At 47.0% G+C, this 143,419-nt stretch overlaps 1 protein-coding gene, 1 long non-coding RNA gene, 2 other non-coding genes and 1 pseudogene across 8 annotated transcripts; 3 read left to right on the forward strand and 2 right to left on the reverse strand.

Moving 5' to 3' along the window:
• Nucleotides 1-704: 704 nt before the first annotated feature.
• Nucleotides 705-6,302, forward strand: LOC118572772. Its single transcript, XR_004943516.1, has 3 exons — nt 705-1,301; nt 1,983-2,096; nt 5,799-6,302. It is a non-coding gene; the product is annotated as an uncharacterized LOC118572772 (long non-coding RNA).
• Nucleotides 6,303-31,076: 24,774 nt separating this feature from the next.
• Trnae-cuc lies at nt 31,077-31,148 on the reverse strand. The gene has a single exon. It is a non-coding gene; the product is annotated as a tRNA-Glu (tRNA).
• Nucleotides 31,149-31,154: 6 nt separating this feature from the next.
• Nucleotides 31,155-31,226, forward strand: Trnag-ucc. Its single transcript has one exon. It is a non-coding gene; the product is annotated as a tRNA-Gly (tRNA).
• Nucleotides 31,227-41,071: 9,845 nt separating this feature from the next.
• Nucleotides 41,072-42,251, reverse strand: LOC118572550 (annotated as a pseudogene).
• An 11,068-nt stretch (nt 42,252-53,319) lies between these two features.
• Nucleotides 53,320-106,464, forward strand: Katnal1 (katanin catalytic subunit A1 like 1). Of its 5 annotated transcripts, none has more exons than XM_036172273.1 (11): nt 53,320-53,553; nt 61,564-61,739; nt 63,509-63,669; nt 75,503-75,665; nt 88,078-88,205; nt 88,557-88,662; nt 89,620-89,778; nt 90,531-90,657; nt 93,599-93,733; nt 103,411-103,537; nt 106,034-106,464. In XM_036172273.1, the coding sequence occupies exons 2-11, from the start codon at nt 61,578-61,580 to the stop codon at nt 106,230-106,232; spliced, it is 1,467 nt and encodes a 488-aa protein (XP_036028166.1). In that variant the 5' UTR covers nt 53,320-53,553; nt 61,564-61,577; the 3' UTR covers nt 106,233-106,464. The 5 variants fall into 5 exon arrangements, with proteins under 5 accessions (XP_036028166.1, XP_036028167.1, XP_036028165.1 ...); XM_036172274.1 differs by having other exon boundaries at nt 53,546-53,603; XM_036172272.1 differs by lacking the exon at nt 53,320-53,553 and adding an exon at nt 53,754-54,105.
• The last annotated feature ends 36,955 nt before the right edge of the window (nt 106,465-143,419 follow it).

Here is a 143,419-nt window from a genome sequence, read left to right on the forward strand (position 1 = left end):
CGCCCGGCTCTAGAATCTCCTTTTTAAAGATTTTGCTATGTAGCCTGAGGGAGGGAGGGAGGCTCAAAGTTATGGTAATACTCTCACCTCAGCTGCCCAAGAGGTAGGGTCAATGATAACTTAAAAAGGAAAAGAACGAGAGAGTTGGAAGGAGGGGGAAATCGGAGGACAAACAGAATGCTGTCCTGGTACGCTTGTGCAGGACCAGAGACCAGTGTGTGATACGGAAAAGTGGCCTTGGCTTAGTCGCCAATAACCAGCCAGAGGCAGGAACACAAAGACTACATCGTCTTCACATTTGCAAGGTCTGGGTAGGTCGGTTTAAATTTGCCTGATTTCAAAACACAGGGGGTGGTGGATATGAAACAATGTTGGAGATGTCATTTTCTACAGGGGGGATTTCTGCCTTAAAAATGTTTTTCTAACATTTACTTGTGTGTGTGTGTGTGTGTGTGTGTGTGTGTGTGTGTGTGTGTAGGGGCACACATGCCATGCATGGCACAGATGGTCAGAGGACGGCTTTGTGGAATGGGTTCTAGGAATTGAAGTCACATTACCTGCTGATTCATCTCTCCAGCTCTGGGATTTTTTTTTTTTTTTATCTTTTTAGGGATTTATTTATCTTTGTTTTATGTGTTTGAGTGTTTTGCCTGCATGTGTGTATATGTGCCACAAGTGTGTTTGGTGACCATGGAGGCCAGGAGATGGCATCAGATCCCCTGGAATTGGAGTTACCAGTGAGTTGCCGTGTGGGTACTTGGATTTGAACTTGGGTCCTCTGCAAGAGCAGCCATTGCTTTTAAACATCTCTCCAGCCCTGCTGGGAATTTCAGTGTAGAAAGAAATCCTGATTTCTTGGTGGGAAAATTCACCTCTGAGTGTGACAGGCAGTAAGTCAGAGTGTCTGTCTTAGCTTCAGGACACTCCGGTTTGACGGAAGCAGACCCGACAGCTGCAGGCTTGAACATCTCCCTGGCAACCAGAATGACAACAGGGTTCTCCATAAGCAGCCAAGTGTGCATGAACAGTCTTGCCGGGCCTGGAAGCCTCTTGGGGATTTTCCCCGCAAGTGTGACACAGGGAATTCAGATCTGTAAGACTGGGATCGTTTTAGAAATTCCGAGGGCACAAACAGGCGGTGTTCCGACCTAGACTGTATCATTCTGGGTCTTCGGCAGACAATAAGAATGACTTCCTCCAAGGTGCTCAAGAAACACGCAGGGCTCAGAGCTCTTCAGCTGGAGACAGAAACGGCCGGCTGTGGACCGCACAGGAAAGCAGGCTTGACCCTCTGGCCTCAGGTAGTTCCTTTTCCTCTTCCTTACTCTGACTAGCGTATGCAAGGCCTTGGAATTCTAGCCGGGTCTACTGGCCCATGGAGAAGAATGAAGGAGCCGAGGGAGCAAGATGACTTGTTTCGTTTTTTAAAGGTTTATTTATTTGGTGCATGTGAATGTTTGCCTGAATGAATGTATGTGCATCGCATGCATGAACTTCCCATAGAGGAAGGAGTGTAAGATCCCCAGAAGTGGAGTTACAGACGGTTGTGAGCTGCCATTGCGTGCTGAGAATTGAACCCTGGTCCTCTGGGAGCAGTCAGTGCTCTTAACCGCTGAGCCATCTCTGTTATTATTCCTAGCCACTTCTGGAGTCACATGACTGCCCATGTGCTGTCAGCAGTCAGATAAAATGCTTAGCCACTCCAGGGCTTTACACCCCAGCACCCCCCTCCACACACCTTTCTTTTCGGTAGGCCTACCCTTTCCCTTCCCTAAAAAAAAAAAAAAACAAAAAAAAAACCTCTTGGGTTGGGGATTTAGCTCAGTGGTAGAGCACTTGCCTAGCAAGCATAAGGCCCTGGGTTCGATCCTCAACTCCAAAAAAACCAAAAAAACCCTCTTATAGTGGGTTCCATTGTACCTCGTGTTTTCTCACGCCTGGTAAATAATGCAGACAAATAAATTGGTGCCTTGACCAAACAGACCCTCCCAGCGCCCTGCACGGGGATTCTGAACCGAGGTCGGTTATCTGCAATTACCCACTTTCCATCTGCCTGCCCGCCGGACCACTGTGCATAACACCGGTTACTTCGATTGGTGAGTTTTCCCCTTAACCAGTCTATGTAAATGGTTCCCTGGACCCGTGAGAACAACTGTCAATCATCCAGCATCCCTCTGGTGTCCTTGGAACTGGGGGGAACCCTGTCCACGGTCTTTAGCGGCTGTGGTGGGCCTCATTGCTGTCTATCACCCCCGGCACCCCAGGACTGAGGTCTGAGGCCTTGTTTTCGTCCTTCTCTCCTCTCTCACAGCCTCGTCCTCCCGACCCGGCCCTTCCTCTTTGCTCGATGGAACACTGAGCGACTTGTGCTATATCAATCCTCGATTAATCTCTGAGACGCCCGAGATATTATAGCCATTGGATCCCATTTATTTTTTTTTATTTTATTTTTTATTTCTTCTCTCTGCCGCAGCCATGGGAAACAAGGCCTCCAATCCCAAAAGCCCTACATCCCCTCTGGGCTGCCTTTTAGAAACCCTCAAACCTCTCAGCTTAGTGCCCCACTTACAGACTCCTAAGCTTTTCTGCCTCTGCACTAAAAAACACCCTAAGTATCCCTTAGATAACAATAAAAATGGCCACCTAATGGCTCATTGAATCCCAGTATTTTACAGGAGTTATCTAACTTCTGCCAGCAAATGGGCAAATGGAAAGAGTTACCCGTTGTGCCCAGATCATGACCCCCAGAAAGACCACTGAATATGAGTCATATGCAGACCCCGAAGTGAGAAGATGGGAATCTCTTGAATTAGAACAAGTTAGGGGCCCATGACTGAGCCCTTCTATGGCCAATAGAAGGGAGAAATGAAAGACCCCCACCAAAGATCCAGACACAGTTCCCCCCAAAACCCAGAAGAGCTGAGGGAAGAGATATCTTAAAATAAACAGAAGTGAGTCAGTTCCCCCTTCCTGGAGAGGTGAAGTCAGGTGTTCTCAAAAGAACAAAGTCAGGATGTCTGGTGGTGACCGATTAACCACGAGATGTCCCTTTCTGGAGATAACATGACCGGACCCCGGAGATGGGCTGTAAAACTCCTGACAGGGCAAACAGATAAGCTGAAATAAGACAAAGTCCAGACCCGGGAAAAACTGGACCAATCAAGGATGCACCTGTACTAACCCCCTCCCCTCTAAGAAATTTTGTGGGTTTTGCCTATAAAAACTAACTTGCAGTGGTAGTGCATGCCTGTAATCCCAGCACTCGGGAGGCAGAGGCAGGTGGATCTCTGTGAGTTCGAGGCCAGCCTGGTCTACAGAGTGAGCTCCAGGACAGGCTCCAAAGCTACAAGAGAAACCTTGTCTCAAAAAACCAAAAAGAGGGGTTGGGATTTAGCTCAGTGGTAGAGCGCTTGCCTGGCAAGCACAAGGCCCTGGGTTTGGTCCTCAGCTCTGGAAAACAAACAAACAAACAAACAACAACAACAACAACAACAAAAACAACTAACTTCCCCGAGAAAGAGTAACTCTCCTCCCTGTCTCTCTGTGTCATGGCGGACGAGAGTTCCCTGCCAGCTTGAACTACGCACGTGCGTGCACATTGGATCGAATAAACCTTGCTTTTGCATTCTGGTACGCTCGTCCTTGATGGTCTCCCTGCGGGGTCACCATCTGGGTACAACATAGCCAAGCTTTTTTTCTATCTCAGCTCCAAACCCTCTCCTTGATTCTTCTCTCCTGCCCACATGCTCCTGGCTGTGCAACCCAAACCTGAGGAATCTCTCACAAAGACTCTAGACCCTGCTAATGAACCCTGCCTTTCCGACCTCCCGCTTCTTCTCCGCCAGTGACTGTTCCTTCGGCTCCTCCAGCCCCTTCCTCCTCTCCAGTCCTGGGCCGCTCCAACTGCCTGACTCTGGCTCCCACCATTATTCCTATCAGGTATTCTCGAGCTGCTAAGGGACCCCACGCCAGTCAAACCAACCCGGCAGCCATCCTCCCTTTGTGAGAGGTAGTGGGGTAGGTGGACTGGTTAAGGTGCCCTTTCTCACTGGCAGAACTCTCTCAGATAAAAAAGAAACTGGTTTCTTATATGTCCAACTCTACCTCTTTTATTAAACAATTCCAATATATCACCCAATCCTATAGTCTCACCTTTCATGATATATTCATGATCCTAACTAACAACCTACTTCCTGAGGAGTGCAGATGAGTCTGGGAACAGGCTAGGATACATGCAGATGAGGCCCATCAGGCTAACATCCTCCAGGAGCTGCGGCGTCCCTGATTGGCATCCATGGTGGGGGTTATAACACCCCAGGTGGCTCCCTACTTTTTATAATAACAAAAAGGGTGGAATGTTATTATTCCTATATCCTTCTGGAGTCAAGTGACTTTGAATGCACTCTCAGCAGTCAGGCAAAATGCTTAGTCACTCCAGGGCCTTCCGTCCATGTAATCTGTGCTCAGCGTGGTCATGTAATCTGCCCACAGTGTGATCACGTAATTTATGTGCATGCATGTCATACTACGTAAGCCCATATATGCATGCTCAAGGTGACCTATAAAAGCAGGCTCTACCCCCTCCCGCTCTCTTCCTCTTACCAGAAGTAGCGCACCCCCCCACCCCCGTCTTTTCGGTAGGCCTATCCACCCCCATTCTTTCTCTTCCCTGATAAAAACTATTATAGCGGGTTCTGTTGCACCTCATGTTTTCACCCAGTAAATAACGCCAACAAATAAATAACAATCTCTCCAGCCCCAAGATGACTTATTTGAAATATGCTGAGTGCTTTATTAAAAGGCCCTGCCGTAGACAAGGCAATCACTTGACTGTGAAAGCACTTCCCCAGCCCTTCCAAAATTTGAGAGAGTCAACCTGTAGCCCAGGCTGGCCCAGAACTCACCGTCCTACTGGCTTTTCTCAAGAGTGCCACCAGCCCTGCTTTTTATTTTGAAGAATATTGGGCCCACAGATAGGTAAAACTGGCACACAGACTTTCACATATCTCTCATTCAGCTTCCTTTAATGTTTACATCTGAAATGCTGGCACCACCCAAACCAAGACATTGGCTTTGATAAATTACTGTTGTCTGTCTGTCTGTCTATCTATCTATCTATCTATCTATCTATCTATCTATCTATCTGGTTTTTTGAGACAGAACTTCTCTGTGTAGCCTTGACTGTCCTGGAACTCACTCTGTAGAGCGGGCTGGCCTCGAACTCACAGAGAACTGCCTGCTTCTGCCTCCCAAGTGTGGGGATTTAAAGGCGTGCACCACCATTGCCTGGCAACTTACTGTTATTTAAAGTACACCAATTTCCCACTAGCCTCCATCTCTTACTCTCTCTCATCTCTTTTTCTCTTCTTTGCTCTGGAGCTATGGCTCTGCTCACACCAGCTATCTGTGGCAACGCTCAGAGACTGAGGCTACCCCAGCCCTGATGTCTCCCCACCTCCCCATCTCAGGACCAATCTGGGAATCCCGCAAGACATTTAACTACTTGATTTGGTCTTTTCCAGATGGTGACAGTTCCTAAGGTCTCTGTCCGTGGTCATTATATTGTGGGCTGTTCCTCCGTTTGGGCTTGCCTTCCTTTAGTGAAAGTTAATGATCACAGCTCTGCTCTGCATCTGAACCCCCTCACGCGACGAGTCAGGCTCCATTCAGCCCTTCTTCACCTCCCCACCACCCCTCTGCACTTGCTGCTTCTGATCAAGGTGGTAAGACCCAAAAAAAGAGCTTCAACTCTGGCTCCTAAGCAGCTGACACTTTCCAAATTGTTTTCCTGCCACCAGATCCCTCAGATGCATACACTCAACACAGCTCGCGGACACTGCAAACAGCAAAGCAAATCCTCTCCCTTCTCAGCCTGCTCTGCTGCCCACTCTCCGTCCCAGGAAACGGTGCCACCAAGTCCGTCAGACACTGGCCACAGAAGAACTCATAGTGCAGTTCCAACTTCTGGTCACCAGTTTCCCAGCATGAAAACCGACCACAGTTATTTTCCCTCACAGGCTTGCTTTTTGGCTAATGATGGCGCTACCTAATGGAAAGCGGTAGGTTCTTATCACCAACCATCACCACCATCCTCTTCTGATATTCCCGTATTTTTCTACACTTCCCAAACACATTCTGCACCTGATTTAATTCCCTTGATTCTCTGATTATTCCTTCTGGGAGGTTTTCTTCCCAGTATAGACCAAGGATGACTGAAGCGCTAAGGTGATAGACAGGGATCGGAAGAACATACTTGAATTCCTACTTCTATTTATCTTTTAAATCTCCTATCTAACCTTCTGTTTTTGTGTGTGTTATGATATAACAGATTGTACAAAAAATTCAAATAAATACATTCTTGCTGTTTAACAACTTTCCAGTTAATGAGCGACTGTATGGATGATGCTGGTCCCTTAAGATCATAACAGAGCTGCCTGGGCAATGGTGCTTGCTCTTACTCCCCCTTTTGAGTGTTCTGGGGGTAGAGGCAGGCAGATCTCTCTGAGTTCCAGGCCAGCGATGGCTACATACTGAGACTGTCTCACAACCAAACCCAAACCAAACCAAACAAGATTATAATGGGGCTGAAAATTCCCTGCTACACATTGGCAGAGTAGCAGGTGTGACCTTACCGAGTAACATACAACATAGGTGAAGATGTCACTGTAAGCACACCATGATTCATGTTGCCAGCCACATGAAAGGGTTACACAGACAGCTCCATGCAGTGAAATAGCACTTGATCATGGTGGTTACACACAATTGCCACTGGCTCATGCACTTGTTATATTGTAATTAATACATATTTTAGTCTTGTGTATAAGTATATGAGTATGTGCATGTGAATGCAGTACCCACAGAGGCCAGAAGAGGGCATTGGACCCCTGGAGCTGGACTTAATAACAGGTAGTCGTGAGCTACCTGATATGGGTAATGGGAACTGATCCTATCTTCTGCAAGAGCAGCAAATGCCATCTCTTCAGCCTCATTCTACTTTCAATTTTATTATTATTTTTGTTATTATTACCACTACTATTATTATTGTTATTTTGGTTTTAGGGATGGGCTTTTCTTGTGTTAAGTATATGCTTCAAGCTAAGCCATATTGTAGTGGGTACCTGTTCCACCGATGACCTTGAGGCACCAGCTGCTCTTGGGCTTGGACGGTGGGGACTGACTCAGGCAGCGGAAGCAGTGTGGGATCGACCATCAGCCTTCCAGGACTCTGAGACGGACTTGCCATGTCCTGTTTAGTGAGTTGTTCCCCTCAATATAACTTTTTAAATAAATAAATAGTTCCTTTATCAGTGTCTGTGGATTATCTGCAATACTATACCTCAGCCTTACTACTATTTTAGAGACTATTTCTATTTAATAATAATAATAATAGTGGGCAAGGGAGATGGCTCAGTGGTTAAGAGTGCTTGCTGCTCTTGGAGGGTTCTGTTCTCAAAACCCACCTTGGTTGACTCACAGCCACCTGTAATTCCATTTCCAGGGGATCCAGTGCCCTCCTCTGGCCTCTGTGGGCACCTGTATGCACATGGTAGACATACATATGCTCAGGTGCATACACATAAAATAAACAACTCTGAAACAACAAATAAACTGTGAACAGCATGTCCAGCTTCTCCCGCCCAGCCTCACACACCTGCTGGTGTTTACTGGTGCTTTGCCTCAGGAGGTCACATGGAGCCACTGACCATGGCCGTCTGGGTCTGTGATGTTTACTCAGCTGTCAGCTTGACTACCAATGCCTCTTACAGTGTGTCCCCATGTCACCTGATGTTTGATTGAAACTATTGAAAGTTCAAATGACAGTTAGGACTGGGTAAGGCGACATCATTCTGGTCACCTCTGGCACACCATACCGTTTTGGCAGTATTATCTTTTCATGGCTAACATGAGGATGGTTGTGGTTTCAGTCAGTGGTAAATTGCTGACCACCAGATCTACTTAGGCTGGCTGTGAGCATGCTAGATGTGTGGATGGGAGGAGAGCAGACCCTCTGCAGCAACAAAGTCCCCTCAAGGCTGTCTCTATCTGGGACAGCTCTCTTGTTACATGGGATCCACACCTGTCTATTTCCCTTACTTCTCTTCTGTGTATGGTCCACTTCCTTCTCTGTTTCCCCAGACACTGGAGCCCAGAGGCACCGTCTTGGTCTAGAGAGGATCTGGGATGGAATCCAGCCCTAGAAAGAGAACTGAGGTCTAAGGTCAGAAGGGTTCAGAGGGAGGCCTCACCAGCGCTGGCAGGTTTCAGGACAGCTTCTGATGCACCCCCAGCCAGCACGCAGAAGGGTCCTTCTGTCTGCCTCTTACCACACTGCAGGAGGACATATCTTTTAGGCTGCATCTGAGGGTGGCCTCAGGTTCCTGATGAGACTGGCAGTGTGGGCAGAGTGGGTGTGAATACAGTTTGGGAAATGCTTCTGCCTGCCAGTAGTCCAGCTCTCCCCAAGGCCACCACTGTCACCACAGCTCTTTCGGAGTACGAGAAGCAAACTGTTCTAAAAGTTCCACAGTGTTTCCAGTGTCAGAGCCAAGCTTGTGAGGAGAGACCAAAGGACATGGTGGGAGGATGTGGGGATCGGAGCTGTTCAGATTTGAATCCATCTTGTCTATTCGCTGGTTGGCTGACTTTGGTCACATCTTCTCTTTCTACCCCTCCTCAGTCCCTGCTTACTGCTCCAAAGGTGGTTAAGCCTGGGAGAATGGAGCCTAAAAATGAGGTGGACTAAAGTCTCATGCACTGGCCGACTTTATTCAGAGCATGGGACTATTTATCCTCTGAGTTTAAAAAAGCCACACGAGTAAAAACCGCACAACCACCAGGACATGTCACGCGTGGGTTTTTCCGCGGAGGCTTATCAACAAATAACAACAGCTGGATGTAATGACTAATCTGAAGTAAGCTCACTCGTAACCACTCCCCCCACCCCGGGAGAGGCTCAAAAGCACATTCCAAGAACAATTCCCTGGGTTTGGAGAGACCGAGGTCCTAAGACTCTTGTCTTGTTTTCTTGGGGTTTTCTCACAAGCACTGAGAATTCTTGTCACACAATCCTTGGGCGGTGTTCCCACGACCCCATTTTCCTTCTGGACAAGTTGTTGCTCTCCTTGAACTCACAACCATGCCACTTTGACTCCTCCGGACTGGGGTCACTTGTCTGCCACAACACTGCCTGTAAAGATTAAAAAAAAAAAAAAAAGATTTACCTATTTATTTATCTAAGACAGGATCTCACTTTGTAGTTCTTATTGGCCTGGAACTCATAGAGATCCTCCTGCCTCCCGAGTACTGGGATTAAAGGTGTGCGCTACCATATCTGGCCAAGAGGTTAACTTTATTTTTTAACAATTATATGTGTTAGGTGAGTTTGTGCACATGAGGGCTGATACCCATGGAGGTTAAGGCATGAGACCCCACAAGTGGCTGTGAGCCATCAGACATGGGTCTGGGATCCTCTGCAAGAGCAGCAAATACCCTTAACTGATGAACCATCTCTCCAACCCTACTACACACATTAAAAAACAAAAAAAAACGCTGGGCAGTGGTGGCGCATGCCTGTAATCCCAGCACTCGGGAGGTAGAGACAGGGGGATCTCTGTGAGTTCAAGGCCAGCCTGGTCTACAGAGCTAGTCCAGGACAGGCTCCAAATCTATAGAGAACCCTGTCTCGAAAAACCAAAAAAAACAAAACAAAACCAAAACTTTCCTTGCCTCAATTTCCTTAGTAGAAAGAGAAAAACTCACCCTTGCCATAGAGCAGGGGCTCTCGACCTTCCTAACCCTGCAACCCTTTAACGCAGTTCCTCACGCTCTGGAGACCCCCAACCATGAGTTCATTGCTACTTCATATCTGTCATTTTGCTACTGCTGTGAATCACAGTGTAAACATCTGATAAGCAGCTTGTCTGAGACAGTGCAGAACTGCTGCCATAAAGACTCGTGACAGTTTGTTAGCGGTGTTTGCTCTCTGGTGGTGGTTGATATTCAGTAGGGAGAGCATTGGGCGTGGCAACATCTCTCAAGGTTGACTGTGCACATGGCCTTACACTACACTTGCTCATTTTAGTCTCACCCAACTTAAAATAAAACTCTTATATGTTTTTTAATGTTATCATTTTAATTTTATCTATCTTGTCTGAATGTATGTTTGTGCACCACATGCATGCCCGGTACCCAGGGAGGTCAGAAGAGGGTGTTGGAGTCCCCTGGGACTAGAGATATAGATGGCTGTGAGCCTCTATGTGGGTCCTGGGAATTGAACCCAGGTCCCCTGGAAGGGCAGCAGTGCTCTAACCACTGAACCATCTCCCCAGCCCAGTGCCGCCCAGCTGCAGGGCGATGGAGAGGCCAGCACTTGCAAACTGTATTCCTTTGCCCTCTCAGTTCATTTCCGGAATGGGACAGAACATAAAAATGACTGTGTGAGTTATGTATGCATCTAGTGAGTGTCCGTTAGGTACTGAAGACAGAGTAAGGAGGGCCTGCTCTCCAGGACAAGCTCATGTTCCAGGTCTCAGGTAATGCCCATGGGGCAGAGTCAGGAAAGGGGCACCAGACGCGCTGTGAACGTCTTCAGAGGTGGGAGGTGAGCAAAGGTGATGAGTGAACCCCACGACTGGTAAGAGCTGTGTTCAGCAGGAGGCGGGGCTGCCCGAGTGTCCCGAAAGCCAGGACGTGCTAACTTCCTGGTTTCTGGCTTACGTGCCTGGGTGGATGGCTGTGTTTTCAGCCACACTTACGCTGAACACAGCAACACAATTATGCGTTGTTCTTAGTGGCTTCTGCTGGATCACTCCTGCCTCTAGTTATTTAATTATCCTATCCTATTTTTTTCTCTATTAAAATTCTTTCCTACGTCCAGCAGGAGCTGTGGTTGAGAGCAGAAGTCTTCATTTCTTTTTATATTTAATTAAAAAATTTAATAACATCTGAGCTCACTTATTTATTTTCAAATCATGGCAGCCTGCTGGAGATTGGAAGGACATGATGTGAGGGCCTGGGCCAGGGCTCTACTGTTCTGTCCCCAGGAAAGTGTTCGGTACATCTGGCTTGGTCACAATGCCAAGCACAACCCTCTGGCTTCTGAAATACTTAGCATCACATTTTGTGGGAAATTGGAAGATCGAAAGGGAGGGAAGTGTGTTGTGAAGGTGTTCTGGGGCTGGAGAGATGGTGGCTGGGTGGTCTAGTGCACCTGATGCTCTCTGGCAGAGGACCTGAGTTCAGTTCCCAGCACCCAAGTCAGGCAGCTCACAACAGCTGGTAACTCCACCTCTGGAGGGACCTGTACAAACTAATGCCTGGACATAATTTAAAACAATTTTAAAAATTGAGGTTAAGTAAAACAGCTCACTGGGTCAAGGCATTTGCCTCTGAACTCAGTTCAATTCCTGGAACCCACATGGTAGAGAGAAATGACTCCTAAAAGTTCTCCTCTGACTCCTCCCCCACTGCAGCACAAGTGCTCCCCCCCCCAAACGAGCAAAAAAAAAAATGTAAAAAATAAAGGGTTCTGAGAAGGCATTGTTCCTTTATCACTCTATAAGTCACCCCCACAGCTACTGCGTTTGCAGAGACGAAATAGAAAATAAAAACATCAGCTGAACTTTTCTCTGATTTGAGTAAACTTAAAAGGAAGCTGTTTTCTAAGTTCGACAGAGAATATTTCTGCCAGCTGTGATGCCACATGCTTTAGTCCCAGGACTGGAGATGTCAAGGTTAGCCAGGGCTACAGAGAGGGAGCGGGATGGGAGGGTGGAGGGCGGGTGTGGAGGAGAGAGATTCATTCCTGTAATCTCTCAGGAGGTTAACCTGAGTTACACATTGCCTCAAAATAGGATACACATTAAAAATCGAGGTAGAAATTAAGTACAAAGAACCTGCGTGCACTAAAAATCCATAGCCACACGTTTTAGAAAATCAGTGGATTGGAAGAAGGGGGCTCGCGCTGAAACGGAGGCTGGTGACTTGGGTACCCTTTATATTATTGAGCCACAGAGCACATCTGCTTAGCCTAGCAAGCCTGTGTATCTTATGCCAAGGATTGACATCTCAAAGAAACCCCAGTCAGCGAGTGTGGTATTCGTAAATGCACCGGCCTGCTGTGGGCCGCGGGGGCGTTCTTTCCTTCCAATTTCCCTTCCTGAAAGCAAACAGACTTTGATAGTGGATTCTCAAGTGCGTCATGAAGTCTCTCTAAACACAAAAGCGTGTGCTCTGCTTTAAAAGTCACGGTCCCTATAGCTTGTCTGTGTAGTGGGTCTAAGAAGCGATCGTCGAGCAGCTATGCCCGAACAGAGAAGCCAGCACAGAGCTGCCAGCCCGCAGCATGGTGTGCACCACGGGAAGGGGCGGTTGCGGTCACAGAGACTCACAACTGAAGGCCTGGTTAACCTGCAACCACACAGAGCAGGGAGGGGCAAAGGCGTGTCTCAGCGCTTTGTGGTGTGCTTGGAACTACACACAGAGGAGGGATCAGAAGTTGTTTGCTTGCTCGGTGCAAAACAGGAGGCTTAAAGAAGTTCACTGGTAACCGGAAGTTGGCTCTTGTAAACCGACTGGCTACGCTTGACGAGCTCTGTGAGTTGATAACCTTTTAGAGCCAAAAGGTCCCGGGAGCCCTGCTAAGCAGTGGCCTGTGTGACATTCCTGCTTATGCCTGCCATTTGACACCGTGAAACCTGAATGAAGGAACCTTTTCCTGCCCATTTTTTTTTTTTTTTTCTCCCGGGCACTGATTACCTCTTGAGGCGTCCTCAAGGATTGCAGCTGGTGTTTTTCATGGTTCCTGGGGCTGTAACTGTAGACGTGTAGCCAGCCTGGTGGTCGCAACACCGCCCTAGGGAACTGTCACATACCGACATGCTTCCTGCCACACAACCTTTTGTAGCCCATGGCACCATTGCCCATCTGCGGGTGCCCTATCTGTAAGAACACCTTTGATTTCCCCAGGGCAAGAGAGTGGCACGTGCTGATGCTACAGAGTGGGAGCCTGGAACCCCCAGGCCTCTCTGCCATGCTATCTTTAACAGTGAGCCAGGCCACTGGTGGGGCTTTGTGCTTGCTTATTTTTATTTTTATAAAAGGGGCTATTTTTAAGCGTGAGACACTTCTTATCTTTGAGTTAGTTCAAACACCTTTCCTACCAACAAAGCAGGCAACGTGGCTGCTAGCTAGGATTCAGTCTCTTGCACAGATCACAGCCCACAAGTGATGTGGATGACACTACCAGGGTGGCCTAGCAGGAAGGCTGGGGTTTATGACAAGGGCATTTCCTGAGCTCTGCTAACATCTGTTCCTTGGGGACGGAGGCCCAGCTTGTGGGGGAGGGGACTTGGGTTGAGCACTGCCCTGGGGTGGAGGACTTGTAAGATGGAAGCATTCCGAGCTGGCTGGTTCCCTTTGCCAGCTTCTATTTCCTGTTGTAAAGCAGCTCCTTGTCCGGGATTGTGAAGAGCCAACAGCCTGCATACAGAAACGCTGCTGGCTTTGCCTGGTGCCATCTTGCTCCTACCAGTACTTTCTTTTTTCCTTTTGGTTTTTCGAGACAGGGTTTCTCTGTGTAGGTTTAACTCTCCTGGAACTCGCTCTGTAGCCCAGGCTGGCCTGGAACTCACAGAGATCCGCCTGCCTCTGCCTCCCGAGTGCTGGGATTACAGGTGTGCGTGTGTGCCTGCCACCACCTCCCAGCCTAGCTACTTTTCTTAACCCATTGATGCCCTAAAGTGGTCCTGTAAGCCAAGCACTATGGTCAGTCACTCCATATGACAGAGGAGAATGGAATCCCAGAAAGGAAATTTGCCCAAAGTCACACATCTGCTAAGTGGCACAGCTGGAATAACACTCTTGTAGTTGCTCATAGTGACAAACTGCCTCGTGAGATACAGTCTGTAGGTGGCATGCAGTCAGGAAGTAGCCTGTGCATATCACAGCATAAAGCATGTGTTGACCAGACCGGAAGCATGGTATCAGCTGGGTTAGCTACACTGAATCACAGGTGGCCCTTAAAGGGCCTGATAGTACAGTTGTGTCCATGCTCTGTGGCTTGCACTGGGGATTCATTGCAGGTCCCCATGGGCATCAGAATCTAGACAGGTCTGTACCTTTCTGTAAAACTATGTAGTGTGTGTGTGTGTGTGTGTGTGTGTGTGTGTGTGTGTAGAATCTACACCCACCTCCTGTATATGTCAATCATCTCCAAGTGATTTTTTTTTTCTTTTGGAATAAATATCTTGCTGTGTAGCCTAGGCTGGCCCTGAATTCACAATCCCCTTGCCTTAGCCTCCCGTGTCTGTGGGTTACAAGTACGCACTACCACACTCACTGTAGATGACATTTCAGTCTTGATATGATGTGCATGTTATATGTTCACTCCACAAGCAGTCTTCATCCTGCATGTTTTCCATGAGTGGCTGGTAAGTCCACAGATGTGGAATAAACAGACAGGGAGGGCCAGCTAGGACTGTGTAGCAAAGGCCTAGCTTCTTCAGTACTGCGGCTGCAGGGGACTAGAGCAGCCAGCGGTCTGGGAGCTGTCAAGCCCAGAGTCAAGATGGCATGGTGACATGCCACCATGTTGTTGCTGAATCAAGGCCATTTGATGTTGTGTGTCTGTACCATGCAGGAGGGTGGCCACTGAGCAGGCTGAGATAGCAAAGAGACACAGGCTTGCACGTGAGTATTTAGGGAGACTACTGAAGATGGGGGAGGGACTATTGGGTCCTGGGGGAGAGCTGACGGGTAGACTGGGTCTACCAGTGTCTCAAATCTATTTGCTTTCAGAAACTGAGAAGGATGACAGGCTGAAGCTGAGGAAGTGATGTGGATCTTCCCACACTCTGCGCTTTGTTTTAGGCGGTATGGGGAATGTTTTAACAATACACAGGTTCCTGTGAGATGAGAAATCATGTCCATGTTTTCAGGTGGCCACATTTCTGACTCCTCTTGGGGTTACAGACTGATCCTGGGCTGGATTTTGCTTTGGGTCCCCACCCCTGCCTGTGACTCTCTTTTGTGACTGGTTGAGCACTGTTCTAGGGAATGGAGGTTCAGAGAGGGTGGAAATCATCACCCTTGCCCTAGGTAGCTCCCATTCATTGGAGGAAACAAATAGAGAAACAGATAGGGTAAGATCAAAGAACGGGCTGGTGGGATACTCAGCAAGTAAAGGTACTGACTGCCAAGCCAGAGGACCTGAATTTGATCCCCACAGGTTGTCCTCTAACTTCAACATGCAGGCTGTGGGACACACACACACACACACATACACACACATCCCTTTGAATGAAAGAAATAAATACTGTTAAAAAAGAAAATCAAGCCAGGCGGTGGTGGCACACTCTTTTAATCCCAGCACTCAGAGGCAGAGGCAGGCAGATCTCTGTGAGTTTGAGGCCAGCCTGGTCTCCAAAGCGAGTTCCAGGAAAGCCATAAAGCTACACAGAGAAACCCTGTCTCAAAAAACAAAAACAAACAAGCAAAACAAACAAACAAAAAAAATCAAAGAATAATTTAACTGGTGTCTGGCACATGCCTTTCATCCCAGAACTTGGGTGGCTGAGGCAGGAAGATGAGAAATTTGTGTCCCATGCAAAATACAACGACAAAGACCAACCGATAAACAAAAGAGCAATTCAGAGGTAGTCACTGAAGATCACAGAGACTGGGGGAAGGGCACCTCACCCTGGAAGAGAAGAGAGGGGGTCATCGATGACTGAGGATGTCAGCATTCAGAACAGGAGTGGAACCATAGGCAGACAGGTGACAGACCGGAAGACAAGAGACAGCTGTCGGGGTGTGAGATTTCAGGCAAGGTGAGTCAGAGGGAAGTGTTGGGAGGTCGGTCCAGGCTCGGCGTCTACAGGAGCTTGGCTTGCACTGGCTACTCAGCAGTGACGGTGCCATGAGATGTCTTCGCTGCAGTGAGTCCAGGAGAGAGAGGTCATGGGAAGCCTTCCGTTGTTTTAACAGAACACCAGAAGCTGGGGAGTTTCTGAAGAACTTTATTCACTCTTCAAGAGGCTGAAGAGGCTGAGGCTTTGGCAGTTACTTGGTGAAGGCCATCCTGCTGCATTCAGCCCATGGCAGAAGACAGAAAGACAAGGAATCATGGGAGAGGAGCAAGACCACTCTTGGGCTAATTGACCCACAACAGCCATCTCTCCTGAGGCTGGGTCCTAGTGACCTAACCACCTCTTAAAAAAAAAAAAAAAAAAAAAAAAAAAAAAATATATATATATATATATATATATATATATATTTATTCATTAAAATTTTTTTCATTTCACATACCAACCCCAGTTCCCCCTCCCTCCCCTTCTCCCGCCTCCTCACCTCCCTCCCACTCTACCCCCATCCACTCCTCAGAGTGGGTAAGGCCTCCCATGGTAGTCAACAAAGTCTGGCATACCAAGTTGAAGGAGAGCCTAGCCACTCCCCATTGTACCAAGGCTGAACAAGATATCCCACCACAGGGAATGGGTTCCAAAAAGTCAGTTCATGCACCTGGGATAAGTCCTGGTCCTGCTGCTAGGGACCCCACAAACAGATCAAGCCACACAACTGTCACCCACATTCAGCGGTCTAGTTCAGTCCCATGCAGGTTCCCAAGCTGTCAGTCCAGAGTCAGTGAGCTCCAGCTAGCACCAGTCAGCTGTCTCTGTGGGTTTCCCCATCATGATCTTGACCCCCTCTTCTTCTTCTTCTTCTTCTTCTTCTTCTTCTCCTTCTTCTTCTTCTTCGAATGCTGAATGGCATTTATTGAAGGAGGGAGGAGGTCTTAAATACAGGCTTACAGCATAATGGAAGAACCCTGGAGGGCAGAAGTTTGCTTCTGATTTTTTTTTTTTTTTAGCTGAGGATCGAACCCCGGGCCTTGTGCTTGCTAGGCAAGCGCTCTACCACTCAGCTAAATCCCCAACCCCCTAACCACCTCTTGTTAGAACCCCACCTCTCAGCACTGCTGCACCAGGGATTAAGTTTTCGACACATGACACATGTCAATCATAGCCTCAGGTAAATCAAACAGGTGGGACATGATACTTGATTGGTTACACTGAGGGGGATAAGAGAAAGAACCAAAAATGCAGGCAGTTTACAGGTTTCTAGTTCGAGTGGATAGGTGGATGGTGATGTGACTCACTGGGGTCAAAGTTATGGGGTGGAAGCTGAAAATGGGTGGGAGGAATGCATCCTAAGGCCCTGAAGCACAGTAGGACAATCGGAGTTTATATTTCAACATAGCTACTACAGTGTTGAGAATTTGCAACACAAAGAAGTGATGAATGGCTGAGATGATGGGTATGCTAATTACCCCAACCCAGTCATTTACATAATCTAGATGCTTATTAGTATACCACACTGTATTCCACAGATATCTACAATCACTATAAGTTAAAAATCAAATTTAAAAAAATGTTAAGAGCCAGATGTAGTGATCCATGCCTGTAATCCAGCACTTGGGAGTCCAGGCAAGAGGAATGTTGTGAGTTCAAGGCCAGCCTGGACGACAGCGAGTTTCAGGCTACTCTGCACTACAGACTGAGACCCTGTCTTAATAAAATTTACTGAATGAATGGAAGGAGGGAGGGGAGCTAGGCTGAGGCGGAAGACAGCAAAGTTTGAGGTTCTGGCTGAGTATTTAGGTCGGAGGTCCAGAAGACCCTGGACACTATATCAGCATTGGCGGAAGGTAGGCTGTACTGCAGGGCGAGTAGTGGAGAGGAAGCCTGGTGGTTGGGAGAGAGAACTCTGTGGTACTGTGGCAAAAGCCTGGCTTTGGCTCAAAGCACCTTCTGGTAGCTGATTTCAGTGAGAAGAGGTGGAGCCTCCTAGACTGTCTTTTCAGGATTGCAGCCTCCTTACTCAAGGCCCGGGACATGGTGTCTGGAGGCCAGCTGGATCTGCTACCATCACCCTCCTCACCACCGCCACCCCCCTCACCACCATCCTCCTCCTCACCACCGCCACCCCCCTCACCACCATCACCGAGTCCAGCTTGTAAAATCCTATGGTGTGGGGGGAGGTAGGGACACAATTTGAGAGCCACTGTCTTAAGGATCATGTTGTTTTACTTTTTTTTTTTTTTTAACCTGTTAGAAAATGGCTGTGGACCAGGTGGTGGTGGCAGCGCACGCCTTTAATCCCAGCACTCGGGAGGCAGAGGCAGGCGGATCTCTGTGAGTTTGAGGCCAGCCTGGGCTACAGAGCTAGTCCAGGACAGGCTCCAAAGCTACAGAGAAACCCTGTCTCGAAAAACCAAAAAAAAAAAAAAAAAAAAAAAAAAAGGCTGTGTTCATATCAGCCAAGCGTTCCTTAGGATGGGCTGTACTGTGAGAAGTGTGCCATTAGGTGACATGGTCCTAAGCAGTAGAACACATTTTGTGCAACCCAGGGGGTAGAGCCAACCATACACCGGGCGGTGTGCAGTCTACTGGTTCTGGGTACTACGTCTACAGTGGTAACTGAATTGATGACCACCAGTATTTTTTAACAGAGGAGTAAGTATTTTCTGTATGGAGACATAAAAGTCACGGTGAAGACAGGGCATTTTCAGTTCAATGTTCGAATGTTCAAAGTTTGAATTTTCGGGACCATTATGAGGAATGTTCCCTTGTTGACCGAAACTCCACTGTTGAGCAAGGTGTCTTTATGTGGTTCATTAATGTCCATATTCCTAACCCAAGTGGTGAGTGAACTTTGTGGCAGATAAGGATTCTGATGCTGGAGGTGTACATGTAGTTCTGGGGATTTTGGTCCTTTCAACTCACACATCCAAAAGCAACCTTCTGGGGTCAGTTCATAGGTCACTTACCATTTATTAGCTGAGTGACCCTGGAAACACAACTAACTCAATAACAACCTATGTAAATGCAGATAATTCTGAGACCAAGCTTACAGGAAGACACATGGGAAGCTATCTGCATAACTTGAGCAGTCTAGACTCCAAAATCTCCCAAGGCTAAGACCTCTTTAAACAGCTTTGTAAAAGGAATGACTCAGAAGAGATTGTACAGGATGAGAGAGACGGGGAGCTTAGACAATTGCTTGCATATTTACAATCACCAGAAGGCTAAAAAATGTAAAGTCAAGGTTCCGCATAGGAAATAGGTAGATCAGAAAACAAGTCGCAATATAGCACACCAAGAGCAAGTGAGGGGGCGAGCAGTTGCGGCGGGCAATGGAGAGAAGATGGGGGAGATTCAGGTCTAGTTCTGGAAAGGAAGGGAGAGTGAAGAAACAGAGTGAAGGGAGAGAGAGAGAGTAATACATTGCAGGAGCCAGCCGTGGGGCGGAGCCAGCCGTGGGGCGGAGCCAGCCGTGGGGCGGAGCCAGCCGTGGGGCGGAGCCAGCCGTGGGGCGGAGCCAGCCGTGGGGCGGAGCCAGCCGTGGGGCGGAGCCAGCCGTGGGGCGGAGCCAGCCGTGGGGCGGAGCCAGCCGTGGGGCGGAGCCAGCCGTGGGGCGGAGCCAGCCGTGGGGCGGAGCCAGCCGTGGGGCGGAGCCAGCCGTGGGGCGGAGCCAGCCGTGGGCGGAGCCAGAGAGCCATGCTCATTAAGAAAGCTGTGGAATCCTGTTACCGCACCTCCTGAACCCTTCCTCCTGCCCTCCTGCTCTGTGGCTAAAGGTCCTGGTGGCAGAGGCAGCCACTCCACAGGGTGTCTGTGATGAGTGCTTGCTCCCAGCTTCCAGGATACTCCTTCTAGCTCCTTCCTGGTTGTGGATGCTGAGCTGGGAACAGGAAATGGGTTTTTACTTTGTGTTTTCTGCAATTTGTCTATTAAAAGAGAAATCAAACAAACCTCAAAAGTACGCTGATGCTCAGGGAGATTCTAGACACATTGCCAGTGCTGTTATTCACGGAGACCAGACAAGAAAGGCTGAGGGCTACAACTGTCCGACTCTGCGCAGAAGACTCTGGAATCCTGTCTGGCTTATGTGAAGGCACCTCAAAGGGACATAGAGGCTTTGGTTGGAACCCTTGCAAACTTTTGGCTGAGCAAAGGTCTTTCTTCTAGAGAGGGTCTGGGAGAGCGGGCCCAGGGGACAGGGCCACCCTTACTCCTCCCAGATCAGAGGGCTGGTTCCTGGGCTGCCCTTGGGTCAGTGGGGTGCTAAGTAAATTGAAGCCATTCAAGTTGGAAGGGTGCTGCAAACAGTCACAGAGGCAGACTCTCAAACCCGTTATCTGCACTCTACGGCTTTTCCCCTCCCGGGGAATGATCTGTTAAATATTTACCATCCACCACTGTGTGTAAACAAGAGCCAGGAGGAAACAGCTTTATTTTGCGAGACCCAACATAGAGTTCAGGTACAGCCGGACAGATAGATCACAGGTAAGATTGTCTTCTGTTTTGTTTTTCGAAACAGTGTTTCTCAGTGTGGCTCTGGCTGTCCTGGAACTCCCTCTGTAGACCAGGCTGGCCTTAACTCAGAGACCCACCTGCCTCTGCCTCCCGAGTGCGAGGATTAGAGGTGTGTGCCACCACTGCTCTGCCAGATAAAATAGTCTTAATCGGCCTTTCCCTAAAGGAAGTTTCTAGAAGGGCTGCCCATCATGACTACACCGGGAGTGACCCACTCCTTCTGGAAAAGCAACACTAGGGGCCTTTATAACTTATTTTCTTTCATTTTTTACCCCTAAATGGAGGTGTCTAGAGTTTCTATGTATCAGAACACATGTGCCTCATGGGTCTGATGGGTCCACAAAAGGGAATTTTCTGATATGAAAATTCAAGTTGTTTTTTTTTTTCTTTCTTCAAACTAGTGGCCTCAGGTCCTTGTGTTGATAGTTGTAGGTAAGCCAGAAGATTCCAGAAGGGTGAGGCCGCAGCTTGGTGATTGTATGAGTTACTTGGGACCAGAATTGCTGACAAGTAGCTTGGGGGTGGGGGAGGTTTAGTTTGGCTCAGGGTGTCAGAGTGATTTTGGTCTGTCATGTTGGGGAAAGCAATTTGGAACAATTGTGTTCCTGGTGGTAGGAGCGTGTGGCGGCTACTTGTGCACCATACAGTAGCAAGCAGGAAGTAGAGAATGCAGGCTGGAGCCAAATGTAACTTTCAAAGGCCTGTCTCTGGTGCATGCACCAGCCAGGCCCCCTTTTTATAAAGGTCTTGAAATTGATGAGATCAATGCTCAAAACATGAGCCTGTGGAAGACATTCCAGATTTAAATCCTAATAGTGATTTTTAACTTTTTTATTACATGTAGGCGTATTTTGCTTCCATAGATATACATCTATGTATAAGACAATCCCTTTGGGCACTGCCGTGCCCACAGAGGCCAGAAGGGGGCATTAGATCCCCTGTAACTGGAATTACAGATGTTGTGAGCCACTGTGGGAGTGCTGGGAACTGAACCCTGGTTCTCTGCACCAACAATACCCACCCTTAACTGCTCAGCCATCTCCCCAGCTCCCCAACAGCAAATTTTTTTTTAAATTTTAAAGCAGAATTCTAGCCCTTCTTTCTCAATTTTATAACCACGTTCCATCTGAATCCTGCTTGCACATAGACATGCTTCTGAGGGTGCTGGGTTTCATTTGATACTAAGGCTTTCTTTTTGGAATTACTCTCCATAAATGGCGAGCCTTGAGGTCCACTCAGCCAACTAAGCTGCCTTTCCATGTGAAAGGCTCTGGCCTGGCTTCCCAAACCCAGTAATCTCTAGATCTGGCATGTGGGACCCATTTTGTTAATTCCAGAGATGCAGTGTGGCACACCAGCAAATGAACAAAATTTGAAATTTGGAGCTCTCTGAGTTCATGTGTGTTGCTGCAAATGGAAAGTTCTGTGCCTGATGACACGGGACAGAACACCGTCAACACTCAGGCATGCTAAACATACTGTGCAAAATTATTTCAGACTACGCATAGGAAACACAAACAGATGTGTTTGGGTACCATCCCTAAGATGAGATCATTATGTACATGGAAATATTCCCAAATTGGGGGAGATTCCTAAACTCAAAACTTTTCTGGTCCCATGCATTCAGATGTGGGATGCCCTTTGCAGAATCCATCAAAATGAACACCAAAGATTCTCCTGGTTTTTTTTCCCCCCTCAAGGTGTTGGGGATTGAATCCAGGGTTTGTCTGTGTGCTGGGAAAGCACTCTGCCCAGGAGTTGCATTCCTGGCCCTGTGTGTCTGAGCAAATATAATTTACATAGCAGTTTCAAAAGAACAGGCCCCAGTCCCGGCCGGACTTCCTGCCCAGAATTTTTTACTTCTTTAGGAGCTTTTTTTTTTATAAGGTGGAAATAGCCCTTATACCTACATAATGGCTTATTGTGAATATAAATAAGACCATGTGGGTCAAAGGTGCTTGGTAAAAAGCCTGTACCAGTGGGTGGCTCCCATTGCGATTCTTTTTATCCAACCGCCTTCTGGAGCAGATTATTGGGCTAGTATGTGCTGTGGGTTTTGCCTCGAGACTTCCCTTGGAGAGCAGTGTTTATCTATTTTAAGGAGACCCTAGAGATAGCATGCTGCTGCAGGAAAGCAAATGGAATATGGATTTACCAGAAAGAGGAGGGCTGGCTGGAAGGGACAGCTGGGGAGAGAGTTATCAATCCGGCTAGGCACCAGACGGATGCCAAGAGGGAGCCGCTAAATGCCTGGGAGAGAATCGTGACCAGAGAGAGCAGTGAATTAAAAAAGAAAACACACACACACACACACACACACACACACACACACACACACACATCACACACACACCCTGCCAAGCAAACTGGGTCATATTCCTGCTGGAGTTAGTCACTGCACAGAGCTGAGCTGAGAAGGCAGTTTCAGGGCAGAAAGAAAGGCGGCTCAGCTGGCAGCGGCAGCCCCCCCTCCCCCTGCTTGGTGAGCAAAGACTCCTGGTGTGGCTGGCACATGGCATCTTGTGGTACTTTAGATCTAAACTTGATTTTTTTTTAATCCCTAAAGGCGATTACAGACCACACACACACACACACACACACACACACACACACACACACACACACACACACACACACAGAATTTCAAAAGGGAAAATCTTAGAGAGAAGATAAATTAAACCAAGATGGAAGGGCAGGAAGGCCATCCAGGCTTCTCCCTGGAATTCGAGTGGGAAACGAGAGCAGCCTGAAGGTGGCCAAATTCCAGAGTGACCGCATGGGAAACCCGTTCAGCTTAGAAATCTTTAGGGTCACGGCCCCGTCCTGTGGCAACCGGATCCTGTAATACGACGGGAGGATGCTGAAATCGAAATTTAACGTGTGAGTCACTAGAATAAAGCTAAAGCAGGGGGCGAGCTAACAGGAAGAAATAATCTACAGGAGAGGGCTGATGGGTGGAATTTCGAGTTTGTTCTCATTATAAAAAGTTTTGGTGCTTTTCTACTACATATTTCTGCCAAGAAATGTGATATGTTGGGAAAGAAGAGGAAATGTATTCTACATCTCGATGCAGTGACTAAAAAAAGCTGTTTCAACGACAGAAATTAGTTGGGGTTCTGTCAAGGTTGTAAATGAGGGTTTTACACTAGCCAATCAGGGTGAGAAAAAAAAAAACCCTCTTAAAGCAGTGTCTAAATTTGTCTGCCTATAGTTCCATTATCCCATAATGCCTGTTTTCCCCCACCACACCCCACACGCCCCGGGTGTGCCAGATTTTTGCTGTTGTAAGGCCTCTCCCCAAAGAGCTGTTCCCACTGGAGCTAACACACAGAGCAGGGGTTCTGAGAGCAGGCTGGTGGGAGGAGGCCCCTCATATAGCGCTGTCCGTCTTGTTACCTCAGAAGAAGGTGCAGGCACCTGATCCCTGCTGACTCAAGCCTGTCCCTTCCAGCCTTCCCACCTTCTCTTTTCCCTACCTCGACACTCAGTGGCCCTAGCTTTTAGTTTGTACCTCTCTGTGAGCACGTGGAGTCTGAGGCTGGGCCTTCTGCAGCTTGGCATTGCCTCTGGTACCCACTTTTTATCCCTACCTTCTTTCTCTCAGGTCTTTAGGTACATCTGAAGGTGCAGCTCATCCCCAGTGTCCCCTGGGCTGTAACTCCGGAGGGGATCAAGTCTATTTTCTATATTTTGGTTTTGGGTTGATAGAGTTGGACTTAACTTTGACTCCATCATTTACTAGCAAATTAGGTAACCTTGTGAATGGGGACTTCCTTGCCTTAAAGGCTGGCACACAGGCTGTGGTTAGTTTGCAGTGGTTGTGACTAGCTGTTTAACCTTTTGTTTTGAGACAGGCTATGTAATCTAGGCTGGCCTTAAACTCACAGCAAACACCCTGCCTCAGCATCCTAGGTGCCAAGATTACAGGAACATGTCACTATGCCTGGCTACCTACCACAATAGCGTTTTATTTTTATTTTCTTTAAAGATTAATTTTATTATTATTATATAATATATAGTATTATTATGTAATAATATTATTATTAATTAATATTATTACAACTTATATGTCTCTCCACGTGTGTATGCCCTTGGAGGCCAGATGAGGGTGTCCGATCTTCTGGGGCTGGAGTTATGGTGGTTCCATGCCCCCCAGTGTGCATGTTGGGAACTGAACTCAGGTCTTCTAGAAGAGCCATCTTAACCCCTGAGCCATCTCTCCAGCCCCTCTAACAGTTTGTGTGGGAACTTGATGGAAACCTTGGTGGCAAGTTAGCCAGACCAGGAGACAACAGGAAACAGGAATGGAGAAGAGGGACCTGGACTCCCCAAAGGCTTGCCACGGTTGGAATTGGGGACACAGGGATTGTGCAGAACCTGTGTTAGATGGTTAGCAGGTTAGCCCATGGTGAGTTCTTTCCTTGTATGCAACTGAAATGGACTGTAACTTAATGAGAAAGGAATTTTCTAGAAAGGGATGGAATAGTTGTTAGAGACTTAAGAGCCAAGAGGATGAGATGACCCTCTGCCCCAGGTAGGGCAGCAGAATCTTCCAACCCCAATGCTTTTGTTACACCATTCTCCTGAGAATCTAGGGTGACAGACAAGGACCAAAGGGCCTAACTGGGTTCTGTGCATTGTCATCTCTTGGGTAGGACTGCTGTGGGATGTCTTTCTGTATGCTGTGAATATGTGTGGCTCCCATTGGATAATAAATAAAGCTGTTTTGGCCTATGGCAAGAAAGCTCACAGCCAGGCAGAAAATCCAAGCAGAGATAGAGAGAGAAGAAAGGTTGAGTCAAGAAAGATGCCAGCCAGCTGCCAAAGGCTCAGCAAGATGACAGCAGACCGGTAACATGGTGGCCATGTGACGACAACATATAGATTAATGGGAATGGGTTAATTTAAGATGAAAGAGCTAGCTAGCAAGAAGCTGAAGCCACAGGCCATACAGTTTGTAATTAATATAAGCCTCTGAGTGATTATTTTATAAATGACTGTGGGACCGCGGGGCCAGGCAGGATGGAGAAACACCAGCTACATAAGACTAGTCAGGGAGAACCAAGAATCATGGAATAAAGGCTTGTTCGCCACGAGTTTCCCCAGAAGGGAAAATTGTGTTGACAACCCAAGGCAAAATGTTCCTAGCAGGGGCCTATTTATCCTTCCTTTCCCAGGGTGCAGCTTGGTTCTGGGCAGTGGTTTCAGGGGCTCTTCACTGCTTGAGGAGGAGGGTGTTCAAATCAGGAGTTAATGTGGTGACAGCGTGGAAAACATGACCTGTCAGGAACGGCTGAAAGAACTAAGGTTCAACCCAAATAAGAAGGACTGAGTTAGCATGGCTGTCCCCAGATACCGTAAGGCCTAGCTTGTAGCAGGAAGGGAATTTTGTGTTCAGGGACTATAAAGTGAAGCAGGTTGTGGTCACCAGGTCCAGGTCAGCCTGAGCCATACCTGTATGGGCTCCGTGGTTAAGAGCACTGGCTGCTCTTGTAGAGGACCCACGTTCAGCTCCTAGCATCCTCCCAGCAGCTCACAACCACCTGCCACTCCAGTTCCAGGGGATCCAATGTCCACTTCTGGCCTCTACAGACACCATGCACACACATAACACATATCCATACATGCAGGCAAATACTCACACACCAAAGTAACTATGAATAAGTCTGAAGAGAAACCGTTTCCTCACTATATCTAAGCCAGAGTCTTCCAGGAAACAGGGTAAGGTGACTTGTAAGGGAGACAACTTTCTATTGCTGGGAGCCAATAGTGTTTAGATGCTTGTGGCAGCAAGGACCACAGCACACAGGATCCTAGAGCTGATGAGCTAATGGCTTTCAGTGGTGATATGCATCACTCCCTGGGTGGCCACATCTGCTCAACAGCACTTTTCCAGATGTGGAGTTCCAGATGTGGACAGTGTGAGCGACAAGAGGATATGGGGGGCTCCCCTCAGACTCTGACCAACTACTTGGGTCCTCCACAGTCCTGGCATACCACGGGAAAGCCTTATGTCAGAGTGATGCTCCACTCAGAGGTCACTGTGGGGATGTGTTACACTGGCCAGCATCCTTCATGCCTCTTCCAGTGCAAACCACACCAACATCTTGCTTATCACTGAATAACAAATGTATTTTGAGTCCCTGGGGCTATATCTGCTACTAGAAAGCTAGAGTACACATATTTATAGACATCATATTGTCTACCAAAAATACATATAATTAAAATTTTTTTATTAGTTTCAAATGTGTGTTCATGCATGTGTGTGTGTGTGTGTGTGTGTGTGTGTGTGTGTTATGTGTGTGTGTGTGTGTGTGTGTGTTGTTTGTGTATGTGTTGTGTGTGTTGTGAGTGTGGTGTGTGTGTGTGTGTGTGTGTGTGTGTTTGTTGTGTATAGGGTCTCATGATATATCTCAGATATCTCAGGCTGTCCTCAACCTTGAAAGCTCCCTGTTGCCTGAGTGCTGAATTCCAAACATTTGCTAACATGCTCAGGTTGGTTTGCATTTGTGTCCAGTGTTTCTTTGGGGTATTCTCAGTTCATCCTGTGAAATACAAACTGCTTTAGGTGAGGGACTATGCTGTGGAGTGATATTTAGATTCTAGGATTGTGCATAACTTTCTAAAAGGACATTGTGAATGTTTAACTAAGTACCTTGTCTTTCCACATCAATATATTTGCAAATCTGAAAACAGTCTTTTATTTAGATCAAGCATTTTTTTTTTTAAATTCCCTTTAAATGATGTTATTTTATAGGTGCTAAAAGAAACACAGTGTGGTGGTACTAAGGGCAGACACTTCCCACCATGTGGGGAGCACTTTCCTGACTGCTTTCCCTTGTAATAACTGTTTTCATCCTCCTAATAACTCAGAGAGGCTGGTGTTTTGGTCTCCCTCATCCCACACCCGAGGAACCAAGGCAGAGTGGTGACATCATTGCCAAGGTCAGAACGCCAGGTTCAGACAACTAGTGTCCAAGGGCTTACCCACCACACACACTGCAGCTCATTCACAGGAACATGGAAGGTTTGAGAATAAACAGCAGAACTGTAATTAGAGGCTAGCGGAGGAGCCTCAGAGACCATCTCAGGATTTATGGCTGAGAGGTGCTCATGTGGAGCAAGTCCTCCATGTGATGAAGATGCCGTACTCTAATGAATTTGAGAGAGTCCATTATCTGCCGGTCTATTTTTGGATCTTTATGATATTATGAAGAAAATGATGAAGACTCCCAATTGTCCTCTCTGTATATGGGATATCTGATTGGAATTATTTTTAAGGATGATCTATCCAAACTCAGGCTGATGTAGTCTGTTGAGTTTTTCATTAAAAACTGCCTTTTCACACCTAGCAAGCTCTTCATCTCTTTTTCACCTCTGCAGCTAGGAACCCTCCCATGGGAGTCTTAAGTTCTTTAAATATTTTAGGTTGCCTGCTTTCTTGTGTGGGCTCTCCAGGAAGCCAACGTTGTTTCTGAACCCCCAGAGCCGTCCAGTTCTGTCTTCTACCCCCTCACTGGATGTCAATAAAATGCTACCTAATTGCTAATTTTGTGGGGTCCCAGAGGTATTTGTCTATGGGCTCTTGTGTGTGTTATAAAACCTTCTCAGATGAGAGAGAAGCCTCTCCACCACTGAACTCTTCAGGCTTTGGAATAGGATCCCCCCCACAATTGTTTGCCGGTGTATGCAAGATGGGATTGAAGAGGCCTACCTCAACATTAGTGCAGCCATGACAGGCTGCAGACGAACAATCCTGGGACTAGGCCTCCCCTTACAATAACCAGGAAAAGCCACAAACTGTGCCTTGTGGGGACCAATCAGAATTGAGACAAACAAGTACTAGATGCTCTAGAATATAAAGGATAGCTTACATCACTTGTATATAGATCGCCAATCTCCTTGCAGCCAGTACCAATCTCTGATTGACAAGACTTCTGTTACCTCACTCCTGCCCAATCAGGAGTTCAACCCCCATCTGAATCCAGATTCTCCTACCCTCCATCCTTTACTCCTTGAAATCCTTGCCATACCTGAGCTGGATGCTCTCCCTGATCCGACTGCTGTGTCAGAATGGACAGGAAGCCCAAGCTCAAGCTTACAATAAAGGCTTTTGGCTTTTGCATATGAACTTGCACTCCTGGTGATGTCTGGAGGCGCTCATAACTTGGGCATTAACAGGATCAAATGCAATAATTCAATGTATCACAAGAGCATCTCAAAAGGGAACAGTGGGCAGGGGGCGGGGGTATGTCTCTTTGGGGTGGTGCCCATTTTTTTTTCGAGACAGGGTTTCTCTGTGTAGTTTTGGTGCCTGTCCTGGATCTCTCTCTGTAGACCAGGCTGGCCTTGAACTCACAGAGATCCTCCTGGCTCTGCCTCCCAAGTGCTGGGATTAAAGGTGTGCCCCACCGCCCAGCTGGGGTGGCGCCCATTTTAGGAAGAGCTCCCTGAAAGTCAAAGCCTTTTACTGTTTGTTTTCTTCATAGTTGACTGGAGAAGCAAATCCTAACACTGAGTAGACAAGAACTGTCACTGGTGAAGCATAAAGCTGACCTAAAGGGTGTAGTTGTGGTCTTGAATTTGAGCTGTATACTGTCTAATAGTGTATTTTTAGAAAAAAAATTTGAAGATTTAATTTAAAAAAACAACTTCATTTTATGTGTAGAAGTTTGCCTGCATGCACATGTTAAGTGTACAATGTGCATGTAGTACCCGAGGATGCCCGAAGAGGGTGTCAGATTTCCTGGAACTGGAGTTACAGATGGTTGTGAGCCATGAGCCACCATGTAGGTGCTGGAGACTGAACTCTGCTCTTAACCACATAGCCATCTCTGAAGCTCCCTTCTTTAGGAAAAATTTGAACCCTCACCTCTCTCTTTTGTAGCCCAGACTGGACTTGTAGCTAAGGCTGGCCTTAACCTCTTGACCCTCCTGCCTTCCTTTTCTCCATGCTGGTTACAGCATGTAGCACCATGCCTGGCTAGAAACTATTCTTAAGAAACAGAACACATATTTATGCTTATATGGATCAATCCTAAAGGGGAAACATATAGAATGTGTATAACTTACAGCACAACAGAGTTCAGTGGAGGAAACTAAGATGAGATACTGAATGACCATTTCTTTGTTATGAGTGGTGGGAATTATATAACTAGCCATTTGTTGGCTACAAGTTTATCCTCTAGGATTAAAAAAAAGTTATATAGATTTCTAATGTTGTAGGAGCTGGAGAGATAGCTTAGTGGTTAAGAGCACGGGCTGCTCTGGCAGAGGCTGGGGCTCAGGGTTCAGTTCCCAGCACCCACATGGTGGCTCACACCATCTGTAACTCCAGCTCCAGGGGATCTGATGCCCTCTTCTGGCTTCCATAGGCAATGCACGAATGTGGTGTACATACTTACATGCAGGCAAAACATTCATACCCATAAAACAAATGAATCTAAAAATAATTCTAGTGTCTGTGACTTGGGAAAGAACTGTGTATGGTATTTAAAGATGGCTGCTCGGGCAAGAGCAGTGATAATGAGGCAGGGTCTGCACTTGCCCAGGCTTTCCACTGTGTACACCTTGTCTAGCACGTACGAATTAGCTGTGCTTCCCTCCAACCAGGGCAGGTTAGACAACTAGTGTAACTGTCTGGGTCCTGAGTGTCCCTCAAAAATAAGCCCCTCGGGCTTAAAAGCTTGGTCACTGTGCTGTTGGGAACTGGTGGAATGCTTAGGAGAGGATGTTGGGGATGTGTCTTTGAAGGGGTATTGGGACCCCGGCCTTTTTCAGTCTGTGGTTGCTTCCTGGATGTCATGAAGTAAATAGGTCTCCCTCACCACACACTCCACCTTGGTGTACAGGCTAATGCAACGGGCCAGAAACCAGTGAATCCATGAGCCAGAAAACCTTCCCTGTTTAAGGTAATCATTTCAGGCTTCTTAAAAAAATTTTAGGGGGTGCATATCCCACTACCCCTGTGTAGAGGTCAGAGGACACGCTTCAGCATCTCCACTACCCATGTGTAGAGGTCAGAGGACAAGCTTCAGCATCTCCCACTACCCATGTGTAGAGGTCAGAGGACATGCTTCCAGAGTTGGTTTTCTCCATCTCCCTGTGAGTTCTGGAAATTGAGCTCAGATCATTAGGCATCACAACAAGCGCCCTTACCTGCTGTCATGCTGGCCCTACCTCTGGTATTTTGCCACAGTGATAAACAGCTGCCCTGGACAGGAAGGCTGCTGGATACTGTGATGGGAAGCTTTAAGGATCATTGGGGCTCGGGCTCAAGGTCCAGTTTCTGGGTGTCTTTCCCAAGGACCTCAGACATACTGCACTGTGTCCTCTGTGTCTACAAGGGGGTAGATTTTCCCCCCAGAGCTATAAGCTGTCCTTTTAAAACTGAGATCAGTAGCCACCGGAAATGCAAATGTGGTCTCCATAGCAGCAGTCTCCAGCCTAAGCTGCACATTAGAGGAGACCAGAGACTAACACCCAGTTCCTCCCTGGCCCAAGACTTAGATTTTAATAGGTCATTACAGTTTGATGAAGCTGACTCCAGTCTGCTAGGCCATCAGTAAATGTAGTGGATAGCCATCCCAGCATTGGCCTGGAAGTTCCAACCTCCATTGAGGCTTCAGTAATGAAAACGCCCACAAGGCGGGGCAGAGGAGGGAGCAGAAGACCGAGGAGCAAGAGGAGGTGGCTCTCTGGTTCCCTGACCGGGAAACAAACCCGGGCCGCGGCGGTGAGAGCGCCAAATCCTAACCACTAGACCACCAGGGAAATACTGCGTTGGTGGTATAGTGGTGAGCATAGCTGCCTTCCAAGCAGTTGACCCGGGTTCGATTCCCGGCCAACGCAACACAGGGAACCAGAGAGCCACCTCCTCCTGCTCCTCGGTCTTCCGCTCCCTCCTCTGCCCCGCCTTGTGGGCGTGATCATTACTAAAGCCTCAATGGAGGTTGGAACTTCCAGGCCAATGCTGGGATGGCTATCCACTACAAGTAAATACAACTCTGAGTATGTCCGTGAGGTGATTCCGTCATGAGGGCTTCCCCATACATGTTTCGACCCATGGATACAGTTTGGTGGTGACAGTATGTACTGGGGCCTGGGTGGGAGAAATATGTCACTGGGGATGTGCCCTCACAGCCAGATCTCAATCTGCCCTTTCTTCCACTCCATCTTTTCTCTCTGTTTCTGGGTTAGCCACGAAGCTATCCTCTGTCTGATGCTACCATCACCATAAACAAATGGAGCTAAAAAAAAAAAAAAAATCATGAGAACCCTCTGAAACCATGCACCACATCAATAGGAGCTGGAGAGATGGACCAGTAGTCAAAAGCACTCGCTCTTACAAGAGGATCTAGGTTTGATTTCTAGAATTGGTATCAGGTAGCTCATAACCACCTTAACCACTTGTAACTCCAGTCCCAGGGAATCTAGTGCCCTCTTCTGGCTGCCACAGGTACTGCATGCACATAATGCACATACATACATGCAGGCAAACACTCCTACCCATAAGAAACAAATAAAAAATTACTCCTCCTTGCCTTTAAGTTGTTCTATCAGGCACTGGGGCACAGCAATGATAAAAGTCAATCATTCAGGGTAGACACCTACATGCCCAAGGGTCCCCAAGGTCTGTAACAGCAGACTCATGCTGTTGTGGGCACCCTCCCCCCCCCCCCCCCCTCCGCGCGCCATTACCAGTGCACCTGTAGAGATAGACAAGAAGACAGATGGGGGACATCAGCTGCAAAATGACTGAATGGCTGCCATAAGATGCCCTGCAGGAGCAACAAGAGGGTGAGGATTTCCCCCAACACTGAGGGAAAAGGTTAACGCCTGCCGGCGCTAGGCGCCATTTACATCACACAGTAATATTTCCACAATTGTGTTCATCTTCTAGAAGCAAAGAAAGGAAGCTGTGGGTGGCTGAGCAATAGTCCAAGGTCACAGATTGACAGACAGCAGCCTTAGGGGTTAGAATCCAGGCTTCTGGCTGTTATAAATTGATGTTTGTGGTATCCTCTGCAAACACCAGGGCCAGCAGAGTGCTGATCCAAGGGAGGCCAGGAAATTAGGTCCAATACGACTCCATAGTGGGTGTTGCTTCAAACTTTGAGAGTCTGACCCTGGGTGATTTATTTTAGGCATATTTAGGCACAGCACAATTTCCTGATGCTAACTAACTCAATCCCATGTGCACAATAAAGCTTAAGACACCATTACATTGAAAGTCTTTGTAAAGTGCATGTGAGCTATTCCATAAAGATGGGTTCTATAGATTGACTGAGAAAAACAAGTTCATGGTAAAGATCTGGGGGAGGATCTGGTATGATTTTAGCCACACACATAGTACAAATGACATCAGGCTATAAATCACACCCGGCTCAGCCTTCTGGATGGAGAATACTATATACATATAGTATTTGTAGAGACAACCCAGTGTGTTTAACGTTCTTGGTCCCCTAGTGCTTATCGCGAGGACAAGGACCTCTGTGCTTCCCACAGATCCTGTGACACGCTAGAGGCCCAAGAAGTCCCAGTCATCCATGGACAGTGGGGTTCACTTGCCCCAGCTACAAAAGGGGGCCAGTACCCCAAGAGCCACGAGACTGGAATGAGAGGAGACACGTTAAGGAGCACAGCCCAGTGGAAGCAGCCGTTATTGCTAGGGTAGGCAGAGGGACACTTTGGTCCCGTGGGCTCGCAGATGACCCCGGTGTGAGGTGTTACCGGGCACTATGCTCTGTCCCTGGTTTTGGGTTGGTTGGCCTCTTCACTGATTTGCCAGACAGGGTTGAGGAGTTGACCTCAGCTGAGCTGGCTTCCTAGGGTCGACGCTGTGTCTGAGGGGAAGGCACTAGGTCTATTTGGTTTCATTGTGTTTTCCCTGCTGCATCTGGGGATTTTCTGGCTCATACTAGTTCCTGGGCACGTTCTTGACGCCCTTCAAAGTCCACAATGTGCCCTCTGACCTCAGTTTGGCTGCCTGGGGCTATTTTGGAGGGTCAGGATTCGCAGCAGGGGTGGTGGTATTGAATTTTAAAAAAATCTCTTTGAAAGTTCCTTGCTTGCTCCACACCAGGCCTTCTGTCTGAGTGTAGACCTGGATTAGCATAGCAACGTCTGAGGTTTTTAAGAGTTGAAAACAGAGAAATAATTCAGAGGCAGGATGAGTGAAATGGGTTCTTTCACCGGACTTGGTGGTAGGTGTAAGATGCGCAGTGTTTTAAAATGAGAAGTCGCCCGTGTCCGTCCGTCCGTGCCCCCCCCCCCCCCAAGTTTGAACACCTTGTCTCGGTTGGCGGTGCTGTTTCGGGAGGTGGTCCAGCCTGGCTGGAGGAAGGATGGATGCCACTGAGGTTGGGCTTGGGAGCCCGTATCCTCACCCCACTTCCAGTTGGCGCTCTCTGCTTTCTGCCTGTGGTTGAAGGTGTGACTGCCCAGCTCTCTGCTCCAGCTGCCCTGCCTCCCCCTTCATATGCCTCCCCTGCCAGACAGACTCTCCCTCAGGAACCATAAGCTAAGAGAAACCATTTCTTCCTCATGTTGTCCTTGGTTGTGGGGTTTTATCACAGCAACATAAGTGACTAAATTCAAGATGGCTTTTAAATGTAGGCCACATCTACCTGATTCATATGTAGTACTGTCAAGAACTACCCAGCACAATACTGGAGAGGCACTAGATTTTCTTTAAACATTGAGAATTTTGCCTGATATTTATATGTTTGTCTGTCCTGAGTTTCTGGCTGACACCGTGATGGGGCTGAGAGTGTGAAATTGTTCAGACATAGTCTCCATCGTCAGGTACATGTTATTTGACCAGGAAAACAGAGAAGTGAGCCGGCAATTAAATCAGCATAAGTTGAGGCTGGGGCAATGGTTCGGTGGTTAAGAGCATGGACTGCTAGAGGACCTGGGCTAGATTCCCAACGCTCACGCGGCAGCTCACGACCCTCTGTAATTCCAGCCCTGGAGCATCTGGAGTCATCTCTGGCCTCCGTGGGCACTGCTGCATGCATGTGGTGCTCTTACACACATGCAAGCAAAACACTCGCTCATAAAATACACAAGAAATAAAACCATGAAAATCCGTTAAGGGTTATAGGGAGGATGGGTGTGGGCACAGATCGCCGAGAGCAGGAGGAGGCTGGCGTATAGGAAGCAAGGAGGATCTAGCAAGGCACGTCACACACACACACACACACACACACACACACACACACACACACACACACACGCCGTCCGGTCTCCTGGAGATGGCCTTCTTCTGTATCTGGGGGAGCACGTGATGCCCAGGGAGGGTGAGCGCTGTTTTGTAGATCTCATGGTTCAGTTTTGGCAGATGACTAGACGCGTCTCCACGTCTATGTCTGAGTTGAGCCTGCGGGTTCGGGTTCCCGTCTGAGCACACTACCCCGGCGCTGTTGGGGACAGGCTGGAGGGTCAGCACAATGACAAGTGTCAGGACCGTCCTTCTTTAAGGAGAGGCAAGGCCAGGGAGAGAGGAGGTGCACGGGACTCCAGACCACGGCTCTGCCAAGCCAGCCCCCCTAGGTCTACTGCCTGCAGACTTTACTTTGGACGGGGAAACAAACCTCTGGCCTTCCTAAGGCTCGTGTGAAGTGGGCCTGTGATGGTAGGCTAACTACCAGGCTCAACTGTTCCTGCCTGTGGGAGATGGACTGAAAAATGGCCAATGACCCCCATTCCCTTGAGCATGCGTGGGGTCTGAGCTTCCTCCTAACCAACAGACTGCGGAAGATTGATGTCCATGACTATATTACCGCAGAGTCTGGCCTTTTTTTTTTAAAGACAGATTTTCTCTGTGTAGCCTTGACTGTCTTGTCTATATCCCAGGCTGGCCTCGAACACAGAAATCTGTTTGCCTCTGCCTCCTGAGTGCTGGGATTAAAGGTGTGTCTCACCATTGCCTGGCTTCAGAGTCTAGCTTTTGTCTGCTTAGAGAGTCTAGCCCCTGGCTGGCTTTGGTAAAGCAAGCTGTCATGCATGCTACATGCCACTCTATTGAAGACGCTCCAATAGCAAAGAACTGAGGGAGCTCTGGCCAGTAGCCAGCAGAGAAAACACCAAATATTTCCCAGAAGGAAAGGAGGTGAGTTCTTTAAGGTGGAGGAAAAGGATGTTAATGAGTAAAAAGAAATCACCTGCAAGTACAAAACTCACAGTCAAACTCAGAATATCTATAACCGAGGGAGTGATGTGCACATCAGTTTGCCTTTAGGAAAGCTATTAAATATAATGGTAACAATAAGTAATGGTAACAACAGATGGTATGGTGGTGCACGCCTTTAATGTGGTGTGGGAGGCAGAGACAGGCAGAGCTTGTGAGTTTGAGGCCAACCTGGTCTACAGAGTGAGTTCCGGTAGAGCCAGGGTAGTTACACAGAGAAAACTTGTCTTGGGGAAAAAAAAAATGGTAACAACAAAATAAAACCCCAAGGAAAATAAAAAAGGAAGTAAAGCCTACCACTAGAGAAAGCCATGTAACCACAAAAGTAAGGGAGGAAGGAAGGCCAAAGGACCCACAGAACTAAGAGAGGTTCACAAAGTGTCAGGAGAAAGGCTCGCCCATCAGCGATAAGCTTGAATGTAATGGAAAAGTATTGTATATGTCTGCGTGTGCAGGAAAGAACTGTCTATGTTTTTGGCAATTAAAGTGAATGTGCTAAATCTATATTTGCCAACATGGGTGAACCTCAAAAACAAATGATGTTGAACAAACAGGAAAAGCAATTTCAAGGAAGCATAATATAAACTAAGCATAGTGGTGCACACTTTTAATCCTGGCACTTGGGAGGCAGAGGCAGGTGGATCTCTGTGAGTTTGAAGCCGGCCTGGTCTACAGAGTGAGTCTCAGGCCAAGCAGAGCTATAGAGAGAGTCTCTGTTTGAGTCCCTATCCCACAGAGAGTGCTTTATTCCCCCCCCCCCCCCCCCGAGCTGAGGATTGAACCCAGGGCCTTGCGATTGCTAGGCAAGCGCCCTACCACTGAGCTAAATCCCCAATCCCCAACCCTGAGAGTGCTTTTTAAAATCTAGTGACATAGGATGGCCAATTTGAGCAAGGTGGGGTATGCAAGTTATAATTATAAATAATTAGAAACGTAATATACAATTATATAAAGCTTGACAACGTGCCAAACAATATAGGCTGCCTATAAAATAACAAGCATTACCTTGCTGCTGAAAATATGCATGCCATTGTAAGCAGTTTGGTTCTGTACCACCTAGAAAGAGACTTGGTCAAGAGAACTTCAGTCCAACTCCAGCTGAATAAGCTGTTTCGCAGTAGATCTGCTGACTCTAGCGCCTTAGAAGCAGCTAATAACTTCATTTTAGTGCCCTATATGAACATCTGCTCTCCTCTGTGATTGGGATGGAAACCTCACTGGGACTGTTTGCTCAGGCTGTCTGGGTACTGTTTGCCACAGCCTCTCCAGCTGCCTCCCTCTGAGCTTCTAGTAACTCCAGCACTGAAGAGCATGGAGTCTTTAGTCACACAGCTGTGGATCCTGTCCTACATGGATTTGGCCTTGCTCAATGGTCTTGTGAGTGTTTTAGTCCTTATTCCACATGGAATGCTTTTTAAAGTCAAGTGACACCAGATAGTGAACTTGAGCAAGGTGGGGTATGAAAATACACTAGAATCCTTGGAGCCCTCCAAACATATACAGCTGGTTTCCATTACACACACACACACACACACACACACACACACACACACACACACACACACACTGCTTTAGACATTTCTCAACAGCCTGTTGGGTGTCATACCAGACAATAATCCTCCCAAGAATTTTGCCAATGTGCTTGTCTCTGGCATCTTGTGTGGGATGTCCTCCCATCCGTGGTTATTAGGTGGACTTGTGAGTCTTCTAGGTGTTTCCTATTAAAACACCCAGAGGCCTTCACTACATCATCTCTGTAGTGAAACCTCCACACAGAAGCTGGGAATGCTAACAGAGCCAGGCCCCAGGCCACCATCCCATGACCAACAAACAGTGGGGCTGTGAAGGTCGTGAAGGAGTTGTCTGAAGATGAACAGCTGTCCACTCTAGGAGAACAGGAATTGGTCTTGGGATTCAACAGCTAAGGGAATATTAGGGAAAGCATGAGCAAAGGCCCATCACTTGCGTGGATTGTTCCTTCAAAAGAGCACCTCTGGGCTCAGTGGCATGGTGGGGCTGCTGCTTTATCCTGTTCTCTGAATTCATGATCATTCTCCATGAACCTCGACTTCTTCACCAGCCATACCAGCCTGCTGCAAGGATGCTGGGTTGGCAAATAATATATCTTTTCCAGTTTCTTAACAGTTTCTGTGATTTTTATTCTATGCTCTGTTGGATAGTTACCGCCTATGGTGAGTGGGCTCCTCCCCTGGCTCGGCTTGCACTCAAGCACACTTTCTCTGCAGGAAGACCGTCTCCAGCTGGAGTGCAGGCTGGGCACCTGGGTACCTGCGGTCTACTTCTTCCATAGTGGGGAAGTCTAAACAGTGTACTCTGGCAGACAACTGATCACCCTAGGATGACGCTGATATCCTGTACCTGCCAACATTCCATCTCCACACCCATCCATGCCATCCATGCCCTTGATGCTTCTGGGGTTTGTCGTGAATTAAGGTACACTTAGTTTTTATATCTAGTAGAGCCTAAATATTAAGGATCCATGTGTAGGTGGAATGTTTCTCTCCTGCCTGCCTATTCTCAAATAATTGACTTGGAGGCTTAATATTACCTAGAAATCCTCGGCTTATTACTAACTAGCTCTTATGCTTAAATTAACCCATACTTCCTATTTATGTTTAGCCATATGGCTAGGTACCTTTTCTCAATACGATATTCTCATCTTGCATCCTTTGCATCTAGCTGGTGACTGCTCTTCTTCCCAGCATCCTTAGTTTGGTTGTCCCACCTACCACTTCCTGCCTGACTACCTTCTGTTAGATATGCTAGACCTGTAGACCAAAGATGGATGCCCCAACATTGCAGAGGGACTTTGGTTGACTGTCCAGGCAGCCTTATGTCCCTGTCATTAGGTAGCATTACATCTTTCTGGAGTCTTTGATGGAATCAAAGATTAGATAGTTATAATTATAATTTTCCTTAGTCATTTTTCCTGGCCAATTAGCATTTTATTAAACCAATTTGAGTGATGAATCTTTACAGTGTACAAGAGAATTATTCCACAGCATTTCTCTTTTTTTGTCTAATTAAAAAGGAAGATTTTCATCTTAATATAGTAAAACAAAAACAGTTAGTAAGAATTACAGTAACAATATCCAATCCATTTCCATTTGACAAAATTAGAGAAAATACTTAATTATCTATCTTGTCTTGGTGGGTCTAAAGTTTCGTATTTAATTTACTTCTATCATAACTAACTTAACCCTCCTGTGAACACAGCCCTAAGTACTACCCCACTCATGCTTAGTCCTGCCTCAGGAACACCTGCCCTTCCTTGACTGCCTCACAGTGATGGCTCACAAGAGCCAGGCCATCAGAGCCTGCTTTTCTTCACACCGCCCAGCTGAGGCGGCCTCTTTCTTTCTTTCTTTCTTTTCTTTTTCTTTCTTTCTTTTTTTTTTTTTTTTTGAGCTGAGGATCAAACCCAGGGCCTTGTGCTTGCTAGGCGAGTGCTCTACCAAATGCCAAGACCATTTTTTTTAATGCTGGCCAGAAGAGGGCACCAGATCTCATTACAGATGGTTGTGAGCCACCAGGCCTCTTTCTTAAGGAGGTGGTTGCCACTGCCTTCTCCCCTTCCAGCCATTCAGACTGGTCCCATCCAGCCCCACGTCCTACAGCCTCACAGGCTAGGCTGCGAGAGGCTCGGAAGTCTTTCCGGAGTCAGGAAATCTGGGTGCCAAGTTTTTCCTATCAGTTTCCTGTACTGGGCCTGGCATTCACTATTAAGGCCCCGTCTGCACGCTGAATTATGGATTCCCCTCATAATAAAGGTCAGACCTGGGGCCATCGTCTACCCCTTCACCTCACTCTTCCCTCTTCACTGATCAATTACCCCCATGTTTTTCATTCCCACGAGGGACTAGTCAGCACAAATTTAATTTGTATTTTACCTTTCCAATGCCACTTATAACTGGTGAGAAACGGCAAGCCAACCCTCCATCCCATCCTCCTTTCTTCCCACTTTTCCTTCCAGTTCAGAGGCCAGAGGATGCACCACACATTTTTTTTTCTGTGATTTCCCCTTTATGTGGGTGAGTTCCTAAAGTGTAGACAGCTGAGCCTCAGTTGCATGTCTTATCACCTACAGGAAAGGCCACACAACTGAGGTCACAGCCTGCTCATGATACTGTCCTAAGGCTGGGTACACTGGGGGATTGCCCATCAGCTGTTGTTAGGGGCATCCCTATATTCCATGATAGACTCCATTCATGGAGGAGGTGTGCCATCCAACGCAGAGGATGGCTACCCTGGAGTCCTTCCTGGTACACTGTCTTTAGATGCAACAGCCTCAGTTGCAGACCTTACCAGGCACAGTAGAAATAATTGTTACTACAGAAAGACAGTGTGCAGTACATACCACTTGGGTGAGTGCTGTGGGATAATACTCTTGTACACTGGTTTAATAAAATGCTGATTGGCCAGTAGCCAGGCAGGAAGTATAGGTGGGGCAAGCACACTAAAGGAATGCTGGGAAGAGGAAGAGCAAAGTCAGAAGTCGCCAGCCAGACACTGAGGAAGCAAGATGACAAGGCAGAACTGAGAAAGTACCAAGTCACATGGCTAAACATAGATAAGAATCATGGGTTAATATAAGTGTAAGAGCTAGTTAGTAATAAGCCTGAGCTAATGACCAATCAGTTATAATTAATATAATATAATATAATATAATATAATATAATATAATGTAATGTAATGTAATGTAATATAATATAAATAAGCCTATGACTGATTATTTTATAGGCGGCTGTGGGACCATGGGGGGGCCTGACAGGACCAGAGAAACCTTCTGACTACAAATGGTACCCAGATGTGGTGGCAAGAATTTCCACCTAAAACCTGAGAGAACTTAAGAAGAGATCATAAATGTAGCTAAGAGCACCTTCCTAGTTCATGTCACTCATGGTGGGCTGCAGTACAGTGACATGTGCCTTGGCTGTGGTGGGTTTGCAGCATGTGGGCCTGACCTACAGCATGGCAGATTCCCACCTTGGTACATGAAGTGTCTCCAAGCTGCACAGCACACTGCATGGTGGATGTAGCCTTTACTCATACAGACAAAAAAGGTTTATGGGCCAGCTGCATGCTGCCTGGTGGCAGTGTGGACCCCAGAGCTGGCAGGGTAAGCATGACTCTCCTGGGTACCTCCGCCATGTGGGAAGCTGAGGTAGGCAGAGTGGCAGCCAGGGCCACCACTTTTCATCCTAGCCATGGAGTTTAACAGTTTACAAACCTCTCTTGATAAGGATTATAGGTTCACAATAAGACAGATTCAGATGGAATAAAACTCTAAACGGTTTACAGTATGTGTAAAAATGTATGTAGGCTTGGAAGAAGAGGAAAAGGAGTCTATGCAGTTATATAAAGAAATGGATAATTAAAAAAATAAAGTCTTTAAAGAGACAGTAAAAGTAATATAAAAGTAAGCCACATAAAGATGGAAATTACACACAGAGTCTGGATTATATTGTCTTTGGGATTTTTTTTTTATGGGTGCAGTGAACTTTATTGATGGTGTTCAAGAGAGTAGGGCTCCCTAAGCCCCTCCTGTTGTTCTGGGGGTCTAGGATGGAAACGGTGAGGGAGATGATCAGTATCGGGGACTGAGATGGGACAGGAACTGCTCAGCAGCCGAGGGTCTCTCTTACTGTCCTTGCTGGGGTGGGTGGTCCAGGGCAGGCTTCTTACTCCTTGGAGGCCATGTAGGCCATGAGGTCCACCACCCTGTTGCTGTAGCCAAATTCATTGTTGTACGAGGAAATGAGCTTCACAAAGTTGTCATTGAGAGCAATGACAGCATCGAAGGTGGAGGAGTGGGGGTCTCTGTTAAAGTCACAGGAGACAATCTGGTCCTCAGTGTAGCCCAGGATGCCCTTTAGTGGGCCCTCTGACGCCTGCTTCACCACCTTCTTGATGTCATCATACTTGGCAGGTTTCTGTAGTCGGCATGTCAGATCCACGACAGACACATTGGGGGTAGGAACACGGAAGGCCATGCCCGTGAGCTTCCTATTCAGCTCTGGGATGACCTTGCCCACAGCCTTGGCAGCACCAGTGGATGCAGGGATGATGTTCTGGGCAGCCCCATGGCCATCACTCCACAGCTTCCCAGAGGGGCCATCCACAGTCTTCTGGGTCACAGTGATGGCGTGGACTGTGGTCATGAGTCCTTCCACAATGCCAAAGTTGTCATGGATGACCTTGGCCAGGGGGGCTAAGCAGTTAGCGGTGCAGGAGGCATTGCTGACAATCTCGAGTGAGTTGTCATATTTCTCGTGGTTCACACCCATCACAAACATGGGGGCATCAGCAGAAGGGGCAGAGATGATGACCCTTTTGGCCCCACCCTTCAAGTGGGCCCCAGCCTTCTCCACGGTGGTGAAGACACCAATGGACTCCACAACGTACTCGGCACCAGCCTCATCCCACTTGATGTTGGCGGGATCTCACTCCTGGAAGATGGTGATGGGCTTCCCGATGATGAAAAGCTTCCTGTTCTCAGCCTTGACTGTACCGCTGAACTTGCCATGGGTAGAGTCATACTGGAACATGTAGACCATGTAGTTGAGGTCAATGAAGGGGTCATTGATGGCAACAATGTCAACTTTGCCAGACTGGAAGGCAGACCTGGCAACCAGGCGTTCACTCCGACCTTCACCATCGTCTCAGAAACGAGGCTGGCACTGCACGGAAGGATTCGGCTGTCTCTGGAACAGGGAGGAGCAAATCTTTGGGATTTGTAACTGCAGAAAGACATTTGATTGTGAAGGCTGCTGAGTTAAACCAATACCAAAAGGTATATTTACTTTAAAATTTGTGTCTAAGGATATGTTGCTTTGGAAAAGAGGTTCTGCTTTTGTTTCCATAGAAGATGAGAACCTGTGGACTGTTTCTAGGCTAATACGGTTTGATTAGCCAAAATCCTCTGAGAGGGCTCCAGATGATCCAACATCCAGAACAGCTTCAAGGCAACTGGCTCAGAGAATACAGTCTCACAGACTATTTCAGTCAGGACTTGACCATAATCCTAAAATTTTCTTTGTGTCCCCATAAGACTACCAGTGCCCCCAACCAGCAGGAAGTAGTATTTGAGAAACTACATCCAAATTTCTAAGAAATTGTTTATAAATGTTTTTTTTTTTATTTAAAGGTGGTTGATTATAAATGCAATCTCTTTCTAAAAAAGAAAAGGGGATATTATAGATATGATAGGATAAAAGGGTAGATTATTGAATCTGCTTTTAAAGAGCAACAATTTGTTTGAAATGTTTTACATTGCTATAGATTTTAGTTTATTACAAATTTAAAGTTAATTTTGTTATGCTGTATGTATATTTCTACTCTTGTTTAAGGTATTATGTTTGTGCAGCACATTTAAAATTGTAAAATGTATAATGTAAAATAAAATACAGATTAATAATTAGTCATCTATGATAATTACACTTATAGACATATTCATTAAGTCTTCTAGGTATACATAGGTATATTTCAATTAGGTAGGTAATCTTCAAACACTTCAAAAACCTACAGAAGATGGCATTTTAAATGTTTTAAGAACTTTGACTTTTCTGGACACTGAGACATGTCTGCTCCTGACAGCACCAATCTACTTCAGAGGAGATGACAGGCATTGATGAAACTCCATATGGAGTTTGATTTCCTTATAGCAAAAGTTAGCCATTTGGGCAAGAAACTATTCTTGCCTGGACTGCTTGACAAAATGTTGTATTGACTGGACATGGAAAAATGACCACTAAATTTTGCCAAAATAAGGCAAGATGATCCTTCAGGTTCCTGCTTTGCAGAGGAGACTACCAGACATTTTGCAGGACACAGGGAGAAGCAACTGAGAGACTCTAGGTCTATAGGCTGAAGATAGATGCCCCAACACGGCAGAGGAACTCTGAATGACTGTCCAGGTAGCCAGATGTCTCTGTCATTCTAGATTTTTGGAAGTTGCTTACAGTGTACTTCTTGTTTACTTAGGTAATATTATATCCTTCTGGGTTCTTTGATGTAGTTGAAGACGAGATAGTTATAATTTTTCTTGGTTTTGAGAAAAGATAAATTAGATATGAAATCTTAGACTCACAAATATAGTATAGATAGAATATTTTCTTTAATTTTGCCAAATACAAATAGACTATATATTATAACTGTAATTGTTGCTTGATAACTATTATACATAATTTTACTATGTTAAAAGTTAAAACTTTCCTTTTTAATTAAACAGAAAAGGGGAAATGCTGTGGGATAATGCTCTTGTACACTGGTTTAATAAAATGCTGATTGGCCAGTAGTCAGGCAGTATAGGCAGGGCAAGCAGACTAGAAAATGCTGGGAAGAGGAAGACAGAGTCAGGAGTCGCCAGCCAGACACAGAGGAAGCAAGATGACAAGGCAGAACTGAGAAAAGGTACCAAGCCACATGGCTAAACATCGATAAGAATCATGGGTTAATTTAAGTGTAAGAGGTAGTCAGTAATAAGCCTGAGCTAATGGCTAAGCAGTTATAATTAATATAAGCTTCTGAGTGATTATTTTATAAGCAGCTTCAGGACCGCAGGGCCAGGTGAGACCGGAAAAACCTTCCAACTACAGGTGAGGATTGCCTCTGTCGAGGGTCTACCCTCAGATGGCTGTTGTATTAACTTTTGCTAAAGAGACTTGAGAAAACAATCTTGTTCACCCCCAACAGGGCACCAACAACAGACCAGGGCAGTTACTACACACAAGTCTAAGTTGGCAAACCAAAGTTTAACTAGAGCTACACACAGAAGCATGGGTGAGGAATGGCCTACAGGAGTATGAATGACTTAAGGCCAGCTACACCACTGAAGACCTTCCCACCCCATCCTTTCAAGAAATTGTTAAACACTTTTATGTCCTCAGAGAGGGGCAGGTCTCCTTGTACGCTGATTTGTGAGAGCCCTCCTCCCCTTCCACAATGGAATGATAGCGGACCCAATCTTGTGAGGCCTCTCATGGGTAGTCAGCTCTTGTCTTAAGACTGCAACAGCCATGTTATGCTTGGCGGGACCACACACCACACAGCCTGGATAGTATTGGGTTCTAGAAGTTGCCTCTGCTAAACTAATGCTAGTGTTGCTTTTGAATTTGGCCCCACTTACATTTCAAGACACAGGCAGAACGCAGCCAGATTCTTGGCCACATGTAACATGAATGGCCTCTAGCCCAATTCCTAACAGAGTTCTAATTCCTCCTCCAAATCTCAGGAGGCCAGCCTCACTGTCCACATTTCTATCAACATCCTGGTCTTTGTCACTCTTCACTCCCACAGGAATGTCCCAGCAAGCCCTGCTCACAGCCTTCTAAGCGTTTCTTTAGCCCTCAGTTCCAAATTCTTCCACATTTTCATGCCAAAGACTCACAAACCACGTGGTTTGGTTTATCACAGCAATTAGCCTGCTCACTATCCATTTTCTCTATTAAATGGCTTTTTGTGTGGCTATTACAGAAAGTCTGGCAGAAACACTCCTTAAAAGGCGGATTTCAGCTCACAGCTTATTTAGCATATTGTCCACGGTGCTGGGGAGGGCAGGAGGCCGGACAGTAGCTTGTGCCTGAGGTGCCTGGAGCTCGAGGTGCCTCCCACACAGCTTGGTGGCTGACTGAGCAGCGCTGTCAGGCTAGAGAGGGGTACATGGGTGTGTGGCCATCCAGAACCCTCTAGCCCATGACTACAGCCCTCAGAACAGGAAGCACAGCAGGAGGGGTGGTGAGGATGGCTGTGCATCTATCTATAACCCTCTGGTCCTACCTCTACATAATCTGCTCTGTCACCTTCCCAAAGCAGAGCCAGGGGCTGGGGACCAAGTGGTCAGACCTGTTGGCCTGGGGCAGACATTTCACATTCCACGTGTAACATAGAGAGAGCTCTGGGGAAAAATGCCTGAAGACAAGGTAGGTAAGTGCTGTTCGAGATCTCACTGCCAGTGAGGGCTTTGGGATGTGAAATTTGAGGTGAGAAAGGAGTGAGGCAGCCTGAAGGAGAGGAGAGCCTCAAGGAGAACAGGCTGGTATACCATTTGCTTGGATGGTTACCGTATAGGAACGATTCGCGTGCGCTCACAGTTAGGAGTTTGTATCGTTTATGTTCTTGAACCACTAAGACACAAAATCCACAGACAAACTAGATCTAAGAAAGGGAGTGGAATTTTCCTCCCAATGCTTGACAGCTGAAGTAGAACAAGACACCAGAGAAACGAGACAGCAAAGGAGGTTGGGGTAGGAGAGGCTGCCTGGGTTGGGATCTTGCTAGAAGGGAGATCAGATGCTGAGCTGTAGTGTTCCTTTTTCTCCCAATGAGATTGGAAATGGTGGCGTTGGGGATGTAGCTCAGTGGTAGAGCACTTGCCTAGCAAGCACAAGGCCCTGGGTTCGGTCCTCAGCTCTGGGAAAAAAAAAAAAAAAAAGAAGAAGAAGAAGAGTTTGGAAATGGTCTGTGACTAGGGTTGGCTGGCAAAGCATTGCTGTCTGTGAATAGAAAACTCTTTGTTTCAAGCTGCTTTTCTGCAACATGCCGCCTTCACTGGACCGTGCTTCAGTGGATACACTGACATGTTTCAGCTCAGTGGAAGGTGGTCTGCAGATCGCAAATGAACTCAGTAACAGTTGCCAACGTTTGCCTGAGCAGTCCCTTTGCTCACCGGTTAGCTTTCAGCAGTACAAGGGAGCCTCACTGCTGTTTTCAGGGGAGGCACCATTACGACAGCCCTCACAGTCAGGTGGATATGGATCCTGCTTCGAGTTACGTGCACAGGGCACTCCAAAGTTTTGTACCTGTGTTAGTTAGGGTTTCCATTGCTGTGAAGAGACACCATGACCATGGCAAGTCTTAAAAAGGAAAACATTTAACTGGGGCTGGATTACAGTTCAGAGATTTAGTCTATTATCATCATGGCGGGAAGCGTGGTGTCACACAGGTAGACATGGTGCTGGAGAGGTAGTTGAGAGTTCTACATCTGGATTGGCAGGAAGAAGGGGAGGGAGGAAGGGAGAGAGAGAGAGAGAGAGAGAGAGAGAGAGAGAGAGAGAGAGAGAGAGAGAGCGCTCCTGGTTTGAGCTTCTGAAACCTCAAAGCCTGTCCCCTGTGACACACTTCCTCCAACAAGCCCACACCTACCCCACAGGACACACCTCCAATCATGGCACTCCCTAGGAGTCTGGGGGACATTTGCATTCACACCTCCGGGTACCCATTTGTTTACCAGCCTCCACTTCTGGGTTTTCTATTCAAATTTTTAAGTTTGCATAAATCCATATATAAGGAGAACCCTCATGAACTACCGCTAAGAAGGGGTTTTAAAAAAAGTTTATTTTGGCATACCTAGGGAATATTTCAAATTCTTACCGTGGGAGGCAGTTCTTTTCATGGAAAACGTGTGGCTGAGTCTGTCTCTGGCAGGCAGAAGGTCCGCACGGTGTGAGGCAGAGCGCACTCTTCACTTTGATTGGATCAGGCAGAAGTGTGGGGAGGAGGCACTGGGCTGTGCACTCCTTTCTCCCGTCTGGTCTTTTCATTTGGAACCTCTCTTCAGCGCACTGTGGTGTGGACATGGAGGTCTGAGGGAGGTATGAGGACAGCTTTCAGGAGGCGCTCTCTCCTTCTGCCTGGCTTTGAGGCCTCTCTTGCTCCTGCTGCTGTGGGAGCACGCGCCCTTCTGGTAGATTTTCTCAGCTCCACCTCCTGTCTGGCTACTGGAGTGCTGGGATTACAGATGCACACTGCCAGCTTTTTGACATGGGTACCAGGCATCAAAAAAGCACTCCCTGCTCCCCCGCCACAGTCATCCCGGTCCTCCTTAGCATTTGAAGTCCATCTCCTGCATCCATCATGTCCCTTCTGGGTCCCTGGCAATACTGGTTTTCTTCCTTCTGTCTGCTACTAGGGAGAGAGAATGCAGAGTCAGGATGCTGCGTGTTCACACGAATGAGGCAGGTCAGACTCCACTCAAGTCTTAGAGTTAGCCCAGGCTGGACCAGACCTGGGGTCCAACAGTGGTTGGACCATCACAGAACTGGGTCTCATTTGTCATAAGCCTGAAGGTCTAGAGTGGTTCCCCATGTCAGTTCTGGCCTCCTGACACCTGTCTATTTAAGACGTGTTCCACACTAAGGTGTAACTGCTTCTTCCGTTTGGTCTGATGGCACAGTGGAAAATATTACTTTATTTCACTATGCTGTATGTAATAACCTCAAGAGGCAGCTGTGGCCTCCAAGGTTGCGGAACCATGTCTGGGGGTTATCAGAGTCCAGAAGCTTGGAGGAGGGGGTGGGGCCACAGGGCCTGACTGTAGGAAGGATACTGCCTGGTTGAGCTGATAGCTTGGGGCGAGGGTGGAGCTAGGATTATGCTGCAGCCTGGAGACTTGCCCTCAGGCTCCCAGGCCTCCCATCTCCTCAGGCTTTGATCTTTCCCCAGCACCCCTTGTGGGCAGAGAGCAAAGGAGGAGCATGCTTTGCCAGGGCCTGCTCTACCAATACAGTGGGAGGGAGGGGCAGAAGTCGTGAAGGGCCCAGTGACTTCCTAAGCTCCCTCACCTGTGAGAACGTGCTCCAGACTTTGAATTGCACACATTTCTGTTCTCCTTGACCTTGTTGCTCACATTGGAACTACTAAGATGCCAGGGCAGCAGCACAGCACTTGTACTCCCAGCATTCCTGGAGGCTGAGGCAGGAGGACCACGAGGCTGAGGATAGTCTGGTTCACATGGATCCAGGCCAGCTGCTACAGGAGCTCTGTCACATTGATGACCTGGGACCTGTGTCACAGGCCAGGACGCAGTGAGGAAAGTGCTCCAGCCTGGGAGGACAGAAGCTCCAGCATTGAATGCTTTTCCCTACTGCCTCCTCTCCCAGAAACATGACTGCCCGGTACCCCCTGCTGAATACATGTGGACCTATTTCCCCAAGCTCCAGGGATATTTGTATTAAGTGGTCACAGATGTTTTGTATACAGTTAGCCCATTTATTCCTGATTTGGCTTTCTTACCTACAGTCAACAAAGGTTCACAATGTGAAATGGAAAATTCCAGAGAAAATTTAAAAAAGGGGAGGGAGTCTCACTATGTAACACTAGTTTGTCTGGAACTCACTATGTGGACCAGGCTGGCCTCAAACTCACAGAGATCCGCCTGCCTCTGCCTCCTAAGGATTAAAGGTGTGGACCACCAAACCCCATACAATTTGTAAGTTTTAGGTAATTTCATTATAGTATCATTATCCTAGTCTATTATTATTGTTAACCTCTTACTATGGATAACTTATAAACTAAACTCAATCACAGTGTGTCTTTGGGGGAAAACAGCATATATGATTCATCACTATGCACCGGTGGCCTTTGCACAAAATCGTCCACGAAGGGACTACTATAGTCTTAGGAGGAGGAGCTACAGGGGAAGTAAGGGACCGCCTGTAACGTACGTGTTGGTAAAGTGTTTGCTGAACCAGCATGGAGACATAGTGTGAGGCCCCAGAACCCATATGAAAGAAGCTGGGCCTGGTGATACACTTGCAATTCTAGCTCTAGGGGGCAGATCTCTGGGGACTCACAGCCCAGCCAGCTCAAACTGTGTGGTGAGTTCTAGGCCAGTGAGAGACAAGAGACCCTGTCTCAAAGAAACAAGGTGTATGGTACCTGAGGAATGATACTTGAGGGTGACTTCTGGCCCTCTATAGGTATGTATGCACATGTGCACCCCTACACATGTGTCATCTATCTATCTATCTATCTATCTATCTATCTATCTATCTATCTATCTATCTATCTTTGATGGCATTTGGGGAATTACCCAAAAATACACAGAAAAGTTTCAATTATAGTAAGGAGAAACTCCAAAAGCCAATAAATAAAAAACAGATGGCTATAACCAGACAGACAGTAGATTTCTTGATAAGTGAGTGAGTGGCAGGAGATACTGTGAGTGGAGATGATTAGGAGAAGAGTTCATGTAAAGCCTCAGTTAACTTTTGCAGGGCAGGTACGATGTCAAGGGTGGCCACACAGGTGAACAGAAGCAAAGGAACCAGGCAAGGATGCACAGGGTGTGACTCTGAGATTGGGTGTCAGGACCAGAAAGAGAGCATCCACGAGAGTTGGGAGGTGAAACCCTGAAAATGGGATAGGTGTGGAGGTGAGACTTTTGGAACTGGTAGAGGAGTTGGGGAAGAATGCAATGGTCAGATAGGAGGCTTTGAAGAGAGCAAGGGTCATGGGTCACCACAACGGGTGATCAACAACATCAAAAGCTAAGGCTAAGAAGACCCAGACCCCAAGAGGAACATATGACTGCATCAGACATGTTATGTCTCCTTATAAGAGTGCGAGATTAATTAACTTTCCAGCCCCAGTTTTGGGGTTGGTTTTGCACAGTGTTAATGATCACTTTAACAACAAAGAGTGTGGTGGTTTGGATGAAAATGGCCTCCATAGGCTCATATATTTGAATAGGTGGTCCCCAGTTGGTGGAACTGTTTGAGAAGGATTAGGAGGTGTGGCCTTGTTGGAGGAGGTGTGTCACTGGGGATGGGCTTTGAGGTTTCAAACGCCCATGTCCTGTTAGCTTTCTCTCTCTCTGCCTTGTGGTTGTTGTCTCAATATATAAGCTCTCAGCTACTGCTCCAGTGCCATGCCTGCTGCCTACCTGCTGCCATGCTTCTAGTGGTGATGATCATGGGCTAATAACCCTGAAACTCCAGTTAAATGTTTTCTTTTATAAGTCACCTTGGTCACGGTGTCTCTTCACAGCAATAGAACAGTAACTGAGACCCAAAGTATCCAGTGAAATATGGAAAAGTTTGTTGTTGGTTCTTATTCCTCCAGAGCTCCTTGGGGCCTTGTGGCTATGCCTCAGTGGCTAATGGCCTTCATGATCACCCACCCTAGCTCACACGAGCAGCTGTCTGCTGTCTCTGCTGTCACCCGTTCCCAAATGGCTTGTCCCACTAAGCTGATTTTCTGCGATCCTGGCACCGAAAATCCAGGCGGCCAGGCATCAGAATCTTGTCTTTGGTGTCCTTTTCACGGCTGCAGATTGCACTACAACCCTGGCCAGCTGCCTTGCAGAGACAAGCTACGGTCACAAGGAAAACTTTATGAGGGATGGATGGGTCAGGTGGCCCCCATTCCTACTACAAAGCCAGGTGTTCAGCTGGGCGCAGATCTAGTACAAAAGAATCCACACGCTCATTATCTGTGCAGAGCTGTGGAGACAAAGTGACAGGTGACAGGTCCAAGTGCTGCTTCTCTAGAGATGTCACTCTGCTTCAGATTTTTGTCCTTGACTTTATGAATTAAACGCTGTCACTTCTTTATAAGCTAGACCACACAGAGTTCTGATTTCTCCTTTCTCTTTAGAACAGCTTCTGGCTATTTCCATCTGCTTTCACACTTCTATTAGACAAAGCACTCTCACAGATGTAGTAATTACAGCCACTATGAAGATAGACAGGTCCTATGCAAACGGACTAAATCAATAGAATATGGGGATATATGCTATGATGTGAAAAATGTGTGTGTGTGTGTGTGTGTATGTATGTGTGTGTGTGTGTATGTACAAACGCACACAGAGGTCAGAGGTGCCTCAGCAGTTGTTTCTCAGGTGCCACCATCCCTCTGTTTACTTTTCCCCACCAGAGTCTCTCACTGGCCTGGAACTCACCAAGTAGGCTAGGCTCGGTCTCCCTGGTGCTGGGGTCACAAACTGTGTGGCCACACCTGGCTTTTCCCGCCCCATTGCTTCTGGGCATTGAATTCAAGACCTTGTGTTGTGTTTTCAAGACAAACACTCATGGACTGTGCCATCTTCACAGCCCCTGGAAAAGAAAGAACCCTGTAATTCCTGGCACTGGTGTTCCTTTGGGGGGCACTTTCTCTGCTGTGTAGGAAAATACTTTGGTAACCAGGTTAGTAATGGTAGGTAGTCGTGTAAGCACTGGCTGGGAGATGGGAAAATACTGCATAAAGAGAAGACTAGGATTTCTACAGAGATGGCTCTGTAGAAATGGTGGGTGGGGCAAGTTGTGGCTCCTGCTGAAGGGACAGGAGTTGGTGGACGAAAACGCAAGGGGAGAAACAAAGGACCTTTAGAGGAAGGATTTCTAATTGTGTGTGTGTGTGTGTGTGTGTGTGTGTGTGTGTGTGTGTGTGTGTTGTGAGAGAGACAGAGAGACAGAGAGAGACAGAGACACACAGAGAGAGACAGAGACAGAGACACACAGAGAGAGAGACAGAGAGAGACAGAGAGACAGAGAGACAGAGAGAGAACAGAACAGTTGAAGGTAAGATGTGAGGAAGCCTTAAGTGGTCAGAGAAAGAACTCTGAACCAGAGGTGAGCCCCAGACTGTGTGTGTCCCTCATGGACAGTCCAGTCTTAGACCAGGCATCTCCACAGGGGTGGGCAACAGACTTGAACCATTTTTAACCAGACCCCCCACTGACAGGTGATTCTGACAAATAGCAGTATGCTCTTTCAACCTTTTTCCTTCTTCCCCACCTTTTCCAGACAGTCTCACCCTGTAGCCCAGGCTGACCTCACATTTGAGGCAAGCCTCCTGCTTCAGCCTCCCACGTTCTGAAATGACAGTTGTGAGCCACTACACCCAGCTCCATCATACTTTATCTGTCCTTTTTTCTGTCTCTGACAGACTCTCACATAGCCCACGCTGGCCTTTAACTCTGTGTAGCTGAGGTTGATCCTGAGCACCCGATCCTCCGGCCTCCATTCTCCTCAGTGCTGGGGTTACAGGTATGTGCCACCATGTGGTGCTGGGGATCAAACCCATGGCTTCCTTCCATGTAAGGACTCTTACAAATGAGCTACATTCCAGGCCTTAATTTCTCAAAAGACATTATGGGAAAATATCAAGGCCAGTAATTCTCTTCTTCCTTTATTAATTTCTTAATTTCCTCATCTATAAACGCTGGAGATTGGGCCTAGAATACCCCTAGGGTTTATATCAGAGCTCTGACATTACATTCCCTTTGAGGTAAATTTGAATACAGTAAAACGTGCAAATCTTAACTGTTCCATTCCATGAGTTCTGGCAACTACAGACACTTCCCTAACCTAAATCTTTAGCAAGGTAGAGCACATTTTAATCAGTACAGGACAACTTCCCCCTCAGCCAACCCACCTTCAACAGCTAGCCAAATATTTTGGCTTTTATCACTAGCATCTGAAAGCTATCTGTGAGGTGCCAGACTTTGATACTGCCTCATCAGAACTGAAGTTTCTCACAGGAACGGAGGGATATCTCTATTTTGCAGACTAAGACGTCAGAACAGATAGGTAAGGTGCCCGAGTCATCAGCTACCAAGCAGTTAACTTGGACGCCGAGTGAGGAGCCCAGATTGTTCATCCCGGCCCATCCTACACTGGCGATCCTGGAGAGTCAGCGAACGACTGCCTAAGGCACATGACAGCTTCGAACTCGATGGGTGGGGTTCAGTGCCATTTACGAGTTCCAACGAGTCCCGAATATTCCTGCAGGCTGTGTGCACACGCCATCTTCTGCAATGGCTCGCTCCCACTCCGCTCCCCGGAGCACGGCAGGAGGGGGCTGCGAGCGGCCTCCAGTCCACCAGGCTGGCTCTCAGCGAGGGCGCGTCCTTAGACCGATGGGCCCGGCCGCCGCCCACGTCCTGCGCGAACGTGGCAGGTGCGTGTGGTCAGGTGCCCAGGGTCTGGGGCTCGTCATCGCGCCAGAAGAGGTCTCGCACCACTCGCCCCAGCGCATCCTTCCCGACAGCCGGGCTACCCAAGCTCCTCCCAGAGCTGACTCAACCTCACACCCTCGCTGCAGCGCTGCCGCGGCTGCCATGGCAACCGTGCGCCGCCGCCGCCGCCGCCCCACCCAGGCCGCGAACTAACGGACTCCGGGCCGCGGCTGGCCGGCCCCGCCCCGCCCTACCTCTTGACAGCCCTGACCTACAGGATCTAGGTGGTGAGCCCGAGGGCCCGGCGTGACGGGGAGAGGCGGGCTGCGGCGCCCAGGTGGGCAGTCCCAGTCCGCATCCCCTTAGCGGCCGGACACTAGGCCGCTCCCCCGGAGGGAAAGTCCGAGAGCCGCGGGGACTGTAGCCTCGGTCGCGGGGCATCATGGGTCTTGTAGTTCGGTGGCTCGCCGCTGCGGCTGGGTGACTGGGTCCCGAGAACTACAAAGCCCAGCGGTCCGGAGCGCGGCGACCGACTGATAAGCTGGGAGCGGACCCGAGAGCGTTAATGGGGCTCTTTGTCTGCAGGGGGCTCCGGGGTGGTCGCTGGACCGGGCAGGGTGCGTCGGGCTGGGGAAGCGCAGGTGAGCCGTGGGCCTGAGCGCTGCGCTCGGGCCCCGCAGCCACCGCACTCGCGGCCCCGCCCCATCGCCACCTCGCGGGGCTTGGGCCTCCGAGGGCGCTGCCTCCCGGTGCAGAACCGTATGTATGGCACAAGGTGGCTGAGAGACCCGACGAACCCGTCATTAAAAGGCCTTTTGCCTTTCCCCGTGAACTTCTAGGTATTTCTGCTTATTTTCAAGTAGCTCAGCGCTGTTGGCATATTAAACCCATTCATTAATGTGTGTTCAGAGAACAGTAATATTTAAAAGGATAAGAGTGAGAGCGGATGAACGATGCTACTGTTGCCTGGCGGTGTCTGGTTTTTTTTTTTTTTTTTTTTTTTTTTTCTTTTCCTTTTCTTTTTTTTAAAAACCGTTTTGCATTTTAGCTATGAGGTTCAATATTGTGGACTAATGACCGTCCCTTCCCTCTCCGCTCCCCATTCACCAGCCTGAACGTTGCCTACACATATTTTGGTTCTACTTTGAAGTCTAGTTAAACTTTAAATGGTTAGGTAACTTTTAAAGCAAATAGTTTTTAAAGACAACGTGTGGCGTTATTTTCCTTGGTTATCCTAAATAATTTTTCTTTTCAGAATTTCTGAGGAGCGTGTTTTCAGAATGAAACATGCTATGCCCTATCTTAAAAAAAAATTATTATTACTATTTTAAATGCCATGCTGTGGAACACAGCTTAGCGGCAAGAGCTGAGTGAAAGGCCTAGTGGGAAGGAAGCTGACAGATCTGGAACACTGGCCCTCAGCATCCTTTAAGGTTTCCAATAGATTGATAACCTCACATTTGGTACTATATGGGGTAAGTTGGGACGTTCTGGACAGTGTTATAGACTTACTATTCTTATTGAACGTATGTGTTTTTAGAAATAACAGCAAAAATAAGACCAGGAGCATTAAACTTATTTTCTCTCAATTGTGCTGACATCTTTAAATTTTAAAGTAGTGCTTTTTGTTTTGTTTTTGTATAAGGAGGCAAAATAGGCTGTGAGGATGAAGGAAAGATCTTATATAGTGTAGAGATTTGAGGTCTTAAAATTTTATTCAATAAAAGAAGTGTAAGACTATCCACTGCCAGCTGTTATGTCTGGCAGTGGGACCAAAGGGATGAATAGAAGATGGCCATCTCCTACACAGCACACATTCATTTCCTCACAACTGTGTGGTAGGAACAGTAATTTCAATAAGAACGATCCCATTTATTCAGTACTTATCTGTGTGAGGCACTCTACACAGTGGTTTGCATTGAAGTCCTTATTCAAACCTCACAAAGAAAACGCGAAGCAGTTACTGTTGCTTAGTGATGAAATGGGTTTAGGGAGCTTTTCCAAAGCCATGAACCTGAGACTTCAACCTAGGCGTGTCCAGCTCATGACCCAGGCACTGGCGCAGTTTCCACAACCACTTAGAAGGGCTTGAGGCTGTCCACAGAGACCAAGGAAGACTTGTGGTATATAGTGTAGGACTGGTTCAAAAAGTCAACAATTTGTATCCATGATCATGAGGAATATTGGCGTGTAGTTTTCTTATGTCTGGTTTTAGAATCAGTGACAGTCTTCAAATATGAGTTGAAAACATTCTTTCTTCTTTCTGGAGAGTGTCTCTTGTTGTGGAATATTACTTTAAGATGTGTTACATTCGTTTATGCTGTGGAACATTTGTTTAATGATGCAAAGATGTAATGCATAATTTTATGTTGCAATTTTGTTTAACTCCATAAAGCTGTGGTACTTTGCCTGCCTATGACACCTGATTGGACTAATAAAAGAGCTGAACAGCCAATAGCAAGGCAGGAGAGAGAAATAGGTGGGGCTGGCAGGCAGAGAGAATAAGTAGGAGAAAAAAAGGAAGAGGGATCACGGAATGAGAAAAGAAAGGAGGAGGACATCAGGAGCCAGCCAGCCAGCCAGCCAGTCAGTCAGTCAGTCAGCCAGCCAGCCAGCCAGCCAGCCAGTCAGCCAGCCAGCCAGCCAGCCAGTCAGTCAGTCAGTCAGCCAGTCAGTCAGTCAGTCAGTCAGCCAGTCAGCCAGTCAGCCAGTCAGTCAGTCAGTCAGCCAGCCAGCCAGCCAGCCAGCCAGCCAGCCAGTCAGTCAGTCAGTCAGCCAGCCAGCCAGCCAGCCAGCCAGCCAGCCAGCCAGCCAGCCAGTCAGCCAGCCAGCCAGCCAGCCAGCCAGCCAGCCAGCCAGTCAGTCAGCCAGCCAGCCAGTCAGCCAGCCAGTCAGCCAGCCAGCCAGTCAGCCAGTCAGCCAGTCAGCCAGTCAGCCAGTCAGCCAGTCAGCCAGTCAGTCAGTCAGCCAGCCAGTCAGCCAGTCAGCCAGTCAGCCAGTCAGCCAGTCAGTCAGTCAGTCAGTCAGTCAGTCAGTCAGTCAGTCAGTCAGACAGTCAGACATTCAGCCAGTCAGTCAGTCAGTCAGTCAGTCAGTCAGCCAGCCAGTCAGCCAGTCAGTCAGTCAGCCAGCCAGCCAGTCAGTCAGTCAGCCAGCCAGCCAGCCAGCCAGCCAGCCAGTCAGCCAGCCAGCCAGCCAGCCAGCCAGCCAGCCAGTCAGCCAGTCAGTCAGCCAGTCAGTCAGCCAGTCAGCCAGCCAGCCAGTCAGCCAGTCAGTCAGTCAGTCAGTCAGCCAGCCAGTCAGTCAGCCAGTCAGCCAGCCAGTCAGTCAGTCAGTCAGTCAGCCAGTCAGTCAGTCAGTCAGCCACGGAGTGAAAGTAAGATATAGAGAAGTAAGAGAAAGGTAGAAGCCCAGCGGGAAAAGGGAGCTGGCGTAATTTAAGTTAAGAAAAGCTGGCTAGAAACAAGCTAGGGCCATGCATTCATTAGTAATAATAAGCCTCCCTACGTGATTTATTGGGAGCTGGGTGGCAGGCCCCCCAAAGAGTAAAGCATGAAAACAACCAAAGACAGTGGTTCAATACTCACATGTGAGGCTGTTGGGGCTGGAGTATTTTGGGGAGGCTGTAAATAGTAAACTCGTTTTCCCTGACACACAGGACAGTTGAGGTCGCTCTCTCTTAATGTTTCTGGAGTGGGTTTGGTCTGTTGTGACCTCACAGACTTGTCTGTTTCAGTAAGTTCTTTGGCCTTTCACTCTCTGAAGTTTGTAGTCCGATTTTGGTAATATTTCCCCTTTTTCCTAGCCAGCATCACTAGAAGCTTCCCCCTCCCCCCCAAGACAAGGTTTCTCTGTAGCTTTGCACCTTTCCTGGAACTTGCTTTGGAGACCAGGCTGGCCTCAAAGTCACAGAGATCCGCCTGGCTCTGCCTCCCGAGTGCCGGGATTAAAGGTGGGCGTGCAGCTGTCGCCGCAGCCGCCGCCGCCGCCGTCACCACCACTACCACCCAGCCTCACTAGAAGCTTCTTAATTTTATTGAACTTTCTGAAGAATCTTCTTTTGGCCAGATTGAAGTGTTTTGTATTTTTTTCTGTTTTTTAAATTTTTTGATTGATTTATTCACATTTTACTTTATTTTAGGGACGGTCTCACTCTGTGGCTTTGGCTAGTTAGAACTCACTATATAGATGAGGCTGTCCTTGAACTCAGAGATCACCTGCTTCAGCCTCTGAATGCTGAGATTAAAGTCATGACCCACCTTTCCTGGCATGATTTCTTCTCTTTATCACATTTTTCCTTTCTGCTGCTTTTGGGTTTCATCCCCCCTGCCCTCAAATGAAAGGAGGGAGCTCTGAGAAAACTCCAGCAAACTGCATTCCAGGGGCCAGTACCCAGCGGGCTATTCTGGAAAGACCTGCCAACTAGGGGTGACTTTTGCCCTTTTCTAATAGTTGATAACTCACAGAAATGGAAGGAGATTCCAATTTCAGTGTGTGTACGTCAGCGGTCTTGGGGTGCAGCCACACTCAACTGGGGATGTACGCTTATGGCTGCTGCCTCTCTGGAATGGCAGAGTTGAGTACTTGTGTCAGAGATGAAGTGGTGTTTGCACAGGCTCTGTACAAGTGCGTGATACGCCGTCAGCTGAGTGTTGGTGCTAAACTGAACACCTAAATTATTATTTTTATCAGTGCACACTCCTGTCAGAACAAGAAGAGGTGGAAACATGCAGTTGGAATACTTAGAGCGCTGTGAGGCGGGGGATGAAGCAGTGTGCTTGTGCCATGACACAGGGGCTGTGCTGGAGAGGGACAGTTGGGACATACCACTGTCACCAGAGTGAGCACAATACAACAGACCGAGTCGCCTAAGATTGCAAAGGCCGGCCGAACCAGCAAGCTTTAACATGGATACCTCTCCCAGTCTGTCTTCACGGAACTGAGAAGTGGGAACGAAGCAGGCTGCTGGGCACTTTACAAACAGCTCATTTGTTAGCCAGGCCAGGAAGTCGTTGACCAATGGGGAGATGGATTGCAGCAGGCAACAGAATTGTGTCTGGAGAAAATAAACTTGTTTAAAATGATTAGCCTTTTGGCATGAATGGTTGCTCGAAGCGTTGAGGGCACCATTAATCAATTAAAAACCCAAGGAAATGATTTTGAGTGGTTTGCCTTGGCTCTTGATGAGATGGCAGATGTTAGCAATACTGCTCAGTTGTTTATTTGGGAAGTCATCGCTGAGCTTGAAGTGATTGAAAAGTGAGTTTGAACCAACAGTGTGTGTTGGGAGCATCGAGGACACATACAGTGTTTTAGACACCAGAGCATCAATTCCATACAACTTGAATCTTCGAAGCTGCATTAGAAGGATGCTTGTAGACATCTGTAGAATGGAATTGAGCTCAGGTGGACATGGTTATGACACTATGACAATGGAGCCAGGTGAAGCTTGTGGTTAGCTGTCATTAATTCTTTGGTGTTTTGCAGTTATATATCTATCCCATAGTCAGGGTCTGTGCAGGGTCAGTGTCTGGAATTCCATTACGGATTTAGCTGCTGTCAGTTCCGTAGGCTTGTGTCAAGTGTAGGAGTAACACCCTCCCTCACCTTCACCACATAGCTGCCTGATGGCTTAGCAGTAGGCAGGTTTTAAGCTGAGGATAGAGATGGGAAGTTGTCAGAATGAGGGCAACTGCCCTCGGCCACTCTTATTGAACACCAAGGGCTTGCTTTTGCCATAAACTCGGTAATATTTCATAATGAGTCCACCCTACACATTCCAAGATGGAACAGGTGTTTATGTCAAAGCCAGGACTGCAGGAAAGTATTGCTGCAGTTAGTGTTCCTACACACTGTCAGTATTGTTCAGCTTTCAGAAGTTGGTCAGAAGTCAGTGTCATCTCCTTTCCTTTTGCTGTTGTTTTCATTTTCAAGGGTTTCTTTGTGTAGCCCTGGCTGTCCTGGAACTCTCTCTGTGGACAGGCTGGCCTCAAACTCAGAGATCCTCCTGCCTCTGCCTTCCAAGTGCTGGGATTAAAGGCGTGCGCCACCACTGTCTGACTGACATCTCTATTCTTTCTCATAGTGGCTGTCCGTGTTCTGAGACTTCCAGACTGGTTTTAGCATCTTTTCCAGACATTGATTCAAACTTCCATATTAGATATCCATTTAACTGTGTTGTTGAAGTTCTTTTCAGCTTACTCATTAACTGGTCTTGAATAATCTGCAGAATGCATTGTTTAAATACTCTCTGAGCAGTGACTCTGCTGACCGGAAATCACGTGGCTGCAGCTTGCTAACATTAGGTGGAAGGACCAAACTTGTTGGCACCTAGTCACTTAAGAAAAGACTTCACAGATGAAAATATACACAGCATTATTAAAAACCAGTTAATGACCTGGTGCTTTGATTGAAGGTAGGGAACACTAACTCAGTCCTAAGCTTTGAAGAGAGTTGATTCTTTTCATTAGGAGACCTGCTTTACAGAGTTACTGCTATCTATATTTTTTAATTTTATCACTATAGAATATAGAAAGTTTCATCTCATAATTGTTTATCTGTTATCCTCTATTTTGTTTGTTTTAGTCCTTAGAATTTAAATGTTTGTCCAAACCTTTACTAAAAAGGATGCCAGCCCTTTCGTTATATCAAAATATTTTTCCTACATAATGGTATACCTGTACATGTTAGCAGAATTAATAATGTAAGTAATTTGCCAGACAGCAACCCTAGAAGAACAGAATTCATGGGGAACTTTGTGTTTCTAGGTCTCCTCATTGAGACTTAGCTAGTCATAAACAAGAGTCAAGACTTCGTTGTGACAGGTATGAGCCATGTGTAGCCCAAAGGAAGAAGACGCTGGTTTGACACTCATGGTTTGGGGGCTCAGTTGATGGTAGGCTGGCTCCATGCTTCCAGTTCTTCTTGAGGTAGTGAATTAGGGCAGAAGGGCATGGTGACAGAGCTGTGGCACCTAGGGAGCAAAGAGAATATGTGTCCTTTTCTGTCTGGGTCCCCAGCCTGTGAGATGCTGACACCCACATTCTGGGCAGGCCTTCTCCCCAAGGTTGACTTTTCTCTGGAAACATTCTCCTGGATAGACTCAGAGAAATAATTTACTGATCTTCTAGGCATTTCTTTTTGAAAATTTTTAAATGTATGTGTGTGGTGTGAATGCATGTGTATATGGATGTTTGGGGGTGTGCATGTGTGTGTAGGTGCACTGGCATGTGTGTGAACAAATCATGTGGTGGTCAGAGAGTGACATGAGGGTCCCCCTTTACGTTTCACCCCATGTGTTGAGGCATGGTCTCTCACTTGAGCCCAGAGCTGATTGATTCCATTGTCTATGTTGGGAGAGTCTGGCTACCCAAACTAAAGTGTAATTCCCTAGGAAGGCAGGAGGAACATTTCTACTTTCTTTATTAGACATTTAATTGGCTTGCTCTTCCAGGAGATAGTCAGGTGATTTGTCCTCTCCTAAGGTCCCTTCCTCTGTATTTCAGGACTTTGTATGCTTGTGGTCTTGGGAGGAAAGTGTCTATGCTGAGAAGCCTTGGGTGACTGGGAGACTCTGAGAAAGTCAAGAGAAAAGCCAGCATTGCTGAGCTGAAGGACTGGCCTAGAAACCAGAAGGTCAGAGGGCATTCCTGGCATCAGATGGATGTTCCAATAGGACAGCATCAGTTAGGATGGGGAGATGGCTCAGCGGTGGGAGAGAGCCAGCTCATGAGAGTTGTCTGATCATCTCTTCCCTATGCAGGAGAGATGCATGTTGGAGGAGGACAAATTGAGATTCAGACATCTCTCACAGTTTAATTCATACTTAGTGTTGCTGCATGATGCAGCTATGGCATCTAGATGATGGTGGACATCCATAGGCTGTCTTCCAAAGTGTAAAGTGAGATCTTTTACTCCTGGGGTCGAAGAGTCTCAGCTAAAACAGCGAATGTTAAGATACTTAACAATATTTGTATATGTCTTTTGATGTTATAAAGAAGTAGCCGAGCAGAACAGAATCTCGTGGATGTATCTGACAGAGTTGGTGTAGTAATAAATGAGCAAGGAGCGCTCATGTCCACTTCCCCTCATAAATCAACCAGCTGTCTATCACCTAGGTGACTCTCACCGTTGTCTCCCTGGATGTTCTGTGACCTGTGTATTCATTTACAGAGTTGGAAACTTAGATTTTAGGTCTGTTTTGACTCTCAAACCAGTTTGATGCACATGTTACAAAAGTGATAATGGTTAAAATCAGTGCTAAGAACTTTAAGAAAAGCATTGTATTTTATCCTCAGGTATCTGAAAGAAGATGAATTTGGCAGAGATTTGTGACAACGCAAAGAAAGGGCGAGAGTATGCGCTTCTGGGAAATTATGACTCCTCCATGGTGTACTACCAGGGAGTGATACAGCAGATCCAGAGACATTGCCAGTCAGTGAGAGACCCGGCTGTCAAAGGGAAGTGGCATCAGGTAGGACAGCTCACAAGTGTCCCATGTGCCATGGCGGCCAGGTTCTGTTAACTTGAGGAAGCAGAGGTGGAAGTTAGCCGGAGAATTTGCACATTCTCCTGATTGGTCAGAACACTGAAATACATTTGACATTTCACTCTTGGTGCGGTTCTTGTAGACCACCTTCTCAATGGTCTCTGTGTTTCTGACCATGCGTTTTCATCTTTGAGGGCACTTAGTTGTAGTTGAAGGCTTTCTTAATTTTGAACATTTTAAAATTAGCTACCTCTTGTTGCTTCCCCTCCCTCATTTTTGTTTGTAGTTTTGATCTGTTTCATAAAGGTTTCCTTGAAAGTCTCCTTACAAATACAAATGGACTGGTAATCTAATCAAGACATTAACATTGTTTCTGTCTTCTTGACTATACAACTTGATTAGATAATAGTACAGTTAATGCGAACTTGAATTATAATTTCCCCAATTATTTTTGTAACTTAAAATCCTTTTAAAATGAAAGTACAAAGTCAGACAGCACTTGTCTTTGAAGCTTTGTTTCCTCTGGTGTCTTTCCAAGGCCTCCCTTCATCTCTCCTCAAGTCAGAAATTAGGCTTCACTAAGTTTTGAGGATTAGTTTGGCTTAGTTTCCAGCATAAGATTTACCAAATTGCACTGAGTAAGAACAGTACAGTTGCTGTAACCTGGTTGAAATTCTTGGGTCTCCATTTTTCTTGCCTCTCACAGGCAGGGTGCTTGTGTTTCGAGGTGGGGTGTGTTTCTCTTGAGATACTGGTGTGTGTACCTTACACTGGGTCTGGCATGTAATGCTCCGGTGTACTGTGTTATAGGGCCACACATGCTGGCAGGTTCCTCTCATTGGGGTCCTCCTGTGTTCTTTTCAATACACTGTTCCGGGAAGATTTCTTCTGCTCTGCTTTGGGGTTAAATGTGCTTTCTGATTAAAGGATTACTATAATTGTTAAAAATGAGTTTATAAATACAACTTTCCCCGTCATTGTTTGCTTTTGAGAATTAGCATGGGTGCCAAATTTGAAGACAATACTTTCCACATGGTAGGTACTCAGTTATGTTTTTTAAATGTATGGAAAATCTTGACTTAGCTCAAGCTAAACCTTATCCAGGACTCAAAAGAGTTGAAAACCAAAAGAGGCCGAGGGGAAGGGGATCATAAGTAAGGCTGGGTGGTGTGTGATCCTTTGCAGTGTCTGGCAGTGGCCAGACTCTCAGGGCAAGCATTTCATGCTTAATGACTGTGGGGATGGGAAATGGAGATGGCAATTTTGACCAATTTTATTTTAATCTCTAAGAATATTGAAAGATTTAGCATAGTATCTAAATAACATGTTACTGATGTAAATGCTTGTTTTAATCTATATTAATAATCAGCATCTTTTTTTTTTTTTTTTTTTTTTTTTGAGACAGGATTTCTTGTATAGTTTTGGAGCCTGTCCTGGATCTTGCTCTGTAGACCAGGCTGACCTCAAACTCAGAGATCTGCCTGGCTCTGCCTCCCGAGTGCTGGGATTAAAGGCGTGCGCCACTGCCGCTGGGCATAGCATTCTTTATTAGACACACAGCCTTTCCTTTTGTTAAGAGGCATGTAATGCAGCCTTCGCCCCCATGGCCCGCTGCTTCACTCTATCACTCGGAATAGCTGTTTGTCACATGCTTCTGTGACTCATTTTGCACACTTTGGCTGACACTAAAGAAAGCTTACACTTTGTAGTAATTTATTTATTTGCACTTCTAACGTAACGTCTCCTTTCTTAAGGTACGGCAAGAACTCTTGGAAGAATATGAACAAGTTAAGAGTATCGTCAGCACGTTAGAAAGCTTTAAAGTCGACAAGCCCCCAGACTTCCCTGTGTCTTGTCCAGATGAACCATTTAGAGACCCAGCAGTTTGGCCACCCCCTGTCCCTGCAGAGCACAGGTAAGTGAAACTCGGTGGATAGGAACATCTAGATAACCGTGCTCATAGTGAAGCTTTATTTGAACAGTTTCGCTGAAACATTTGGTGGCGGTGGTGGGGGGCTCATAAGCTTAATATACTTATCATGTTTGTTCCTTGTGGGGTCCAGAGCTTATGTTCGGTCAAAGAAGAGGCATATCCGTGTCCTGCCTTTGCTTTTTTGTGGCCTTATGGTTGTCACCTGTCTGGCCACTTAGCAGTTAAGAAAAGTCTTTTAGACTAGCACCACACCTTGGTGTTTGTTTGAGAAGATTGACCCCTTCCAGTGAGCAGTGGGGAGACTGGATTCATGTGGTTGGGCTGCCAGTGCCTTGGTGTAGAGGGGACACCTGTACTTGTCAGTGGCTGGCCTATCATTGCTTAAAGGTCTGACTCCGTGGGGTGGCGTGGAAGGCTTATCCCCACCAGCTCCTCTGACCCTGTCTACACGCTCTCTTCCCCTGGTTTCTGTCTGTGCACAGGTGTTCTTTCTCCAAGGACTTCCCGTAATTCACCCCTCTGAGCCGCTCATCTTCCTCAGGTGGCTGTCCGCTGACTGAAGCATTTTTCTGGTCGCCTAGGTTTGCAGGTGGCATGCTGGATTTGCTTATCTCTTCAGGATTAGAGGGCAAGCGATGTCAGGCCAGGGCCAAGACTTTGTTTACTTAGAAGCCACACAGCAAATGTCCTTTGCTACACAGAGGCTTGCCCATGGAAGGAGTTCAACACTGAGCAACTCCATTAAATGCAGAGTTAGGAGACCGAGGCCTGGGAGAGCTGGCCGCGTGAGTCAGGTTAGAGCGGGACCTGAGGTCAGGTCTTTGGGCTGCCCTTCTGTCTCTTGCATTGTGAAGGGGGCCTGGGGGCAGAGTGCTGTCCATAGGAAATCTATTTTCCTTTGGTCAGTGGCTGGGGTCATCTGTTCAAGTAACTGCTCTCTTGAAGTTTTCCAAAAGCATTTAAAGGATTGTGAAAAATGGTTAATTTTGTTGTTTTGTTTTAAGACAGGACCTTGCTATGTAGACCAGGCTGTCCTGGAACTTGCCATGTAGCCCAGGCTGGCCTCTCTCTCTGATTCTCCTGAATTAGCCTCCAAAGTGCCAGGATTACATTCTGTACCGTCTCACCCACCTAAATTATTTTAGAATTTCTTCTACTGAGTTACAGGTGGTTTGTGATTTCCCTAGTAAAGGCAGGCACTAGATGAGAATTCTTTTTTTTAAGGAAAATGATGTGTTTTGGGCTTAGGTAGCCCTCACCCCTCAGAGGGCACCATTTCAGGAGTCATGATTATTCTCTGGGAAACTCCAGAGGAAATACTGAAAAAAGAAAGTGAGAGAGAGAGAGAGAGAGAGAGGGGGGGGGGGCTCTGAGTGGTCTGTCAGAACACCACATTGTCCCTGTACAAGTAATTAATGGAGTGCCTCATTTTTTCCTAGAAGTCATTAATTCCAAAATATACTTCTGGCTTAAAGCGAAGAGCTGACAATACATTACCTTTTAGAGTGCGTGCTCTGAATGGTCAGGTCACCGTCGTTAATCTCAGGAGGCAGTGCTACACACAGTAGCTAACATCTGTGACTCAATGATAAAATTGTGGCTAACATTTCCCCATTGATGATTGCCGACCTAGAAACTGCCTCATTACAGGGCCTAACTCAGCCCTCCTGTTGTTTGTCCTTCTTACATGTCTATAACAGAGATTGCTTTTATTTTTATACTTATTTTCAGTCCTTTCTTTAAAAATAAAAGGGAAAGATAAATGCATGGACAGACTTTCTTCTCCACACTAAATTGAAAAAAAATTTGTTTTTCCTATGTGAGTGCTGGGGAGATGGCTCAGTGTGTGCTGCTCTTGCAGAGGATCCAGGTTGGGTGCCCAGCATCCACATTGAGTGGCTCACAGCCACCTGTAAATTGGGGGTCTTCTGGCCTTCATGGCGCGCGCGCGCACGCGCAAATAAAAACTAAAGGTCTTAGAGCGGTTCCCTCATGTATAGCTCTTGTACGTGGTGTGTGCTTCTGTGTCCTCTGTGGATTAGAGACTTGTCTAAAACAGTCTGGGAAAGAGACTTACTTCCACATTGTGTTAGCTCCTTTTGTGTCACTGCCAAGAGCTGATACAAACAGTGAAGCAAGGATTAGTGCTCAGGGCTTCAGGGGGTGTGGTCCATGGCCACAGGGTTCTGCTTTGGGCAGAACACCTGGGTGGAGGAAGCATCTGGCAGAGGAGTGCTTAGTCTTGCCTGGAGACAGGGAGCAGAGGGTGGGGGAGCGAAAGAAGCCTGGGGTAGGTCAGTACTGCTCCAAGCAGCCTTCCAGCCAGCCTTACTTGTAAAGGCTCCACATGGCCCCATCACTGGGACCCAGCATATAACACACGAACCAGTGGGGACGTTCAGACTGTAACACACCTGAAACACAGGCCAGCTCCAGAGGTTGTGGGTTATGGTGTGTGTGTGTGTGTGTGTGTGTGTGTGTGTGTGAGAGAGAGAGAGAGAGAGAGAGAGAGAGAGAGAGAGAGAGAGAGAGAGACGCTTAATACCTAAGTAATGTGGGTCATAATTTAAGACTTCAGGAACAGGTTCTGCCTGTAAGCAACAATGGCCTGCCACAGTGGAGAATGCTTTAGTGATGTGTATGTAAGGCACACATTACTGAAGAAACCCAGTCTGTTGTATTGAGAGGATACAAGGGCAGTCAGGTATTCCTGTGCTCTCAGTTAAAGGCCATGGGAAGCTGGAACTGAACACTGTTTTTCTCCTTTAAAATTCTGTTTTTTCGAGTCTTGAAACAAAAAATTCCACCTGGAGATAATGACTGGCTGACAAATTCTTTAAGGAGACAGTGCCCTCAGTCCAGGTTCTGGATCTGAGCTGTGTGGCTGATGCCCACTTGCTTTGTGGCTGTAGTTATTTGAACTGCTCTGAACATTGATTTCAGTGTCTCTGCCATGGGGAGTCTCTATCTCACAGGATTAAATAAGAGAATTCAATGGTGATGGCCAACAGGTGCTAAATTAGAATCAATGGTCGGCTTTGAAAAAAAGAATTACGGTATTCTTTCAGATACATAATGAAAGAATGGCATAATTAACAGCAATCTCATTCAGAAAACCTCAAGTAATTATATTTTCTCCTTGAAAATCTCTAGAAATCTTTAGTTTTCTGGACCATGTTGGGTAGTCCCAGCAGAGAAAATGCTGAGTTTTCAGGGTTGAAGATCCATGAAGTTGGTCTTCATTTCAGGGGAAGAGGCCACGGGTAACCACTGGTCACTTGCTGTTTCTAAGAGGTCTTTTATGTAAGTCCTCCAGTGACCCTACCAAGTACAGACCGTTCTAGCACACTGATTTAGTGTCCAGACAGTGAGAGTGAGGCTAAGCTGCTTAGTTTTCCAGAGTCGGGACTTGAACCCAGACCTCCTCGGAACCAGCGGTCTCATTTATGTCTGCTTTGTTCTCTGATTTCAGCACTACATCCAGTGGCATTTGTGGCTGCATTTGATATCTAGTCTGTGTCCTCATATCTACTTGTTAAATTCTTACTAATGGTGTTAGAATAAAGAAATTGAAATTGCTTAATGAAATAAACATTAATAATTTAAATGTAATTAAAACATATCCCTGTGGGAGCTTCACACTGAAATTATTATTTTAGTCAATAGAAAAATGTAATTTACTGTTTTCCTACAAAGCCTTTCAGAGATGAAGTGGATGTGCTTAGCCTTGGCTGCTAATGTGGCCAGCCTGTCTGTATTTCTGTCTGGTTCAGTTTATGGAACTATAGTTCAGAATTCCTCTCCATCTTCCAGTTAGATGTCACAGCTCTGCTCACTCTGCAGCTGCTAGTGGTGGTTTTGCCGTATTTTTTAAAGTTAGACTTTATGTGTCATGGATTTGCTGAGTTTAATCACGATCATATTTGAAATCACCAGCAGCTGCTAGACAAATCAAAGCAATCTTTTGAATAAATGAGATACATTGCCTTACATTTGAGAAAATTGAGCTGTAAAAGTAGGTTTGTGATAGGAGGTCAAGGCGAGAGCAGAGTAAGACTCGGAAGAGATGAAGCTGCGGATTGTGTCCTTTGTGAGTAGGTTTCTCATGTCAGTGAAATAATTTTGATAGTCTTTTACGTCTAGGCTTAGTAAGTACATTCTCTTTAACAAGGTGATCTTTCCTTCTGAGGCCTCAGACTGAATCTAAGGTTGTCTGTAGCTGGAACAATAATTGGCGTAGCATCTAGTCAATAAAATATGTTTTCTTTCTTTCTTTTCTTTGTGTGTGTGTGTGTGCATGTGAATGTCCGTGTGTGTGTGTGTGTGTGTGTGTGTGTGTGTGTGTACATGTGAATGTCCGTGTGTGTGTGTGTGTGTGTGTGTGCATGTGAATGTCCGTGTGTGTGTGTGTGTGAGTGTGCATGTGAATGTCTGTGTGTGTGTGTGTGTGCATGTGAATGTCCGTGTGTGTGTGTGTGTGTGTGTGTGCATGTGAATGTCCGTGTGTGTGTGTGTGTGTGTGTGTGAGTGTGCATGTGAATGTCTGTGTGTGTGTGTGTGTGTACATGTGAATGTCCGTGTGTGTGTGTGTGTGTGTGTGCATGTGAATGTCCGTGTGTGTGTGTGTGTGTGTGTGTGTGTGTGTGTGTGTGTGCATGTGAATGTCTGTGTGTGTGTGTGTGTGCATGTGAATGTCCGTGTGTGTGTGTGTGTGTGTGTGTGTGTGTGTGTGTGTGTGTGTGTGTGTGTGTGCCGTTTCAGAGATGAGACTAGGACACTGCACTGACACTCTGCCTTATTCCTTTGAGACAAGGTCCTTCCCTGGAGCTGGAGCTGGGCTGGGCCAGCAAGCCCAGTGATGCTCCTGTCTCAGTTACCCACACGACTACCCTTAAATATTCTCTATTCATCTTAAAAAGTAAATATGACAGATCTTCATCTAGCCTTATTGAAGTAGAGTTTGTATTTAAGATATACAACTTCTTGATTGGATTAGACTGAAATAGTGACTACATCTAAACTCACCTCGCCTCATATAATTTGCCTTTTTTTCTTTTTGTAGTGAGAACACAAGATCTGCCTTAGCAAAATTCAAGTATATAGTACAGGTGGTTAGCTGGGGTCACCTTCATGTATGCTAGATGTCTAGAATTAATTCTTAGATGACTAGAATGTCACTTGTGACAATGTCAGCCTGTGCTGTGGGCTGAGTGCCTGCCAGTGCTCATGTGTTGGCAGTTTATTACCCGGGCAGCAGTACTGGGAGGCTGCATCTCTAAAGAGGGATTGGGTCCTGAGGGTGGGGCCCAGGGAAGGACTAGTGCTGTTAACCCAGAAGGTGGGGTACCTTCCATCATGGAACCATGCCACATGAATGTCCTTGTAGACATAGGTTCCTCAGACTCAGACTTCTCAGCATCCAGATGTGAGGAAGGCCGTAACTGTTCGTTCTGAATTACTTGGTCTTAGATAGTCTGTTAAGTGGCACATAATGGCCTGAGAAGGCCTGTTCCCTTCACGTCAGCCCTTGGGAACCACCATTCTCTCCTCTAGTTCTGTGGTCTGACTGTTGTAGATGGCATTTGTAAATAAGGTCCCATTATCTGTCTTTCTGCAGGTGTTTATTTCACTTAGCACAATGTCCTCTAGGTTCATCTATTTTTTTTTTTTCAAATAAAAGAACTCTCTTCTTTAAAGCTGGATAACAGCCCACATTTTCTTTAAACCATTCATCTAAGTTATTTCCATGTCTTGCTGATGAATGGGATTGAAACAGACACAGGAATGCAGATGCCTCTTCAACACCCCCATTGAGTTTTACTTAGATATGTATTCACAAATGGGATTACTAGATCATATAGTAGTTCTATTTTTAATTGTTAAAGTATTTATTTCTATTGCATGTATGTGGGTGTTTTTCCTGAGTGTATGTCTATGTACCTCTTGAGCACATGTGTGCAGTGCCTTCAGAAGCCAAAAGAGAGCATTAGATACTCTGGACCTAGAGTTCAAGATAGTTGTGAGCCACCATGTGGGTTCTGGGAAGCGAACCCAGGTCCTCTACAATAGCAGCCAGTGAGTGCTCTTAACTGCTGAGCCGTCTCTTCAGCCCCTATTTTTACTTTTTGAGGGACTATTGGTGTTCTTTATGATGGATACACAGATTATATGCCCATGTGGTAGATTTTAACCAATTGTGCCTTGTGGAAGGGCAAGTGAGACTGTATATGTGAATCTGAAATTAATCATTCAGCTTGTTCTGTATAGGTAATTTTGTGATTACAGCCCTAATAGACCTTCTAATGTATTTCATCAGGACCTAGAGGGAGGGGCTAAGGAGAGAGCCCTTTGTGTATAGGGCTTGCTTTGTAAGGATGACAACAGGAGATTGGATCCCCAGCACCACAAAAAAGCTGGACACAGAGGAAGTACCTATAATCTTAGTGCTGGGAGGCAGAGGCAGGAAGATCCCTAGGTCTTATTGGCCAGCTAGCCTAGCTCAGTCAGTGAGCTCCAAGATCATTGATCCATTGAGGAATATACTTGACCTCTGGCGTGTGTGTGTGTGTGTGTGTGTGTGTGTGTGTGTGTGTGTGTGAGAGAGAGAGAGAGAGAGAGAGAGAGAGAGAGAGAGAGCGCGAGCGCTTGGGGAGATGGTACAGTGTTTCTCCATGTACACTTAGGAGACCACTTTTAAGACCCTGCCCAAGTTCTTACAGATTTAACATCAAGGCTGTTAGCATGTTTCTCTGGGTTCCCTGCTAGTTTTAAGTAACTGTCAGCATTCAAAACAAAACAAAAGCTCATTTAATTATGAAAAGGTTCAGTTAAAGCCACAGTCAAGTACCAAGAGAGGAAACTACTGTTTCCTGTTAGTGAGTCCTTCACCTCTGCTCTGCCTCAGTTGTTTCCTGCCTGAGGGGTGGAGGAGGCCACTGTCCCAGTCAGTCACCCTCTGGCTGGTGCACACGTGGGAGTGCTGTGCGACCCATGTGCCCTGTGCTTTGAAAATGCTCACTGTATGCCAGGCGTTCATCTTCAGCCCTGCAGGCATTACCCCCAGAGTTTGGCCTCAGGGATACTGGCATCTCTTCTTAGCTGCCAAGCTCTGCACCAGGTCCGGTGCACGTTGGATGGCTATGGCCCCTGCCCTGGAAGAGTTTTGGTCTTGTAGGTGGTATGAGAGCATACTGTGTGAAATGGATCAAACTTGGTGACTAATGAGATAGTGAGAATGAGAGAGCAGCGGGCTAGATAATTGAGTACCCAGACGAAGCTATTGACGAGGAGTTAGAGGTCGGAACAGACTAGGAGAATAATGGTAGTTATCCGACAGTGTGAGCGAGGTGGACAGACGTTTAAGGTTGTTCTTCATAAGATGCAGTAGGCTGTTCCCTGACACTGGTTCCATTCCCTTAACATTCTGGAGTTCTATTATTTCCTGGAATATGGGATGGCCTTTGATTTCAGATTGTAAGGAGAATGTAGGGAGGAGGGGTGATTTATCTCAATAATAAATGACATTTACTGAGTTCTTTACCTGGCTTATAATTTCACTTCATAACCTCCCAGGAACACAGCCACTCTAGGACAAGGGCTGGGAACCAGATGGAATTCATTCAAAACACAACACCACAAAATGCCCAGTTAGTAATTCAGGGGCTGAGAATCAGCATGAGCTCACCTGCAGCTCAGTGCACGTCTTCAAAACCACACATCCTAACATTTTAAGTGGATATTTGAAACATGATCTGCTGTGAAGCCTGGGCTGGTCTCAAACTCATGGTCTGCCTGTCTTGTTTTTCCAGGTCTGAGATTTCAGGCTTGTACCACTTGAATACAGTGAGAGTAGACTGGCAGAGAGTGACAGGCCGGGTTCAGGTAGACACAGCTGTCCCACTGCCGAGGTCAGAGTTGAGTGGTGCTTGGGAAGAAGGCCTGGAGTCTCTGTTGTTATTCACAGGAAGAGGGTAGATGCCTGTGCTGCCTGGAGTGCTGGACTGGAGGCTGTGGCTGAGACCATGCTTGGGTGAGAAGCACTGCTGCAGGGCCAGTACCCTTCGGGTCTCAGGAGCAGTGGCACTGATGCAGTGGCGCTGATGCAGTGGTGCTGGTGCAGTGGCGCTGATGCAGTGGCGCTGGTGCAGGGGCGCTGATGCAGGGGCGCTGGTGCAGGGGCGCTGATGCAGGGGTGCTGGTGCAGGGGCGCTGGTGCAGGGGTGCTGGTGCAGTGGTGCTGATGCAGGGGCGCTGATGCAGGGGCGCTGGTGCAGGGGCGCTGGTGCAGTAGTGCTGATGCAGGGGCGCTGGTGCAGGGGCCAGAAAGCTCAGTTGGAGCGGGGGTGGGGTGTAGAGAAATGGCTCCCTCCTGCAGGGACGCTTCACAGGAAGGTAACAGCAGGAAAGACTGTGTGAAGGGAAGGCCAGGTACCCAAAGGGGGAGGGCATCCTGTTGGGCTTTGTTCTCCATCTCCATAGATAGCTTCATTGTTCCTCTTATATATGCTTTCTGTGGGAAACATCTGTCTCCCACCACAAAATACAGTAGCCCCTTGAATTTTGAATTTTGGAATTCTAGGTATTTACTACAGTGAGTGCCTAAATTTTTTTGTTTTGTAAGATTTATTTTATGTATGTGAATACTTTGCCTGCTTGTATATCTGTGTACCACATGCTTGCCTGGTGCCTAAGGAGGCCAGAAGAGGGCATCAGGATCTCCTGGAACTGGAGTTACAGATGGTTGTGAGCTACCATGTGGGTGCTGGGAATTGAAGCCAGGTCCTCTGCAAGAGCAGCAGTTCTCTTGAGCACTGAGCCCTGTCTCCAGCCCCTACACCTGGTATTTCTGTGTTAGAAAAGGCAGCTGAAAGTAGACATTATTAGAGACAAATGAAGGAGCAAAGGCAGGATAGCACTGTCCGAGGGACAGACACATAACACGTTGGCCTGAAGACTCTCTGCCTTGCTGGCCTTTTCCTGGCAAGCTGCTGTCTGCTGTTGAGATAACCTGCCTGCCCTTCTCCTTGGTTACTAGGAATCCCACATCCCCAGTCACTGAGCCGCAGAGGTGAGCTCTTGACTGCATTGAGCAACTCACTAGTTAGTGTACACACCATCCACTCCCTCTGGACTCACTAGTGTACATGCTGTCTACTCCCTCTGGATTCACTCTCACCTCTGTGACACTTGCTGTTTCCCAGCTCCATGGGGACTCTTCCTCGTTTCTAGCTGCTGTGGCTTTCACACGGCTCTGCTGCTCTTCTTTGTGTGACTGTGGCCCCTTCCACATGTCCTGTTTCTAGCCCCACTCTTGAGCTCTTCCTGATGCGCTTCATCTCGACCTCACTGGTGCCCTCTGGATGCTGACAAGCAGGAGTGAGGTCCTTGCCACACAGCAGCTTCTATTCTAGGAGGGCTGCTGCCTTTGCACAGACTAGTTGGGGCTGGGGGGAATGGGGGTGTTTCTTCTTAGCTCTGCCCCTCAGGGGCCCTGAGGACAAGTTAGCCAGCTCCACCCTCACTTGCCTCCTCTGTGATTGAGATCAGCGTGGCCGTTCCCCCATGGGTGCTGGGGGAATGAAGTGGAGGAATGTGAGTGCAGGGCAGCCCCCCACAGCTCCCACCTGACCCTCCCCTGGCTGACCACCTTACCTGTCTTTATCAGATGACTCGACAGTCCAACTTAGACTTTATCCTTTTGTACTCACTGCTGCCAGACGGCCCCCAAGGCATGTGACTGGAAGAGCTGGGGCCTTGGACTTGGTCACGGCTGCCTCCCCAGCACCATGTGTGGCACAGTGTGGGCATTACAGAAGCCTTTTTTGAAGGAGTGTGCAGATACCTGCTCACACCTCTCTGCCCTCACTCGTCTCTCTCTCTGCTTCCCTTCATCCTTGCTGACGTGTATGGAGTGCCTCTCCCAGTGAAGGTCTCTATTAGTGGTGAATATCAGTTTTGTTGCAGAACACCGTCTCTTCCTGTTGCTCTCCCCGGTCATTCAGTGCAGAACACAAGGCTGGTATTTATTCACCATGCTCTGATGACTGCTGGTTGCTCTCTGTGTTTGAAAAGCTGCCTGCTAATGCAGTGTTCGTCTCTACTGACACCAGGGCCAGGTCAGTGGTGCTGTGCAGACCCACTAAAGCTCTTTTTGAAAGAAACCTCATGAGTCTCTTGTTTACACAGCCTGGAAGCTGTCACAGGCCCCCACAGTGAAGCATGACATTGTGCAGTGCTGCGGCAATGGACAGAGAAGGACAGACAGAATCAAGGGTGTCCTCTGGGACGCTGACTGAGTCTGTTACACATGGAATATCCAGCTGCAGCGAGAAGGAACTGAAGATGTAGAGAGCACATGTGGACTTCCCACTGGCCGGGGATTAGCCACAAACACCCAGTGCCCAGCAGGACAAGCCCAGGGCAGCCCTTGGAAGGCAGCCTGTGAACCAGCCTAGAAGGAATCTTAGGACATGCTTACCAAGCCAGATGTGTGCAGATGGACTGCATAGGGCTTCTGAGCAGCTGCTAAGTAGCAAGCTGAGAGTCAGGACCGTCTCAGGATTCATGGCAAGTCCAGCAACTGCGGAGAGTCTGCACGCAGCTGCAAGGGCTGGCCTTGCTGAGGGGAGCAGAGGCTTCATGCTGGAGTCGAGTCTAAAGGCTGGACCGAACAGTCATTTACACCATTGCTAGCAACAGGAGAGACCCCACGTGTGCTGAGTGGAGGGTAGTCTCCATTGGTTCCCTTGCCAATGCCCTTGACTGACACAGGAAAGACAGATGTGCATGCACAAATGCACAGATACTAAAGCAGAACTGTACCCGACCACTGTCTATCTCTTCCTCAAAACAGAAAACCTGAGTAAAGCAGACCTCCTCTCTCCCAAACAACAACAGAAAGTTTGCATCGAGATACTAAGAGGCTTGAGCTTTTCTTTCTTCTCTGACAGACGTGGGACCCAGGGCTTGGTGTGTGCTGGGCAAGCATTCTGCTACTGAGCTCCATCCCCAGACCTGCAGCACTCCAAACAGTAACTTATTATTATTAGGTCTTCTTCACTGGTCTCTTCATGTTTTTATTTCATTGACAGAATGTTTAAGTGACTAAGAATGGACCCTAGGACCAACAATGTGATAAAACTCCAATTTCCAAGGTGTCTTCTGATCAATTTGTTGTGAACTCTTCCCCAGTGGACCCTCTCACACTGTTGTTTCCTTATTTCTGTCTTCTCCTGGGGCCACGGTGGGTGGCACTAGCTGTACGCTAAAAATGGCTGGGAGAAGTTAGCTTCACTTCTGGATTCACTGACATTACTAATCACACCTGGGGTTCTAGTGGCATGGATACTATTTCCCACAGAAATGCCTTGTTTATAACACCATGTCAGTGCCGAGTCCTGCCATTTGTAATGTGCTTAGTGAAATGCTGACCTTTCCAGCTAAGTGGAGAAAGTCATCTTGGTTGTAAAAAGAAAACATTTAAACTATGCAAGTGGTTGTGGTTTTAAATCCTGTCCTGTAATGAAAAGGCTGTAATTTTTTCCAAGTTAACTCTTCTTGGTCTAGGACAGTTGGTAGAGTGCGGCTGCTAAGGTTGACAAGCAGCGCAGGCTGTGTTGCCCTCTGTTGGTGATTGATAGTTACTCTTGGCGGAGTAATGGCTCCATGTGTGTAGTAATGGCTCCATGTGTGTCCCCTCTGTTTAATAACTGTATCAGCCAGTGTACCTTAGGGAAAACGGACAGCTTCATGAGTAAGGTGCTGCTGACATACTTGTCTTCGGTTAGTTTTTATTTTACTGTCTCTCTTTTGTCAGAGCTCCGCCTCAGATCAGACGTCCCAACCGAGAAGTGAGGCCTCTGAGGAAAGATGTGGGAGCAGGCGCCCGCGGACTGGTGGGCCGAGCACACCCGATATCAAAGAGCGACAAGCCCGCAAGTCGGGACAAGGACTGCAGAGCGAGAGGGAGAGATGACAAGGCAAGACTCCGGGGTTGAGGCCTTGCAGCCCGGGCTTTGGGGGATATTGTGATCAGGGTTGAATTTGCAGTGGTCCCTACAGTAACTGCACACACACTCACAGAAACACACAGAGTTACAGATGCATTTAGTAAAATGTAGGTGGACCTCCAGGGCCCAAATAAAGACAAGGAGACTTCTAATTAACTATAAAACCTTGGCCTTAGCTTAGGCTTGTTCCCAACTAGCTCTTATAACTTAAATGAACCGATTTATATTAATCTATGTTCTGCCATATGGCTCATTACCTCTCCTCCATACTGTATGTTCAACTCCGAGTCTCAATGGCTTAATCTACATACCTCAGATTCTTCCCAAGTTCCTCTCTCTCCCTGGAAATCCCGCCTATCCTCTCCTGCCTAGCTATTGGCTATTCAGCTCTTTATTAAACCAATCAGAAGGTGCCTTAGGTCGAGACACATCTTCACAGTGTACAAAAGGAATATCTTTCAACAGTAAAGTAAATGTGCACACAGGTACAGAGGTATTTAATAAAGTACACACACACACACATACATGCACACACGCACACGCAGATGCACGCAGACGCACGCACACACATATAGAGGTATTTAGTAAAGTGGACCTTTTGCAGCAGCATCACATGAGAGAGATAAAGACCAGGAGTAACCTTGGCTGTGGGTTGCTGGACGGCTCTGGCACCATTCATGAATCATGAATTCATGAGACAGCCCCTCTCCACTTTTCAGAGTGAGAAGCTGAGGTACAGGGAGCTCCAGTGCTCTCAAGGCTAGGGCTGGAGTCTGAAGACCTCCCCCTCTCCCCCACTCACTGGTAATCTGGATTGGATTTGAGGAAAGAAATCCACAACTGAATAAATCTCGGGTTCTAAGTGTGACTCATAAACTGAGGACAAGGCGACCAAGCAACAGTTGTTGATGGCAGATGTGTTCCTCTGGAGTTGTAAATGGCTTTCATTTGTAGTGTTTCGGAATAACTCTCCAAGGCCTACCCTCTCACTGACATGCTAAGTACTCAGACCATCACTGCAAACCACCTTTCTTATTTCTGCAGTTGTTGAGGTAGAAGAGGTACTGTGAGTCACTGCAGAGATGACTACTGTTAAAAACTAAACGAGGAAGTGTCCCGACAGCGTGAAAGATGCAGTTGTTTCTGATCTGACTACCATAGCCATCCAGAAGTTAGCAGAGACTGGTTCCTAGACAAGGCTGATTTGAAGATGAAGGTGAAGGATAATTATGGGTATTATGGACTCCTTTTTAAAAACATTTAGTTGATATGTTGCAACAGGCTTGAAAAAATGAAATAAGATAGTCCAGAAAAACCAGACTGTATTGCCCATAGTAAAGATAGTAATTGTCTTAAAAATACTTAATTAAGTAAGTTATAAACGTTTAGTTACAGGAGCTCCCACTTGGTAAGTAAGCAGTCTGGCCTCATGGCCTGATGGCGTGTTTTCTGACAAATCTGTTTACAGCACACTTGTGATGAGCAGGTGAAGGGCCCAGAGTCAATCTGCTTTCTGTTCCTTTCTGTTGGTCCTTACCTGTCTCTCCATTAAGAGCCCAGGTGTAGGCACAGTGTGGTGGCACACATCTTTAATCCAGCACTCAGGATGCAGAAGCAGGTGGATCTCTATGAGTTCAAGGTCAGCCTGGTCTACATAGTAACTTGAGACCCTGCCTAAAAATAAGCGAAACAAAATTAGTTATATACACATGCTTGTGTATTCTCATAATCTAGTAGATTTATTACTTTGTGTATAGAATTCTGAGAGCCTTCTATATTCCAGACACTTAGCTTCATAGGTATAAAAAATGAGGATAAGAGCAATTTATTTTGGGCCCATGAAATGGCTTGGCAAGTAAAGGAATTTATAATAAAGTCTGTGAGGGTTCCTGGTCTATTTGCTTTTAGCTTTGTGTGTAGAGTTGAGTGCTAGAGCAGCAGGAGGAGCAGTACTCTCCCCGAGTACACGAGCTCTGTGGTTGCTGCTGGCTCTGTTGAACTCTGTGCTGGTTGCTTCAATTCCTTCTGTGAGCATAGCCTGAAGAGACTGTGGGCCTGTGGGTCTGTGGGCCTGTGGGCCTGTGGGCCTGTGGGCCTGTGGGCCTGTGGGCCTGTGGGCCTGTGGGCCTGTGGGCCTGTGGGCCTGTGGGCCTGTGGGACTGTGGGACTGTGGGCCTGTGGGCCTGTGGGCCTGTGGGCCTGTGGGCCTGTGGGACTGTGGGTCTGTGGGCCTGTGGGACTGTGGGACTGTGGGACTGTGGGCCTGTGGGACTGTGGGCCTGTGGGTCTGTGGGCCTGTGGGACTGTGGGCCTGTGGGCCTGTGGGCCTGTGGGACTGTGGGCCTGTGGGCCTGTGGGCCTGTGGGCCTGTGGGCCTGTGGGCCTGTGGGACTGTGGGCCTGTGGGACTGTGGGACTGTGGGCCTGTGGGACTCTGGGCCTGTGGGCCTGTGGGACTGTGGGACTATGGGACTGTGGGACTGTGGGACTGGGCTTCAGAGGGTCATCACTGTGCATCTGAATTTTAAATCATGATGTGAGCAGTGTCAAAGTGTTTCTTAATTTTTTAAATTTTTCATTCATTTTTCTGTCATAAGAAAACACTTTTTATAAAAAAAATTCTGGTAAATTTTGTGCGATTACCTCTTTTTTCCATTTCTTTTAAAATTTCTAGTAGGCTTCAGACTAGGTCTGAGCTTAAAGCACTGTTTTAAATAAGCATCAGTCATTGTGCACAGTGATTTGTTGTTGAGGCCATGTTTCTTTTGAATCCTGAGGGCCTCAGGGTTGTCTGAATGGCAGTGTGAACCTTAATGTATTCAGTCATTTTCCCTAGGTATGTACTTTGTGTTAGTCATGAATACATGCTGATAAAGTGTTCCTGGCTATACGCCAGCACTCAGAAGGCTGAGACAGGATGGTCATGAGTTTGGTGCCATTGGGCTGTATAGTGAGACTTTGTCTTAGAAAAGGACCTCTGACTGACATCTGGCTGGCTGTCTTTGCTGTCAGGAGTGGCAGGAACAGCCAAGCCATGCTGTTAGCATTATTTGAATGGACAGATGTCTCAGTCTGTTTGGGCTGATGCTGAAACACCAGGTCATTTCATAAACAGTGGGACTTCAGGCAGTATCTGGTGATGCCTCTACAATATCCCACTTCCTAATGGCAGTGTGCTGGGGCCTGGGTTTGATGGGACATTTGAAAGACTGTATGTCCAGACTATAGCCCACAGAAAATTGGATTGACTATTTTGTCATTTAAGCTTAGAGTCAACATAGAAGTATGCTGAGAAATGTAAGTTGCCCTTTTCAACCTGAATTCTATTGAAAAGGATGTGTATCTTTAGTCATGAGATAGAGGAACATTGGTTGTTTTCTCTGAGAGTTATTGATCACGAGTTATATTCTTAATAGTACTTGAGAATCAGAAATTTAAGTGGAAATAACAAATGCTTTTTCTTATTTAGAAAGGATATACTGAAAGTAAACACAAGGAAGTAGAAGGAATATTTTTATATTATAATAAAAATAAATTTGTCAGGAAACACCAATTCTCAAATGTATCAGGCAAGCCGTATTGGCTTAACTAATCTGTGGTTAATGAGCAGTGTCCTTCATGAACCCATTATTCTGGCTACCTGTGACTCTAAGTAGAGGGCAAGTCACTCACTGGACTCATTGCTCGGTTATTCAGCCTACAGTGCATTGTCTCGTCACATCATATATGGCATATGGCCATGGCGAATGCTTTCCTTCTCATGGTTGACTTCGAGACACAGGAATGAGGAGATGTGAGAAACAAGACTGGAGTAGTCTGTTGATGCCTGCTGATTGACCGCTGCACAAATGAACAGTGACGTAAGAGGGTGCATGAATCATAATTGTTATTTTATGAATGACCATCTCACATGGTGTGTTTAAGAATTACTTTTCTGGAAAAAATATATGTTCTCATATAATCATGCACATGCATTCACATGTGAGTCTGTTACAGATCTGATCAGCATAAGGCATATGCAGCTATATGCCCATAATTTAGAAATAACAATTGTCCAGTGCTCCCTATGAACTTCATAGAATGCTTTCACTGATTTGGGCCCACGCCCATATCTCTGTTTGACCTGTGACTGCATTGATGGAGGAATGCAGTACAGATGTGAATGCTGGTTGATAATTTATTTTCATCAGTAAGATGATAGTAAAACCATGAAAAATAAAGCATCTTGGAATTTTACTCACTCATCTACAACTTGGGCAACATTGACAAATAGGATAACTTTCAGATATTGGAAGAATACTCTTTTTTGTGTTTTTTTTTTTAATAATGTAAAAACAGCAGAAATGGCATATGTGTATGTGTGCATGTGTGTGTATGGTATATGCATATATGTATGTGTGTTTGTCTAGGTGTATGTGCCTATGCATGTGAACATCAGTGCGTATGTGTGTGGAGGTCAGTGCAGATGTGTGTGGAGGCCAGTACAGATGTGTGTGGAGGCCAGTGCAGATGTGTGTGGAGGTCAGTGCAGATGTGTGTGGAGGTCAGTGCAGATGTGTGTGGAGGCCAGTGCAGATGTGTGTGGAGGTCAGAGGCTGACACCAGGTGTCTCTGTCCTTTTCTGCCTTATCTTTTGAGGCAGGGTTGTGTGGAATATTACTTTAACAACATAAAGAAGTGTTAACATTTGTTTATGCTGCATTTGTTTAACAATGTAAAGATGTGTTGTTTTGCCTGCCTAAAGCACCTGATTGGTCTAATAAAAAGCTGAATGGCCAATAGCTAGGCAGTAAAGGGATGGGTGGGCTGGTGGGCAGAGAGAATAAGTAGGAGGAGGAATCTAGGAGCGAGAAGACACAAGAGAACATGGAGGGAAAGGGGAAGATGCCCAGGGCCAGCCATGGAGTAGGACATACAGAATGGAGAAAGGTAAAGCCCCAAAGCAAGATGTAGATTAAGAGAAACAGGTTAATTTAAGTTATAAGAGCTAGTGGGACAAGCCTAAGCGAAGGCTAAGCATTCATAATTCATAATAAGTCTCCGTGTCATGATTTGGGTGCTGGTTGGTGGCCCTAAGAAAACCTGCTCCAGGGTCTTGTGCTGGCCCTAAACTCTAGTTGGCTAGGCTGACTGGCTGGCACGCTCTGGGTCCTCTTGCCTCCACCTTTCTTCACTGGCTTACAAGTGCACACTGCCATTCCCAGCTCTCCCTGGGTGCTGGGCATCTGCACCCGGCTCTTCTTGCTTTTGTCTGTGTGACACTGAACTGTCTCCCGCCTCCAGTGGCGTACTTTTAAGCTGACTCCGCATTGACATGTTTACCTTCACTTTTGAAAGTTGTAGACAGTCAACAGCAACAAAACGAGCCCAAGCTTACAGTGCTCATTGAGTCCTGTGGTGTGATTGGTTCCCTGTGACAGGGTCAGCATCTCACTCCTGCTGTGGATGATTGATTGATAAATAAAACACTGACTGGCCAGTAGCCAAGCAGGAAGTATAGGTGGGACAAAGAGAGAGAAGTCTGGGAGGTGGAATGTGAGAAGAGACTCCAGCCTGCTGTCCAGGAAGCAGCATGTAAAGGCAGCAGGTAAAGCCATGGAACATGTGGCGACATATAGATTCACAGAAATGGGCTGAGTTTAAGTCTAAGAGCTCCTGAGCTAATAGCCGAGCCGTTTAATTAATATGAGCTTCTGAGTGATTATTTTATAAGCGGTTGTGGGGTACTTGGGGCTGGGCAGGACTGGAGAAAACTCCAGCTACACACTCCACTCTGTCTACATGAGATGGGTCTTTCCCTACTCTGCAGTGTTTCCAGCATGTAGACATAATAGATTTAAGAAGCTTCTAGAACTCAGAGAGTGGTAATCAGGAAGTGAGGAGATTTTAAGTATTACTTTTTTTTTCTAAATATATATATTAAGCTGTTTGTGGGGTTTGGTTTTTAGTGTGTTTTACAACTGGCTTATGAAGTTCTTGGAAATTTAATAATGGTCTATTATAACCCAAAAGGAACAGTTTCTGTAGTAACACTTGTATCTTTCTTGCCATAAATGTGTCCATGTGTAGGTGTAACAGTCTTATAAGAAACATAGAGCCAAATGCAGAGTTAAAAGCCCAAGAGGTCAGAGCAGTAGCTAAGAACTGAGACTTAAACCCGCCTTCTTACCCTTCCTGCCGCTGCTGTCCTCCGCCTCAGCAAGAGACCTACTTCCTGTGTATCTGTCTTTTTATTGACTTTCTGTACTGCTTTCTCATTGGTTGTAAACCCAACCACATGACCTCCTCATCACTGCCTGTCAATACAGACCTCCAGGTCTTCTATGGTTGGTATTGAGATTAAAGGCATGTGTCTCCATGCTGGCTGTATCCTTGAACACACAGAGATCTGCCTGTCATGTGATCTGGATTAAAGGTGTGCACCACCACAGCCCAGCTTCTGCTATGGCTTGCTATTAGCTCTGACCCCCAGGCAACTTTATTTATTTACATACAAATAAAATCACATTTCAGTACAATTAAAATATCCCCATATCCATGCTAGGTCAAGGGAGAACACTGGCACCTGGGAAGTTGAGTGCCATGGTCCTGCTGGCTCCCAGTCTCTGCCCCTCCCTTCTTCCTCAGAGTAGCCAGCATTCTGTCTTCTGATGCCTGGTTAGTAGTGTCTGGTTTGCAGCCCTCTGTTCTTGTGAATTGGTTTTTGTTTTTACCTTTTTTTCCCTTTCTTATTCTTTTCTTTTCTTTCTCTGATTAGTGTATGCTTGTGACATTCCTCCATGCTTTTGCAGTTACTGTAAGTTATTCTCATAGTTACATACAACTAAATCTGTTTCCTTGCTAGTAGAATTTTGGGTTGTCTCGTCTGGATCTGTTGAATAGTGCCAATTTGGGTAGGTTTTGTTTTTCTTTGTTGTGTCTATGCATCCATTTTTAGTGAGTTCACCAGGGTGGAACGGTGGACTCACAGGAGATGTGTAAGTCAGCCATTGGGAGGTCACACCCAATGGTTTTGCAAGCAGGTGTTAGCAGTTTGCACAGTAACCGACAGAATGTGAGCTGCAGGCCTGCACACTGCTGCCAGCGTTCCACATGCTGGTCTCTTGAAGGTGCGCGGTACAAGTACTTTATAACTTAGGGGACTGGAAACGTTTCATGTGTATTGGCTCTGTTTTGGTCAGTGATGTGTTTTAAGAACTGGCTCATTCTGGCCATCAGACATTAAACCATCCATCTATTTTTTTAAGTCTCACATCAGCTAGTCCTGTGGGTTTTCATGTTTGTAATCCTGCGGCATTTTAATCTCTGTAACTATGGCTGAATTGCACATATGTAGGAGTTCACACTGGTTCTCTTTTCCATCCTGGTCTGTGAGAGACGAGCTCTGAGGATGTGGGAAGGCTTGTCTCATCAGTGTGTTTTCCTCAGGGTGAGCTCCTTTACTGTAATGCACCCTTGCTCAGTGAGCAGTCTCCAGTCTCTAGATTTTAGGGTTTGCATATTCTTGTTGAGCTGAATTTTTCCCAGTTTCAAGGCTATCAAGTTGCCAAGGGTTTGTGAGCTCTTGTTTGTGAATTTGAATGTGAAATCTTAGTAACCATATTTATTTATTTTTCTCCTTTTTCATTCTAGCCATCCTGTACACTACAGAAGTGTAAGCCAGAACCCAGGGAAGCCATTGCCCCTGGTCTGTTTGCCCTCTGCAGCCTGGGACACAGCTCACATTGTGTTCTCTGCTCAAAATCTTCCCCTGCCTCCCCTCAGCCTACCAGCCAGTGTCCCCACCAGTTCTTTCAAGGCCCGGCTGGCCGGTCTGCTGTTAGCTCTTTGATTGTACCCTCAGCCCACTGCTTGGGCTGCTTCTGTCTGCCGCTGTTCTTGGAGTGTGTAAACAAAACCACTGGACACGTCTGCTCTGGATGTTCTAACCCTAACTACTTCACTAAGTGTAACTTGTGGACTGTGGCCTCTAACCTCAGCCTAAGCCTTGTGAGGGCAGAGGTCTCTGTTTGTTTGCTTTGTTGCTGTATTCTCTGTGCCTAGAATGGAGCATAGCATGCTAAATGTGGTCATGAATACCGTGTGAAGAACGTGCATATTGGTAAGCATGCAGCTTGCTGTGGATTTGTTGTTACAATCTTGTGTCTCGACAGGACAGTGCAGGACACTGCATCCAGATCAGTAAGAACCGTTTTGCATTTATCTGTCTGCTTTCTTTGTGGAACAGTAGGGCTGTGGTGGCTGCAGTCTGGGAGGCTTGTCTAACATTTCCTGTGTTTGTTTCTGCTGTGGGCTGGAACAGCCCCCATGTGCAGCAGTGTGCCCCGTGAACAAGGTGACTGCAGGTGCTGGCCTGCAGCTGGAGTGCCTAGGCTGCTCTTCATGCTCAGGCAGGCTACGGATTGTGTCCTTCAGCCTTCTCACCTGTGGGATGAAGGAAGAATACCTACTTCAGACCTCTTTTAGAATGAATATGCTGATACATGCTAAGTTCCCAGGACACTGACACAGAGAGCAGAGTGGATGTTAACTGTTAAGCTAACCTGACAATGGGAGACTAATAACGGCATGAAAAAGATTGCACAACATTTGTATTTTACAGAAGAGAATATGGAGCTGAGTGATGACTCAGTGATTAAGAGCACATACTGCTCTCCTAGAGGACTTGGGCTTGGTAACTCCAGCTCCAGGAGGAGCTGATGTCTCTGGCTTCCTTAAGTACCTGTGTGTGTGCACGTGCGCGCGCGCGCACACACACACACACACACACACTTAAAAATAAAAAAATTTAAAAATATATAATTGATATATTGAGGCTGAGAATGTAGTTCTGTGTTAGGAGTGCTTCCCCGGCGTTTATAAGGCCGTGGGTTTGACCCCAGCACCAAGAGGAAGAGGGAGGGAAGGACAGAAGGACAGAAGTGATGAAATGTTCAAGAAATTCTGTACTGGTTCTGGACATTGAAGCCAGGCAGTAGAGAAGAATAAGTTGGATATGGGAAAAGCAACATCACAGAACAAACCACAGGCCATCTACAGGTCAGCCAAGACGTTCCTGACCATACATTGTCACTGCCTGACAAGAAAGTCGGTGTCTTTGTTGAACAGGAGCCATTGTTAGGAAATCCTGTGCTTCATACCGGCCCTGGCTCTTCCTCTGCAGAGCGGCTAGTGGGTGGCATTGCCCCAGCGGTGTCTCTTCAGCTTACGTGGCACACGTTTCCTGGAGTCCTCCTCCAGCAGCATGACGTGTGAGCCGTTTATCATCTGGTCATCGGAGGGTCCTCCGTATAGTTCATTCAGCAGTGTTTCTGTAAAACACACGGGCCCCGCGCCAGTAATTGGCAGGATCTCAATCACGTGGTCCCACAGTGCGAGAAGGCGCAAAGGCAAATGCAGGTACTATTTGAATTGGGGACAAGCTTTGCCAGTCATTGACTGCAAGCTGTAAATATTGATTCATTACTTAGAACCTCCTTTCTTCAGATAGAGTAACTAGGCATTACTCATAAAAGATCTGTCAGGAAGTTGTCTTGATTGGAATAATGGAGAAATTAGTAAAACACTAAGTATTTTGCTTTAATGAAAAAAGTATGCCAGCCTCCATACTATCAAAGTCTTGCTAATTCTGACCTTAACAACGGGTGCACAAATCTAAGGAAAGACTTGGAGATCACCCTGTGGCATTCCAGCCTAGTATTATGTCTAAATCACAACGTCCCAAGTGGGAGTCTTAGTTTTCTTGCTTGAAAGCTGTCCATTTCATCAACGTTGTGCAGTTAGTCGGCGGCTCCACTCAGGCACACAGTATTTCTATCGCCTGTTCCTATTCTAATTTACGTTTGTTAGGCGGACGGTTGCTGCCCATTTTTACTGATGATTTCGTTTGGCTTCACTAGGTTTTCTGCTCTCTCTCTTCCCCATCTTGATTTGATTTGGCCTCACTGGGGAGTTCATCTCTGGGGATGGACTGGGCAGGACCTTCAGGTCTCATGCCCAGTTTTCCTCCTCTGCAGTGAGAGGCTTGTACCCTGTGGCTCCTCTGTACCTCAGCATTCTTCCCATGCTAGCAGGGAGGGTCGTCCCGAGTGCAGGTCACATTATGCTAATCCATGCTCTTTTTATAAAGGCCAAACTCAACTGCTGCCCATTTCTCCAGCCTCTTCATTCAGTCACATTGATGACTCGATTTCCCCCCTGGACTAGATGCTCAGTGAGGGCAACACAATGCATCTGCATCCCCTGCCCTGACACCACACTTGTGATCAGACAAGCTATATAATCACTGCTCACAGCTACTTTCTTAGAATTCCATGATTCCTGTTTCTTTGAGACAAAGACAGAGTATTTCCTTCCTCTTGGTGTGCGTCAAGTCTCCCTGTTATGTGGACATTTATGTGAAAAGAAAATTTGAACTTCGTTTTAATTTGGCAAGTCTCACATTACAAAGCTTGCGAAGGCTTGGTAGGAGCCAGATAGGTTGGTTTCTGTTGACGCCTGTTGCCGCTTTGTTTCTAGAATACTCTAAAATGACCACAGAGTTCCCAGGGATTGGCTTGAATGTGGCTTGTAGCCGTGGCCTAGCCATGTCGTAAAATGTGATCTGAGCAGAGTTTGATTTACATTGGCTGAGGTTGGGTTGTGTCAGTATGCCAGAAGTTTGCTCACCTTAAGAGTCGGTTTTACTAAGTGCTGTCTGAACTGCAAGTCCCCTACGAAGCATTCCACCCAGCCCTACTGTTAGACTGCCCATGTAAGTAAATCTTTGTCATCAGGTCACCAGAACACTGTTTGGCTCTTCACCTGGTGGCTCAGAGGACCAGTGTTTCTGCCAAAGGAGCCATTTGGTTCCTTTGGGAACAGCCTGTGCCTTTCTATTTACCTCTGAGTACAACTTGAGAAGTCCACCGTGTTCTGCTGTCTCCTCATCGTGACCTTTGCCTTTCAGTTTTAGATCAGACAGAAAAGGGGCCGATGCTCTGGACATGGGCGTGGCTCTGCTCGTGAAAGCTGTGGTTGAAGTCTCTGAGAAATGGGGGCGTTTCTACATTCACCTCCTCAGCACTGAATGAATCCTGGCAGAGCCCAGGAGCTCATAGAGCGGTAGCCTTGAATTCTTTTCTCCTTTTTTTTTTTTTAAGTCACAATATTAGCAAAAGAATTTAAGATAGATCAAACATTTCCTTAGGTCTTAATACTGTGAGTGAATCAAGGTCCTCTGGGCATGAGCCAGGGAGGTACTGAGCAGGAGAAAGAGGCAGGAGAGAGGAGAGGGAGTCTAGGTGTTGTTACAGCATGGGATACATGATGAGCAGTTCGGGGTGGGGTCCGGAGAGCTGCACTGAAGGAGACCACTGAGTCCCAGGTGGTGGCCTAGAGTGGCAAAGGAAGGCTCTGGAAGTTCAGGAAAAGTCCCAGCTCCATCTTGCCTGGAGCCTTTGTTCTGAAGTGGGAAGCAAGGCAGTCAGTCAGCTGTGAGCTGGGATAGCCATAGAAACGCCACGTTGCTTTAGGAAGACAGGAAGGCCTGAGCCACATTTTCTGCCCCAAATTTACTGGTGAGTCGAGTCAGACTTAGCATCTACTCTTAGTCAAAAGGCTGAGAAGCATTTAGCTCCTTGGCTTTTCTGAGGCCCATTTTCCTTATCCATAGAAAAGGAGAAGCAGTCTGTGGTGTTGGGCTGGCACGTCAAGTGAGATACTATGTGAGGTTTTCTGCTGTAAGGCAAGTGCACAGTAATGACTGTTCTTCTTGCACATCAATTGTCTGTTTTCTAGCAGAGGGGAAATCCTTTGTATCCAGTGAGTCAGAGGCAGGCCTCTCCAGACCGCTGGATCCAGTAAGGGTTGGCGAAGTCTCCAAGATGTGAGGATGGTCTATTTCAGATAAATTACATAGGGCCGGATGGCACTGAAGCAACCAGAGGATACTATTTTAAATAGTAAGAAAAAATACATTGTTTTTTGAGACAGGGTTTCTCTGTGTGATAGCCCTGGCTGTCCTGGAACTCACTCTGTAGACCAAGCTGGCCTTGAACTCACAGAGATCCACTTGACTCTGCCTCCCGAGTGCTGGGATTACAGGTGTACATCACCACGCCCTTCATAAGAAAATACTTTTAAAGCGATTACTCTGGGCTAGGAAGGTAGCTCAGTACTAGGGTGCTTGCTCAGCATGCATAGACTCTGGATTTCATCCCTGGTCCCTGCCCAATGCATACACAGACACATAATAAACACATGGACACACATGCACATATCCATATATATACATGGACACACATGTATATACAATGCACATATAGTCACATTGTATATTGAAAACTTAATGATATAAAAAGTTATTTTGTTACTGACCATAACCTTTTTATTCATACCTCCAGGGAAGGAAAAATATACAAGATGGTGCAAGTGATGGTGAAATCCCCAAATTTGATGGTGCTGGATACGATAAGGATCTGGTGGAAGCCCTGGAGAGGGACATTGTGTCTAGGAACCCTAGCATTCACTGGTGAGAGTCTTGAGTTATTGTAGAGATGAAAACAAGCCATAAGCTGGGTTTTGTGGCTCTTCTCTCTTCCCCATTTATCTCCCGATAATGCCTCGTCTGTAATAACAGTTCTGTCAGAATCCAACAAAGGAACTTGGCATTTCATTTCTTGTTGACACGCTGACAGAGTTTGCTAACTGCATAGCGTGTTCTAATTAGTGACCCAGTGTATTTTCACTGGTCATTTTTAATAGTAAGAGTTAGAATACAGTCTTACTATAAGATAATTAATAAGTAAATACATTTAAAGTAATTAGCTTTGGCCATAAATCAGAGGTGTCCCTGAGTAAGCGTGCAACTGTTCTCTCAAAGGGATGACATAGCAGATCTGGAGGAGGCTAAGAAGTTGCTCCGGGAAGCTGTTGTCCTTCCCATGTGGATGCCTGACTTTTTCAAAGGGATTCGAAGGCCTTGGAAGGTGAGTGTGTCTGGCAGTCTTGATGTGGGGATGCTTCATAACGCAGGGCAGCCTGCCGTGGATCTGTGTTACCACCATCAGTACGCTGGGCAGCTCACATTCCCCTCCACACCTGCTGAGATGTGCTGCAACCACACAGCAAGAGAGATAGGCTTAGAGCAGTGAAGCCACCGTCTTCCAAGTCATGTGTTTCAGTCGCTGAGCTAGAGGTTAATTTTAAGAACTTTTGGGTGTCTATTTCTGTAAATAAAAAGTTAAACAAGTTAAATTATGTGTCTCTCTGTGTTTGTGTATGGGTATGTGCATGTGAGTGCAGGTGCCTCTGGAGGCCAGAAGAGGGCATTGGGTCCCCTAGAGCTGGAGATAAAGGTGGTTGTGAAATGCCTTATGTGGGTACTGGGAAATGAGCTTAGGTCCTCTACCAGAGTAGCACATTCTCTTTACCACTGAGCCATCTTCCCAGCCTCAGAAGGGTCTAAGTAGTCCACAGAATTATAGGATTGTCTCCCCTTGAGTTTAGGAAAGGTGAATCCCCCTAAATGCATGAAAAGGCTCTTTGCTGCCATGGCTTCTGTTTCCTCTCCCCTTTCTTCCTTCTCCCTTCCTTTTCCCCTCCTTACCTTTTGTTTTACAGACAGGGTCTCTTCTGTGGTCCACACTAGCCTCCATCTCTGAACACTCCATGTACACTACCCACGTGCCAGGATTATGGGCGTGAGCGCTGACCCACTCAGCCATTTTTTTATGAGCTTATCTCTGGCCACTTCTCACCTGAGACGCCTGGAGAAATCACTTTTATCATTTTCTTGTTGCTCTTGGTAAATGCACTAGTCTCACCATGACAACCGAGTTATATTTTTCTGGGGATCCTTATGTACACCAACGTGATCAGTTGATGGTAGTTTATGAGAAACATTTAAGTCTAGTATGTTGTTTAAGTCATCTTTGGATTTTCAGGGTGTGCTGATGGTTGGACCTCCAGGGACTGGGAAAACCATGCTAGCTAAAGCAGTTGCCACTGAATGTGGGACAACCTTTTTCAATGTCTCCTCTTCTACACTGACTTCTAAGTACAGAGGCGAATCTGAGAAGTTGGTCCGTCTGTTGTTTGAAATGGTAAGTGTGCTGTTATTTGGATTCCCAAGTGCTGTTTGTTTGGGCCTATGATTGCTCATATCCAGGTCTGCGTACCCTGTGATCTTCTGAAAGAGTGGTATGGGTGTATTGTGCTAGCTGTGGGCACATTAGTAGTAGTGGATTTTGTGGAATACTTAGTGTGTCTTCAACATATCTTTCTCTATGAGATGAAAAAAGGCCCTTTAGCATCCTGTCCATTGAGGGTGATTGGCATTTGGGATGTCTAGTTCAGAGAAGGACAGAAGACTTTTCAAAACCAGCTAGAGGTAGATCTATCAGTAGATATTGATTTATTTATAATTGCTTCCAGTAAGGTTTTTTTTTTTTTTCTTTCCATGGTGGAATCTCTCATCCTAAAACTAGAAAGAATCGCCAGTGTGGTGTCACATGCCTTGGGAGGCAAACAAATGGATCACTTGTGTTTGAGGCCAGTCTGATCTATATAGTCAGTTCCAGGCCAGTCAGGACTACATAGTAAGATCTGTCTCAAAATAATAATAGCTAAAACATAGAAAAATAATTTCGAATCTCTGTGTATCTTTCACCCAGTGTCACCAACTATGTAAGTTTTATTTTTGGATTTTTTTTCCCTGAAAATATTATCAGGGTTAAGACAGGGGTAGCACTTAATAAATAGAAATTGTAGCTTTAATTTGCTGCTGTTTCAGGATGACTTAAAAATACTGAGTGCTTTATGAGATCACTGAATGACTTTACATGTTTTCACCAAGGCTAGGTTCTATGCCCCCACCACGATCTTCATTGATGAAATAGATTCTATCTGCAGTCGAAGAGGAACATCGGACGAGCATGAAGCAAGTCGCAGAGTCAAGTCTGAGCTCCTTGTCCAGATGGATGGTAACTGACATTTAAAGACTCCCCACAATCACTCCTTCCAGCATGGCTGGACTCAGGCTTTGTAAGTTCTCAGTGAGCGGATCAGGAGGCAGCTGGGATTTCTTTTTAATCACTTGCTCATCCACCTACTTGTTCATGCATCTTGAAGGACTCATTGAGTACTCGCAGTGAACCATGTGCCAGTGTCCAGGTTCTAGGCTTTGGAGCAAAGGACTGCTCGAGCTACCAAGGAGTTTGCTGGCAGAGCCAAGGCTCTGAGGTGTGACTGGGAGTCCCTGGGCCTCCAGACCACCGAGGGCTCCACAGTTTCGGTAGTAACACCAAGGCCCATTGGCTGATTTTGCTTTAATCCTCGTACAAGTCCATAGTAGAGTATTCTAGGGTCCACAGAATCTGCAGAGTCCCAAAAATGGAGAGCAGAAGCACGTGGGAGAGTGCAGCTATTCTCTTACCTACTCAGACATTATACAACTTAAAAGTCTCCTAGGCCCGGCAGTGGTGACCCATGTCTTTACTCCCAACACTCAGGAGGCAGAGGTAGGCTGATCTCTGAGTTCAAGGCCAGCCTGGTCTACAGAGTGAGTTCCAGGATAGCCAGAGTTATACAGAGAAATCCTGTCTGGAAAACCAAAAAAACAAAAAAAGGTCTTCTAATTAAGACTTGGGAGGTTTTGAAAACTATGATTGTTTTTCATAAGATAAATCTTAACTAGATGAGTCATGGAGTCTTATTTTTACAACGAATTAATACTTTGAGCATTCTATCTACCTACCTACCTACCTGTCTGTCTGTCTGTCTTGTCTATCATCTATCTACTTATGGTGCTGGGCTAGAACTTGGAGCCTTGTGTCTGATAGGCAGGCACCACAAGCCACCCCCCCCCACACACACCCTCCGCCTGTCTGTGTTCTGTTTCTAATGGAAAACACTGATAGACATACTCCACACTGTGATAGGGATTTTTAAGAGCATCAGTGGTCTTGAGACCAAAACCTTTGAGACCAACTGCTACACCAGAGGCAAGCAGCTGACCAGAAGTCACACAAGGTTCCTCCTCTATGGCAGAGAGAACTCTGGGTGTAGCAGTCACAGTGGTCAGGAGGGAGGGCTGCAGCTTGGGAGGTGGGCCTTTGATACATGGCCGGAATTGTCTGGGCAAAGAGGAGAAGCATTCGGGGAGCTGTGGGGAAAGGAGAGTTGGGGCTTAGCACTTCTTTAGACACAGCTCAGTCTGGTAGTTGTGTGATAGACAACAGGCAGCTAAGCAATCCACAAGAAAAGATACAAACGTGTCTAAAATGCTCAGCACTGCTGATTCTGATCATCCACCAGTTGTGGGCTCCGTGTCTTAGTTACTGCTCTATTGCTGTGAAGCGGCATCACGACCAAGGCAACTGGAGAAGAAAGCATTTGACTAGGGCTCGCTCATGGTCTCAGCGGGTTAGTCATTATTGTCCTGGTGGGGGTCCCGGCAGGCATAGTGCTGGAGAAACAGCTTGAGAACTCACATCTGATTTGCAGGTTGCAGGCACAGAGAGAGAGAGATGGAGAGGAGACTCTGCCTGGCCTAGACTTTTGACACTGCAAAGCCCACCCCTAGTGACACACCTCCTCTAATCCTTCCTGCAAGGCTGCACCTTCTAATCCTTCCCCAAACCTTCCTCTAACTGGAGACCAAGCATTAAAACATAGGAGCCTATGGGGGCCATTTTCATTCAAGACACTACCCTTAGGATGGGTACTTAACATCACATGGTACACAATGCCAGGCACTGAGGGACCAACAATGGCGCTCTGTGCTAGGAGACCTGCCCCTCCGTCAGTGTACCATTTCAATTCTTACTTATATCTGAAAGGAAGGAATATGTTTTATTTGGGAGGAAAGCTTGCAGAAAACATGAGGTGTTTAAAATTGGGGTCAGGGCATCACTGAATACACATTCAACCAGCAGGATTTCGTTGAATAGTACCGTGGCTACTTGTTAGATGGAGAGATTTATTCCTCATAAGAATGATTTAAAAAGACATTTAGTAATGATTTATTTATTATGCATGTTGCATTGGGCTGCTCAAAATATACTACTTTGGCAAATATCATGTTTGTGAGCTTATGTATGAATAACATTTCCTGTGCATTGCCCAGAGCCAGTTGTGCACTCGGAAAGGTTTTGATGATGATTTTTTTTAGACAAGTTCTCTTTATTTTGTAGATCTTGCTGTTCTTGAACTCGATACAAAGACCAGGCTGGCCTTGAACTCACAGAGATTCCCCCACCTCTGCCTCCCACGTGCTAGGATTAAAAGCGTGTACTGCCTTGCCTGGATAAAGTTTTTAATCCTATGCCAGGTGGTGGCGCACACCTTTAATCCCAGCACTCGGGAGGCAGAGGCAGGTGGATCTCTGTGAGTTCGAGGCCAGCCTGGTCTACAGAGTGAGATCCAGGACAGACACCAAAGCTACACAGAGAAACCCTATCTCTGGGAAAAAAAGTTTTTAATCCTGTAATTTTAATTGTGAAGAAATAGACAATGCACACAAACTCTTGGTTGTTCTGATCATAAAACACTATGCAGTGTGTCAGCTGTTCTCACTTCTTGAGAAAGCCAATGAAAATAAACCCAAAACTAAGAAGAAAAAAAAAGAGACAATGTATAGTGAAAACATTGAACTGAGTGGACCCCAGTCTGAATTTTCAGAAGCAACGTGCACTATTTTCTCCATAAAGGCTGGAAAATCCCTCCTTGGATGTCAAATTCTTTAGCTCCTTTGTCCGAATGTGTGTTGGTATCTGTTTTTCCACTCTATTAAGGTCACAGACATGGGAAGTTGCTTCACTGAGGCTCCACCAAGAGCTGTGGCTGACGCTTAGAGAGGGTGGCTGAGGGCTGGAAGGGCTGAAATGGCCATCACAGAACACTGACAGCCCTCTCCCTGCACAGGAGTTGGAGGAGCCTTAGAGAATGATGATCCGTCCAAAATGGTGATGGTTCTGGCTGCCACTAACTTCCCATGGGACATTGATGAAGCTTTGCGGAGGAGACTAGAGAAAAGGATCTACATCCCTCTCCCAACAGGTATGACGCCTTCCTTTTACTGGATCTGGACCATCCTGTCATTTCCTGTTAACCCTTCTCTATTTATGTAAATCTCTGCCTAACTGTCACTGTGTTTGAAGAGATCTGTGGCACTGGGAGGGAGGCCAGTCCAAGTGATGGAGAGGGCTTGTGAATCCTTTACATTTCAGAGAAACCCTGCCTCACAGTAGTGTTTGTGCTGCTAAGTTCGGTAGCACTCGGGTTCTTACTTCTAAAACTGGATTTCATTAACCCTAATTTAAATATTAAAAAAGCTGTCTTGAGGGAACTTTCAAAAGTGATTTTCTCTTGAGTGTTGAAATTTTCTTAAGCTATTTTTATTTTTTTCCTTTGTGATAAATATATATGAGTGAGAGGTATATGTCTTGTGTATTATGATTGGATGAGTTCTCTGAAGTATGGTGTCAAGTTGAATCAGTGTAGTGTCCTAGATAGGATGTGGGAACTTTCTGTCACCCAGAAGGCTTCTGGGTGCCTCAGCAGTTGATCTAAATCTCTGTTACATAAGCAATTTGCCTAGTCCTCTGTCACCACAGACCAGTTTTCTCTCTTGCTGAGCTTTGTGTAAACAGTATGGTGACAGCATACAGTCAGTGTCTGGTGGCACTCGACCTGCAGAATGTCTTGAGATTGGCACGTGTGAGTACCTGCCAGCCTTTTCTTCTCCGGATGATGATGTTACTGGGTGATGATCTCCTGCTGATGGGCCCAGGAGTTGCTTCTAATTTTTGGCTCTTCAGAGCAGAGCTATAAAGCTTATACATATTTTTGTGGATGACTGTTTTTAGGTCTCTGGATAGGATGAGTAGGCTAGATCGGTCATAGGGGAGGTATATGTTTAACTTTAGACTGATGCTCTGCTCACTTCTAACCAGGCACCTGGACTCACCTTTCTAAGAAAGACCCAGCTGTCTTCCGGAGTGGCTACACATGCGCCGGTGCCCGTCACCGTCAGGGCGTGGGAAGGCAGTGCTGCAGCCTGCCTGTAGCTGCTGTTGCCGGTTTATCTGTTTGATTTGCTCTGCTTGAGGTGAAATGCACCTAGTTATGGTCACTCTGTGCTCCTCTGATGATGTATATCTTGAGCACCTTCTCAGGAACTTATGTAGTATGTCCCTCATTTTATAATATTTAATATTTTATTAATACTTCATATAAATTCTCTTTACTTACACTTTTATAATTTTTCCTTCCAGTTTGTAGTTTCGTTTCAATTTTAATATTATTTCTTGTATTTTAATTTGGCTTTAATTTGTAAAGACCTTTTTCAAGGTTTTTTGTTTTGTTTTTATTAATAGGGTTTCCTGTATCTTAGGAAGCATCTGCTTGCCCCTAGGCTGTAAAGCTTCTTCTGTTTACTTCTAGAAACTATATTTAGCTCTGAGATTCTCCTTGAATTAATTGTGTGCATGGTAGTGGGGTAGGCTTTTATTTTTCCATGTATATATTCAGTTCTAGTGCCATTTGCTGAGAGGAATTTTCTCAATTCATAGAACTCTTAAAAACTGGCATCTTGCAGAGTATATTCCTGATAGTAATGGAATTGAATTCGGAACTAACAATAAAGTATGTAGACTACCCCCAATATTTTACTACCAAACAGGTTAGCTCTGAATAACAGAAGAACCAAAGAAAATTGGAAAAAATTGAAAATACTATCTTGGTAGAAAGAATACGTCACACTAACTATTGTGATATGAAGCCTACATAGTTGTTTGTTTGTTTGTTTTGTTTTGTTTTGTTTTGTTTGAGACAGGGTTTCTCTGTAGCTTTGGAGCCTGTCCTGGACTAGATCTGTAGACCAGGCTGGCCTCAAACTCACAGAGATCCACCTGCCTCTGCCTCCCGAGTGCTGGGATTACAGGCGTGTGCTACCACCCCCCGGCTCATAGTTGTTTTAAGGTCTGTAAATGTGTGTGTTAAAAAAGTTTGAGTAGATCTATGTTAACCTTTGAAACAGAAATTAGTCTCAGTATGTAGGGAAAATAAAGTAGAAAAATGCAAGTGAAATATGAAATAGAATATTAACAAGGCAAATGTTTGTTTTTTAAATGAATATTGACGAATCTCTAGAGGAATAATGAAGAACAACAGAGATGAGTTACCAGCATTAGGCATGAAGGAGTCATCACAACAGCTCTTATGACAGCAAAGGAAATGAAGTAACTCTAGATGATGTCAACTGAGTGCGAGTGGGCCCTCCCTGAATGCTCCTCATTGCAGATCTCTGGATCAGTAGAGACCATGGAAGTCACTGGGGGTAAAATAGTCACAGCATTTGCACTTAAAGAAGAAAGGCCTCAACTCGGCCCCCTGCTTCTACTTTCAGAAAAGGAGAAAGTTAAACGCAAAGATAATCTACCTGCACCACAGTCTGGTGACGCAGACACATGCTCCGCTCCTCTCTGTCCTCCCTGAGAGCTGTGCAAGTGTTTCTTCAAGGTGCTGGAGGTGCTGGTGCCTCAGCAGCTGCCGAGTTCTGTTCTGGCAGCCCTCAGGCCAAGGTGTGCCGATTCTTCCTCTGTGCCTGGAGCCTGGGCCAGCAGAGTCAGGTCCTTTGGCAGTGCTGGGAAGCTGGAATGTGGGGCACACACCTTCCTCTTCTCATTCCTTCCCAAGGGGAAGCTACACGTTGGCCTTCTTCTCCTGGTCTCTAGGAGCTGTTAGCCTGGGGAAGAACTGATTGCAGAACCAGGCAGCATTTCTTACCCACTTCCACAAAGTGCACACTGCGGGTGTACCTGGTTCAGTGGCTTGCTAGCAGACTTCTGAGCCATGGTCATCAGGAGGAGCAGCATCTGGGGCCTCTTCCCTGTGCTGCTGTCATTCATATCATTGTCCCCGGTATGCTGAGGTGTGTCTTTCCCTCTCTGGTTAATTCTTTGCTTTCAAAAATCAGTGTTCCTGAGGAAAAGCTTAGGCATAATAAATTTATCCACATAAGATTCTGAGCTATGGCAGCTGTATACCACCATGCAAGCACACACCAAGAAACAAATGCACCTTGTCCTCCTGAAGAGGCTTCTGGAGCCCTTCCCAGTATGCCTTCCTCCCGCACTGCCTGGGCTGATGTGTTCTTTGTTTGTTTCACTGTGTGAACATGTCACAGACTGTTCCTCCCTTCCCCGCTGACTGACATCAGACTGTCTCCCTTCCACACTGACTGACATCAGACTGTCTCCCTTCCCCGCTGACTGACATCAGACTGTCTCCCTTCCCCGCTGACTGACATCAGACTGTCTCCCTTCCCCGCTGACTGACATCAGACTGTCTCCCTTCCACACTGACTGACATCAGACTGTCTCCCTTCCCCGCTGACTGACATCAGACTGTCTCCCTTCCCCGCTGACTGACATCAGACTGTCTCCCTTCCACACTGACTGACATCAGACTGTCTCCCTTCCACACTGACTGACATCAGACTGTCTCCCTTCCCCGCTGACTGACATCAGACTGTCTCCCTTCCACACTGACTGACTTCAGACTGTCTCCCTTCCCCGCTGACTGACATCAGACTGTCTCCCTTCCCCGCTGACTGACATCAGACTGTCTCCCTTCCACACTGACTGACATCAGACTGTCTCCCTTCCACACTGACTGACAACAGACTGTCTCCCTTCCCCGCTGACTGACATCAGACTGTCTCCCTTCCACACTGACTGACATCAGACTGTCTCCCTTCCCCGCTGACTGACATCAGACTGTCTCTGGTTTAAGGCCATTGTGGATGAGGCTGCTGTGAGCACTGGTGGTTGGTTGGTCGTGTGGCAGATGCTCTAGTCTCTCCTGCATCAATGCTGAGACGTGACGTGGTGGCACAGGTTTGCTGTTATTAAGATGGTGCACTTTGTATTTCAGTAGTGGCTGTGATGTGGGTTTCCTTTTTTATTCTGCATGTGTGCTGGACATCTTGGTCCTCCCAGGACCATCCCTGGGGTACTGTTTGTTTCTTCTAACCTCCTTTTCTGATAGGCCCCATTTATCTTGTTCACGGACACCTTCCTCTGCCACCTCTTTTCAACTTTTTACCCGTCATGTGAATTTCCGTTTTAGGTTATTTTGCGCATCTTTCATTTCCTGTTTTAATAGTTGCTCTTTTGCTGGGGTTCTTCATTGCTGTCTCATGCCCTTTTGTCTTCCTTGGCTTTAACTCTTGGAATTCTCTCCCGCATTGGTTGGGTGGTCTGTGTCTAGGAATAGAGTGTGTCAGAAGTGATGCTAAGGACTTCTAAACCTAGCTTCTGCCTGACTTCCCCCTCGAGGGCTGGCGGCCATGACATGTGGTTACTCAGGCAGCCATGGCAAAGCCCACATGGGAACAGCCACCATCTTGCCAGTCATGGAAACGAGTTGCTTCTAGATTGACTGGTCTAGGCCTACAGTACAATCTCATGAGATACTTTCTGTCCCAGTGAGCTTCAGCTGACAACTTGACACAGCCTAGAGTCGCCTGAGAAGGGAGTCTTAATACCAGATTGGCCTGTGAGCATGTCTGTGGGAATTGTCTTATTAGTGGGTGTAGTGGGGCCCAGTCTACTGTGGGTAGTGCCATCCCTATGCAGTTGGACCTGGACTGTATAGGAGAGCTAGCTAAGCGTGAGTCTGTGAGCCAACATGTTTCTGCTGTACTTTCCGGGCTGTGAGTGAGTCTGGTCAGAGAGGATGCTTGGTGGAGTAATGAGCAGCCCTGCCTTCAGCTTCCTGCTTGACTTCCTGTTCGGACCTTGCTCAGAGATAACTGTGACCTGGAAATGTGAGCCAGTTAAACCCGTTCTTCTGAGACTCACTTTTGGTCAGAATGTTTTAGGTCATCTTCTGTTAGGGTTGTACAAAGAAAAAGAACCTAGAGAGAGTGTCTCTCTGGGTGTTGGGGTGTGGAAGAGAGAAGAGGAGACAGGAAGAGAGAGAGATACTGATGGACAGAATAATTTTAGGGTGTGGCTCATGTAATCATGGAGCCTGGCAAGTCCACAGTGTTCAGGCTGAGCTGTCACGGTAGAGACCCAGGAAGAGCTGATGTCACAGACACTTGAGCTAGAAAGCTGCCTGCCTCCAGGTTCCTCTTTCCTGGGAGAGGCCAATGTTTTCAGCTATATAGACCCTCAGCTGATCAGGTGAGGCCCAGCCACATTGTGAGGCAGGTGGTCTGTCATCCTCAAAGTCCACTCATTTAAATATTGAGCTCCAGAATAAAGTTTGACATAAGATTCGGGCACTGTGTCCCAGCCAAGTTGAACAAATAAATTTGTCAGCACAGACCCCAAGTCAAACCTTTCTAGATAAGCTGCTTCCAGATTCTGATTCACAGAAACTATGGGAATAAAACATTCTTTTAAGCCTCAGAACTTTAATGTTTTCTCGAAATAGCTTGCCACCTCTCGATTTATGGTAGCCCATTCTGACCTTTACACCACCTGTTTCTACTGTCTGGTTTTTAGTTGTCTTGATTTATTTGCATTTTCTGTCTATTAGGATGTCCAGTGATTTCTGTCATACACTCTCTATTGTAGGGAGTTGAGTGTTGCTTTCCTATAAAGGATGTTCCTGCAGGCACTCAGAGGTAAAACTCAGAAAAACCCATCTTAAAACTCTTGGAGCTGGAAAGATGGCCAGTGGTTAAGAGCATTGGCTGCTTTTGGAGAGGACCCCACACCAACATAGTAGCTCACAACTGTTTGTGACCTGAATCCCAGGGGATCCAATGCCATCTCTGGCATGCACAGGGTACACAGCTGTATAGGCAGGTGAACCCCCATACATGAAAATACCTGGTCTGGTGTTTGTATTGATGTTTAGAGTTGTTTACCAGAGGAGGGCTGGACTGGCATCAGTTAGTCTCTGTGGCTGGAAAGGGAAGCCTTGCCCATGAACTTTGAAAGTGTATTCTATAACATATTATTTGATCACTCTTGGGATGTGGCCTCCAGGCTATGGAATGTAATTAATGGTAGAATTTCAGTTCCCAGGCCCGGTCTCATGGCGGCTCTCCTGGCTGCTGCTCTCTGTTCTGCCGCTGATAATCTTAGGACGTACGACCACTCCTTTTTCATACTGTGGTGCAGAATTACTGGTTGAGCTGTGAAGCGATCTTAGCTACAGCCGTAGCCGAAGTGACTTCACGTAGAGACTCAGTACCTGCACTGTTACCCCGTGCCCGCAGCTCTGCACCGGTGACTTGAACACGTTTGTCCCAAAGCTCCAGGCTCATTTTCATCTCCAGAACACCCACCGTATCTGGAGGTGAAGGTTTCCACGTTGTGACCTTTCTTTTCTTTTTTTCTGGAAAACTTCCAAAAATGCCTGCCTGTCGTCTTCCCATGGTAACCAGCCTTGCTGTTCTGTCCCCCAAGGCTGTGTGTGCATGAACAACAGCTCAGGGCAGGATCACTTGTTAGCATTCTCAGTTTATTCAGTAATTGGCAAGTCCAACCCTCTTGTCACTTGCTTCTAGGAAAGAAACAGGACGTCCTCAGAACTCAGCAGCTCCCCAGTGTCCCCGCTGGCACACTCCCCTCCAGACACACTGCTAACCGCTGCCATCCTTTTATAGAAGTGATTTATTGTTTTTCCTTATAATTTTACCACTTAGTATATTTCCAAACAGCTTTATTTCTTTTGCAATTTTACATAAATTCAGTCACAAAACAGTGTCTGTTTGTCTTGCTGCTTTTGCCCAGTGTGTTTTAGAGACTCCGTGTCACCACATATAGACAGATGTAGTTTCTTCTTGGCGCCGTGTGATGTTCTACTGTGTTTGGCTGTTCAGGGGTACAATTATAAGCACCAAAGCCTACTTGCACTTAACAACAGAAATCCACCTGCTCACAGCTGTGTAAGTCACCGGTCCAAGATGAAGGTGTACTGGAGGCCCGGTGTGATGCATGTCATACAGAAACGTGTTAGTAGCAATGGAAAAAAGGAGAAAAGCAGCTTTGCGGACAGCCAGCTTCTCTACGACAGATGAGACAGAGAGATGCTTCTGGATGTAGGGAAGGAGTGACGAAGAAGAAAGGGGCATCCACGTTCCTCCTGGGCACAGGCAGAAAGAGGTCCTCTGGGAGCACAGGGGCCACCTTCCCTTGTTCCTTTGACGGGCCAGTGTTTCTGGTTAGTGTGGCTAGTAGATGACTTACCTTGAAGGGGATGAGAGACTAGGTACATCTTGGTCAGATTAACCCTGAATTACAGTTCTGGACAAAATATTTTCTAACAACCAACCTGTCTATGTGCAGGGCAGGTGGGATCTGCTCATTGCATAGGACAGTCAGGAGGAGAGGCGCAGGATGAAGGCAGAGATGCCAGGCCTTCTCACCCTGTTCTAGTCATGGTATCTGCAGACCCAGGAGAAGACAGTATTTCCTTCCAAAGTGCCTGCCAAGTCTCCAGGAAGGGAGCCCAAGGCACTGTCGACAGTAACACACTGGTACAGGTGCTGTCCAGCAAGGCTGCTGGGGAAGTCATGACCCACCTGTGGCTCCCCAGAATTAATGCTGTCCTGTCTCCTGAGCAAGTGGGAGATGGCTGTGAGTCGTCAGAATCAGGCTGTGGGTCATCCTTCACTCTGTGGCCCTCTCTGCCTGGTAGATGCTGTCCGTCGTCCTCTGGTGTCCGCACATGACCCTCCTCCTGGAGAGGTCTGTGTCGGCACCTTTTAAGAAGATCGTCGCTTATATTGGGCTAGGGAAGACCTGTGTGACCTTATTCATCTTTTTAAAAACCTGTCACCAAGTGCAGTCACATTCCGAGGACTTGGAGTTAGGACTTCAGCCTGAGACAATTTGGGGACATGTTTGTCACGCTAATAGTCGTTCCTAATTCAAGCATTGTCTGCAGGATTGGTCAGCTTCTCCTTCTCACCTCTGTTGTATGTGGTGTGTGGGCACGTGCAAGTGTGTGCTGTGCACGTGCGAGTGCATGCTGTACACGTGCCCCTGGAGGCCGGAAGTTGGTGTTGGGTGTCCTCCGTAACTCCTTATTTATTTTTGAGACGGGGTCTCTCACTAACCTGGGGCTCATTGACTGAGTAGACTGGCTGGCCAATGAGCCTTCAGATCACCCTTTCTGCCCCCTTCCCGATTTTGATATGGGTGCTAGGGATCCAAACTCAGGTCCTGATGATTTCAAGCCATCTCTCCAGCCCCAGTACTTCTCTTTAAAAACATGCATCTTGAGAATCCCACTAAGATCATTAACTATTTTCCTGGTTATTTTCTAAAATGCTTATAATTTTACATTTATTTTACTTGCAATGTACTGACACTGATTTTCGTGTATATGTGAGGGAAAACTGGATCTCCTCTTCCCCAGGACAGGTTCACATTTCCTCATTGCCTGAAGCACCTGTTATAACCGGAGTCTAGCTCTGCCTCCCTTCCGTTTCTGCCCACTGATGTGTTTGTCTCCAGTGTCCACTGGCAGGGCCCTGTGGCTTTGCAGGCCATCTTATAAATTGTGAAGCAATGCTTCTCACTCCGCTCTCTTCCAGAACAGCTCAGGTGTTCTCTGTTCTCTCCATATGCATACACATCTAGAATCTGCCATCAGATTCTATAAACAGACCTCTTCAGACTTCATGGAAATGCTTTATGTTCTGAATTGGGGGAAGAATGGAGTCATGAAAGGGAAACAAACCTGCAGGGTCTGACTTTAATGGGAGGCAATGATGAGATATGGTGTGAGTGCAGGATGAGATGGGTAGAAGCCATGAGGCGCGGGCAAACAGGGACATTCACTTTGAATTGTGTTTCAGGTACTACTTAGACAGCACTATTGTATTTCCTAAAAATAGTGAAAAATCTGGGTATGTCTTTGTTCTCAGGAGATGCATACTCATGACTGTGTGGAGCCAGCTCTCAATTCACAGGTGTGTGTGGATGGGAGGAGGAGATAGTGTGGCACTATTAGGAACCAGTGAATTCTGAGGAGAAGTAAAAGACTTTTTTCCCCCCGGTATATTTAAAAATTTCAAAATAACAGTGGAGGAAGATGAAATTTGTATCTTAAGAAATAGAGAGCAAAGTAAAGCTGTTATGGTCTGTCATAGCATCTTGTTCAAGCAGGTCTGTCACAGACTGCAGAGTGCAGTGTCAGGTAGCTCAGTGGAGAGAGAGCCCTGTCCGTACCAGCACTGGGAGGGACCCATGCTGGCTGCAAGTGTCTCTGACTAGCTCTCTCAGTAGAAACTCACTGTGTATTGTGTCACATGCATGCAGTACCTATGGCCAGAATATGGTGTCAGATCCCCTGGCACTGGAGTTACAGCTGGTGTGAGCCCCATGTGGGTGCTGGGAACCGAACCTAGGTCCTCTGCAAGAGCAACCAGTGCTCTCGACTGCTGAGCCCTCCTTCCAGCCCCCCTGCCCCACCCCACCCGCCCCTAGATGTTTTTACTTAGAAGCAGTTCTGGCTTTGGAATACAGTGTCTATCTTTCATGGAGAACCCAGATCTTCAGTTCTCGTAGTGGGCCTCGCATCTATAAGAAGGATGAAATGGCGTCAGTTGTCAGGGACCGCACACAGAAAGAAGGATGCCTCTGTGCTGTGTGGCAATCGGAAGCGCTGGGGCACTTCACATTGCTCTCTTTGCCTGGATGCTATATAGGATTCCTCAGCAAAATGATCTGTAAGCTTACACACAGCATTTCATCTTCCGGCAGCAAAAGGAAGAGCCGAGCTTCTGAAGATCAGCCTCCGGGAGGTGGAGCTGGATCCTGACATCCGCCTGGAGGACATCGCCGACAAGATTGAGGGCTATTCCGGTGCCGACATAACTAATGTCTGCAGGTGTGTCTTTGTGACCCGTGACCCATGACCCAGATGTTAGTTTTATAGGATGACTAGACTTTTTTGGTTGTTTTTTGTTTTTCGAGACAGTTTCTCTGTGTAGCTTTGTGCCTTTCCTGAATCTCACTCTGTAGACCAGGCTGGCCTCAAACTCACAGAGATCCGCCTGCCTCTGCCTCCCTAGTGCTGGGATTAAAGGCGTGCGCCACCACCGCCAAGCAAGGATGACTAGTCTTAAAATCAGTGGAATTAGCCCCAAACCTGAAGGCAGTGACCCCTTTCTCACTGGGACATTTGTTTCTTCTTTTCAACTAGCTTTACTTTCTTTTACAAAAACATTATTTACTTTCTGAGGCTATAATACAATGACATCATTCTCCTTTCTCTTCTCTTCCACAAATGACTGCTTAAACATGAACTGTTCACAGTAGGCGTGTTGATATGGAGGCTAAGACCCTGAGGAACGCTCAGAGCAGGAGACACGGTCTTCCCCATGGAGGAGCACACCATTGGTTATCCAGTGCCAAATGGTCAGCCCTGACAAATACACACTTGTAATACTGTGCAGCAGTTTCTCCCTCAGCGCACGCCTGCATTGGCTGTTAGACAAACAGGTCCATAACATGATGATTTTGCTCTGGATACCAGATCCTCTGCTGCCCAGACTGTGAGTTCATGGTCCCCCTGTCTCAGGAGTGCTAGAATTACAGACTCTCACTTAGGGTTTTGGGCTTTTCTTTTTCTTTTTCTTATGGTACTGGGCATCAAACACAGGGTCTGGCACATGCTAGGCCCATGCTCTTCCGGTGAGGTCTATCCCCATTCTTCACTTAGATGTTTGATTGTTCTAAGAACCCTTGGTCTTACTTGACAATAATGGCTGAGCAGCCTCTGGCTAATTACCTCCAGGCTGGAGCCCAGCTATACTGATGGAAGCAATATTGTGTAGCTTTGCTGGGCAAATTGGGACCCCATGCAGATGAATGAATGACGTTGATCATTTTCATCGGTGGAAGAAACACATGATTTTTTTTTCCCTTTCACTTTAAGGACTTCATACTTTTAGACACATCACCCAGTAGAGAGACTTTTCCATTCTGAGGTGGAGAAATCTGCGTACTTGGTCTCAGCAGCTTCCTCTGAAAGCTCTGGCATGTTTTTCTTGGTGTGTCTGAGCCCAAAGGCCTAACACCTACTATAGTTTTCACGGTCTCTAGTAAAACACTGCAAACCTGAAGGTGTGGCTGGCTTGTCCTTCCAAGTCGGTCTTGATGAGAACTTAGCCATTTCTTCTAAACTTTCATACTTATTTATAGTTGGGCAAATGGGGCTGGATGAGGTCAGGAGAAGCCTGTGTTTATACTGTTGGCTTCCCACAAACATCCCATGTGGGGAACTCTCTCCAGTATATGGATATGCTCACGTCCCTGCCTTTTACTCCTGCTACTTGGGCTGTGGACTGACTAACACACAGCTTGAATTATTTTAACAGTAGCCAAATATTCATTCCAAGTATGCAGTTCTGTATTCCAAAATCTGACTTCCTCTTCCTAACTTCCTGGCTGTTTCTGAGGCACAGAGAATCAAAGAAAACTGAGTGCTAGCTGAGTTTGCCCCAGGCTTCTGTGATAAAGTATACTTCTCAAGTCTTCCTAGCCTCTGTGTGTGTGTGCACATGTGTGTGTGTGTGTGTGTGCACGTGTGTACATACACATGAAGTTAGAGGTCAACCTTGGCGGTTTCTTGGGTGCTGGCCACCTGTTGTTTGTTTTGTATGGTATATGTGAATGGGTTTCTTTTCCTTTCCTTTCTTTCTTTCTTTTTTTGTTTTTGTTTTTTTTGTTTTTGTTTTGTTTTGGTTTTTTGGAGACAGGGTTTCTCTGTGTAGTTTTGGTGCCTGTCCTGGATCTCACTCTGTAGACAAGGCTGGTCTCGAACTCACAGAGATCCATGCACCTGCCTCTGCCTCCCAAGTGCTGGGATTAAAGATGTGCGCCACCACTGCCCAGCGGGTTTCTCCTCTTTTTTTTGCAGTGTTTCACTGTGTTTTTCTAAGCTGGCTATGTAGACCAGGCTGGCCCCAAACTCAGAAAGGTCTACCTGCTTTTGCCTTCTGGTTACTGGGACTAAATGTGTGCACCACCACACCTGGCCTCCCCTGGTTTTTTGAAACAGGGTCTCTCAATGGTGTGAGGCTCGCACTAGGGTTACCAGCACGTGCTAATATTGCCAGCATTTTGAGGGGGTGGTGGGAATTGAGCTCCTGGTGCTCACGCTTATAGAGCCAGCACTGTTCCAACTGAGCCATCTCCCCAGCTCTTGCATTGGTTTTAACCTCTTCTAAAACTTCAGGATGCCACTGGAGTGTGAACTTGTGAGTGGCATCGTAAGTGCTCATATAAAACAGCCCTCAGGATGTTTGTGGCAACTTTGTGGTAACCGGAGGTGTTGAAAGCACTGGCAGGTGTGGCTACTGACTGCTCGGCCTGATTGCAGGGATGCATCTTTGATGGCAATGAGGCGGCGCATCAGCGGCTTGAGCCCAGAAGAGATCAGGGCCCTGTCCAAGGAGGAGCTGCAGATGCCTGTCACCAGAGGGGACTTTGAGCTGGCACTGAAGAAAATTGCCAAGTCGGTCTCGGCTGCGGACTTGGAGAAGTACGAGAAGTGGATGGTTGAGTTTGGATCTGCGTGACGTTTGTCAGCTGTTTCTGGTGTTCTTGTCTATAAAATGTAAAGGAATTCCTTAAATTTAAAAAAAACCTGGAATTTTTAATCAGAAAATTTCATTTAAAGGCCAAAGCAAAACAAAACCGTCTAGAGCTAAAGAGAAATGCAGTTGAGAAATGAATGAGATGCTTATGGGGTCTGCTGGCTTCGCACTAACAAACCTCATTCTCACAGGCTATGCCAGCCAGGGGGCGGGGCTGGGGATGGGCTGGGCTGGGCGGGGCTGGGCGGGGGCGTGGCGGGGCTGGGCGTGGCGTGGCGTGGCGTGGCGGGGCAGGGCGTGGCGTGGCGGGGCTCGCAGGGCATCTGCTAAGTTTTCTTCGTCTCCCTTGCGTTCATTGTCTCTGTTTTCCCCAGTTCTTTGCTCTCTAACAATAAAGGACACACACACACACACACTCACACACACACATACACACACACACACACACACACACACACACACACATACACACACACACACACACACACACACATACACACACACACACACATACACACACACATACACACACACACACACACACACACATACACACACACACACACACACACACTTTTAGCAGCAAAACTTGGTTTCTGTCAAATTCATGAATTGTCATTTTGAGAATGATAATCAATTCTGAAGGAAAGAATGGATTTCCAATCTGTAGAATTTAATAGTTACTGTTGTTAGTGTAATATGAGTTAGACTTTTCACCCCTCTCTCTGCCAGCTCTTCTGTCAGCTGCTGGCTCATGTCTGTCAAGGACTAGTCTGGGATCTGTGGTTTTCCCCAGCATATGCCGTTCGTCCGGAGCTCTCAGTTTCTTTCAGTCCGCTCAAATCAACACAGCGATTGTTTCTTTCCTGTTTCTTTCCCACTTCTGACACGGTGTGTGTGTGTGTGTGTGTGTGTGTGTGTGTGTGTGTGTGTTTTGTTGCATTTGACTATAGTGTTTAAGATAAGTACTCTGAGTTCAAAACAAGTCTAGTCTCTAGGCTAATGGAAAACAAACATTTCTTTTCTTCGGTACGCAAGTATTTTGCTGACATATCTGTCTACAGCATGTATTGTCGTTCCTGAGCAAGCTAGAAGAGGGCATTGGATCCCCCTGAATTGCAGTTACGGCAGTTGTGAGTCACCAGAAGGATGCTGGGAACAGAACCCAGGTCTTCTTCAAGAGTCCCCAGCGCTCTTACCAGCTGAGCCATCTCCCCAGCCCCCAAATGAAGTCTCTGAAGGTTCGCACACAGCTGGTTTAGCAAAACAGAATCCTAACAGTGAATAATGACCATTTAAAAAGGAGAAAGTTTTCCTTCTAAGAACTTGTGCATGCAATGGGAGTAGACTAGACACCTGACATGCTCATCAGCCATGGAAGTAGACAGGAGGAAGAGCTCCGAAAGGGAGAGGCATGGGTCTAGTCACAAGCTCCGGGCCCTCCCTCTTGTTAGCTGTCAGTAATTAATTATGCCCATCTGCTTGGTTCATCAGGCAGTCCATGCTTTCATGATCAACTTAAAAGTGTGTCTGTGATAATATCCTGAAATCTTGATTCTCAAGCTTACTGTATTAAAGTATATACATCTTAGAGGTACTTTTAAAAACTCTTAGTATGTTGCTCAAGATATTTTCCCTCTCTTCCTTACTAAAACCTATAAATGTATTATGTTCTTTTCAGGTAACGTAAGCCTGATTCTTTAAATTCCTGGAGTCACCTGATTTCTATAAATTGCCCTCTTTCTTCTGAGACACATATTATACAATTTCAAATCAAAAGACATGATTTAATGTAATGGGACTAATTCTTGAAAAGTTAGAATGGAGAGACTTATGAGCAAGCTCGCCTTTGCTTATTTATCTTGAGGAAGGGTTTTACTTGGTTGCCTGAGCTGGTCTTCGGCTTTTGGGCTCAGGCGATCTTCCTGTTTCAGCTTCCTGAGTAGCTGGGACTCCAGGCCCCACCCCGATTATTTGTAAACATTTAAAAGAAACAGCTGATGTGAGAGGCTAAGGCAGGAGAGGATCCCTAGGGATAGAAACACCAAATGCCCCCCACCTGATGAATGGGGAGGACAGCATGGCCCGGCCTCTGACTCCCATGGGGTAGGTGGTGTGTTGTAGCAGCTGAGTTAGGAGAGTCAGTGTGCTCCCTGCAGCCCTCCTTTCTCAGTTTTATGTCAGAGGATGGCAAAGGCTTTGCATGTCTTAAACCCCTGAAAGGATCTGGAAGAGGCCCCTGCAGATGTCTCTCCTCTACTGTCCTGGCTGCAGGAGACATGTTGCCCAGCCAGTAGGGATCCAGTGGGGATCCAGTGGGGATCCAGTAGGGACCGCTTTGTTTGCTTCTCAGCTGGAGGCAGACAGAGGAGCCATCGCAGTAGAGGTGGTTGGGTCTAACTTCTTCAGAAGCAGGAGCCTTTGGGACTGCAGCCCCGTGGCCAGTGTGTATGTGGTTGTTTCACAGAAGCCCCAGAGATTACCCTTCGTGGGCTCACCGTGCTGGTCACTGTGTACAAGAGGCAGACGGAGGCTGTGCAGTGTACAAAGCTGCGTCAGACAGTGAGGCTCTGACTGGACATTTTCTTCAGTAACTGTCACTCCTGGCCTCTCTGCTAAAGCATGAGTTTAGCTCAGGAATGGAGAGACAGCCGTCTGTGTGTTTAGGGAGAGAATGTACAAAAAGGTCTGCCCTCTCCTTTTGATTGCTCTTAAAATGAGAAGTTTTACACAGTATAAAGCTATTAAAGATTGATTTTAACGCACCCATTGTCATTTTTTCCATGACACAATTACATGGAATTATGATAAGATGTACCCATGTAATGTGTTTGCTGTAAATGTTTGCTTCCATAACTCCCCCCCCCCCCCCCCCCCCCCCCCCCCGTGCCCCAGCTGGGGACCGAACCCAGGGCCTTGCGCTTGCCTACCACTGAACTAAATCCCCGATCCCTCCATAACTTTTTTTTAAAGAAAGTAAATTAATGTTGGTGAAATATCCCAGACAAATGGCTGGGGAAGCTGCAGCCTTTTGCTACCCAGCTTGGAAAGTCAGTGACGTCACAGCTCTTTCAGCAGTGACCCAGACACACTGGGCTCTGACTCCTGTCATCAGAGATACTCAGACACTGCAGGGCACCCTGCCGTGGGCTCCACGGGGAGTACCGTGTTACAGTTACACATAGCTGCTTAACTTCCGGATAGCGCAGAGTGCAGGGTGGTGAGTACCCAGGAGAAGGTAGGCGGGGCCTGGGCTCTAAAGCGAGCAGCCATCAGGAAGGTCCAGGCAAGGCCAGTGCACAGTGCTAGTTGTTGCTCTTCTGTCTTGCTGTGCACCCTGACTGTGCAGGAATTCCTGGGCTCCTTGGGTGTCTGAGTTCACGAGTCTCCTTCCTTGGAGACACTGCAGGATGCCAGATCCGCCCAAGCATAGACAGTTGAGCTCCGCCTTGTCCACTTGAGGTAGAAGAGCTAGACAGATCATGTGCACAGTGGGCCTGGCTTGGGTCTCCCTGGGGCTGTCTTCTTCAGTCTGTTTTTTCACAGTAGTGCATGTCCACTGCTGTCTCAGTAAGTATAGGTCCCACTACGGTATGCTCTGTGCTTTGGGACAAAATGTAGGAGACTCCGCCTTTTCCAAGAAAAGGCCATTTAACTCTAAGTGTGAGGAAAGAACCGGGAATAGCCTACCGTTTTGTATCTTTGTTTTGAGCGTATAACGTTTCACATTTGCCATGCGTATACTGTTATGTGGCTCTTAGAGTCCGTCAAACAGAAGCAAATAGGGCAAGGTGGAAGGTCACATGAGGACGAACTGTAACCTCAGCGCTGAGTTCTAATCGTCACTAATTTCTGTCGTTTGTTTACTTTGTTTTAATTACTGCATGTTTACTTATTTATACTTTTAATTTAGGCTTTTCATATTTATTTAATTTTGGATCATTTGCTTTTGATATTGTTTCTTAATGTGGGAACTAAGTATTTAAAAAATTAAATCTGTATGATGTGATATTTTTGAGTATTTACTTAGTAGTAATTCTTTGAATTTTTACTAGTTGTTTCTCCTCTGAAAAGTTTCGTTTTGGTGATATTTCTCATTTCAGGTGCCTTGTTAATAAAACCATATTAAGATGATGCTATAAAATTTTTTTGCTTTGCTTTTCTCAAACCTTGAGAAAACTAAAAACAAAAGCTAACCCTGAATATTGGCTTATCACTAGTAGTGTGGTGTTGGCTCGCTTGGTACCACGAATGGGGGATTGACGTGGGGACTTCTGCTTTGAGTGAGTGAATGAAAAGCATGCTGTCTCAGCAGTCAGTGGGGAGCAGAGCCAACGGCCTCAGTCTCCCTGCTTAGTGTTAGGCACTCAGTACCCCACCTCTGCAGGTCTGTGTTTGCAGGCACCACCTTCTCTGCTGGTCTGGCCTCCTCCTGTTAACTTTAAATTTTAAACTAGAATTTTAAAATTTATTATTATTATTATTATTATTATTATTATTATTATTATTATTTACTTTGAGGCAGGGTCTTGCCATGTAGCCCTGGCTGTCCTGGAACTCCAGTGTTGACCAGGCTGGCCTTGAACTCACAGAGATCTGCCTGCCTCTGCCTCCCAAGTGCTGGGGTTAAAAGCGTGTGCCACATACCCAGTTTAACTTGAATTTTGTTTTTGAACACATTTTGCCATTCCTTCTCTGGCAAAGCCAGATTCTCCAGTGACCCTCTGGGAAGTGTGAAGCTGCTCTTGAGTGTGTTTCACCCCGTGGAGCAGATTCACACATAGCACATGCTCTACTAGCATCTCAGGGTTCTGCAGGTACAAATCAACGTTTTGGAGCCTAGCATTTCCGCTGTCCACCCTCTGGGAGCCTAAGTACTTCAGGAAAACTCCTGTCCACGTGGCTGCATGGCTGTGGAGTGTTGCCTTCAGGGGTCACTCTGTGGACAGTGTGCAGCAGGACCCTACGCGTCAGGATGGCTTGGGGGTGTGCGCTAAGATCGGGTTCCAGTGTTTGTCATCCGGTATTTGAAACTGACTTAAATAAGAAGAGGTTTCTAAGTTGTGTCTGTTAAATGTTGTTCCCTCTCACTCCTCACACCACTGTTTGCTAGTCCCAAGCCTTGCTATGTTTGTATGTAAGTTGTGATGTCGTAATAAATTCCTAGAGAGTTGACTGTTGGTGACTTTTCATGTGGCTGGATTTTGATATAGAGTGACGTGTGCTTCTTGCTACCACAGGAACAACATACCCCTCACTAGCTGGCAATGACCCTTTTTCAGACTTCCCTCATGAAATCACATGTTGGCAACTTGGGCTTTTGTTTTCTGTGCAATATACTAATAATTTTAAGGTTGATGTGGTAATGTGTGTGGTTTTCCAATTTATTACTGTAATAAATATTTATGTGATACTGTTGCATAGTGGACGTTCTATCTGGTGGATTTTCCAGATCATGAGTCTTATCTGATGGCACTCTAGAGCCATTCTTGAATTATCAGACTTTAGTTTTAGAGAACTTTTAGGAGAACAGGAGCAGAAATGGTTCTTACAGGCCCAAATTCTCCCACCAATCCCCCATCTCTCCTGTACTAGCATGTTGCATTGGCATGGTACAAGTGCTCTTGTATGAAAGTCCATAGCTTGCAGTGGCCTCAGTCTGTGTGGTAGTGTGGAATTTGACAAGAGCATAATGCATCTACCTGCCATAACTGTTTCATGGACAATCATTTCACTGTCCTGAAAACCCCATGGGCCACCTGCTGTTCATTTTTCCACCACCTCCCAGGTCCTCCAGCCAGATTCTTCTGTCTCCGTAGTTTTGCCTTTTCCAGATCTCAGTCTGTTTAGATCAGAATACATAGCTTTTCAGACTTAAGTGCATCATCCATGAATCAGTTACACATTTAACTTTTCTCTGTTTATATGCTACCTACTGAAAGATGTCTCAGTGGCTTCTAACTTCAGCAATTATGAATAAAATGACTGTAAACCATGCTTGCATATTTATATTGTTCATGTAAAGGTTTTTATGTAAGTTTGTGGTAAGTTCTTCCCTGAGCATAGGAAGAGTAGTTTTATAAGGAACTACAACACTGTCTTCCTGTGTGGCCAAGGCCATCTTGCACTTGTACTAGCAGAGATTGTGTATTCCCCTTGCTCCAAACCCTTACCTGCATTTGGTGGTGGCAGTTGTTTGGATTTTACCATTTTGGTAAGTGTGTAATACCTGTTTAATTTGCTTGATCTTAATAACAACTGATGTTGGGCATCTTTCTATATGCTCATTAATTTTAAAATGACTATTGTTTTATGTTAGAGTTTTGCCTGCATTTATATATGTGTATTACATTCACACAGCCCTGCAGAAGCCAGAAGAGGGTGTTGGATCCCCTGGAATTGGAGATGGTTGTGAGCCACAGTGGGGTGCTGAAAACTGAGAATTGGGGCCTCTGGAAGAGCAGCCAGGGCTCTTAACTGCTGAGCCATCTCTCCAGTTCTACCCACTGATTTTAATGAGATATAATTGGAGCATAGCCATGTCACGCTGTTGTTTTGGATTCCTAAGTGTGAGATTTAATTTCCCCTTTTCTTTGTGGTACAGAATTATGGGCTCCAAGCATTTCTATGGCATTTGTTTTTCAAATATTCCTACTGACCTGTGTCACATTCATGGCTTCTCTTCCTCTGCTGAGAATCATGGGAAATGATGCAAGCTGTCTGGGGACGGGAGGAGTGAGGTTGTGGGGTGTGAACTGGGCTGTGCTACTTCTCTGGGTTCTCTGTGGTTCTGCCTGATGGTTAGTGGTTATCGCCGTCACCTAGGAGACAAGCCTCTGGCACATCTGGAAAGGAATTATTGCATTAAGGCTAGCCTGGGAGAATGTCTGAGACACTGTCTCGGTTATGTCAGTTGGCGTGGGAAGATGTTTCTTCCCTGTAGGCCGGCCCATTCCCTGGCTGGGATCCTGGCCATATCAGATGGAGCACCAGCAGCCCTGCTTCTCTCGGCTTTCTACTTGTGAGTACCACGTGACCAGTGCTTGACATTTCTGCCACCCCAGCTTGCCACCATGATGGACTCTACCTCTGAGCTGGAAGCTGGAACAAACGTGTCTCTTTGAAGTGGCTTTTGTCAGAGTATTTTTATCTTAGCCACAGAAGAGAAGCTAAGACACACCAGAAGAGCTCTGGGGACCAGGTGTGAAGCTGGGCTCCGCACCCTGCTACATGGCCACACACGGGGTCGTAGTAATGGCTGGAAGGTGCCTGGAAACAGGTCACAGTCCTGTGGCTCCATTTTTTTTTTTTTTTTTTTAAACTTCCTGTGACCACAAGTGAAGTTTTGTCCTTCTGAAGTGTAAGCTGGGAAGAGTTAGGTCAGTGGTTCCAAACTAGAAGAGGCCAGGGGGGCCGGATTGTCACACTCTATCCACCAGTCCTTTCTCCTCTGTCCAGGGCTGAGGGCCAGGGCAGCCTGGAGTCGTGAGATGGCTCAGGGCAGAGCAGCGTTCATTGTTGCTGGCTTCCCCAAGCAACCAGGAGTTGATCAAGAAGCTGAGAAAGCTGTGAGCATTGCCTGGCTCTCCTGACCCCTATGTCCTCTACTTCCTTTCCAATGGACAGACAGAAGAACAGGGATCCCCTGTCTCACCTGGCTGGTTCCAGCTCTCACACCTCACAGCCCTTGCTCCCACTGACCCCAAACAGGTGGGAAAGGGGGCAGTGACTTGATCCTCTTTACGGTCCCCCCCCCCAATCTTATCTCTCCTGATAGTGCCTTCCATGTGTGTGTTGAGTGGCTCACCACCACCCAGAGCTGAAATCAGGAGCCAGTGGTAGGCCAAACATCTCTCTGTGAGGTGAAGAGTTAGCCAGAGATTTTAATGATTTTCTGATCTAGGAACCAACACATGTACAGTTCTCCCTGTGAAGTGTGCTGCTAAAGATGGAAAGCAAGTCAGCATGTCAGAGAGCAAAATCTTTGTTATATACTCAGCTTGAGTATCCCTTATCCAATATGCTGGGGGCCAGAAGTGCTTAGGAGTCGGTGGGCCATTTTAGGACTTGAGGATATTTGTGTATGTCTTGGTTCTGGGACCAAAGTCTAGACCCAGATTCTGTGTTTTGTACCTATTTTATAGATGAAGTCTGAAGGTGAGGTTCGGCTCCACAGTCCTCATACTGTCCCTTTATTTGGGTTGTGCCCTGTTACAAGGCCGGGAGTGGTGGGCTCCACTTGTGGCATCTTGTCTAGCATTCCAATTCCAGAGCATTTTGGATGGGGGATGCTCGGCTGATTCATTCAGGTTGAGGGTAGTTAACCTTGAAATGTAAGAACCGGCTTTGAAGAACTGAAGTGATGTCTGCAGTGCCGAGTATTCGAGATACATTGATTGTCATCAGATTTCTACTTGACCTTCTGCAGAAGAGGAGGCCAGGGGTCGAGCGACCTGCTGCAGGTACATGGCTGTCATGCAGGAGGATTGGAACCCAGCCTGGCTCAGGTTAGACTCTGGATTACTCTGGAAAAGCTAAATGTACACAAAACTACTCACCAGCTTTGCCCTGCTTTCTGAGGTCCATAACCACTCGCCTTCCATCACCAGCAGGGCTCTGTCACCAGGATGTTTTCAGAAGACTGTCATAGCACATCCTGCTGCTTTTTATGTTAGTGATAGGGATGGGGGAAGCAGGAGCTCCTGTGTCATGAGACGTAAATGCACCCAAGGCTGTTGCGGCCACTTGCTGGGTCCAAGTGCAGGTGCAGGTTTCTTGTTTTTGTAGCACAAGGCTTTATAAAGTGAACTGGGCATCCTGAGGGTTTCAAGGAGCTGCATTTAGAGCATCATGGAGGTGGCATGACTCTCCAGCAGTTGCACACACACCTGGGCAGCCCCCTTCTCCTGGCTGTGTGCATGGCTGTGGTTAGCTACTGGGCGCCATCCCTGCTCCTCTCCGCAGCCCAGTTCACACTGAATGCTTCAGATGTCTCTCATTTAGCATGTCTCCAATGATTTCTCACACAAATAGCTAACCACAGTATGACTACTCTTCCACAACATAAATCTTGGGCTGTATCACTCACACGTCTTACTGCAGTTAAGGGTAGATGAACTGTTGCGCCCCATCCAAGGTTTGCCCGCTACCTCGGGCTATTTTTCAAGCATTTTGAAATCTATTTTGTAACACTTCTTAGACACACTTTGCAAACACATTCCCTGTAGTGTTTAAACTCTCGTGCATCTTTAGGGAAATATAACCCATATGTTTCTCATTCATTTTGCACTTAACTCATCAAAGTTGTTTTTTAAGAGCAGTTTGTTTTCTAAGAAGCTGTAAGAACCCTTCTCATGAATTCTGTTAGCTGTAGTGGGTAGCCATCCCAGCCTTGGCCTGTAGCCAATTTGAATGCACCAACGATACTGAGAAACATTAGGTGACTGTCCAGGCTGCTAGCTGTCTCTGTCTACTCTTGCAAGACTCCCGAAAGTTGCTTGCGTCCTTCTCCCATTTCTCAGGTATTATTACATTCCTTCTCAGGTCTTTGATGAGGTTGGAGATTAGCAGTTATAGTTACAACTTAGTATATATACATATATAATATCTTAGGTAGTATATATTAAGTATTAGACTCAGGTTCTTTAGGGTAGGACACCTTTTGGAATGATCTTTGTAACATGCCACCTACCCATGCTCTAGACTTCCCAGGATTTTAGTATGTGTTTTTTGCTTGATATTGTTTGCATTGATTTTAATTCCAACTTATCTAGGTCATTATCCCTCATTACTCCTGTACAATATTTAATAACCATTTCTTTGTATATAGTCTTGTATTAGGTTAGAACCTTCTTATTTAGACAAAGGGGGGAGATGTAGTGGGTAGCCATCCCAGCCTTGGCCTGGAAGTTCCAACCCCCATTGAGGCTTCAGTAATGGTCACGCCCACAAGAAGGTGGGGCTGAGGGAGGACGCTGAAGACTGAGGATAGAGAGGAGAGGCTTCTCTTGGTTCCGGGACCCTGGACGCTGGAGGTAGACCCAAGCAGAGTTCTCCAGAGAACACCGCCGGACTGCGCCATACCTTTCCCAGACCCTGCAACCTACCCCTTCATTTGTAAGTTACCCCACAAAATAAACCTCCCTTTTAACTATGTGGAGTGGCCTTAATAATTTCACCAATAGTTAGCCTTTAAAAGCCTTCTCCCTAATCATAACTTTTCCCGCCATGATGGATGTGGATGAAGTGTTTCAGTTCAGTTTGAACTACAGAGCTTGAAATCCAAGCTAGCCCTGCCCGGATGGATGATAATAAATTAGTCTGATTTCACAGTGAGAACTGGCTTCACTCACCGTTTCTCAAAGCAAATACCAGCAAAGGACTCTCAAAATGTGCATGTGAAAGCACAGAACACTCACTGCCCGTCACAATCAGTAGAGGTGAACTGCTCAAGCATGCACACGGGTGGAGTAACTCATCATATACACGGGTGGTATCTTCATGTATGCCGGAAGAGACTCACTTAAATTCAGCAGGAAAGGGCCAAGACAGCACAGTGAGTGGAATGCTTGCCTAGCATGCATCAAGCCCCAGTTTCATTCCCTAGCACTACAAGAAAACAGGCCTGCAGTCCTCAGAAGGTAGAGGAGGCAGGAGGATCACCCTCAGCTACAAACAAGTCTGAGGCCAGGTTACACTGTGGGAGAGCCTGGCTTCTAAAGAAATGAGAGATGAATTCTGATGGGTTAACCCAAGTTTCTCCTGTGTAGGTTGTGTGTCCCTTATAGGAAATGCTTAGGACCAAAGGTGATTCAGAGTTCGGAGTTGTTTGCATTTGGGGATGTTTGCACAGACTTTACTGAGTATACTCAGTCAGAAACTTCGAAATCCAAAATGGTCCAGGATCTGGAAAGAACATCATGTCAGTGCTCAAAAGTTTGAGATTTGCGATTTCCAGATTTCGATTCTCAACTTTTCCTTGAAAATTTTTTACAAGATATTATCCTCAACCAAATTAATAATTTATTGTAAAGTTGCAATAATTGTTCTCATCTGTATTTCAGAACTATTTTCCGCCGGAGATCTAGTTCAGTGGGTCCCCGTTGCCTAGCTTTTTGTTTAGCTCTGATTGAAGCAGTTAATGGTGTGGAGTCTTTGTAGAAAAAGGAAGGTCATGGCGGTGAGGGTGAAAAAGGCAGCAGTGTGCTGACAGCTAATTGGACAGAATGTCATACGCCTCTGTGACTCAGGAAAGACCTGCAGAAGCATGGCAGCGGCGGGGGGAGGGGGGCTCGCTCAAGGCAGCTAGTCCGCGCCCAGAGCTGAGCCAGTTCCTGCAGGGAGCTGCAAAATGTCCGTCCACAGACCACAAGAGCGCACGCACCTGGCACCCTACCCTGGATCATTTTTTTTAGGACTTATTTAGTAGAGACATTTTTTTTTTCTGAGCCTTTTAGGGTAACTCAGCTTCATAAACTCACTAGTTTGTGCCACAAAAAGAGCTTTTAGTATTTCAGGGAAACTATAGTGACAGATGAATTTAAGAATTAGGCTAACTACAACAGTATCAACTTTAGTAAGAGTTTTTTTCCTTTTACCTTTTTCTTTGTATTTTTCCATGTGGTTACTTTACAAAAGAAATACACACATTTTATGTAAGAAGAGCAGTGTTTATAGACATCAAGTCACTTACTCCTTTCTCCCAGCCATGGCTGTCAGTGCTCTTCCCTGCTGGGACTGCTGGGGCTCCATCGTACCAGCCCTCTTCACTAACCTAGGACAGTCCGCCCCAGCTCTGACCAGCTTCCAATCAGCAGTCTCGTGAGCTGCAGCCAGACAGGGTAGTGTGACCTCCTAATGTCAGCTCTCTGGAGCTGGCCAGAGGATCATGGGTTCAACGCCTGCTTGGGCTACATAGGAAGTTCCAAGAAAGAATACAGAACCGCAGTGTGACCTTGGGGGATTGTAGCTCAGTGGTAGGTGATAACTGTCTTTGTGTGCAAGGCTCGGGTTTGACCCACACAGCACACCACCCCAACACACACAAACATTTACCTCTGGCTATTCTATTGATGGCTGATAGAAACATTTGTAACTGACAGCATTTGTATATCACTTCGAATAACACAATGTAGAAATTTTAAAGGTGAGGTTTGTGAACGCTGAAAACCTTATTGACACAAAATCTATACAAAAGTGATGAATAAATTGTGTTGGAAGCCATGAGGGTAAATGCGTTTCAATTTGGGGACACTGATTTTGTTCATCCAGTGCTTAGTCTCAGTGGCTGTTACGCTCACACAGTTGCTTTATAACAGCGCGGAGGTCCACACGGAAATCGCTGGCTGCAGTCGTGAAGTCCAGAACATCATTTTTCAAGCATGTCTTTGTGTCAGGACACTCGGAGTCCTCTTGACTAGTTGTTGTGAAATCCTTCAGTTAGCTGTTATCAACTGCAGTCCGACTTGTGGGCTGTAGAACCTGCCACGCTATTCCCCTTCCCCAGCCCCGCACCCGCACCCACCATTAGCACCCACCATTAGCCGTCCTCGCCGCCGCCGTCCTCCTCATCTTCTCCGCACCCTTCACTCCCTCCCCCGCTTTTTGCTCCGGAAAGCTGTTTTATTCTGCGCTTCCGTGTGAGATCAACTTTTTAATGAGCTTCACTGTGAACCATGCCCACTAATTATGCAGAAGTTTTTGTTTAACTTTCTAGTTCTTCTCCATGCTCCTCAGTCCCCTCACTTTAATTGAAAGGTCGCAGTTTTGTATTAACCGTGAAAAATCCACCAAACTTGTTTTTTTTTTTTTTTTTAACAAATAGGAAAATTGCTTCAAATGTAAGTTGCCCATATTAAGAATTTTAATAAGAGACTGAACGCTTTTGGCAACAAAACCCTGTAAGAGTGGGAACGTTTCTCAACATCAGTCTCCATCTGACAAATTCCTTTTAAAATGATCATTATTTCCTCATTTTAAGAGAATCAAATTATAGATAATTGAGATAAGCACTTCATGTACATGAATGCATGTACATGCATAGCAGAAGTTTAATAAAAAACCCCACCATGTGGGAGGCACTGCAATAATCTCCATTGAATTCCTTTTCTAAAACTGCCTGATCTGGTGTAGGAAACGGGGTACCTCCTTTCCAGCCAGCCCGGGATGCACAACCCCATCTGGATACACAGCCCCAGCCCCTCAGTATGTCTCTGCTGGACCCGCAGTGACCCATTCTGGAAGTGGCTGGGGAGTAACAGAAACCCACGCCCCTGACTGTGCTCCACCATGTGCTCCCAACTGGTCCTTAGGAACAAATTTATTGTTTAAGCCCCCCCCCCCCCACTTCTCAAGGTGACATCCTGTGTGTCTGTCTCCTCCTCACTCACTCGTATGCCTGAGAACTGGGTTTCTTCAGCCCAGCCATCCCTGTCCTTGATGGCCTGGCCAAGGGGTTTGCTTTGCTGTTTTGTTTTATTTTCATTTGTGTGTGTGTTTGGGGGGCGGGGGGGGGGAGTGTTTCACCTGCATGTCTATGCAACGTATGCACGCCTGGTCCTACAGAGGGTAGAAGAGAATGTTGGGTCCCCTGGAACTGGAGTTACAGATGGTTGTGAGCTGCCATGTGGGTTCTGGGAGTCAAACCTGGGTCTTCTGGAAGAGCAGCCATCTCTCCAGCCCACACTGGTACAAGTTTGATTCTGGATCAAACACTCATTCAATTCTCCACAATCGTAAACTCCTGACATCTACACAGGACACGTGTTACTACATGGCCACACATACACTGTCCAGTAGCCAGGCAGGAGGCTAGGTCATCCTGGGGCCTTACATCCTATGTCATCCATGCACAGCGTGATGGTATAATTTGCACTCGCAGTGTGATCACGCAATCTATGTGCATGCATGGCGTAGCTATGTGAGCCCATACATGCATGTGTGTGGGGGGGATCCTTAAAAAAAAACAGGTCGCAGACTCCCTCCCTCCTCCTCCTCCTCCTCCTCCTCCTCCTCCTCCTCCTCCTCCTCCTCCTCTTTCTCCTTCTTCTTCCTCCTCTCTCTCCCTGCACAATCTCCATAGGCCTATGCACACCCCTCTGTTCCTTCTCTTAATCGACTCTTATAATGGGGTTTGTTGTGCCTTGTGGCTTTTCTCTCAGAGTAAACAGTGCCACTTAGTGAATAATACAGTGACACTTAAAACTAACAACATGCATATGTCATTATAAGGCTAGCTTCATTTTTCAGAAACCAGTCAGCAATCGGTAATCCTTGAGCTAATGTCTGTGTTTCCCCATATCATGTCAATGTCCCCTGGGGAGGTGGCAGGTGACAGGGACTCTCATGCCAGAGTGGAATATTTAGACAGCTGCTTGCTGGCCATTGCTGATCATGAACAGGAATGGTGTCTTCTCTTGCACAGTCTGCAAAATTCAAGGGAATTCTGTTAATCCCACCAATCGAAAACAAGACCACTAACAGGAGTTTAAAGCCAAATTTGAAGCAAGCTTTAATTAAATATTGCCAGGGCTTAAGAAGGAAAACCTATAATTCATTGCATTTCCCATCAGGTCCAATCAGGGGCAAGCATACATCCTGACGTACCTCCAGCCTACATCCAATGTTGGGGGGGGGGGGCTGGGCAAATGAACATCTTGATGTGTTTCCTGCCTGTGAACCTCCCACCCACATGTGATGAATCACATCTGGTGCAGATGGGTCAAACAAACTTGTTTAGGGGAGTGAGAACATGTGACTTGTTATCTCCCATGAACAGTAGCCTCCAGCATTTCAGGAACTATCTGTCCTTGGGCAAGGGGCTTGTAGATCAGAGGCATTCTTGTTTCATGGATCTCTAAGGCATAGTAATTAAAACTTAAATATAACTCTGGCTCTCACAGTCCCACGAGCACAACAGAGAGCTTTACTAATAGAAAACCGTGAGGCTTTGACAGGCTGGAAAAAGGAAGAGAGTTTGCACAGGAGGATGGTGGGATGCATTATGTGACTGGGTGAGCAAGGTCGAAGGGACCCATGGATGTTTGTTCCTACGCAGGCTGCCATCCTGGCCAAAGGGCCATCCCTGCTTCTCTGTGAGATGTCTACTACTTTCACCCATCAGACAGTGAGAGGCACTGGCATCATGGGAACTTCAGCTCTGGAATCAGGCCTGGATTCTAGCCCCAGCTCCACCACTTCTCAGCTGTGAGGTTTTGGGCAAGTGGCTTACCTTCTCTGTGCCTTGTATTCCACCTGAAAATGGAGATACATGTGCCCATCATTTCTGATATCTCTGCTGAGATTAAGTGAGGTGCTTGCCATGCAGGAGTCTGCCAGCTCTGATGCCAGAGTAACCTCTGTCTAGTAAGAGTCCGCGGTTGCAGTGTGCTAGTCCCAGTGTGGATGAGGCCAGAGCCAGTTGTTGGTTATTAGGGGACGCTCCGGCCTCCCCAGCATTGATGCCTAGTAGTGAGAGCTTTCAGCATGGCAGAACAGCGGCTAGGCTAGAGGGCTCCTTAGCTGTTAGCTCCATTCTGAATGCCTCTCGGCTCCGTTGCCTGAAACAAGCAGATGTGGTAATGAACCATTTGCCGAACCATTTCCGACTTGTGGGATGATGACGACTTTGGCAGCTGTCAAAACTAAGGGAAACTCTATTTTTTGCTGTGTCACAGAAACTGTAGGACATGAGAAGAGTGAAGTACATGCTCCTCTGTCGTTCCCTACCAACACTTAGGCTATCCCACACTGCTGTCAGCAGCCAGCGCTTTGTCCAGCAGGTCCGGAAGCCCACAGCTGGGGCCGCTTACCTAGCAGTCACAGCACACAGAAGTGGTTTTGCTGAGCCACTTTCCCAGCAATGGCCAGGAGGCAGTGAGAAGAGAGGGTCTACTCCCCCTGGTCCTGGTCTCTCCTGAACCTCACATAGCACACAGTAGGGCAGCATCCCTGCTTTCAGTAGAAACTAAACAGCAACCTCAATTTCTCAATAAAGAGGAGCTTTAGGGAATTACAAGCATCATGTTTTTCCTTATTGTAGATCTGGCATATGTCCTTCAGAGAGCACCCCGGTGATTTCTGTGCACTTTGCTTAAGAGACACAGATTAGAGTGACACATATTCATCCAATTTTTCTTTCCACAAGAAAGAAACCACATTGCATGATGGTGGAGGGTCTCAGGTTCCATAGGACTTTCCCTAAGGTCTCTAAGTTTAATGTGTAACCTGTAGGACGTTACACAAGGGTCTGGAGACTCGAGCCAGGACTTATTTTCCCATCTACTTTGAATCTTGATGGAAGTCTAAAATTTAGACTTGTATAAACAAGATCAGCTCAACTTTCTGATTGCACAACAGATATGAGGCCTTGCTCCTGCTCTCACCCCAGGAGGCAGAGAGGAGAGAGGGTCTACTCTCCCTGGTCCTCTGTCTCTCCTGAACCTCACATAGCAAACAGTAGGGCATCCATCCCTGCTTTCAGTAGAAACTAAACAGCAACAGGGTAGAGGAAGCCCTGTCAACCAGAGAATACTGATTGCAGTTGGATCAGCGAGATGTGGCTGGGAGGCGGTCTGGAAGAAGATGGAGAGACCAGCCCTGTGGAGGTCTCTCACTAACACTGCTCATTATTTATTTATTTATTTATTTATTTATTTATTTATTTATTTATTTAGGTTTTTTGAGACAGGGTTTCTCTGTAGCTTTGCCCTTTCCAGGAACTCGCTTTGGAGACCAGGTTGGCCTCGAACTCACAGACATCCGCCTGGCTCTGCCTCCTAAGTGCTGGGATTAAAGGCGTGCGCCACCACTGCCCGGCTCATTATTTTTTTAAATGTTTTATTTATTGATTATGTATATAGTGTTCTGTCTGCAGGCCAGAAGAGGGCACCAGATCTTATTATAGATGGTTGTGAGCCACCATGTGGTTGCTGGGAATTGAACTCAGGACCTCTAGAAGAGCAGCCAGTGCTCTTAACCTCTGAGCCATCTCTCCAGCCCTGCTGCTCATTACTGACGAGCTGTCAGCTCAGTGAGAACTGAGGCCACTTATTCCTACAACCCTCTGGGGTTTGAAGATCTTAGGTACTTACTCTCCAAAGGGCAGTGCCAATCTGTCATCATACCTGAAAGTGTCTTTCCTACAGAAGTGTCACCACAGAAAAGCCTTGGATTTGACCTTCTTCTGGGTGGAAAGCTCAGAGCTAAAGCCACATTGTCCAGCTGGGCCCTGGACAACTACAGAAATTAATTTCCTTTTATTGTCCTATGGCTTAAGGGGAACGTCTTGGCTGGCTGGCTGGGAGCTCACCAGCATACTGTGCCTACTACTCATAAGGAGGGGACCACAGTCCCCAGAGGCATGCAGCCCTGCTACAGCACAGCTTTTACAAGCTGTTGGATTAGGAGCCTCTGAAGTCACAGCCTCTGAAGACCCCCTTCTTTTCCAAGATCTCCAGAGTTGTCAGTAGGGTAGAAATGTTTCCACCTGTGAACCTAGACTACCTTCGAAATCAAAAGGCACTTCCCAATTTACAGCTGCATATTAAATTCACACATTTCGGCCGGGAATTCACACAATCTACGGTAATCTCTCTTGGCTGCCTTCAGGCTCCGTAGAAAGGGAACAATGGATTCAGGATCTTTATTTTGACTTTGTTCACAGATTATAAATCTAACTGTTTCTCTATATGTTGTGACTTCTTTTCCTTTTTTCTTCTTCTCTTAAAGTAGCATAGACATTGCTCTCCAAACACCGGCTAAGCCAGGGGTTCTCTATCAAAACCCACAGTCATCTGCATCCTCCGATAGTTCACTTGGGAAATGCTTCGCTTCTGTGTGATTTTCTTCCCCCTGCCCTAGTTTGATGATCAAGTTGATGTATGTTTCTAACAGACTTGGAATCGGCGTGTGAAAGGGTGAGGCTCATGTCCAGATTGGACAATGCTTTGGTCTTCTGTCCAGTATCACATAGACTAAGCTAGAGTCCATTTGTTCTATGAGGATGATAAAATATTGCACCTTCTTTTTGGTGAACAAACACAGATTCATCCTCTCTCTCTCTCTCTCTCTCTCTCTCCCACACACACACACACTATATACATATATACAGATACACACACACAGTCTGTCCCATAAAACTGACCTCTGAATAGTGAGTCACTATGTTTCTACCAGGTTACCTGACTGATCTCCAAAGTCGACCTTGAAGGGTTTAGCGGTTAGGGAGTGAGCTGGGGCTCTGGGTGACAAGTGCAGCGTCCTCTGCATCTCTTGGACTCCAAAGGAGACAGGATGGATTGGGTTGTGGTCACGATTGCTTCACCATGCTGCTGCCTCCCACTTCCCATGGTAGGCAGCTTAGCACTACACATTCGCATGGCTCTGACTCTCCAATGTTCACAGCACTATTGTACTTCAAAATTCTGCTGCTGGGGGCTTCTGTCTGCAGGTCCGTCTTCATCTAGCTCCGCCTGCCAGTCTTTGAATATTTATTTATTCTCTACACTTGGTCATTTCCAAGGTGGCCTGTGGCTTCCAATGACCAAGATGTGTTTCTTGGTTTTTTGTTTTTGTTTGTGTGTGTGTGTGTGTGTGTGTGTGTGTGTGTGTGTGTGTGTGTGATCTGCTACTTGGCCACGATTCCATGCCTCCTCCTGCCTCATCAGCCACAGTGAGCCATGGACAAATGGACACTGTGGTGGTTTGAATAAGAAAGTCTCTCATAGGCTCATATGTTTGAGCACGTAGTCATAGGGAGTGATGCTATTTGAAAGGATTAGGAGGTGTGGCCTTGTTGGAGGAAGTGTGTCACTGTGGGTGAGCTTTGAGGTTTAAGAAGTCCAAGCCAGGCCTGGTGGCTCTCTCTCTTGCCTGCAGATCTGGATGTAGAACTCTCAGCTCCTTCTCCAGCACCGTGTCTGCCTGTATGCAACCATGCTTCTTGCCATGACAACAGTGGACTAAACCTCTGAAACTGGAAGCTAGCTCCCAATTAAATGTTCTCCTTTATAAGAGTTGTCATGGTCATAGTGTCTCTTCAAAGCAACAGAACATCAAGACAGGCATAATAGCACACTTGGCCACAGGAGGTGCCCATCTCTCCATGCAATAGTACTCCTTGCTCAGGACTCTGGCAAATGAGATTATTCTATGCAACTTAATTTTTTTCTTTTATGGTGTGTGTGTGTGTGTGTGTGTGTGTGTGTGTGTGTGTGTGTGTGTGTGTGTGTGTGTCCTCAAGTGTGTATGTAGGGGTCAGAGGACAACTTGGGGGAGTCAGTTCTCTGTTCTACTATGTGGGGCCCTGGGAATTGAACTCAGGTTATCAGGTGTAGGAGGAATTTTCCTGTGCTGGCAGCTACTCCCAAATAATCATTCAGAAACTTAATATTAATTGTAAATGATGGGCCAATAGCTCAGGCTTGTTAATAGCTAACGCTTACATTTAAGTTAACCCATATTTCTTATCTATGCTTTGCTATATGGCTTGGTACCTTATCTCAAAATGGCATGCCTGTCTGGCTTCTCTCTGCATCTGCTGGCAACTCCCCAGCTCCGCCCCTCTTCCTCCCAGCCTTCTCAGTCTGGCTCTCCCACCTAACCTTAACCTATTCAGCTATTGGCCAGTCAGTTTCTTTATAAAACCAATCTGAGTGACAAGTCTTCATAATGTCCAAAGGGATTATTCCGCAGCAATTGGGCTTGATGGAAAATTTCTGTACCTACGGAACCGCCACCACAGCTCCCACATTTCCTTCTTTGGAAGTTTAAAGCCTGGAATGTCAGAAAGTTCTAGAGCTAGGTGAACACTGTTGTGTTTCTAAGGGGGCATGCGAGGTTGCGGGAGCAAATCAGCACCTCATCACATCAACTTGGGGGAGTGTTACCAGCGAACATGCATTGTTGTTCCTGAAGCTACACCTCTCTGGGAGACAGAGACAGAAAACAGAACCTGAGTGGTCACTTTGGGAATGAAGACTAGCCTAGTTTTCTCTCCAAACCATGTTCCCAGCTGTATTTGTACTACTAGAACTCACTAAATGTATTATAGAGCATCAACACAGCGCCAGGAACTGTCCCCACTTTAATAAAGTCACGGTTCATACCAGGGCAGATGGCATCGCTATTTTGTTGTTGTTGTTGTTGGTTTTTCAAGACAGGGTTTCTCTGTGTAGTTTTGGTGCCTGTCCTGGAACTCACTCTGTAGACCAGGCTGGCCTCGAACTCAGAGATCCTCCTGGCTCTGCCTCCTGAGTGCTGGGATTAAAGGTGTGCACCACCAACAGCCGGCTGCATCACTATTTTGCAAATAGCACAATGTGCTAATTTGGCCTCAGCTATGACGTGTATACAGAGCTTGGTGTGACTCCTCCTGGTTTCCGGGAGGTGTAGTGGGGGAAGGTGTGTGTGGGGGGGAGGTGTGTATGGGAGGTGTGGGAGGGTGGAGGTGTGTGTGTGGGAATGTGGGGGGGAGGTGTGTGTGTGTGGGAGGTGTGGGGGGAAGGTGTGTGTGGGGGGGAGGTGTGGGGGGAAGGTGTGTGTGTGTGGGAGGTGTGGGGGGAAGGTGTGTGTGTGGGGGAGGTGTGGGGGGAAGGTGTGTGGGGGAGGTGTGGGAGGGTGGAGGTGTGTGGGGGGGAATGTGGGGGGAGGTGTGGGGGGGCAGGTATGTGTGGGGGAAGGAGGTGTGTGTGGGGTGAGGTGTGTGTAGGGGGAGGTGTGTGTGTGGGACATGTGGGGGGGAGGTGTAGGGGGAGGTGTGTGTGTGGGAGGTGTATGTGGGGGGGACGTGTGGGGGAGAGGTGTGGGGGAGTAGGTGTGTGTGTGGGAGGTGTGTATGGGGGAGGTGTGGGGGGGAGGTTGTGTGTGTGGGAGGTGTAGGGGGGAGGTGTGTGTGTGGGGAGGTGTGTGTGTGGGGAGGTGTGTGTGTGGGGGAGGTGTGGGGGAGGTGTGTGTGGGGGGGAGGTGTGGCGGCGGGGGGGGGGGGGGGGTGGACCCGACACTGATGGCGTTAGCTGGTGGTAGCTATTCAGGGGTCTGCTGTGAGCGGCTTCTCTTTTCAGACTGTCATCTGAAAAAAAAATAATAACCCAAAGCCTGGCATTGCCTGCACGAAATACCGCCGTCTTTGGTCCAGTCTCTGACTTTGCCAACACCACACCTCGTGGTTTCCACCGATTTCGAATTCTGAGGTTACCGACTGATGGAAATGGGATGAGGTGGGTATCACAGAGGTCCCAGGTGGAAGACAGGCAGAGTCAAAGTGGGAGCTGACACAGTTGTGCAGGGGCGGCAGAGAGAGCAGCGCCTGGTGCTACCAAGTGAGGCCTCCAGATAAGAAGAAACTGGAGTGGCGACTGTCGCGCGTCTCAACAATAACGTGGTCTTTCTTGGCGGTAAGTCCCTGGACAAGCACCCACATCTTGAGGACATCTGCCTCTTAGGAGACATTCTCAGGTCTGTCACTGCGGTGGTTTGAATGGGAATGGTCCTTAGACTCCTGTGTTTGAATGTTTGGCCACAGGAGGTGCGGCCTTGTTGGAGGAAGTGTGTCACTGTGGAGGCATATATTTTGCCTGCATGCATGTCCGTGCACATGTGTATGCAGTACCCACAGAGGTCAGAAGAGGGTGTTAGATCCCCTGGAACTGGAGTTATGGACAGTTGTGAGCCATCATGTGGGCGCTGACCCTAGGTCCTTTGGGAGAGCAGCTAGTGCACTTAGCTCTTCTTGCTCATCTGAGTGGGTGGAGGTACTTGCTTTGGGTGTGAATGTCTTAAGTACATCAGACCCGGCATCCCGGGAGGTAGTTCATTCTTCCAGAAGTCTCGACAGCTACCTCGGATGTTTTCCCTGCTCAGATTCCTTGGTTTCTAGTTCTGCTACCTCCGTGGACAGGCAGCCCTTGGACAGAGGCATGTGACAGCCCTTGGAGTTGCTGGGCTCAAGGAAGTGCAAAAGTCACCTCTGCCGTAGATCTCATCTCCGTCCCTAGTTTGATTTCCTATATTTTGATCCCGTCCTTTCCATACCTCTCTTCACCCAGTTTGTGCCCCGGGGCCTTTGACTGAGGGAATTCAACTTCTGTTGAAGGTGTTCAGTCCGATCTAATTACCACACACCACTGTCATGTCATTAAAATGTATTAGGTTCACGGTGGTGTGAATTTTGTTGCATACTAACATTGGACTCTGTGTGTGACTGCTGCTCACAGATGAACAAAACAAAGCCACAATGGCCCGGGTCCTATCTCAGTCGTGTTTGACAAGTTGACACCACACTGCAAAGCCCACATATTAACCACAGCCCTGAGGTTGGCAGCATGGGCAGAGAGTTGGCTAGTGTGACTTTACAGATTTGATTTAAAAGATATTGTGATTTTCTTGGCTTTTTTTAAAGGCACATTTATTTTTATTTTATGCATATGGGTGTTTTGCCTGCATGTATGTATGTGCATCATGTGTGTGCAGTGCTCCTGGAGGCCAGAAGAAGGGGTTAAGTGTTCTGGAGCTGGAATTATGGATGATGTGAGTCTGCTCAGATTTCTCTCTCAACCCTCCTGGTTTCTTCTGTCAAGATCTGTATGTGTGCTTGTGTGTGCATGTGTGTGTTTGTGTGCGTGCGATATGGAGGTCAGAAGAAAACCTCAGGAATGCTGTCCACCTCACTTTTGAGAAAGGGCCTGTCATTAGCCTGGAGCAATTAGGCTAGATGGGGTGGGGGTGGGTGGGAGGGGGGGCAGTGAGCCCCCAGCTCCTGCCTCTGCTTCCTTGGTGGGTGTAACACAGGCCCTTGTGTTTCCACTGCAGTGATTGACGCGCCCCCACCCCAACCCCAGAGGATGGTTTTTGAAAACAGTCTTTGCAAATGGCTCTGTAGAATCAGGGAAGAGCTGAGTCGAAATGAATGAAGCCAAGTGTAAGGGAATGAGATGAGGAGCCCGGGCTTACAGCAAAGGTGTCCCTCCTACATGGCACCAGAGAAGCCCCAGGAGGTCAGCGGGACTGGAATCCACCAAGGAGAGAGTCATCTCAGAGGTGAGACCCTGCAGTCCACCAGCCACAGCGCTTGGACCATCTGTCTCCTGCATCCAGCACTTACGCGCTGTGCTCCACAGTGGATAATTTATGCTTTCGTCTTGACTCCGAAATTGTCTGCTGCTCTGGAGTTAGAGCCCTTTCCTGCTGACCGACTCCCAGGGACACAGCTGCACAGAGGGGCCCCTCCGGCAGCTGCTTTTGTCCACTTTGTGTATTCGCAGCTGTACCACACGATGAAGACAATGCTTGGCGTTAGGAAGTCTCAATACATATTTGTTGAAAGAATGAATGACACCACGATGATTGATAAGTCTCAGCCAGCCACTCTTAGTGCGGTGGCGCATGCCTGTTAATAAGTCACAGCCACGTGGGTAAAAAGGCAGCCACTTCATGTCCACTTTCTTTTGTATTTAGGGTCTTACTGTGTTCCCATCTATGAGGAAGGTATGGGTTTAGAAAAAAAAAGGTTTGGTTTCGGTAACCACTCATCTGACTCAGTGGGAAACCAGCCGCCGAAGTGTGATGCTTCTGGATTCAGATCCTGACTTGGACAGAGTTACGAATTGGGGAGAGTCTCACTCTCTTTGGTTTCCTTGTAAACATAGATAAAACACTTCAGTGTGGTGTGTGCAACACAAAGTACTGCCTCAATAGATGTAAATGCGATTATTCCTCTAAGGCATCAGCGGAGCTGTAAGTCCAGAGGGCACAAACTCCCCAGAAGACTCAAGGAAAAAGAAATCAGAAATTGCTGAAGGCTTGCCCTCAAGGCTTAATTTTCGTGCATGTCAAAGCACTGGTTCTTATTAGCCAGGCAAGCTCCTCAGAGCGGGCGTGGAGGCAGAGGCCCTGCACCGTGGAAGGAGCGCTGGTCTCCATGGCAACAGCACATTAGCTTCTGATGCAGGCACACCTGGCTTTCTCAGGTTACCCCACCATATGGCATCTCATACATTTCATCAAGAAAAAATCTCTACCTTGACCTCTCCACTACTGCACACACACACACACACACACACACACACACACACACACACACCTTATACAATTCACAATCCACCCAAGCTGTACAAGCTTCTGACAGAGACCAGAAACAGCACTGAGGCTGACTAGTCCAAGGACCAGGAGTTGGTTTGTGTGTGTGTGTGTGTGTGTGTGTGTGTGTGTGTGTGTGTAACTTCAAAGTGGGTGCCCAGAAGAAGGATACCCAACAGATACTCCAGCTGCTTTGGAGAGCAACCTTTCATCCCCTGCCAAAATGGGAGTCCTTGAGTAGGGCTTGTGACACCATTTGTAAAAGTGGCCTTGCAGATTTGCCCCACATTTAAATGCTTGGCTTTGAACTTGTTTGAAAGGAATGGGATTTTAGAAAATGGGGACAAGTCGTTGTTGCCCACATGACACCACAGAAGCACCCCAGCGACTCAGAGACTTCCTGTTCGGCCTTGGAAATAGATGCTTAGAAATGCGTGTTAAAAGAGACGTCAGAAACTGGGGACAGAGTCACTTGCTTCTTGAAGCACATCAAAGCTTGCCTTATTGATTTGGTCTCTTCCCCCCATATTTCCCAGAAAGCCCATTAGAATTCCACGCTTGCTGCCTTGGCATGCCTGAGTGTTGCCATGGTGTCCTGTGTGTGGTGTTCTGTAAGGGGACTTTGAGGACAAGGATTGTAAAGCCCACAGTGGAGAAACAGTGGACGCAAGCAAGGGTCTAGAGGTCTCGCTTTGCTTGGACCCCCAGGGTGCTTTTTTCTGTAGCACCTTGGGCAGCTCTCTGAGGTATGACAAACAGTAACTAGATGTGTCTGCCCAACATGGGGAAAGCTGCTAGCTCCTGGAATTAAGCAAGTAACTTGGAGCAGACCACCAAAGTCTATGAACCAGAAGCAACTTTATTAAAAACACCTTGGGGATAAAAAAAACTTCTAACTAGCAAGGGCCACAGAGTTATTTGGCTCTGTGACCCTGAGAAGGGGCTAAGGCTCTAGGCATATAATTTCTCATATTCCTGGGCTCTTTAACGCGAGCCATGTCCTACAAAGTTCATATATTATGCTTTGAAATGGGATCCTTATACAGGTTCCCACAAAGTTCATATATTATGCTTTGAAATGGGATCCTTATACAGGTTCCCAAATCAGCACTTAATTTTAATTTGTGGAAAAGGCACTCTGCTGAGAGCAATTTAAACAAAACAAAACAAAACAAAAAACCAAAAAACCAAAACCAAACCAAAACAAACCCAAAATCTCTTCCTTCCACATCATAGCAAAGTTGTGGCCAGCTCATTGGGTCTTTCTCTCAGCTCCTTCTCCATCCCATTTGATCGTAAGGAAATCCAGTGTTGTCCCTGTAACCCCCCACGGTCTCCAGAAGTACTCTCGCCATCCCTAAACATGCCGAGCAGAGTGAGACTCTGGGTTCTGATGGAGGTGAAGTAGCACTTTGCCTCGCCGATCTTGCTTCTTGGAAGTTTCAAGATGACGTCACAAAGAAGCACACGACAACTCTGAAGGGAAGAAAGAGGCCATGTCTTTCCTGAGTCCTCATGTCACAGGGTGGTGACTCCTGGGTGCTTCTTATTCCAGACAGGGCTCCAGCAGAACCTCCAACCAATGTTTCCAAGCAAAGCCAGAGCTTCCCTACTCCACCCCCACCCCACCCTCACTCACATCCTCATTGCTAAGACATTAAGTTTGGCCCACTGCAGAAGCTCTTTCCAGCATGTTTCACAGCCTCTAGCTCTGTGGATCTCAACTTGTGGGTTGAGACACCTTGGTGAGGAGAATGAATGACAGGTGTCGCCTCACACCATCGGAAATCACAGACGTTTGCATGACTGTTGCAGGATATTGGATCACACTGTGAACCCTGAGGTTGTGTCAATCAAATAAAAAGCTGAGGTCAGAGAGGTTGAGGAGCAGCTAGCTGACCTTCCTTCTTAGCCAGCATCACAGAAAGAGAGAGCATCTGCCACCATTCCAACCCGAAAGGAGCCGCCAAACTCTCTGTCCCTTCCTTCTACTTCCTGTGTGCTTCCCTAGCTGTCTTCCTGACTCCCTCTTTACCCTCTATGGCTACTTCCTGTCAACTAGCCATTGGCTCCACCTCTTGACCTCCGGTTTTGTTGTAATTAACAGAATCTCAGAGTTCACAGTGTGACCAAATATCCCCCAACATATTGCGATTCATAGAACAGAAGCAAAATTGCAGTTATGAAGTAGTAATGAAAATAATTTTATGGTTGGGAGTCACCACAACATGAGGAACTATATTAAAGGGCCACAGCATTAGGAAGGTTGAGAGCCGCTGTTCTAGCTGAAGAACCATGGAAAACCACATCCCTTTGCATCTCCACAGATATGACTAGGAAGCAAGTACATCTGAGCCATCCTCTCTCCTCTCTGGTGTGGTGAGCTGGGTGATTAACTTGTTGGGTGCTATATTGGCATGGTGGTCAATTGATCTCCTACCCTCTGCTCTATAGAAGCCGGAAGAGCTTTGATTACCTTGCCAGGGGATATTTATGAAATCCAGAGGTGTGTTTGTTTTCTTGTTGCTGTGACCAGATAACACAGAAGCAATTTAAGGAAGGAGAGGTTTGTTCCTGTTCACAGTTTTAGAGGGTATAGTCCACCATGGTGGAGGAGGCATGGCCCCAGATGCTGGTAGTCTATGGCTGCAGTGATAACTTGCAGCCCAGTTCATTCACATATATGACGATCAGGAAGAGAAGTGGGATATAACTCTCAAAGGTTATAAACCCTTACCTTGTGACCCCCATTTCACCCCGTGACCCTCCTTCATCTGCCGGACCCCACCTCCTAAAGGTTTCAAGACCTTCCCAACAGTACTGCCAGCTGGTACCGGTGTCTGACACATGAACCTATGGAGGCATTTTGGACTCAAGCCACAATAAGTGGTTACCCGAGCTGTACACTTAGCTGTTACAAGAGAGGCAGAAGGATGTGGGCACTGACTCACTGCTCTTCCATTTCTCTGGTGTCAGAGGCCAAGGAAGGAGCTGAGCACCTGTCCCAACCCTGCAGCAGGAGCCGAGTGAGCAAACTCTCCCCCTCCCTGCTTCTGGGTGTCAATGGGAACCAGAGGGGGGAAACTGAGCTCACACTCACCCTTGGAAACAGTGAGGCAGTGTGAATGGATGGTCCTCTGTTTCCTAGGAAGGTATTCATGGAGTGCAGAAAGAAATCTGGAGAGGCAAGAGAGATAAACCCAAAAGATATGTAACCCAGTCCAGAACACGGCAGCACTAAACTTTTTAAAGTCATAGACCACAAACCAAAATAAAAAGAAAACAGCATTTTTGAGCGGGAGGTGGCTGCAGAGATACCCTCCTTACAGTGGAACTCGGGTTTAAGTGGCAGGGGACTTTCCATCTGAAACCACACCAGGAGACACTTGTAAGCCTTTTCAAGTATTGAAAGAAAAGAGCAAGGCTGGAGAGATGGTTTAGCAGTTCCGAGCACTCATGGCTTTTGCTGAGAACCTAAGTCTGGTTCCCAGCACTCACGTCAGGAGGCTCACGAATGCCTGTAACTCCAGCTCCAGGGCGGCACCTGATGCCCTCTTCTGGCCTTCATGAGTACTGCATATGCACATACCTACCTACACACGTATAAAAATGTAAAAAACAAAAAAATCTGAAAGAGGGGCTTACCACAAATTCCACAGCCAGCAGAAATTCCTTTCCATGTGGAAGGGGAAGGGAAATAAAGACATTAGCAGACACACTCAAAAGGAGAACGTCTAGGCAGCAAACTGCCTCTAGAGCAGCTAAGGTAGTGTTCTTACCCTTCCTGATGCTGTGACCCTTTAATACAGTTCCTCATGTCATGCTGACCCCTCCAATCATAACATTATTTTCATTGCTACTTTATAACTGTAACTTTGCTGCTGTTACAAATTGTGATGTAAAGATCTGATATGCAGGATATCGGATATGCGGCCCCCGGGAAAGGGTTGTTCGACCCAAGAGGGTCATGACCCACGGACTGAGAACTGCTGGGCTAAGGATGTTCTCTATTTATAGATTACTGTGTAAACATTGATTTTTAAAGAGATAAGAGGTAGTCTGTTACTATCTAATAAAGAGACCAGAGCAAAGAAAATTAATGGACACAAAGTGGGATTTTCATAACATTTGAAGCCTCAAGATACAGGAAAAACATAAGCCAAGAAGACAAGAGAAGCTGCTGCTCTGTTTTTAAAAAGAATTATGTTATTAATTTATGTGTATGAGTGTTTTGCCTGCGTAGTGTGTACTATATTCATGCAGTGCTCATGGTGGTCAGAAGAAGGCGTCTGATCCCCTGGAAACTGGAGGTAGATGTGGTGGTGAGTCTCCCATGCCGGTGCTGGGAATTGAACCTGAGTTTTCTGCCAGAGCAGCCAGTGCTCTTAACCACTGAGCCATCTCTCCAGCACCTGCTGCTCTGTTTTGATGGTATTTCTCTTCCTCTTTGGACTCCGAGTTTTTGTGGTCACAAGGGCCTGGCTCTCTCATACTGCCTGCCTCATGAAATGCTCAGGATATGGCTTTATCTAAAGGTAGTGGGAATAGATTGTAGTTGTCTTCTGACTTAAAAGCAACATATCCCTTCTCCCTGGGGCAGAGCTCAGAGGGAGGAGTAACAGGCTGCAGGGTATTCAGACTAACAACTGAGTTCTTATGCAAATAACTGCCCAGCTCCTCTGAGAACTATATGCAGATTAGGCCTCACGGTGACCCTACCCAAGAAACCATATCCATAAATAACCCTACTTTAAGACACACCAGGGTCAACCAGTGGACCACTTGATTAAGCGTGCATTGAAGTTCAGTGAGAGGTCCCTGTCACAATGGGATGTAAATCTGAGCGCCTGGCTAGGAATACATCGAAAGCTTCCCCGGTCACATTGTTCTGGGTCATGGTGGAGGCAGAGGAAATTGTTTATTTGGAAAATAACGGTGACATGAGATTCCTGGACGTTGGTCGTGATTTCTTTGTTCTCACTTTATAGTTACGCTGTTGTTCAGTGCCCCACATTTGCAGGCTGTGGTGTGATGTGGCATTAGGCTTGTGCCTCAAGTGACCCTGAGCACAGACTGTGCACACACTATAGATCAGGCCAGCTAGTGAGCCAGAGCATGGCCGGTGTGACTGCAGAAGGAAGTTTTCCTCTGGGATGTTTAGGCAGAGTGCTGGGTCCCAGCTTCCCAGTCCAGAAGGAACTCAAAGCGCCCCACCCCCACCCCAGCAACATTTCCTCACTACACAGGTCCGTGAGTCCATCCTGGTGCTATGGGGCTTAGACCTCTGCATTCATTTCACCCTGACACCCCCTCCCCGAGGCCAGGCCCCCCCTTCATGGCCAGCCTCTCCCTGTGGCTTCAGGTGTCTGCATCTGTCCTGCAGCAGGAGTCCATGCTGGGGCCTCCCATGCCTGTCCACATAGGATGCCACTTTGCTCATTACCCAGGACTCTCTGGGCCCTGTACTGGCTCACACATTTGTCAAGCCCTTCAGCTCGTCCCATCTATTATATTTAGTTATTATTGTTATTTTTTTTATCATTGCTGTGACAGAAATAACTTAATGGCTTGTGGTATCAGAGGGTGCAGCCCATCATGGCGGGAAGATGTGGTGTTGTGTGGTGTGGTGTGGTGGGAGCATGTGGCATGGCTCCTCTTGTTGCAGACAGGTCCCGAAGCAGAGAGAAAGACTGTCCGGAGGTGAATGTGACTTCCAAAGCCATGTCTCGTGGTCTTCAGACCCTAAACCAGCTCCACCTGCTGGGGTCTGAGTACTCAAAGCAGAAGGCTGTGAGGGACATTCCAGCCTCAAATGGTGACATGTGCCTTTGACATCCCATTGGGTCCATGGATGCTGGCTGCCCCGCTGTCCTTGGTCGCCACTGCTCTTAGACCTGGGTCCTCAGTGGATACCCCAGCCCCTCCTTTCATCATTTCTTCTCATCAATCATCCTCACACAGCCAAGGTCACCCCAGAATCCAATTTAACGTTTATGTAACCCCAGAAGACAGGGGCCATGACCCTTTCCTACCTTCGTGTCTTTCTATGTGGTCCTTACACTGAGGGGCAGAGGGGGGTAAAGGCAGAGCCTAGCTGCTATCCAGTTCATCCTCAGCCTCACCCCTTTCTCCCTGAGTGACCCAGGGCAAATCAGTGAGCCGATCTGCTGCATCGCGCTCATCTGTAGTGTTGGATTAGTATTGTATTTGAGGCAGGCTCTCACTAGCAATCCTGGCTGACCTGAAACTATATAGACCAGTGCTTCTCAACCTTCCTAATGCTGGGACCCTTTAATACAGTTCCTTGTGTTGTGGTGACCCTACCACCACCATAAAATTATTTCATTGCTACTTCACAACTGTAATTTTGCTACTGTTAGGAATCATAATGCAAATATCGGATATGCAGGATATCTGATATGCAACTCCTGTGGAAGTTGTGACCCACAGGTTGAAAATTGCTCATGTAGACTAAGCTGATTTCCAACTCATAGAGATCTGCCTGCCTTTGCATTCCAAATGCTGGATTAAATGTGTGCGCCACCACACCAAGCTGAAAATTGGGCTCTTAATGGAGAGACAGGTAAGGACCAACAGAAAGCAGATTGACTCTGGGCCCTTCACCTGTTCATCACAAGAGAAAACTTGCCATCAGGCCATGAGGCCAGACTGCTTACTTACCAAGTGGCAGTGCCTGTAACCAAGCCAAGCGAAAATCGATGGGGTTCAAGATGGCTACACCAATGGCAAGGGAGAGTTGCCACCAAAGACAAACCTAAGTAAGCCTTCCAACTTGAATTGTCCTCCGTTAACTTAAAACTCAGTGCCTCGGAGTCACTGTCTTCCCAGCAGCTTGCTGGAGGCAGCACCTATGGGCAGTGATTGCACTTGCTCAGGTTACTTGGCAAACTCTTGCAGCCTGCTTTGGCTGAAAACAGTAACTTCATTTTAGCCCACAGATACCCAACAGGTGACTGACATGGGATGAAGTCTTGTCACACTGTGCCTGTCTCCTTCGTAATCCTAGTGCTTGGGTCAGATTCTCCCCGGGTAGGCATGAAGACATGTTGGTCATTTGAGGGATGCTTTGTCCAAGACACACAGAGTTGGGCCGTTGGCCAAGCAGACACATGGAGTTGGGCCTTTGGCTGGTGAGACTGATGGATTTCTCCTACCCCAACCCTGTGCTATGTCATAGCTCAGGCACCCACAGTCACTCAGCCTTTTCAGGCTCAGACCATCCCAGAGGCCTGAGGGGGTCTGCAAGATGATGGGTAACTCAGTAGGCTCTGGGTTGTCTCTGCCTGCTAGCCTGCAATACCAGAATGCTTGTGAGGTGATTTAAATGCCAAACGTCCCCATAGGACGTGGTATTTGAATACTTGGACCTTCGTGTGTGGTGCTGTCTGGGCAGGTTTAGGCCGTGTGGCCTTGCTGGAGGAAATATGTCATTGGGGTGGGATGTGGGAGCGTAAAGCTGCACCCCACTTCCAGTTTGTTTCCTCTGCTCTGCGCTTGTGGTTGAGGAAGTGAGCTCTCAGTTTCGTGCTCCTGCACGCCATGTCTGCTGCCTGCCACGCCTCCCACTGTGATGGCATCTTATCACTCTGGGACCATAAGCCCCAAATAAACTCCCTTTTCTGTAAGTTGCCTTGGTCTCTGTATTTTATCACAGGAACAGAAAAGTAATTAACACAGCTTGCACAAAAGGAAAGATCTTTTGAAACGATACCTATGGCCTGTGAATAATTACCAAAGGTTAGCCCACCTCGGAAATGCAATAAAGACTGGCCACCCCTTTGTTCAGCCAGCCCCTCTTTGATCGGCACTAGCTCCCTCCAACTGCCAGCAGAAGTCCCAGAGACCCGGAGTGGCTTGTCTTTTTCATAATATATGACTTGGCCTCACTTCAGCTGTCTCCTGCCATGTCATGTCACTGTCTGGGGCCAGGGAACATCAGATAACCCAGTAGAGAGAGCGTGTTTAGAGCACGGCGGAGCACACAGTAAACAACAGGTGTTTACATTTTCCACGTTAATCTTGAAGAGGCAAACTAGAGTTTATGAGGTCATTTATGTGATTGGAGGAATGGCGTCATGGTGTCCTCCTGCTCGGCATGTTGTGAGCACCCAGCCTAGTACGGCTAAAATGAATGGTGGGAGTAGAGGGCCTTTGGATGTTCTTCCACGATCTGAAAGATAACTTCTCTGCAATGGTTGAACTTAGCAGAGGTTTGGAAGCAAAAGACACCTGAACAACTTTAATGGAAGGCACTCTTTGAAAAGGTAGGTGTCCTGCTGCCCAGCTCTTCATTTCCCCTTGTCAGGTCCGCAGGGATTTGCTTGGATGCTCTTCTCTGCTTCCGGCTGCCATGTCACAGCACGGAGCTCCCTGTTTCCCGGGATGAACCGTCCTGTCTTCTTAGCCAAGGGTGGTTCCTCCACTCTGCCAAGGGCGCTGGTGTCCTTGCAGGGGAGACTTTCATTTACTTAGTTCTCCTGCCTCTGGCTTTCCTTTCTCTAGCTGAAGCGAGGAGAGAGAAATGGTTCAAAGCTGTCTGTTGTCTTGGAGAATGGACATGTCCGTCATGTCTGTCCCCAGAGAGGACCGGAAGCCACAGCAGGTGGCCACCACACCTGGAAAGTGCTGTCCCTGGCTGCCATCCCTGCTTCCTCGATGACCTGGACCTGGCGGGGCCACACAGTCATCCTCCAAGTGCTGGCTGCCTGTTCACTGAGTGCACTGCCTCTGGGCAGCTCTGGTGGGCAGTTTTGTGTGACATTGAAAGAACTTGTTCCTTATCCTGAGTGTCCTGGGGTCACTGTGGAGTGGTGGGTTCTGGGACAGAAGCCAGGAAGGTTGGACAGAGCTTCTGGGAACCACGGGCAGTGGGAAATAGAGTCAAAGAACATGTCCCCAGGAAACTGAGGCCTGAACCTAGTTTCCACATTAACAGGGTGTGTGTGTGTGTGTGTGTGTGTGTGTGTGTGTGTGTGTGTATGAGTGTGTGCATGTATGAGTGTGTGTGTATATATGTGTATGTGTGTGTATGAGTGTATGCATGTATGAGTGTGTGTATGCATGTGTGCATGTGTGTAGGTGTGTGTGAGTGTGTATATATGTGTATGTGTGTATGAGTGTGTATGAATGTGTGCATGTACGTAGGTGTGTGTGAATGCATGCATGTATGAATGTGTATATATGTGTATGTGTGTGTATGCAAGTGTGTAGGTGTGTGAGTGTGCGTGCATGTATGAGTGTGTGTGTATGTGTGCAGGTGTGTGTATATGTTTGTGTGTATTTATGTGTGTGTATGTATGTATGTGTATGTGTATGAGTGTGTGTATGAATGTGTGCGTGTATGAGTGTGTGTATATATGTGTATGTGTGTGTATGAGTGTGTACATGTATGAGTGTGTGTATGCATGTGTGTAGGTGTGTGTGTGAATGGGCACGCATGTATGAGTGTGTGTGAGTGTGCACACATGCATGAGTGTGTGTGTGAGTGTGAGTGTGAGTGTGTGTGTGTGTGTGTGTGTGTGTGTGTGTGATTGTTGGAGGGGAAACATCTGCAGAGGTGTGGAAGCACAGGCTAGGGCTGAGGGCAGGAAGCAGCGAGAGTTGAGCGAGTGGCACCCAGGGCTCCCAGCAGTCCCCAGGGGCTCACCTAACCCTGAAGTAAGTCCAGCCCTGAGAGTAAACTGACTTGCTTGGATTGGCCCACTAGCCCAGCATCTCTGGTAAAGCTCAGGGAGTGTCCTCCACAGGGCTGTGCCCTTAACCCACAGGCTCCACAGAGACATCAGCTAGCATCCTGGGAGATAGCCTGTGCCCTGGGGAGGACACTGGGGCCCTTTCAGGGGACAGCTAGGAACCAGAAAAGGCAGAGCTCTGGGAGGTCACTTGGCACGGGTCTGCAGTTAAATCACACTGACCTGACCCTAGAGTAGGCCAGAAGCAGCTAAAGGGAGCCTCTCTCACACAGGGTTTCCAGGGTCATCCCCATTCTCTGGCAGTGTGTAATTACCCATTGTAATTCATTAGTTAGTTAGGCATTTATATTTGATTTAATTAATTAAGCATTTATTAGGTGGCCTCTCTGTGGCAGGCATTTCACATCCTAAAGCCGCAGAAATCCTGACCCAGCCCTCCAGGAGCTCATGGCAGGACAGACGGGTCCATAAATAAGTTTCACAGGCACAGTGTGAAATGTGACCACGGTGGCTAGAGTCACCGCTGTGGCTGAGTGTGGTGGCACACTCCTTTCACCTCAGCACTCTAGAGGCTGAGGCAGGTAGGTCTCTATGAGTTCAAGGCCAGCCAGTATTGTAGAATATTAGTTGAAGATGTGTTACATTCATTTATGCCATGGCACATTTGTTTAATGATGCAAAGATGTGTTGCATTCTTTTATGCTGCATTTGTTTAACTCTGTGAAGCTGTGTTACTGTGCCTGCCTAAAGCACCTGATGGTCTAATAAAGAACTGAACGGTCAATAGCAAGGCAGGAGGAAGGATGGTGGGGCTGGCAGGCAGAGAGAATAAATAGAAGAAGAAATCTGGGAGGAAAAGAAGAAAGAGCAAGAAAATAAGGAGAGGAGGATGCCAGGGGCTAACCACCCAGCCCCACAGCCACACAGCCGCACAGCTATCCAGCCACACAGCCATCCAGCTACACAGCTATCCAGCTACACAGCCCCACAGCCCCACAGCCCCACAGCTGCACAGCCACACAACCACACAGCCATCCAGCCACACAGCCACACAGCCACACAGCCGCACAGCCGCACAGCCGCACAGCCGCACAGCCGCACAGCCGCACAGCCGCACAGTCACACAGCCATCCAGCCACACAGCCACACAGCCAGCCACGGAGTAAGAGTGAAAGTAAGATTACAGAAGTAAGAAAAGGAAAAAGTCCAGAGGCAAAGGTAGATGGGATGATTTAAGTTAAGGAAAGCTGGCTAGAAATAAGCCAAGCTAAGGCCGGACATTTATAATTAAGAATACATCTTCAGGGGCTACAGAAATGGCTCAGCAGTTATAGCACTGGCTGTTCTTCCAGAGGACCCAGGTTCAATTCCAGCACCCACATGGCAGCCTTCAACTCTCTGTAACTCAAGTTCTAGGGTACCCTCATACAGATATACATGCAGGCAAAACACCAGTGCACATAAATAAAAACTTTTAAAAAAGAAAAAAAAAAGAATATGCCTCTGTATGTGTTTTATTTGGGATCTGGGTGGGGACCCCTCAAAAGAGCAAAAACAACCAACAACAAGCCAGGGTATAATAATAATAATAATAATAATAATAATAATAATAATAATAATAATAAATAATGTTAGGGTCGGCGTCCAAAACAGAGAGCTTCACTCCGATATCGGGTCACAAAAGAAGCTTTATTAGCATGAGCTCGTGGGACACCAGCGCAAGAAGTAGCTGGTGACCCCGAGTCTAAGGCTTGCAGGCCTCTTATGAGGCGGTTCCATCAGGGCAGGGGAGCGGGGTCACCCAGAGTGCAGACATCTGGACGCCAGCGGTCTTTCTCAGAGTCTGGGTGGGTAAACGAATTCTAAGCTTATCTGGCAAGAGGTTATTTGGCAAGCATTCTTCTCAAGCAATTTATCTTGCAAGCACAACCGCAGGCGGTTATCCTGCAAGCATCCTGTTAGCACAGCATGATGGGCTAACTTTCTGGTATGGGGCGTGGGGGCAGAGTGCAGTATTTTCCACTGAATCTACAATTAGCAGAGCTAGTGGGGGGGGGTCTCCTTATTTCTCTTATAATGGTCTTTCATTCCCCCCTTTTTCTTGTGCCAACCTTTAATCCTAAAGGTCACTGCCAGATACCGGCTGGTATCGTTGTCTCAGGACCATCATCTTAACCCCATTTACCTGGGATCGTACAAAAGCCGAGATTTGATTGAGGATACATGAGGATAAGAATTAATACAACAAGTGGTCCTGTGAGGGCTGACAATAATGTAGTTAGCCTTATCTTAAAGAGAAGCCCAAAATCATGTCCGGGAGCATAGAATCTCAAACCCCAAGTCCGACCTTTGTACCATTCAGCTAGAGATGTGGATTTTTTTTCCTTCAGTAGTGAAGGTTATGTTCAGTACGTTACATAGGGAGGTGTTCTGGCATCCTGTGACGTGCTTACCCTTAGGTTCAAGGTCATCTGGGTGGCAAGGATGATGAACCGGATTAAGGGCCCCTGGCTGGTTCAGGATAAGTGATGTTTCGCCCTACTCGATCCAATCCCATGTAGAGCTAGGTTTCCAATATGTGGTTCCAGTGGTTTCGCATCCTCAAGCCTTACAGTATAGGGATTCTGGTCCCCTGCACCTATGAATCTCCCCTCTTTTTCTACCATCTTGGGGGCATACATAGAATGACAAATAATTGAGGAGGCATCTCCTCCGGGGGGTGGCGCATCCCTGAGGCCTTTCATCATTTATTCTCCCTTCACTTGTTATGGGGAGTTCGCTACCGGGTTCCTTCCCCTGCAAGTCCCAGGTGTCTAGTCTGGCTGCTAACTGACAGATATCTGGCTGGAGTGTAGGCCACCAGGTTCCCAGCGGGTAGTCTCCCGTCCCAGATATCACTTGCCAAGTTTGTGGTTGTGGCTGGTGGGGGTTTGTCTGGCCGGCTTCTGCTCCTAATGCAGAGCTTGAGGGGATGCTCAGTCCGCTCCACAGTCCAGTCCAAATCAGCATCCAGGTCAGGGGCAGGGGCAGGTTTGAGATGGGAGCCATGAATCCAGGCAGCAATCCCGTCCACCTTGACTGCCGTCAGGGTGGTCAGCAGGACTTGGTATGGTCCCTTCCACCGGGGTTCCAAAGTCTGATGCTGGTGTCTGCGAACATATACAAAGTCCCCCACGTGGAACTGATGGGCAGCACTGTCCCCGCCGGGTTGGTACGCAGCGGACAGTTGCTTCCACAGTGTATGCTGGACAGATGCTAAGGCTTGCAGCCTGTCGGACAGAGGGGAAGGCATAATTTCTCCTTGCTGGATGGTTAGGTTCTTAACTGGGGGTGCACACCCAAAGAGCAGTTCAAAGGGGGTAAGACCCATGAAGGAAGGGGTAT

Source organism: Onychomys torridus, chromosome 22 (genome assembly GCF_903995425.1).
Source record: "Onychomys torridus chromosome 22, mOncTor1.1, whole genome shotgun sequence".
Classification (NCBI taxonomy): Eukaryota; Metazoa; Chordata; class Mammalia; order Rodentia; family Cricetidae; genus Onychomys; species Onychomys torridus.

What these genes read in the sequence shown, in the direction of transcription:
- Katnal1 (XM_036172273.1), top strand. Translation starts at nt 61,578, where the DNA reads ATGAATTTGGCAGAGATTTGTGACAACGCAAAGAAAGGGCGAGAGTAT. An exon ending in CCTGTCCCTGCAGAGCACAG is followed by an intron (nt 63,670 to 75,502) that starts GTAAGTGAAACT and finishes CTCTTTTGTCAG; the next exon opens with AGCTCCGCCTCAGATCAGAC. An exon ending in CTACATCCCTCTCCCAACAG is followed by an intron (nt 93,734 to 103,410) that starts GTATGACGCCTT and finishes ATCTTCCGGCAG; the next exon opens with CAAAAGGAAGAGCCGAGCTT.